General features: G+C 41.2%; 4 protein-coding genes and 2 pseudogenes across 5 annotated transcripts; 1 reads left to right on the top strand and 5 right to left on the bottom strand.

Annotated features, from left to right (window-relative positions):
* Positions 1-12,391: 12,391 nt before the first annotated feature.
* LOC139458318 (tripartite motif-containing protein 2-like) lies at positions 12,392-32,210 on the bottom strand. Its single transcript, XM_071239706.1, has 3 exons — positions 32,140-32,210; positions 19,180-19,477; positions 12,392-16,971 (listed from the first exon to the last, which is right to left on the bottom strand). Exons 2-3 carry the CDS (start codon positions 19,460-19,462, stop codon positions 15,482-15,484), a joined length of 1,773 nt encoding a protein of 590 aa, XP_071095807.1. The 5' UTR covers positions 19,463-19,477; positions 32,140-32,210; the 3' UTR covers positions 12,392-15,481.
* Positions 32,211-32,768: 558 nt separating this feature from the next.
* On the bottom strand, positions 32,769-41,297 carry LOC139457256 (uncharacterized). The gene is made up of 3 exons (XM_071238666.1): positions 41,280-41,297; positions 34,102-35,524; positions 32,769-32,836 (listed from the first exon to the last, which is right to left on the bottom strand). Exons 1-3 carry the CDS (start codon positions 41,295-41,297, stop codon positions 32,769-32,771), a joined length of 1,509 nt encoding a protein of 502 aa, XP_071094767.1.
* Positions 41,298-43,025: 1,728 nt separating this feature from the next.
* On the bottom strand, positions 43,026-104,069 carry LOC139458313 (uncharacterized). 2 transcript variants are annotated; one of them, XM_071239702.1, is made up of 15 exons: positions 104,014-104,069; positions 100,734-100,820; positions 99,986-100,369; positions 99,460-99,819; positions 99,020-99,052; positions 49,214-49,603; positions 48,687-49,046; positions 48,237-48,269; positions 47,373-47,753; positions 46,841-47,200; positions 46,115-46,501; positions 45,583-45,942; positions 45,145-45,177; positions 44,706-45,014; positions 43,026-44,468 (listed from the first exon to the last, which is right to left on the bottom strand). In XM_071239702.1, exons 2-15 carry the CDS (start codon positions 100,786-100,788, stop codon positions 44,380-44,382), a joined length of 3,534 nt encoding a protein of 1,177 aa, XP_071095803.1. In that variant the 5' UTR covers positions 100,789-100,820; positions 104,014-104,069; the 3' UTR covers positions 43,026-44,379. The 2 variants fall into 2 exon arrangements, with proteins under 2 accessions (XP_071095803.1, XP_071095804.1); XM_071239703.1 differs by lacking the exons at positions 46,841-47,200; positions 47,373-47,753.
* Positions 54,721-55,619, top strand: LOC139458316 (uncharacterized; annotated as a pseudogene).
* On the bottom strand, positions 81,177-81,975 carry LOC139458317 (uncharacterized). Its single transcript, XM_071239705.1, has one exon. It carries the CDS (start codon positions 81,973-81,975, stop codon positions 81,364-81,366), a length of 612 nt encoding a protein of 203 aa, XP_071095806.1. The 3' UTR covers positions 81,177-81,363.
* Positions 82,022-85,005, bottom strand: LOC139458315 (uncharacterized; annotated as a pseudogene).
* Positions 104,070-110,054: the final 5,985 nt, after the last annotated feature.

The following is a 110,054-nucleotide window of genomic DNA, read 5'->3' as shown; positions in this document are numbered from 1 at the left end:
GTTTGACTTTTGGGGCAGTTATCCTCAGACATACATCACATATACAGATGTTTATAAAGGGAGCGGACGAAGAGAAACGACCAGCTTGTCACAGTTTGTGCAAGCGTGGACGGTGATGTTTTCTGTGCTCCCATTTATCGAAGGAAGATCTTCATAACTATATTCGAAGTGTCAAAAGCGCACCGTTGGTCGGTTAATAAAATCCAGGGATTCTGAACGGGACGGTCATCGCCCAAAACGCCAAAGCGAGTGGCTAAACCGGCTGTTCACTCCAAGGTTACGCAACCAAGTCAGCGCGCCTGGCCTCCCGATCCCGTTAGATGTCTCTCACGACAAGATTAGTCACCTCTTACAACAAGCATGGTTTGCTGAACACCTATTCTAACCCGGATTGGCAGGTATATCGCTCACTCCTCCTACGAGAATTGGCGGGTATATCACTTTCTCACTCACTCTTTTGTCCTGAATTCGTGAACAACGCTTATTCGGGCAGTGTATATGCAAATCCTTTACAAGGCAACATTGCCAGAACGCTTACTATGGCGATATTTTGATAATCGATTGTAATCTAACAATATCTACATTGCCATCCGAGAAGTCTCATTCTGCCTCCAAGGGATGAGTGATAAGTTCTGAGCCTCACATAGTTACGTAATAGTGCAATCTTTTTTTGTGGACATTTCATGATGTCATAGTGGTATATCCACATAAACTTAGAGGCCTACGGCAGTTCCGAATGGAGAATAATAATGGCCGTGCCAAAGTACGGATATATCACGCGCTGATGTTTCTAGGCGCCATGACATCTACAGTCAAAGGTGTGTGTGTGCTATCGCAGGGACAGAAATGTCCGAAACTATAAAAAAGCACCAAACTTGACTTCAACGGAATATTGTTGATAGATTCTGAGTTCGAATCGATTTGCGAAGTCGACATTTGACCAGCTGAAAAAAAGCATTTTGATTCAGTGGTCGTTGTTCAGTCAGGGTTAATCTGACGGGCCTGTGATGGACCTACGCGGAGAGAGGTAAAGTCACAAATGACAGTTATGACATTGGAAGCACACAAAAACAGTGAGCAAATGATTTTCTATGCTTTATTAAAACAAACAAAAGACACAAACAGAGAAACGTAGTTTGACACAGTCTATATCGACACCTGAGAAGTCTGACATTCTGTCAATATCAACAGTTGTTGGAAGTTTGGTCTGGATAGTTAGACATCCGACTGGTACAAACAGTATTTTTAGTTCGGGGAAACATTAGGTATGTCACCATACGAATATCCCCGGATACGGCTCGTATTGCGATACTTTGTTTACGATACGATACGTGTCACGATTTTTAATTCGCTGCATGAATTTATGTATTTCATCGGGCATAAACATTATTAAAAAGGCTTAAACCCTCCTGAATATCCGTATGTCACATTTCAATCAATTTTTATTTCAGATATAACTGAGTGTCAACACCAGTATGAAAAAGACTAGAACAGAACTAAAGCCTTGAGGGCGAGTAAAGTCAACATAGCAAATTTACAGATTTTAGGGATAATTAATCACAATTGCTTGGTCAGAAATATATTTGAAAAACGGAAATAGCGTAAAACAGACGATTATGAACGAAAGGCGAAATCGTCCTCAAAATTCGGCCACGGAGAGCGTTCCACTTCCTGGCGTGAAAACGGGTTTCTGGTGTTTGACGCGCTGCGCTATTTCAACGATAATGAAGATCGGGCGGACGCCCAGTCTGCCTGCTTCTGTCCCTGTTTTTATAATACACTATGTCTATTTTCTGTCAGCTCATCCATTTGATAAGCGTGTCCACAACTTATGTAACCTTAAGCTTTAGGCCACGCCCCAAATGGGTTTGTAATGGAGTTGAGGACTTTCACTTGGACATTGAAATACTTTCTACGAATATTATGAATTTCTCTCTCTTGGAAAATGACTAAATGTACAGCACAAATTGATATTCGCAGCAAATTCGCAATCATTTCTTCACTTTACTTGTCTTTTAAAACTGTGTAATTTTACAATGTATTGTGGTTATGGCTTAGAATAGTGATGATAAAATTGTTTATTAAATTGTGTGAAACAACAGAGATATTCAATTGTTGTTTTACATTTTCCATCAGTTGAAACGATTCAGGAATAAAATTTGAGTCGATAAGGTAAGTGTGTATTGCGTATCGAATCGTGTGAGAACAGTATCGATGCATCGTTGTATGAATCGTGACATCCCGAGTAACTGTATACATGGAGAAGACAGCTCTTGCTTGTAAACGTATTATAACAGATAAACATATAGTCTCTAGGTGTTGGAATTTAGTCAGATTGGCTCAGCGGTTCACCTCTTTATTTCACATATAAACCATCTTTTTAAAGAACAATGCCCAACTTTCAATCCACCGACACCCAGACTGCCACAGTCTTGATCCACAGGCTGACCTGGAGCCCACTTACCACTGTACAGCAGGCTGGTGTTGTCCCATTTGAATGACATCTCCCCCTTCCGCGTGCCATGTTTGTTCAGTCCTACCCAAACTTCTGAAGAGTAAAATACGAATATATTCAACATGTATTTGTTTGTTTGTTTGTTTGTTTGTTGTTTAACGCCGCGTTCAGCAACATTCCAGATATATGACGGCGGTTTGCCAATAATCGAGCCTGGACCAGACAATCCAGTGATTGATATCATGAGCATCGATCTACGCAATACGATGACATGCATCACCTAGAGAAAGGGTAGGTGGGTTGAAGGCCCTGCAAATCACCCCCCCCCCCCCCCTCCCCTCTCCCCCGACTTGATTTCTCAATGTTTTATATAGTAACTGCACATATGTTGATAACGCCGCACTCAGCAATGTTCCAGCTACATGGCGGCGGTCTGTAATGGAGGCAAGGCAATCTATCATTGGGGACAGATTGGCATGAATCAACCAAGTAAGCGAACGTGACCATTTGATCCTTTTAATCGCCATTTACGACAATGCATGGTTTACTGAAGACCGGTTCTTACCCGGACCTTCAGGGGTATCCATTTCAGTCGCCTCGGATCAAATATGTATTACTAGGACCTCTTCTTTCCAGGAATCCTCCAAAATGCAATGAACCCTTTACCGTATATGCCCATGTTTAGAAAATGGTTTTACACTCTTTCGTTTTTGCTCCCCATATAAAATCTTTAAATATATATATATATATATATATATATATATATATATATATAAATATAAATATATATATATATATATATATATATATATATATATATATATATAATAAAATAATAAAGTCCACTTTAGTCTATCATCTTTATATCAGTTTCAGACATAGTACTTTCGCCGTCTCATGACAGCTCTTCAGTGTAACTGACATATAGAATACTAAACGAGCTCCCGTGTAATACCAATTTTATGAAACGAGTAAATAGTTGTGGTATTTTCTTTATCACTTGCCATTTATAACGTTTTTTTAATTATACTGTTGAGTATGAAAAGGATGACACCTACACGATCCACGGCATAGTCCAATTGAGTTTAACAGAATGATACTTCAAACACGTCAAAAGTTCAAACGTATGAATTTAATACCATACAACGGTCCACCTTTAGAATTCACAAAATTATCGTAGGGCTAAGACTATCGCAACTCACATACTTTAACTTAGACTGACGACTGTCGTTGCGCTACAATACAATAGCCTTGTGGAATGGGCCCTGCACCTCAAAGTTTACAATAACGTCACAATACCCGATGACGTAATTTGTAGAATTTTGTGGCAAAATCCATCGGCGAAACAATGCCATGTGACGTCAGCCTAGCAACAAGGTTACTGGGGTCATCGAGTGTGAATAAGCTCATCTCAGTGATCTATCCAATGTCACACGCAATGTCGTTGAATACGCCAAGGGATGTTGAGAGCTTTCAATATTTGTTCGTGAAACGTGTTCCGAGAGTACATAAGCACGCGTTTTGGTGGGTCCATGGCGACGAGCAAACGCTTTAACCAGTAGGCTACACGACCGCCCCCAGTACAGGAGAACCACTGTTACACGTGCAGTATGCACCAGCAGGTGCAGGTGACCCTGGACCCACAAGATACATAGCCATTTAAAAGGCCATCGTTCAGACATTCCATCGTTCAACAAATGAGACATCTCAAGGGAAACAGGTCATGCCACGACCAACAACTGCCGAACGTCATCACACTATTAGAACGTTGCTTGGTGGAATGGAGGCATGGTGGCCAACCGCTTCCATTGCCACAGAACCGCCATTACGTCGCTGATGTCCAAAACAACAATGACGTCCAAGATCCAAGGACGTTCACGTGTGACGACGCCAGCACAGGACCGGTTGGTACGTTTCACCCGTCTCCACAACGGACACCCGACAGACCACTACCAACACTACTCATTGGAAAGGAGTGAGTGAGTAGGGTTTAACGCTGCTTTTAACAGTATTCCAGTTATATCACGGCGTGTCAGCTTAATGCGGGAGGAAAGCCCGAAGTGATGCAGGTCTAGAGTGAGTGAGTGAGTGAGTGAGTTGGGTTTAACGCCGCTTTTAACAGTATTCCAGTTATATCACGGCGTGTCAGCTTAATGTGGGAGGAAAGCCCGAAGTGATGCAGGTCTAGACGTTTACCACTTCGGTGAAACCCACGAGAACGGGTATGGTCTTGACAAACCTAGCAACATAATCGGTGTGAACCGGAATTCGAACCCACATTCATAGGTTTCTGGCGTGCCCAAGGGACGCAACTCTGTACAGCGAATTGCGGCGCCTTAGACGACTGGGCCACCCAGGCCCCCTCATTGGAAAGGGAACACTGTCCAGAAACGGTCTTCGATCACGCATGCTGCTGTGGTTGTTTCCGACGTCATGGACTTTACCCGGGCAATTTGTGACTACTGCTGTGCCTCAATGCTCTTTCCAATAAATCTCCCATACAGTTGACCCTGTCTTGCCGTCTTTATTCAGTTACCTCGGTTTTCACCGTGCAGTATCTCTTTGTGGATAGTATACATTTAAAATACCGTTACCGAAATTTTTCCTTTTCAGTGTTCTTAGTGTCGATATCAACCGCTGAATGACATCAAGTTTATCCGTAGAGTTGAGCTCAATGAGCTCCGCACCTTCCCTGTGACACAGGATTCGGGCCTGGTTCCACGACGCACTCTTCCTTTGGACCTTGAAGCACAAGGGTCGGCTTGTGTTCGTATTGGAAGTGTAGCCGCTCACTGCTTGGCACTTTCGGATGAGGTGTACGGTTGTCTCGCCTGAGAACAAACACGACTGGTATATACTGATATGGAGCGGTCGGCATCGGCACACGTTTGTACGGTGGCCCGCACCTACGGTGAGATCATAAAATATAGAGGCATGCAGTGAAAAATGATCACACCAGTGGCGGGTATGGGCCTCCGTACTTTCTTTATATTCACAGAAAGTATGGGACAAGTACGGTTGCCCATACCCGCCACTGGTGAGGTCATTTTTCTCTGCATGCCTCTATATTTTATCTCACCAGTGGAAGTATCTGGCGGTCGCCAGATAAAAATAGAGGCATACGGTGAAAAATGATCTCACCAGTAGCGGGCATGGGCCACCGTAAGAAAGCCCTTCATTTTTTTGTATTGTCGATCATGGTCAATCTTTGAGACGGGGATTTGGTGGTACACCTGGACCCGGCAATGTATTCTTCTTTATACGATTTCCTTCTGCTCAAAATCAATCAACAGCCAATTTCAAATGCTTATTGTATTTAATTATCATTGCGAATTATCGTTTCAAAGGGGGTGTTTTGTATAATTCAGCATTATCAACAGCATGGTGCAACTCGCTAGCTTCGTCTGACATTACATCTGCCCTGTCACAATGCTTGGACTGCCGCACTGGCGTGTACTGTGGCGTATACGTTTGCAGAATAGCCTCATGTTCTATTAGGAGGACCGTTTGAATAATGCTTATAGAGTATTTGGGCAAGGTAATCGCATCGTCTCTTATTGAAGTGATTTAATTGTTATTTTGTAGAGTATGGTTTTAGTGTATGAGGGCAAACAGACGAGGACAAAATACCGATCGTCAATGGTCCCCAAATTTGACACACCGTTTTCCACTTTCTTGGCCATACTTATGTACATATTAATAACAAGAATCCTAAAACTTGCAAGGTAGTGGGATGGTGAAGTAGTCTTTTTAAATAAAGTAAAGAAAGAAGTTAGTCATATTACCTTGCTCTGTAATGTGTTTAACAATAGTACATATTTTTAAGAAACATGGAATTGTATCATGTTCAGCCGACTGAAGATGGCGCACTTATCTGACTCATTAGTCGTAGGCTTCAAATGATACAACTTCAATATCCAACGTTGGGGCGTGCTGCAGTTTGCTGTAGGCTTACCAAAACCCTTGGATGGTTGTTCGAAGTCTAGATTCGCCCCGATTATGCTCTAGGTATGTCAGCACCATACCCGTTGTCGTGGGTTTCACCAAAGTAGGAAACAATTATCGCCTGGATCACGTCAGGATTTGCTCCCACGTGGAGGCAACAAGCCTTGATATATGAGTGAGTAAGTGAGTGAGTTGGGTTTTACGCCACTTTTAACAGTATCCCAGTTATATCACGGCGTGTCAGCTTAATGTGGGAGGAAAGCCCGAAGTGATGCAGGTCTCAGACGTTTACCACTTCGGTGAAACCCGCGAGCACGGGTATAGTGTCTTGATATATGAAATTCTGGTCAACGCAGCATTAAATCCGAACTGACTAACTCATTCAAAAACCACTTACGGCATGTCAGGTAGTGCAGCTGTCCGTTCGCCACAGTTGACCGGGGAAACAGTCCATCTCTGAAGGCAAGGCAGGTTGATGAGTTCATAGCCGACACTTGTACGCTCGCACATGTGGGATCCAAGTAGCATTGCAAGACGCAGTTCAAGTGCCCGTCGACGTCATGCTTCCGCCACAGCAGAAATACGTCCATATCCTCTGCAAAGTTATGTCTCGATAAATCTACATCACATGCCTTAAAACAATTGTTGCCAAGTAGGAGAAAGGTAGCGACCCAATACAACATTGTGTTGACAGTTTTGAGTTTTGATTTAAACCAAAGCAATTTTACCCCGCTTGTCATAATCAAAACTACTTCTATTTGATTCAAAAGCCACACTGCATCAAATGAACGCCGACGGAATTTTTTAGGATGAACCATTTATCGAATATGGTGGATCAGGTTTTTTAATTCATGAATTAATGAGACCTCAACTTGTTTTGCTTTGTTAATAATAGAAAGTAAAGTAAAGGGTAGATGAGATTCGTATATAAAACACCGGCTGATGGTGCTAGATTAGATTGTATACAGGCAGCTACTTTCTGAATCGTAAATCTTTAAAATACCACTCCATCACCATCCCCCCAAACCCTCCTACACAACAGCAAAAACAACAAAAGCAACACAAAACAAACAACGCTCCCCCCCCAAAAAAAACAAAAAAAACAAGCAAGCAAAAAGAAGCCCAAAAAACAAATTAGAAACAAATAGAAGACATCAGGTAGGAGTAAGTTCAGACAACTAACAGATATCTTTTCATGGAAATTGTGTGAGTGGCGGTAGCCGCCAGTAGGACAGTACATGCTAATGCTTTTCGAGAACGCCTGGCGTCATCCCTGATTTCCTGTGGTCCACTCACATACGTTTCACCGCTAGTTGGCCTTTTACGGCAAATAAAATCTATTTCGTCGGATACTCGGGACCGTCAAAGGGTATATTGATGATTTGCCAAACATGTAGGACACTCGACTAAGTTAAAATAAATTTTACGAATTCAAAACAACAATCGGTCATGCAAGTACCCCCTAAGTTTGTCAGCCATGACATGATGAGGCCATTTAACGACAATGGTGTACTGGCCATGACATGATGAGGCCATTTAACGACAATGGTGTACTGGCCATGATATGATGAGGCCATTTAACGACAATGGTGTACTAGCCATGATATGATGAGCCTCCCCGATGCACCCCGAATGTTTACGGGCTCTCCCTCAAGAATGGTGGCCTTGACTTTGCAATCACAATGGATTCTCATCATAAAGTTAAAAACAAGTACTCTGAAATGAAATAATGCATCATTCAAAACATATTCATGAAGATATGTCCTCAACTTTAAGGTCGTGATTCAGAGTGGGCACCTGTATGTTTCCAAAACTGGTTGTTTGTTTGTTTGTTGGGGGCATGATACTCACACCCGTTGTTTAGCTATTAGGTGCTCATGAAAACACCTTTGTTTAACCTTAATTAATGCTTACGCAATGCCGTGGCTTGCGGACATCTATATATTCATGCTGTGGGTATGCTGCAACAGGAATGGCGCATAACGAAGTAACCTGTTATTTTAATGTTCATCGAAACACAACATCCCCCCTTTGTAAACCTTATCTACAGCAGGGCAACACTCATGACTTACCACGGGCCGGCCGTCCGCGTGTGAGGGTCACGTCAACAAGACAACCAAATTCGGTTGGTGCATCTACGGATTCGATACCAAACTGTCACATTAACAGCTCGGACAGTTCCTGGCTTGAGACCAGTTAGTGACAGAACACAACTTACGGCCCCGACGTCCAGTGGTATGGGGTGACATCACAAATCACAGCAGAACCCAACTCATAATTGTTAATGGCAATGTAATGGAATTCTCTACCAAGATGACATCGGGACCGCGGCTGCCTTGTCTTAAGCAACGCAAATGGTGATCACACCCGATTTAGAGCGTGTCGCTTGTCTTCTGTTAGGTTTTGCCAATGAATCTATTATGATAAAACATTGATCAGACGAATGAGCAAATATTACGTTGTTATTGTCAATTCCATAACATTTACACCACTTTATATGAAGCAATTTTATCAGTTAGAATATGTTTATGTGCAAGGTTAAGTCGTATTGATAACTATGGAGAGGGGTGTAACGAAGAGGTAATGTATGGAGGCAAGTAGTACACATTCCTTGCCGGGGAAATTGGAGCGCAGATTGGAATATACGTGATTCCATACTTCATATTGATATACTTAATACGAAATAAACAAGTACACACACATACATGCATGGCATTTGATATCATTTGTTTCCAGATTGATGCAGCCATTTGTTTTTAAAACATATTTATTGCGTGTACACAAAAATGAGATAACGATGAGAATATCATCAAATGATAAGCTTGATTCTTAGATAATCCAAACAGGCTTAGTTGTTTTCTTGGCAAAATCCAAAGAAGGGAATCGGATCAAGGAGTTGAACTTACAGCACTGTAATCATCAGGTATGTCGATGATCTGATATCGTTCAGTACTGGTCTTATAGCAAACCGCTTTATATGTATCACATTTAGATCTCTGCATAAAGATTCAGAGTGACGAAAGCTCTTCACAAGACTGATTGCCATTGTCAACTTTCATTGATGTCGAGAAACCTTTGGTGTCTACATTTCACAACTTTTAAAGAACATTCGAGCATGGTCTTTCTACGGAGATCTCAAATATATTAAGATTTCGTCATACGACTCTTGCTCAAAAGTTGTCAGATCAAAGTTATAACATTCAAGACCTCTGCAAAGCTTTCAAAAGGTTTTATGGTAGAAATTTCTCCTTTATGTGGAGGACATTTCTAAATTAGACGCATCGGTGACACACGTGATGTCCGACGCTAATCCCGTTTTGTTTTTTGCCCTATGGTCCCGTGTGTTTTCAGGTGAACAGTTGACTGGTCTTTGCATGTGTTTGTGACTGGTGCCAAAGGTGGGGCAGGATACACTCAACTTCAAGAACATTTGGTGTCATAATTGTGTGGTCGTGATTCAAAAATATGATGCTGTCAGTATCGTACAATCGACTGCTGTTGGAGGCTATTTCTTTCTATTATGGGGATGTTGTTTTGTAGCTTTTAATATCAAAACTTCGGCAACCCCTCAAAACACTGCTAACAAACAATTGTTCTTAAGTATGAGGTCATGATGATCAAAGGGTACGAAACGTTTTCTGGCTGTTTTGAGTCCTGCTTTAAACTGAAGCAATTAGACCCTGCTTGAAACATTCAAAACCAGTTAATTCTGCTTGATACCGCTTTCAGTTTGAATTATTTATCTATTTGGATGAGTTTCAATATCCATGACATACTCATTTATTCTGAACATTCTACATTTATATTGTCTTATCAGGAGAATAAAAAAACGATATGAACGGCGATCATTAATCATTGGCTGGCGATAACGTGATCACCAGCCAATGATTAATGATCGTATCGTTTTTTGATTCTCCTGATAATGTTCAGAATAAATGAGTATGTCATGGATATTGAAACTCATCCAAATAGATAAATAATTCAACCGATGTTTTAGTGGCATAGTCTATCTAAAAGACTGGGACCAAGCAGTATAACTTTATAACGTCATGAAATAATTTATACAATCAGTAAAAAACAGGTACCCTTTCTAATCCGCCTTGACCTTAGTTGTGCTTTTAATACGATTGAACACAACAAGCTGCTGGGTCGATTGGGGATGGGAAATCACTGGGCCGCCTCTTAGTGGTTGTAATCCTATGTGTCCAACGGACAGTATATGGACCAGTGCTATTTACTCTTTACACCAAACCACGTGGTATTATAATCTTCAACGCCATCTTAATGCTCACGACTCCCAGCCCACTAGCATGGTCAGCGGCGTGTCCCTCAGCCGCAGCAAACAGAAGGTTGCTGGGACGACCTAAAAAGATGGAGGACTTCCAATTGAAGTTAAATGGCGACAAAACCATTAGTTCAACGCGCAGTAACACAAAACCGAAGATGAATCCATCAGATTGTTTGATAGGCATTACTTAGAAGTTGACGGAAGACAAGATAGACACAATTTTTATGGATAACAACTTCTTTAATACTTTGAAAAGCGACGTTTCGGTATAGATCCTTATATCATTGCTTGACAACGGTATAAGGATCTATACCGAAACGTCGCTTTTCACAGTATTAAAGAAGTTGTTATCCATAAAAATTGTGTCTATCGAATCCATCAGAGTTGATGCTACACAAATCTCACATACGAACATGGTCAAAGACATTGGTTTTCTTGATACGGAACTCGGCCTAGAAAAGCATATCAATAACATCTCCAATAAATATATATACAATCAAGTCCCCTTAATCCGACATTGTTGGTTGCATAGGATTATGTCGGATTAACGCGGAGGTACACTCAACTCGCTCAATCACACACTAATACTCGCAAATCTGTTTCATATGAAATCACATGTATGTGATTTGTTATTTTTTGTTTTACAGTTGTTTTGGCAGGATTTGATATGATATGAAAGTTGTAAATGCCCCAGTCACAATGTGGCTGACAGACTGCAGATCTGACCTAGAATTTTATCTCCCTCAATTAAAGAGATCATATTAAATCGCAACTCACTGACCTACTCTTGGCATTGCCTTACGCCGGAAACCGAAAGAACATGTTTATTTCCACTAAATGGGCTTTATAATACGCAAACCAGTCCAGTATATAACGTCAACGTCAGAGAATAACTGATAAGAAAACATACAAATTTATGGGGCGGAGTGGGCAAGTGGTCAGTCGTGCCAGGCTAGCGAACAGCCAGGTGATGTGACCGGTTGTAAACCATGTTAATAGGTCTTACAGTGTTGTCACTACCCCCAGCGTACAGTACATGCACCCTGTGCACTCATAGAACCCACTCGTCCGATGGTAGATGACCAGATGGTGGACACACGAATACGTACATACACCCGAAACACAAGTGTCAAGACGCGAGTTGTCACCCTGGGCAAGTGACTCAGTTCAGAAGTGCCTCTGTTCACCCTGCAGGGAATAAGATATGTGAGAATTTGATGTAAAAAAACCCTTTAGCGCCCGTAGCTTTGGTTGTATACTCCCGATGGAGTTGACAAAGATAACTGGAATACAAAAGGGTCAACTGGTTGGGGAACATATAAAACCGCATTTGAACAGATACAGTGAAATAGGGTTATCACGAACTCAAATGGACCACTAATTTTAGTTCATTATAACCGTAGTTCGTTATAAGCATATATACAACATCTATACAGCAAATGGCCGGGACCAAACAATGAGTTCGTAATATCCGTCATTTCCTTATAAGCATATTTTACTGTACTACAGTAGTACTTGGATATATTAATGTATAATAATAACAACAACAACAACAACAACAATAATGGATAACAACTTCTGGTTTATTGCATGTAGCGACGGTTCGATGTAGATTCAAGCTGTAGTGACTACAACCAAGCTTTGGGAGGTTATATGCATTACATTTCATAGATAACAAATAGCACACAGAGAGTTGGATGACGCCAGATGTATAACCGGAATAACGAATGGCGCACAGGTAATCAAGTCTGGTATAAAAGGATTAAAAATACCTTAGCTGTTGTCAATAAAGTTGTGTTTTCTCATTTACCGACCAACTTCTAGAATTCAGATCAAACAGTTAGGGAATAACAAGTCTCGGGTATCCATCGACACAGATTCCACTGGACGGAAAAAGCAAAACGGTGTTGAAAAAATATATGTGTTTATTCATGCTGTTTGACATTAAATTCACATCGTATAAAATGAAATACAAATCACGTGATTATAATTTGTGTTATATCTACTTCACATATATACATTCAAAAATAATTTATAACATCGATTTAAGCGTTAGAGCGACCCGGCCAAGAGCCACTGTATCAAGGCAGCCTTTAGGGAATGTTTGAGGTGGGGTAAAAACCCTGAACATATTCTCACTGACTACTCCCAATGCGTGCATGGGTGTTGCGAAGCTGCGTGGTTCGACCCCCTTATCTCGTTATTCAAAAAGACGCTGGAAGTGGGTACTTGTTACCCTGCCTGGTGGACGGGGATAAGACCGTGGAATCCACGGTAAACTGCGAGATGGTATCTCAGCGGTCTGAGGCTATATTTTATAACCGACGGAAGTACCAGACTGGTACAAGCAGCAACACACGCACGTGCAGGTACATGTCGTTATTTAATGCAATACTCGAGCGTTTAGCCCCATTTCACCTTAACTCGCCGCGTTTGTCGCCAATGCTGATTATGTAACTCCACATCTCTCTGCTCATGCTATCAACCACAGGTTTACAGGCCGAAGTGTATTTCATGATAGATTGCCGACAGTGAGGTGCAATAAACTCCGCCTACAAATTAGATGATAGTGACCCATGGTTTCTCAGCACGGAAGTGGTAAATGTCTAAGACCTGCATCATTTCGGGATTACTTGCTAGCTTAAGCAAACACGCAGTGATATAACTGTAAGACTGTTCAACGCAGCGTTAAACACAATTCAGTTCCCTCGTACTGATTAAAGGATCTAAGGAACGAGTGAGGATTGACGCAGGTATTAGCAATATTCAAGCAATATCACGCACCGTACGCCTGTAGGGAGTTGAACCCCGGGTCTTCGACGTGACGAGCGAACGCTTTAATCACTGGGCTACCTTACCAACCCTTACACGATCGTTTCCAGAAGCAAACTGATGGCAGAATATTCCTGCCGGGATCCAAAGCAGGTAGGTTTACTAATTATCCGGAGTCTGCTTAACAATAGTCAAAATACAATGAAGGAAATCCGACATCAGACATTAACACATCCCTTTCTAGATATGGCCACATCAGAATTCAGACGTCTTATTGGTTTCTGTCTTTGTACAAACCATCTAAATATTGCTTCAGTTCAATATACACCACTAAAATCAACTAAAAGAACACCCATACTTGGATGGCTGTGTGTTGCAATACCCACCAGGCGTGACGGTTGACTTATAGTCAAATGGGACCGCCTCCGTGGTCTAGTGGTAGTGCGTCCGCCTGGAGAGCGGAAGGTCCGGGGTTCCGCGTCATACCAAAAGACGTTTAAATATGGTACTTGTTTTTACCCTGTCTGGCGCTCGGCATTAAGGGGCTAAAACAAGGACTGGTCGGCTCAGAGTCAGTATACTGTGTCTGAGTGGGGTATTCATGTTAAACTGCGGCATGGTATGTCAGTGAGCTAGAACTATAAATCGGCATCAGTCCGGACTAGTACAAGCAGCCACACACAAACACCCGTGAATGCACGTCGCGATGTAAGTGCAATAATCTTGGACGCGACGTTAAACCCAATTTCACCTCAATTCAGCTATAGTCATAGGGAAAGTATCGGGTGTTCTGTTACTTTTTTTGAGTAGTATAGTTCTCTGAATATAAATTGCCTGTTACAAATAATTGCCACACATGCTGCACTTCAGTGGGTACTCCTCACCAACCAAGATTCTTCGCAGCCTTAAGCTTCAGAACACGTTTATCCAGCTGCTGTTAGCAGGATCCGCATTTCTTCTTCACCGTACGTCTACCGATGGAGAAAATAACTCAGAAACTGAGGGACAATAGAACGTTGTATTTTATGTTGAAACTGAAACAACTGCTGTTAGATTGGCAATGTGTGTTTAACAAGTTTGTCAAAAGTAATCTGTGTCTGGGTAATATTTGTGTAAAAATAAATTGGTTAAAAAAAGAGGAGGGTAAGAAATACATCTGCAACCACATGACCTCTTCCATGTGTTTAAATGTTGTAAATTTGTGCGGGAAAATGCATTTCGTTTTTATAATCAAAGATAACATGTCTGAGATACTCATCAGGAGTTGCGTATATTTTTCGATGGTGGGTAAAATTAAACAAACGAGACATGGTAATTCGATCGTTTTGTATTACATACGAGTATCATATATGTCGTTTGGACCTTTGTGGTTTTTCAGCGACTGTTTTCAGCCTGGTAACGCATTGACAACGTTTGAAACGTTTTGGTCAAATCCAATTTTCAAGTGTATTATACACTGTATACTTTCTACTGCCCGGCAGTTTATGTACTGTGTCACATGAACAAACCACGTCACTTTGTGTAATGCTAGTATGTGACGTGATCACTACACTGATCACGTATCTCTGGTTATCTGCACGTTATCACATCCTTGCCTCGTGTCTGTTCCCCCATGTAATTTCATCGGTCGTTGTTGAGACGTCAACATTGTTCGAGCTGATGTTGCCGGAACTAACATGCAACAAAAACAATACACACGGCTGAAACTCAATCAAACACCACGTTTCTGGAAGCCAATTAACAAAACGTGATTCCACACAGCGATCTTTCCGCTACGACTGTCTTTCGTCCAGGTTACAATGGGTGGCTAGATACGTCTTGGCTCTGAGAAATTTCGCTTTGTGAAATTGGTGACTTGACACCTGGGCGCAATTAAACACAGCGAACACTGAGGTACAGCTGTATTCTAGCGTAAGCTGACAGTTGTAGTGGGGCTATGGTGGCTTTGGAAAAACGTGGCACCGTATACGCCTAACCTTAACCCAGTTCTTATGTCCTTACACAACAATAGGCAAAACACATCAGTTTACAAGTGGTTTAAAGATTTGGATCTGGCGGGACTTCTTTAACATGTACCACTGGCCAAACTGGTCAATATCCATAGCAGACGGAAGCACCAAGTCATCGTCACTGTTGAGAACAACACCCAAAAATTGCCCTGTTTGACTCAGTCTGTAAACCTCCTTGATTCCCGATAGAACCACGTAGATCCGGCCCTGTTTGTCACACGCCACCCCCGACGGCGGGGTCCCTGCCGGCGTCTTCCACTGCCACAACGTCTGCCCTGTGGGGGTGACGCACGAGATCACCTCCCCGTAACGGTCTGACACGATGATACTCCCCGTCGGCGTCGTCGCCATGTACCAGCTCATGGAGTAGAAGGAGCTGTCAACCTTGGTCTTAAACTCCTTCAAGATGGACCCCGTGGTTGTGACGACACTGATCTTGTTTTTGTTGGATATTGCCAGAGTGTTTGGGTTGAGGGCGGCGATCCCGAGATTGTTGATGGTTGTCTTGATTGTCGCGACCTGCTTCAGTTCTGGGAATACAGTCAGTACCATCACCTGGTACGGGTCGCTACAGCTGACTCCGACTTTTGTTGAGTCTAGTTTGCACAGTCGTGTCGGGTTTCCGTCTAATTTGATTGACTTTTGGGTCTTACCTCCCTGCTGAACGTAAAGAACTACAACTCGTTTGTTGTTGTTGTCACTAACTACAACGATTTGAACCTTAGATTCACGAAGAACAACGACGTCTTGGTATTCAGGTTCTTTGTCACAGTCGTCCTTCGTGGGGGTCAAAATGGCGACCAGTTGAGGACGCTCTAATCCCCCCGATGTGGATGTTTGGGGTAAGATAGTCTGGACAGGCTTTTGTGGTGGCTGGGGTGCTTTCACCGTTTTAACCGATTTGATCTCCTTGACCGCTTTGGCCCCTTTAACCTCACTGGGCTTCGGTGTGTCGGGAGCAACATCAATATTCTCTTTGTCCGCATTGGAAGAAGACACGCCAGTTTCAATATCACAAAACACCAGTGAATCGAATTTTGTGATACTCTCCTGCTTCAGATTGAGTTCTATCGTAGCGAGTTTGACACTGGTGGCACTAGTCACTGCTTTCTTAAACTGGGCTTGCGCTTCATGGAATTTCTCCACCTCGCCCTCAGAAGTGTCCTTGACCGCTATAGAGGTCAATCTCTCGCCCACCTCTATCTGGGAGTTGATCTGATCAATCAGCTTCTGCTTGCTGAGCCAGCTGCGCGACACAGTGTCCTTTCGTTGAACACAGAGCTGATTCAGGCGTTGTTTCAGTGCCTCTTCCTTTCTCTGAATCTTCAGCCTGATGGTAGAGAAGACGTCCGAGATTTGATGCGAGATTTCGTCCTGGTCCACGCTGATCCTGGACAGAGCCAGCTTGTCCAACTCGATCTTGTCCTGAAGGATGTTCTCGCTAGATCGCAGGTCCTCCACCAACTTGTTCAGTTTTTTGACATCCTTCACCACGCTCCTCTCTGTAACCCATCACACACGAACCAGTTAATATTAGTCACAAAATATATTGGCATATGTCAACATGAAAACTGTGATGTGCATTCATCAATAATAAAAAGACTTGTTAAATCAGCTTCTATTGGATGATCAAGTCACAATACCTGTTCATACGGTGACATGCATTATTCTGTCGTCACCAGACTATGACATTCGTGTCCAGCCATGGATGATCCAGTCGTCCAAGGCGCCCCAATTCGCCGTTCAGACTTACGTCCCTTAGATGTGCAAGGAACATGTGATCATGAGTTCGAATCCCTAAGATTATTTTACTAAAGAGCTGATGTGAGATTGGAGTTTCTGAATCTGCACGTATGGAAAATCTTCACTTGCTTCATTTAGGGCTATAACATTACATTAGGGATGCGCGGAAGGGAAAATAATACGGTTCGGGGACTGTGAGACAGACTAAATTGGGTCAAAGAGAAAGTCTCACCACAAATTATCTCCCTTCTCACACTGCTGCATCTCTGTCATGGTGAATAAAAACAAGACATTTCTCCTAATCCAAATTAAAAAAAAATGAACTCACTACTCTTCAGCAGATAAAAGCACCAGTACACGTTCAATCCTGAAATAAGGTTTTGAGTGTTCTGATTCTGAAAATCATATTATCATACGAAATACAGCTATTACAAGTTTGAGTATACATAGGGCTTAATATACGCATGGTGTCTTTTTCAATATTCATTTGATACGCGAAGCTAGAACCCTGGGCATGTTAAGAGCATCTGGTATGTCAGTCTCTGTCTTGAAGACATTAGTATAGTCGTAGTGAACAATCGATGTTTCTTTTACAGTTTTGTTTTTATAGTATGAACGATATTGTTTTACTCAATGTTTGTTGTGGTAGCCTAGTCTTCATTGAAAGCAGAGTACTTCACGGTTATTCTTTCACGTATTTTATGTTTTCATTCAAACCTTTTCAGTTTGATAATACGAAATCAACCAATAAATCTTTACGTCATCATCCAATTGTGTTGGTAATGAATATGTATTTTCTTTCGGTAATGTGTTTACCTAATAAGAAAGTGCGTGTATTGCCGCTGTTGAAATAACAATTTAAATAAGAATATACGTCACCATTCGATTTTTTGGGTATTGAACATGTATTTTCCCCCGGTAATGCGTTTACCTAATACGAAAGTGCGTGTATTGTTTCTGTTGAAAGAATATATCAAGACCCCTATCTGTCTAATTTAATATTTGAATCACAATTACAGTTAAAGCAAATTTGTTTTCAGCAATCCGGAGCAGGTTTTTAAGAGCACTGACCCTTCTAGAAATATTATTTGCTCTTCGATTGCGCCAGAGTGAGTGGATGTTGTTTAACAGCATATATAGCTGTATCACGGCGGCCTGTAAATAACCAAGTCTTGACAAGTAAAGCCAGTGACTGAAAGCATGAACGACAATCAACGGTATGTGTGAGTGAGGATTAACGATGGGTTGGACCTTATTTAAAGGTTACATGACATTGTCGGCCAGGTGTGATGTAGGGCTTAGACGTTTACCACTTTGGTGAAATGATTGAGGATGTTTATGGTGCATCACATGGGCGAACCGGGGTTCGAACCCATGAGAATAAAGCATGGGTGAATCGTTGACAAACCATAAACATAATCAGGGTGTATCTGGGATTCGAACCCACGGTCATAGGTCCACGAAAAAGGTTATGCATGAAGGTGAGGTGATGGGTGAAATTGGGTTTAACGTCGCGTCCACGATTATTGCACTTATATAGCGACGTGCATTTACATGCTATGTTTGTTTGTCTGCTTGTACTAGTCCGGACTGATGCCGATTTATAGTGCTAGCTCACTGAGATACCATGCCGCAACAAATGGTGCGGTGGGGTGAAATGGGGTTTAACTTGGCGTCCAAGCTTATTTCACTTTTATAGGGACATCTAGCCCACTGAGATACCATGCCGCAGTTTAACATGAATACCCCACTCAGACACAGTATACTGACTCTGAGCCGACCAGTCCTTGTTTTAGCCCCTTAATGCCGAGCGCCAGACAGGGTAACAACAAGTACCATCTTTTAAGGTCTTTTAGTATGACGCGGCCGGGGATCGAATCCCGGACCTTCCGCTCTCCGGGCGGACCCTGTACCACTAGACCACGGAGGCGGTCGTTATGCATGAAGACGGCCATATTACTACACACCTTGCTCAATTTGAAATATCTCCTCCAGCATGCCGGTCAGCTTGAAGTCCGTCCTAAACTGGGACGCCCATTTGTCCGGCGGGGCAGCAGCATCCTGCATTAGTGTATGCGTGTTGCACATGGGGCAACCGAAGCCTTTGTCATCCCGTTTAGCCTGGATGTGGTTCTCTAAGCAGTGCTCACAGAACGAGTGCATGCACGGCAGTGTCTTGGGGCGCGTGTACAGCTCGAAACATATGCTGCACGTCAGGTGCTTGTCCCGGATCCTGTGGGCCGTCGCCATCCTGATGCTGATTGTCTGGAAAGGAAATTGCTGTTGTAAATTATGACGTTAACTCCTGAATAAACTCCTGCTTGGAATTGACGCCCGTGGTTAAGGCATGAGACAAACTATTTTAAAAAAATCAAAGTTTATGGTGAAACCCAGACCAGATCAGCAATAATAGGTGAGTCGAATCTAATGTTCGTACCCAAAATCAGTGGATCCTGGCATGGGTAAGGGGACGGGTAAGGGGACTCTGCACAGTGTGTTTTGCGGCGCCTTTTGCCACTGTTTCCCCCGCCATGATCGTTTAACAGTATTGCTAACAGTAGGTCTTCAGCAACCCAAGCTTCGTAAAAGGCGATTATGATGTCGTAAGAGGCGCTGACTTGGTTGATGCATGTCATCGTATCCCAACTGCGTAGATCAATGCTCATGATATCAATCACTCGATTACTTACAGATCTCCGTCATAGCTGGAATATTGCTGAGTGCGGCGTTAAACAACAAACAAACAAACAAAATAAAGCTAACAACAGTCAACACAGTCACTCGCCTGAAACATTAATGAAAACCATATGCCTGTGAGTGAGTGAGTGAGTTGGGGTTTATGCCGCTTTTAGCAATATCCCAGCAATATCACGGCGGGGGCACCAGAAATGGGTTTTACGCATTGTACCCATGTCGGGAATCGAACCAGGACATACGTTTAACCACTAGGCTATTCCCCGCATGCCTGTCGCGACAGTGTATAGTAAGTAATATGGTCACAAATGCAGTTAATGCTCGTACGAAATCAGTCGTGACAGACGGGTTGTGTAGATTACTCGGGGAAATATTTTTGTCCTCAAAGATCAAGAAGGGTCTAGTTATAAGGTTGGAAATGGCACATACACGTATTTTTAATTATTCACTTCGTGAGCGGGCCTCTCCCCTCCTCCCCCTCTGATGGCACAGACAACCGACACTGTCTACACACGGCGACCTATTCATCCCACAGGGTGTGTATACCCTGACAAAGGAACGCTTTGTCTGGTGTCGGTGAACATGCGACCCTGTGTTCGGCACATAGTTCAGTGAATGGTTATATAACATAGTTCTGCTATTTACTGAAATGATGTCAACTAATATGAACCATTCACACGCCCCTGCTCAAAAGTGTCCCCATACACGACAGCCTAAAGAAATGCAAATTGTGACCTTCTCGTCATGACCTCCGTCATATCGGCAATATTTCAGCCATATCGCAAAGAGCAACTAACATGAACAATTCACACGCCCATACTCAAAAGTGTTCCCAAAGACATGCAAATTGTGACCTTCTCCTGTTGGGGCACGGGAAAGTCCTCAGGGAAGAAAGCACAATCACGCACGAACGCACGCACGCCCGCACGCACGAACGCAAGCACACACGCACGCATGCATATATATATAATATATATTATATACATAGAGAGAGAGAAAGAGAGCGAGAGAGAGAAAGAGTGTGAGAGAGCGCGCGCGCGCGCGCGCGTGTGTGTGTGTGTGAGAGAGAGAGAGAGAGAGAGAGAGAGAGAAAGATTGTGTGAGAAAGAGAGAGTGTGAGTGAGAGAGAGAGAGAGATAAACTAAGTATGAAGTCTTTAATGCATATAATTCTATGAACGTATTAATGCTTAACAGCAAAACGCTATTTTTTACTCCCATGTCTGATTTTATCACTTCATGTTGTTATCGTGAAATGTATGCTTTTTAACTATTCACGACATGAATAAAACAGTGGTGATATCAAAACACGATTTGTTTTATCATTATACTTTTATCTTGAAGTTGACATTTGCCCACACGTCTGACATGGCTGTGAAAGTCCAGTCCGATGTAAACCATGCTCAATTACTAGTATGTATCTTTTTATCCAATTGTCATGTTAATCAGTATTCACCAATAAAACATCATGAGTAGACATGAGTAAAAACATGACGACTCTCAAAGTCTAACCAATGTCGAATTTAAGCAATCAAAGCCCCATGGCGCAAAATCCAAGCTATGAATTTCCAACCTTGAAGCGACAGCGGCACTTTGCTTTTTCATCAAATAGACGTGCTCAAAAGTGAATGCTGCTTGCCTGATAATGTACATGTCAATGTCACAATTGTTACTGATTATTGCCGACGAAATACATTTTTAATTTGCCATCGCATAAACATTCTGGGCTCTTAATTCCTTGTGTATGCAATCGTATTGTACGTATCTATAAAACTGTTAATATATCCGCTTGGATGGTCATGCCTCGTTATCTCGAATGTCCGGATATAGCGAAGTTAGAACACGGCCCCGATAGGTTCGAGATAACGGGGTTCGACTGAAAATAACAGGTGTTGTGGCTGTTAATTAGATGATGAGATGTTTTATACAGGTATTATACTGGTTATGGCTTATATTTTATCACCGGTATTGGAATTTATACAGGTAGATAGGTGTGTTTATTACTGGTAGATAGGTGTGTTTATTACTGGTAGATAGGTGTGTTTATTACTGGTAGATAGGTGTGTTTATTATAGGTAGATATGTGTGTTTATTATAGGTAGATAGGTGGGTTTATTACTGGTAGATAGGTGGGTTTATTATAGGTAGATAGGTGTGTTTATTACTGGTAGATAGTTGTGTTTATTACTGGTAGATAGGTGTGTTTATTACAGGTAGATAGGTGTGTTTATTACTGGTAGATAGGTGTGTTTATTACTGGTAGATAGGTGTGTTTATTACTGGTAGATAGGCGTGTTTATTACTGCTAGATAGGTGTGTTTATTATAGGTAGACAGGTGTGTTTATTACTGGTAGATAGGTGTGTTTATTAAAGGTAGATAGGCGGGTTTATTACTGGTAGATAGGTGTGTTTACTTTAGGTAGATAGGTGTGTTTATTATAGGTAGATAGGTGTGTTTATTATAGGTAGATAGGTGTGTTTATTACTGGTAGATAGGTGTGTTTATTACTGGTAGATAGGTGTGTTTATTACTGGTAGATAGGTGTGTTTATTTTAGGTAGATAGGTGTGTTTATTATAGGTAGATAGGTGTGTTTATTATAGGTAGATAGGTGTGTTTATTACTGGTAGATAGGTGTGTTTATTTTAGGTAGATAGGTGTGTTTATTATAGGTAGATAGGTGTGTTTATTATAGGTAGATAGGTGTGTTTATTACTGGTAGATAGGTGTGTTTATTATAGGTAGATAGGTGTGTTTATTACTGGTAGATATGTGTGTTTATTATAGGTAGATAGGTGTGTTTATTATAGGTAGATAGGTGTGTTTATTACTGGTAGATAGTGGTGTTTATTACTGGTAGATAGGTGTGTTTATTATAGGTAGATAGGTGTGTTTATTACTGGTAGACAGGTGTGTTTATTACTGGTAGATAGGTGTGTTTATTACAGGTAGATAGGTGTGTTTATTATAGGTAGATAGGTGTGTTTATTACAGGTAGATAGGTGTGTTTATTATAGGTAGATAGGTGTGTTTATTACTGGTAGATAGTGTGTCTTTTTAATTGGTAAATATATGGTCTGTTATTTGCAGACAAGTGGTATATTAGTAGTATTGCCTGGACAAAAGGTAGTATAGTACCGGGATTGATTGTTGTAGTTGAAATTATTGAAATGGTAGTTGCAGACGTAGTAGAAGTTGTTAAAATGCAATTACAACAACAACAACAATAATGATAATAATAGTGTTTGTCTAGTCCTAACACTGCAAACGTAAGGTCCAAAACACAACTCTGACACCCGTATCAAATATTTCACCATAGCATGACCACTTCTTGTTTGTGTAATACTTAGCCATCATCAAACATGGGTGTATACTTTTCTTGTCCGGCGGTGTACATGGATACCTTTTAATCCGGACGGATTAATCAAAGTGAAAACGTCGGGATTAACAGATTTCGGGATTTACGAATCATGGGTTCGAATGTCTTTTTGATTATGTATATTAGTCGCTTGAGTGTGGCGTTATTCGGACTCCATTCAGCCCGTAACGTTAACAGAAGGATTCAGACAGTCGTCCATCAAGTAATAACCGAGTTGAGACTGCTAAAGCTAGTCCGACTTGGCCTGATGAAGAATTGCCTCTGAATGCGCTACAGGCTGTTTCTGAGGGCCATGTTCGTTCAACAAAGCGTTCGTAGCGCTAAGACGACCGTAACTCCCATACCTTTAACATAAACCTAAGACAGACATAGTGCTACGATCGCTTTATCGAACGGGGCCTAGTATCTACACTCGTGGTAGGACTGTACAAAATCGCCCTAGCGCTGCGACTCTCGTAGCTACGTGTGTTATAGAGGACGAAAGTACGTTGTTGGAATATCAGCTAGGCCCGGCCCTGTTGTTCTCGAAACTGTTCCTCTTTAACCAGATACAGTAAGGTCATGATAATGTGATATATCTGCCTTTGCAGAGACCGCCTAAGTGGTCTAGTGGTTAGAGTGTCGACCGAGAGAGTGGACGGGCGGTTCGATCCCCGGTCGCGTCAAAACAAAACATGTTAAAGCTGGTCTCTGCCTGACGCTCGGCATCAAGGGGCTAAAACAAGGACTGGTCGGCTCGGAGTCAGTATACTGTGTCTGAGTGTTAAACTGGGTATTCATGTTAAACTGCAACATGGTATCTCAGTGGGCTAGCACTATGTAACCGGCACTAGTCCGGAGTGGTAGACCACCCCCATCCACCACCCCCACCCCCACCCCTACACGTTCATATACATCGCCATGTGTAAGTGCAATAATCGTGAACGCGACTTTTAACTCCGTTTCACCTCTATCTGCCTCAGAGCACAGCCAGATATTGACAATCCCACGAATGACAGTGAGTGAGTGAATGGTGTTTAACCCCGCTTTTAACAGTATTCCAGTCATATCAAGGCGTGTCAGCTTAATGTGGGAGGAAAGCCCGAAGTGATGCAAGTCTCAGACGTTTACCACTTCGGTGAAACCCACGAGCACGGGTATGGTGCTGACAAACCTAAGAACATAATCGGTGTGAACCGGGATTCGAATCCACAATCATGGGTTTCTGGTGAACCCGAGGGACGCAACTCTGCACAGCGAATCGCGGCGCCTTTAACGACTGATGGAAGATCGGGTAAAAGATTTAACCAGACATATCTTAAACCTATTTCACTTAAAGCCTTTTCAACATAGCAAATGCATTTACAGGTGTAACTATCTGTAACTTTGTAACCTCATGATCCTGCACCTCATTAAACCGGAAACCTCGTCTTCCGAACAATCATTGTTTGGGGAGGTTTATGTATAGTAAAAGAGCATAAGTAATAACCAATGATTCGATAATCGGGAAATTCGTTTATCCGAACAATTTGACTGGATGCGGTACTGTCCAGATTAACGAAGTTTCATAGTATGTAATAGGATAAGCAATAAAAGACAGTTTTGAAGAATTACCTCAAAAGTTTTGACGAGAATGTTTTCCCAATATACGAGCTGTATCACTGCGGTCTATACATATTCGAATCTGAACTTGGCGATCATGACTAAAAGCATGACCAGCGTTCGATCCAAGATAGAATTCGATTTATGTTTAAACAGTCCCTCTCTTAAAAAGCCCCTTAAAAAACAAGCCCCTTAAAAACGGCTTTAAATAGTCTCACAATCAGTATCGTGAGAGTGTTGGGCAATACCTCAACTTTCAGACCCAACACATATTCCAGTCACCATGACCTACCCGATATAAAATCGTGATGAGATCAACAAAAAAATGCACAACGGAATTGACAACTTCGTGACGCGTGACAATAACAGATGAAAGGTGCGGGTGACTCACGTGACTTCACAGGGGTCAAAACGAGGCTAAGTATTATTGACACAGTACTGTGTCGTCTCCGATAGTACGGGGTGTCTTGTTCTGAAATCAACACTATTGACACTGGACAAATCGTGACCATGGAGCGAGTTTTATTCACTTGATAAAGAAGATCTCATATTTCAGCTGTGGTGTTGAGTTGAATGCCTTGCACTTCAGCCGTCACCAGACGCACTATCATTGTGTGTATTTAATATATTTACATAACTGTTCAACTCACTGAAGGATAAATTTGGCCATACATAATTATTTCTTCTTCTTATTGATTTAATTTTAATCGACTGCTCCATCTTGCATTTAAATTTCTTTGGATTTTTCCTCGAGCTATTTCCCAAGATATCCTGCGTGTACAGATAATAATGTGTTTGTAAAACTTGAATCTAAATTATTTGTTTTTCATTTTCTGGAAAAAAATGTTTGTTTGAAATGGTATTTCCCTTATCTAACTTGATTGATTACCATTGTCTAAAAGATTTCGTCAATATCTTAGTATTTTGTAATTAATAACTTAGTTTCGTCTTTGTCAAGATATTTGTGTTTTGCATTTACGTGCTACATAAAGGGCAGTTGTCACTTTAAACTTTCAAAATCACCTTGTCATAGGAACGTTTCGGTGAGTTGCGGTGATAAAATATATTGCAAGACATTATATAATACAGATTATGTATAGATTATGGCGACTGATTATTTTTGAAAATATTTTAATTATATACAGTTATGCATGCAGGACATTTAAAACAACCCTTCTTCCGCCTTTACTTTCTTATATCAAGTGGTTGATTATGTTTTGATGTCTATTTGAACAGTTTTCCAGCTATATCAAGTTTGATGTGGGAGTGATGCAGGTCTTAGACGTGTTCCACTTGGGCGAAACCCACGATCACAGTCATGGTACTGACTAACCAAGAACCATAACAAGGTGAACCTGGGATTCGAACCCACGTCATGATTTGTACTAGAAGTCGACGAAAGAGGATCTGATGTTCACAATGTGTAACGCGGCTGTGTGCATGGTGATGTTGTTTTATGCCGCATCCATCACCATAGTCATGCAAACAATACTATGAAATAATAATAAAATAATAATAAAAGATCTTACAACAACTCGTACCAAGCAAGAGAGCAGACTCAAAGCGCTGACAACACACATATATGTGTGCACTAACATCAAATGGCTGAGTTTTTAAACACGTTTTAAGTCTTGACTTGAAAATATGAAGTGATGGGTCTGTTCTGAGGGCAATTGGAGGATCATTCCATTTCTTTGCAGCAGTTACTTTAAAAGATTGGGCACCGAAAGATGTAAGTTTCCATGTGTGAATAATGGCAAGTTCCAAGATGGCTGGTACACATGGTCAAGGCGGTTGAGATAAGATGGCTCTGTTCCATTTACACACTTATACGAAAGGGTAATATGAAGATCAACGCCGTGGGGGCATGCCGACATACAAGTTTGTCTTTAAAATAGACAGATCCCTTCATAGTCACTGTCACACAATTGATAATTAATTTATAGTCAATTATTGTTTCAGCTTATGATGGGAAGGTATCATCGGCGATAAAAACTCATACACGACATTATCGATTTTCCTCATCATATAACTTGGGCGGTGGGGCAGTCAAGTGGTTAAAGCATTCACTCATTACGGGTTCGATTCCCGACATGGGTACAATGTGTGAAGCCTATTTCTGGTGTCCCCCGCGGTGATGTTGCTAAAATATTGCTAAAAGTGGCGTTAAACCATATTCACTCACTCAATCAATCATCACCATATAAACTACCAGGTAAACAATATTTACACTTGAAATTGGATTTGACCAACAAATTATGAACATAATTATCAAAGCGTTACCAGACTGAAAACATTTACCGAAACACTGAAAATGTAAGGTCCAAAACACAATTATGATACCCGTATCAAATAAATCACCATCGAATAACCATGTCTCGCGTTTCATTGTTTCCCACCCTCAAACGTGGGTGTATACCATGCCTTTTTGCCAGGAGTATATATTCTGGTGTTAAAATTATTTTGGAAAGTTACTAGTGTTTTATGCCAATTTTCCCAGAGGCATCAAGAAGGCTCAGCCTTGGGTTTGCACCCCTGCTTGTGTGAGAAGCACATATTGTTCCCCGGGGTCACAATGGAGGCCCGTCGCTTTGTAACACCCGATATGCAACATATCGCGGCTGTGATGCATTCATGGCAATCAATGACTTTTCTCTATTATGACTGAATAATAACCTGTTTTGTATATCGACATGAATTATGCATGCCAACAATATATATGTGTTGTGGCTTTGTTGATGTATCTACATCAGAAACAGTCAGCACGGGTGTGTAAATCTCATGCACCAGCGGGGCGTAACGGTTGCCACAATGACGACCTTTGACATTAATCGGATTTCATGCGTAAATTTCTATTCTTGGGCGTGACTTCATTCAAACGTTCTCACGACATTGTGAGAAGTATGTTTGGGGGTACATAAGGTCACATGACTCCGTTCCTCCAAACAATGAGGTAACTCGGATGTGTGTGTGAGAAGAAAGGGGAAGAAACGGACCTAGAAACCATTAACAGTTTAAAAAAGGGAAAACGTTGGATGATATTGTGCTGTGTAACACCCCGAGTCCATCACATTCGACAATGATGTTGTTGAGGACGAAATTCAGAATTTATCAGAAAGTTGTTTCTTAAAACATATTTTATTGTCACAAAATACAAAAGGGATCACTTATTGCCGTCTCTCACCGTACACAGATACCAAATATTATAAGGTATAAGGTAGAATAGGTCTTCAGCAGCCCATGCTTGCCGTGAATGGCGACTATGCTTGTTGTAAGAGGCGACTAACGGGATCTGGTAGTCGATGTTGCATGTCATCGTATCCCAATTGCGTGGATCGATGCTCCTGATGTCAATCACTGGATTGTTTGGACCAGACTCGATTATTTACAGACTGCCGTCATATAGCTGGAATATTACTGACTGTGGCGTTAAACAACAAACAAACATAATATTACTTAATGGATAAAACACTGATACTATGAAACATTATGCCTATATATATCCATCAGCTTTATGACTTACAGGCTCTCTGATTTGGCAGGGCAAAGATCCCAATCTACGTCACGAGGTTACACCCAATGCAAGAGATACATTTATATGAAACACACACTGTAATATCTTCTCTTGAAATCATCTAAATGGAAGCGACCTTCTCCGGGGTATAGTGGTAAAGCGTCTGCCAAGAGAGCGGAAGGCCCGGGTTCGATCCCCGCATTATACCAAAAGACGGTACGTGTTGTTCCCCTGCCTGGCGCCCGGCGTTGAGGGGCTAAAACAAGGACTGGTCGGCTCGGAGTCAGTCTACTGTGTCTGAGTGGGGTATTCATATTAAACTGCGGCATGGTATCTCAGTGGGCTAGCACTTTAAAATCGGCGTCAGTCCGGACTAGTTCAAGCAGACACACACACACGTGCATGCACGTCGCTTATATGAGTGCAATAATCGTGGACGCCACGTTAAACCCCATTTCACCTCACCTCTAGCTAGAAACCTAAATTTTGAAAACAATACTCCTAAGCACTTTATTCCTGCTATCTATCATTGATTTGTTTGGTCCAAAGTAGATTATTTGAAGTCGTACATGATATAGTTGGAATAAAGTTAATATATAAGTAAGTGACTCAGGCATTAAAATTGTTCTCTCACTCGGCTGAATTTATAATTGTTTTTTTTTGTTTAACTCTGCACTACTCTAGCTATGCGAGGGCGGCCTGTGAATAACCGATACAATCAGACAATCCAGTGATCGATATTGTGAGCAACGATCCAGCTACTATTCCACTTTGGTCAGGGATATTTTTATCTTACTATGAGACACATAAATATTTGATTCTCGGAATATGCCAAGGGGATATTTAAACAGAATGACATATCTGATTATTCCTTTCATTAATTGAGAAATATATGTGTTGATAATATAATCAGAGATTAATGTTGGTGGGCCTGTTTTAGGACAGACATGTTTATGTCGTTCCAGTCGATGGTCGTCAGATTGCTGCTTGTCATGTTGTCCACGGTTAGGTTAGCCAGGCCGGTCACCTCACTTCCGTGGGGTTAAGAATTCCGGGTATGTTTGAGTGATGAAACAAAGAAGTGGTGTGGAAAGCTACTTCCTAGTTCGATGTACAAATAATCATTATTATGTGGAATAAGTTGAAGGGGCTGATTGACTGTGTGTGTGTGTGTGTGTGTGTGTGTGTGTGTGTGTGTGTGTGTGTGTGTGTGTGTGTGTGTGTGTGTGTGTTTGTGTGTGTGTGTGTGACCTACTAAAGATGTATGTACTTCAAAATACAAATGATTCAGAACGTGTGTTCCAAATACCCTAAACCTCGCTAAACATAATGCCAATTTCTATACTGAATACGTTTGTGTGTATGGTATGACGTCGCTTGGTATTACAGAACAATCTCGTCAGATGCGGGAAACGGAAACGATGGGCGAGATGAAGGATGGGCTGATGGAAAGATGGCGACTGTCCAATCACAATATCCCAAACGACGTCCAGTGCATACGGGCACGAATAAGGGGCGCAACTCTTCACAGGGAATTACGGCGCTTCAGACCCCCGAGTTACTTAGGATCCGTATCAACAGAACAACGCGTTTCACCGTCACGGTACAGACTCGCGTGGTATTTCAGTCAACAGCCATGACGTCATGGCATGCTGTTAGATGTTGCGACACATATGAGCTGTCTGACGTGATACGATGAATCATACACGAATGCAGGACAATCACGAACTATTTACTAATACCGGGTTTATGATTCAAAGTAAATGTGGTGGTGGATATCCACCCGTGTCAATCTGAATGGTTTTCCTACGGCATTTGGGACAATGGAAATTCTCCTTCCCCTGAACCCAGAATAACATCGAATATTTCACTCTGAATCTCATTTCTTCACACCTGAACCCCGAATACCATCTAATATTTCACTCTGAATCTCATTTCCTCACCCCTGAACCCAGAATACATCTAATATTTCACTCTGAATCTTATTTCCTCACCCCCTGAACCCCGAATACCATCGAATATTTCACTCTGAATCTCATTTCATCTCCCCTGAACCCCGAATACCATCTAATAGTTTACTCATTTCCTCGCCCTGAATCCCGAATACCATCTATTTCACTCTGAATCTCATTTCTTCACACCTGAACCCCGAATACCATCTAATATTTCACTCTGAATCTCATTTCTTCACACCTGAACCCCGAATACCATCGAATATTTCACTCTGAATCTCATTTCTTCACACCTGAACCCCGAATACCATCTAATATATTACTCTGAATCTTTTTTCCTCGCCCCTGAACCCCGAATACCATCGAATATTTCACTCTGAATCTCATTTTTTCACACCTGAACCCCGAATACGATCGAATATTTCACTCTGAATCTCATTTCCTCTCCCCTGAACCCCGAATACCATCTAATATTTTACTCTGAATCTCATTTCTTCACACCTGAATCCCGTATACCATCTAATATATTACTCTGAATCTCATTTCTTCACACCTAAACCCCGAATACCATGTAATATTTCACTCTGAATCTCATTTCTTCACACCTAAACCCGGAATACAATCTAATATTTCACTCTGAATCTCATTTCCTCTCCCCTAAACCCGGAATACCATCTAATATTTTACTCTGAATCTCATTTCTTCACACCTGAACCCCGAATGCCATCTAATATTTCACTCTGAATCTCATTTCCTCTCCCCTAAACCCGGAATACCATCTAATATTTTACTCTGAATCTCATTTCTTCACACCTGAACCCCGAATGCCATCTAATATTTCACTCTGAATCCCATTTCTACACACCTGAACCCCGAATACCATCTAATATTACACTCTGAATCTCATTTCTTTACACCTGAACCCCGAATACCATCTAATATTTCACTCTGAATCTCATTTCTTCACACCTAAACCCCGAATACCAGGATATTGTCTCAAAATAACAGTTCAGTGTATTAACAGTTCAGGTATTAGGCATACGCCCTTGTATGTAATATAACTTGTTTGAAGTATGATAAATAAAAGTCGATTCATTCATGACATAAAAAAGACCAAAAAAAAAGAAAAAAGAAAAGAAAACGTTGTTGAATTTAGATCATCCGGATATTGATATTGTTTCAGTACTTTGGACCGCTTCCTTGGTCTAGTGCTGGAGCCACTTCCCGGGGAGCGAAAGGCTCCACCGCATCATACCAAAAGATGTAAAAAGATTGTACTTGTTGTTACCCTGCCTGGCGCTCGGCATTAAGGGGCTTAAACAAGGACTGGTCGGCTCGGAGTCAGTATACTGTGTCTGAGTGGGGTATTTATGTTAAACTGCTGCATGGTATCTCAGTGGGCTAGATGTCCCTATAAAAGTGAAATAAGCTTGGACGCCAAGTTAAACCCCATTTCACCCCACCGCACCATTTGTTGGTATAACGATTAAAGTGTTATATTCCGACATTAATCATTCTGATCCTCCAACTCTTGATCAACGCCACTGTATATAAATATCCTCCTTTAGGCGATGTCCACAGCAAACAACACCACTGTATACAAATATTCTCCTTTAGGCGATGTCCACAGCAAACAACTCGAAAACAAAGGCTCACATACCATTGAAATCATACACGTTTACCACAAACCAAAACGCGCCCTTCATAACAAACTATGTGAACTTTAACAACTATTCGTGTAAACCAGTATCACGATAAGGTCAGTCATACAGTCCTAAACAGTGTATATATATACGTAAATACTCACAATTCCTTGGTATTAATCCAGACTGAGTGTACCGTCACACAGCCATGTCCGTGTTGACTGACTGAAATGTGTTCTACATCACTGGGTATCCAGGACACCCCTGCAGGTGGCGAGGCTCTACACCCCTGCCCCCGTCCTTGTGGAATTATATACCCTGGGTATAATTATAGCTTCATTGACGTGTTAGTGGGTCATTAAAAAGTCAGGTCTTCACATTGCTGTAAGTATGTAATAGGGAATGAAAATAACCACACTTCATGCTAAATAATGAAAATAACACAATAGATGCAACGGAGAATTTAAATATGAAAATTTAAATTTTGATTAAATGTTTAGATTGAAAAATATATTTGAAGCGCCTATAGGGTCATTGCCCATCAAATAAACTTGATTTAGACTAAACATGTAATTAATCTTTTACACAAGGAGATGAAATGTGCTTCTAAATATTTATATGACATATTTATAAGTACTAATTATGTTTGTTTACTTTGGAGAATATGATCAAATGTGTTTATGAAACAAATATTTTTGAATAATATGGTAAAATAGCAGATTGTAACACATTAGACAGTATGTATATGGTTAATAAATCCTTACCTGGTTGTGTAAATATTTTCCTAAGCGTATTATTCAGCACCTCCTTCATATTCATTGCTGTGACTATGTTTGATTTCAATCTGTCGGGTAAATGGATCTGTAATGAAACAAAGAGCCCGAAAGTTAATCTAGTGCTTTCTTTTCTATTAATAACGCCGTCTTGCATCACCGCGGGGACACGGCTGCACAGGTTTGTGTCGCCGGGGTGACCCTGCGGTATGTGAAGACGATTGTTATAACCCCGGGTTAAATAACAGCCTTCGTCAGACCCTACCCAGAATAATAGCTATAGCCTCAGTACTTGATGACTGGTTTAAACACAACGAGGTTTTAACGCTTTGTACGACCAGATTTTGTCTTTATGATAATAGATCTCAATACAAAATGCCCTTTCTCTCTCATTTACAGATTCCGGGCATTTAAATGTGTCAATCACAAGGTTATACTTATTTAACGATACTAATTTTTATGGTCTTTGTGTGTCGAAATGTGCATTGTTGTCATATACTGATAAACACATTTTTCTATTACCTGTACGTTAGGATGGGTGTTATTGTGAAACTGCATGATGTTTTTGGTATGATGAGCGAGTGAGATGAAATGAGGTTTAACGTCGCGGGTAAGAGTATTTCTCTCAAATAGTTCATGCACGTGTGAGTGTGGCTGCTTGTACTAGTCGGTACTTACAGTGCTAGGCCACCTAGATACCATGTCGTAGTTTAACATCCTCGGCTGCTTAATATTAAAAGTCGTTGTAAGATGCAACTTGTTGTTACCATGCCGTGTTCTCCCATTAACGGAAAAAATCAAGGACTGGTGGGCTCAGAGTCAGTATATTGTGTCTGAGTGGGGTAGCCATGTTAAACTGCGGCATGGTATCTCAGTGGGTTAAATGCTCTAGCGGAAAAGCATGACGATATGAACATCTATTGTGACAGATTGAGGGGAGTTGAACACCGTGAACGTTACAGTCGACAAAACAATCTCATTCTTTATGTAGTCCCTTAATCTAGTAAGGAATCCTACGATGTATGCAGTGACAAAGCACTAGACAATATCAACAGAGCTAGGGATAAAGATCCAGGTCTGCCCCGTCTATCTGCTAAAGATATAGAACGTGCCCCCAGGCTCCCCTCACGAGGGGACAAGGCACCACGCCTACTTCCAGTGAGACTGACCTGCCGGGTGGACAAGCTGCAGATTGTTGGTATGAGAGCCACCCTAAAGGATATGGGGATTGCAATTGCCAGTGATTTGACACATAATCAGCGGCTGAGAACATTAAACCCTGATAAACATTTGTGTAATAAAGGTTGAACAATTGCAAAGTGTGAGAAGAGATCGCATTGTCGATATCCTGACACAAGCCGAGGGCGGTGATTTGACTTCGGACCACAGACACGTCATCCACGTGAGTGGGACCAGCATAGTAGAGACTCTGTAGACAGTCATCCACGTGAGTGGGGTCAGCAGGGTAGAGACACTGTAGACTGTCATCCACGTGAGTGGGGTCAGCAGGGTAGAGACACTGTAGACAGTCATCCACGTGAGTGGGGTCAGCAGGGTAGAGACACTGTAGACAGTCATCGACGTGAGAGGGATCAGCAGGGTAGAGACACTGTAGACTGTCATCCACGTGAGTGGGATCAGCAGGGTAGAGACACTGTAGACAGTCATCGACGTGAGAGGGATCAGCAGGGTAGAGACACTGTAGACAGTCATCCACGTGAGAGGGATCAGCAGGGTAGAGACACTGTAGACAGTCATCCACGTGAGTTGGGCCAGCAGGGTATTGACACTGTAGACAGTCATCGACGTGAGAGGGATCAGTAGGGTAGAGACACTGTAGGCAGTCATCCACGTGAGTGGGGTCAGCAGGGTAGAAACACTGTAGACTGTCATCCACGTGAGTGGGACTAGCATAGTAGAGACTCTGTAGACAGTCATCCACGTGAGTGGGGTCAGCAGGGTAGAGACACTGTAGACTGTCATCCACGTGAGTGGGGTCAGCAGGGTAGAGACACTGTAGACAGTCATCCACGTGAGAGGGATCAGCAGGGTAGAGACACTGTAGACTGTCATCCACGTGAGAGGGATCAGCAGGGTAGAGACACTGTAGACAGTCATCCACGTGAGTTGGGCCAGCAGGGTATTGACACTGTAGATAGTCATCGACTTGAGCTGGACCAGCAGGGTAGAGACACTGTAGACAGTCATCCACGTGAGTGGGGTCAGCAGGGTAGAGACACTGTAGACAGTCATCCACGTGAGTGGGGTCAGCAGGGTAGAGACACTGTAGACAGTCATCCACGTGAGTGGGGTCAGCAGGGTAGAGACACTGTAGACTGTCATCCACGTGAGTGGGCTCAGCAGGGTAGAGACACTGTAGACAGTCATCCACGTGGGTGGGATCAGCAGGGTAGAGACACTGTAGACTGTCATCCACGTGAGTGGGCTCAGCAGGGTAGAGACACTGTAGACAGTCATCCACGTGGCTGGGCTCAGCAGGGTAGAGACACTGTAGACAGTCATCCACGGTGGGGTCAACAGGGTAGAGACACTGTAGACAGTCATCCACGTGAGTGGTGTCAGCAGGGTAGAGACACTGTAGACAGTCATCCACGTGAGTGGGGCCAGCAGGGTAGAGACACTGTAGACAGTCATCCACGTGTCCGGGATCAGCAGGGTAGAGACACTGTAGACAGTCATCGACGTGAGTGGGGTCAGCAGGGTAGAGACACTGTAGACAGTCATCGACGTTTGCGGGACCAGCAGGGTAGAGACACTGTAGTCACACTGGAGAAATAACAGGCAGTTTATAGGCAAGCGGCCAGGGCCTTTGTGATTTTAGGAAACTTCACTCAGGTGAAACAACAGATGACATTTCACCTCATCCAAGTGTAAGAAATATTACTGACACTGTTACTGAAGAACTTTGCCTCACTCAAGCGTGGGCAGCAAAACCGATACTGGCCACTCTAGATTTAGTTGCTGGAATGTGTCTGGTCTGAGCTCCAAACAAGATGATTGTAGTTTTAAGAATTGTGTTACCTCATTTAATATCATTGGTTTAAGACAGTTTATTAGACTAATTGAGTACATGTGAGGATGTTAATATGTTGTTGGGGTGAGTACATGTGAGGATGTTAATATGTTGTTGGGGTGAGTACATGTGAGGATGTTAATATGTTGTTGGGGTGAGTACATGTGAGGATGTTAATATGTTGTTGGGGTGAGTACATGTGAGGATGTTAATATGTTGTTGGGGTGAGTACATGTGAGGATGTTAATATGTTGTTGGGGTGAGTACATGTGAGGATGTTAATATGTTGTTGGGGTGAGTACATGTGAGGATGTTAATATGTTGTTGGGGTGAGTACATGTGAGGATGTTAATATGTTGTTGGGGTGAGTACATGTGAGGATGTTAATATGTTGTTGGGGTGAGTACATGTGAGGATGTTAATATGTTGTTGGGGTGAGTACAAGTAAGGATGTTAATATGTTGTTGGGGTGAGTACATGTGAGGATGTTAATATGTTGTTGGGGTGAGTACATGTGAGGATGTTAATATGTTGTTGGGCTGAGTACATGTGAGGATGTTAATATGTTGTTGGGGTGAGTACATGTGAGGATGTTAATATGTTGTTGGGCTGAGTACATGTGAGGATGTTAATATGTTGTTGGGGTGAGTACATGTGAGGATGTTAATATGTTGTTGGGGTGAGTACATGTGAGGATGTTAATATGTTGTTGGGGTGAGTACATGTGAGGATGTTAATATGTTGTTGGGGTGAGTACATGTGAGGATGTTAATATGTTGTTGGGGTGAGTACATGTGAGGATGTTAATATGTTGTTGGGGTGAGTACATGTGAGGATGTTAATATGTTGTTGGGCTGAGTACATGTGAGGATGTTAATATGTTGTTGGGGTGAGTACATGTGAGGATGTTAATATGTTGTTGGGGTGAGTACATGTGAGGATGTTAATATGTTGTTGGGCTGAGTACATGTGAGGATGTTAATATGTTGTTGGGCTGAGTACATGTGAGGATGTTAATATGTTGTTGGGGTGAGTACATGTGAGGATGTTAATATGTTGTTGGGGTGAGTACAAGTGAGGATGTTAATATGTTGTTGGGGTGAGTACATGTGAGGATGTTAATATGTTGTTGGGGTGAGTACATGTGAGGATGTTAATATGTTGTTGGGCTGAGTACATGTGAGGATGTTAATATGTTGTTGGGGTGAGTACATGTGAGGATGTTAATATGTTGTTGGGGTGAGTACATGTGAGGATGTTAATATGTTGTTGGGGTGAGTACATGTGAGGATGTTAATATGTTGTTGGGGTGAGTACAAGTAAGGATGTTAATATGTTGTTGGGGTGAGTACATGTGAGGATGTTAATATGTTGTTGGGGTGAGTACATGTGAGGATGTTAATATGTTGTTGGGGTGAGTACATGTGAGGATGTTAATATGTTGTTGGGCTGAGTACATGTGAGGATGTTAATATGTTGTTGGGGTGAGTACATGTGAGGATGTTAATATGTTGTTGGGGTGAGTACATGTGAGGATGTTAATATGTTGTTGGGGTGAGTACATGTGAGGATGTTAATATGTTGTTGGGGTGAGTACATGTGAGGATGTTAATATGTTGTTGGGGTGAGTACATGTGAGGATGTTAATATGTTGTTGGGCTGAGTACATGTGAGGATGTTAATATGTTGTTGGGGTGAGTACATGTGAGGATGTTAATATGTTGTTGGGGTGAGTACATGTGAGGATGTTAATATGTTGTTGGGGTGAGTACATGTGAGGATGTTAATATGTTGTTGGGGTGAGTACATGTGAGGATGTTACTATGTTGTTGGGGTGAGTACATGTGAGGATGTTACTATGTTGTTGGGGTGAGTACATGTGAGGATGTTAATATGTTGTTGGGGTGAGTACATGTGAGGATGTTAATATGTTGTTGGGGTGAGTACATGTGAGGATGTTAATATGTTGTTGGGGTGAGTACATGTGAGGATGTTAATATGTTGTTGGGGTGAGTACATGTGAGGATGTTAATATGTTGTTGGGGTGAGTACATGTGAGGATGTTACTATGTTGTTGGGGTGAGTACATGTGAGGATGTTAATATGTTGTTGGGGTGAGTACATGTGAGGATGTTACTATGTTGTTGGGCTGAGTACATGTGAGGATGTTAATATGTTGTTGGGGTGAGTACATGTGAGGATGTTAATATGTTGTTGGGGTGAGTACATGTGAGGATGTTAATATGTTGTTGGGGTGAGTACATGTGAGGATGTTACTATGTTGTTGGGGTGAGTACATGTGAGGATGTTACTATGTTGTTGGGGTGAGTACATGTGAGGATGTTAATATGTTGTTGGGCTGAGTACATGTGAGGATGTTAATATGTTGTTGGGGTGAGTACATGTGAGGATGTTACTATGTTGTTGGGCTGAGTACATGTGAGGATGTTACTATGTTGTTGGGCTGAGTACATGTGAGGATGTTAATATGTTGTTGGGGTGAGTACATGTGAGGATGTTAATATGTTGTTGGGGTGAGTACATGTGAGGATGTTACTATGTTGTTGGGGTGAGTACATGTGAGGATGTTACTATGTTGTTGGGGTGAGTACATGTGAGGATGTTACTATGTTGTTGGGATGAGTACATGTGAGGATGTTACTATGTTGTTGGGGTGAGTACATGTGAGGATGTTAATATGTTGTTGGGGTGAGTACATGTGAGGATGTTAATATGTTGTTGGGGTGAGTACATGTGAGGATGTTAATATGTTGTTGGGGTGAGTACATGTGAGGATGTTCATATGTTGTTGGGGTGAGTACATGTGAGGATGTTACTATGTTGTTGGGCTGAGTACATGTGAGGATGTTAATATGTTGTTGGGGTGAGTACATGTGAGGATGTTACTATGTTGTTGGGGTGAGTACATGTGAGGATGTTACTATGTTGTTGGGCTGAGTACATGTGAGGATGTTACTATGTTGTTGGGCTGAGTACATGTGAGGATGTTAATATGTTGTTGGGGTGAGTACATGTGAGGATGTTACTATGTTGTTGGGGTGAGTACATGTGAGGATGTTACTATGTTGTTGGGCTGAGTACATGTGAGGATGTTACTATGTTGTTGGGCTGAGTACATGTGAGGATGTTAATATGTTGTTGGGGTGAGTACATGTGAGGATGTTACTATGTTGTTGGGGTGAGTACATGTGAGGATGTTACTATGTTGTTGGGGTGAGTACATGTGAGGATGTTACTATGTTGTTGGGCTGAGTACATGTGAGGATGTTACTATGTTGTTGGGGTGAGTACATGTGAGGATGTTACTATGTTGTTGGGGTGAGTACATGTGAGGATGTTACTATGTTGTTGGGGTGAGTACATGTGAGGATGTTACTATGTTGTTGGGGTGAGTACATGTGAGGATGTTACTATGTTGTTGGGGTGAGTACATGTGAGGATGTTACTATGTTGTTGGGGTGAGTACATGTGAGGATGTTACTATGTTGTTGGGGTGAGTACATGTGAGGATGTTACTATGTTGTTGGGGTGAGTACATGTGAGGATGTTACTATGTTGTTGGGGTGAGTACATGTGAGGATGTTACTATGTTGTTGGGGTGAGTACATGTGAGGATGTTACTATGTTGTTGGGGTGAGTACATGTGAGGATGTTACTATGTTGTTGGGGTGAGTACATGTGAGGATGTTACTATGTTGTTGGGGTGAGTACATGTGAGGATGTTACTATGTTGTTGGGGTGAGTACATGTGAGGATGTTACTATGTTGTTGGGGTGAGTACATGTGAGGATGTTAATATGTTGTTGGGCTGATTTTAACTGAAGAACAGGGGTCAACGCAGATTTGGTTGAAGATGACATTATAGAGGTTCTAGAGCAACATGATCATTCTACATGGTTGATGTGCTAGATAACTCTACATTAAAGCGCTACTCTGGGGACATGTTGGTAAACAGGCTTGGTGAATACTTGTAAATGTGCAGTGTTTTTAACATTCACATCATGAATGGAAGTGCAGTACAGATTCGAAGTGTGGGGATTACGCTTTTATTGACACGCAGTGTGCGAGTGTTGTAGACTATGTAATCTGTTCATCCGACCTGTTTGACATTTGTAATACTTTTGACTCTGAGTCACACCCCTATCTCCGGATCTCCCTGTCACGGCGTGTCTCAGTACACCATGTGTAACACATGAGGCGTGTAACACATATATAAATGCTTCATTCAGTTGTGTATGGAAACAAGAGAGATGTGAAGACTTCATAGGAAAATTATCATCAGATGATGTAGTAGAAGTATTTAAATAAAACAGTAGATGCAACATTTTCTAGTATTAATGATAGTGTGCAATACATTACTAAAGCTTTATGTATAGCTGCAGAGAATATGCAGAAAAGATCTGGCAATACTAACTACAAAAAGCCGTTGTGTGATATCGACTGTGTGTCTTTAAAGTAAGATGCAGATGTTTAAATACATTTATTAGAAAGAATCATTCGGCCTCACTGGAAAACTATCACAGTGTTCGTAATCAATAGAATGAAATGTGTAGACGTAAGAAATCAGAGTGTTATGAAAATAAGGTAACGTTTTTGGAACAAAATCTTCACGATTCGAAATCATTTTGGACAACAATTAAAAGTCTTGGGAAAAACGGCACAAGCAAAATAATATTGATATTAAGTATTGGTGTGTGCATTTTAATTTTTTTTTATTTCTACACCTTGGGGAGAAGGAGAAGAATATATTGAATTTGATGAATTTGCAACCAACAGAATTAGATAATGATGATTATGTAATATCACGAAAGGTACTCGATAGGCAAATAACACATGAAGAAATCCCGGAGAGTATTAACCATTTTAAGAATGGAAAGTCATCTGGATATGAAAGCTTTATTAGAGTTTTCTTTAAAAAATACTACTGATATACTTCTTCCATACCTGGACGTTTTATTTAACATTATGCTTGAAACATCATCATTTCATGAAGACTGGGCAATTGGCAAACGCAAGCAAAAATATTTTAATTGGAATCCTTCAAATTATTAAAACACTTGGCCTGGGGATGTTTCGTACCCCACATTTTACAAAATATTCGATACAAAATAAGTACAATTTTACAATATGGAGCCGATTATATGATTCAGTGGAGAAAGTAGATCTCTATGCATGTAATATAAGCAATTCCTTGGTGTCAAACCAATTACCCCAAGTTTAATAGTGTATGGAGAAAGTGGACGATATCCCTTACATATTTTTGCAAAGATTCGAGTAATTAAGTATTAGTTAAATTAATACGTATGTCATTTGACAGGTACCCGAAGAAATGTTATAATATGATGCTACTTTTGACACACAGGGGTGTTGTAATTGGATAACTAACGTTAGAAACATTCTTAACACTTGTAGCTATGGAAACGTATGGTTACATCAGCATAATGGCACCAAACTTTATGAACTGTTTTTCGCCAACCTTGAAGGACATGCACATTGTCTAGTAAATTAACGTGCTGTTCTTTGTTTCGGAAGCGTTTTGTTACTGAAAAATATTCATCAAATGTAAGCGTTAGGAAATTCAGAGTACAACTTGCAAGATCGCGTTGTGGCTCACGTGAATTATTTATTGACTGGAAGATATACAGGTATTCCACGTGAAAACACACACACACACACACACACACACACACACACACACACACACACACACACACACACACACACACACACACACACTAACACACACACACACACACTAACACACACACACACACTAACACACACTAACACACACTAACACACACTAACACACACTAACACACTAACACGCTTACACACTAACACATGTATAGCTAAACTTAACACCCGTCATCTCATCGGGGCAAGGGCGTTAACTGACATAAAAGTCCAGTTTCCACCCTCGCCGAACTAGGCTGGAATTTCCAGGTTCGATCGTAGGGAGTTATGTCCCTTCAATGTTCATTGTACTGACCAATCAGATTTCACCTCACATATCACTTGCCTTTGCTTCAAACAAAATGGCGGCGCCCAGTCAAGACGATCTGCTCGATGATAAAGATCTATATTGTAATAAAAAGGGTGTTAAAATTACGTGAGCACCTTGACTAATAGCATGAACGAATTTTGCAAAATATCTGTCGACGCCCAGTTGGCGGTAGACATGCTTTGCAAATCGTGCAGTCGGCCGAAATCTGCACGTTGAAATCCATATTGTTTACGAACCGGATGTCCAGTTCGTTACGCGATTTTGATTGGACTATGCACAGACTCGTTAGTCTAGCCAAAATGTAACTCCGTAACTGCAGCCTAGTCCGGGAAGGATGGAAACTGGATTTGTACAGTCAGTTAACCCCCTTGCCTCGGGAAGACGATGCCCGGCTACGTCAAAAGTATAAAGAGGATAGGACAGGGACTGGTCTGCTAGGAGTTTCCGTGGGCAAGCACTCTAAAAACGGCATACGTCCGGAGTAATACAAACAACCATGCAATATACTTTCCATTTCAGTGCAATAATCTAACAAATATTATAGCACTTTCTTAAAGAAAAGAACTGATTCTAGTAGTTTTTGGGTTTAGTCCCATCCGGGATTCGAACCCACAATCGCTGAGTGAGGTACCCAATCGCCAGCACACAAAGTGAGCGATGCAAACCACTCAGTCACACAGATTCCATGGATGAATACATTTTACCATTTGAATTTATGGTATGTGACGAAAAGGTCATCATATCGCAGTTGTCATATCAATGAACATACAGATATGATTTGTAAATTTAATAATCATATTTATTACGTTTCGTGAACATAATGGAAATATTATCAATGTATCGCTTGTGGTTTATGTAACAAATACATAGAGGATAGTACATGTGTCGAGTGAAATATGTCTCTCTTTTCGAGTAACGGGGAGAAAGAGATAATTTTGACCCAGTGAAAATCTCCTTTCCACATCACGGGATGAGAGAAACATGATATTTCACTAGGCATATGGAATATCTTTTTTATTGTATACTTTTTGTGCAGTTGTCTATCGGAAAATTAGTTTTTTCGCTACAAATGTAAAACCTTGAAACGTAAACCTAACACGCAGGGACGTTTCACCCGCCCCCTCTCCATTTGTAATTGCAACTTCAAAAGTTGTTCCTAGTTTGCAAAATCTTAAACAAGTATAAACAAAAGTAATAACAAATATATGAGGTCACTGGAACTGTTTATTATACATTTGGATATGATTATATACTCAACAAAAACATATCCTTGAAAGGTACGAGACAGCAGTTTGAAGCAAAGGAACACACGCTGGTCAAGTCATAAAAATGGCGCTTTGCGAAATTGTCAAGTTAAATGAGAAATTTACAATTTCACACCGGAATTGAGTGCTGTGTGCGGCGTTAAACAACGAACAAACAAACAATAATACCGATTTTGGTATATTGTTTAATTAGTTGGGGGATATCGTCCAGTCCTGTTGAATCCACAACACACGGGATATAATGTGTTATATAATGCTACAATGTTGCTGGTTTGTGGATATATTGCTGTCATATTATGCCAGACTATTAGCATTTGTAAGGTGACATGATTGTGAAACAGTACCACGAATCATTTTATCTCTTGTATTTGGGGGAACCATCTACTACTCTCCCACCAGGCTGTTCAAACTACACGCATTTGCAAATATATAAACTAAAGTTACATAAACTGAATAATAAGGTAGTAAAAAAACTTATAACAGATCCACCAATGATTACACAATTATAAAAATAGATGTGTATTGTGTGACACTTCGTCACAAACGAATGAAAAAATCTTGCTGAACAAGAATATTTGTGTATGCTAAATGTGAAGTTAAAGCACTATGGTGTTATTGCGAATTAACGTCTATGGAAGCGTATATTTTAAAATCGTTGCGGAGCTAGACTATTTGTAAAAGCTTTTCAAATGAAACTGTACACATATGTGTGTCCAAGAATTCCGTTATTTACTACTCACATTTAGGTGAAATTATAAGTGTTGATCATCTATTGATAAAAAAAATGGGAATTGGCATGGAAAACAAATAAAACAGATGTACATAAGTCAAAGCATTGGACCTATACAAATCTTCCCACACAAATTTGCTTATGTGGACATACAAGTGAATTCACTACACCAGCCGAATCATTATCACATCTTAAACCCTTCTCAGATGGACCAAGCAACTAGGGAAAAAGGCCGAATTTACATTTCACTAGCCAGACGCTGTTCAAAATTTTGCTGGATTGACAAAAATTATAAGGGACTTTTTTGTTTTGAATCTAGACATCGTTAATCGCTCATGCGGTAGAAACAAAGAGGTCTCAGACTGTCAAAACTAAGCAAATTGCTAGGCCTAGCAAATAAGATGATACTATTTTGTCACCAACATACTATTCACATGGATCTCGTATTAAACATGGCTCACACAGTTTTCCTTTACGTTGTTACCATCAAAATATATTTGTTACATAAATATCAAACACATTCACCTGATGTCTAATAATTAACATCATTTTTGGATCTTTTGAAGTTGTGTGTTTAGTTAAAAACGATTGACAAAAGTAGAGCCACACTGATGCTGATGGCCGCATTCTTCCCCACCGTCACGCCTTTTGAGGTTTCACATTCTGAAATATGTTAGACAAAAATATATTTATCATAATCAGTCATCATTGTTATCTTATTCTTTTCCCTTGTTCAGCCTGACATTAAATGGAAACTACCATCATAAATGTCATTAGTGCATTATGCATCATTATCATTATCATCATCGTCATCCCCATTGACTTCATTTTAGTTTAGAATCGATGCAAATGGGGGAACTAGTGTTAGTATCGTGAGAATATTGATCCAGCATGATTTACCATCGATTCCCGTGAAACATGTTGAAGTCACAGCCTCGCTCTGACCCGCTAACCCTCCATCCACCAGCAACCGGAAGTAGTATAGAGTGTCTGACTGCAGCCGTGGGACAATGTGTGTCCGTCGCGTCTGAGGCATGCCTGTGTCTGCCGTTACGTTAGTAACACTCCATACAGTTGAGTCTTTCTGCCAATAGGAAAGAATGAACACATATCCCCCACTATGTGTGTCACTGTAGGTCCACTGCATCTTAACACTGGAGGCCGTGTGCTCTGTGCAGTAGAAGTCAGCTGGCGGGGAAGGTCTTGCATCTGAAATAAAATAGGTGTCCATCTTGGTCTCAGTTTTATGCTCAGAAATACATGTGGGATAGTGTGCCCTTCATAATAGCTGTCTCAATGTTTATGTTTTGGGGGTACATGAGAATGATGCAATACTCACTGGGTTGAATGGTGGGTGTTCCAGTTGTTGGTTCTGAAAATATAATTAAGATTGATGGTTGTTATGCTGGTACCATATGCCTGATAACCTACTTAAGTGTACATTTAAAATCTCTTTGTTTTCACAATGGGTGGTGGCACATATGTATAGAATACATATGCATGTAGTATATATATGACTTATACAAATACATGCTGAATAAAAAACCTATTGACACGGTTGCAAAATGTATTTCCATTGTTTATTTGACACTGTTATGCACGTGCTGGCATCTATAGTCAAGCTGTACGTGTGTGTTCATGAAGTAAGACTTGATTAATGCTGCTAAGAATAAGATGAATATTGAGTTACGGTTAGAAACATTTTCACATGTTGATATGTATTGACGTCGATAGATTCAAATTGGTGTCAGGACTCAAATATTTAATGAAATCTTACCAATAACAAGGACTGTATTGTTGTCACTGTTGTCTTCACTAATGAAAGAACACCTGAATTGTCTCCCATTGTCTAGATTCGAGACTGTATGAAGCAGTGTTGACGCCCCGTTATACTGACATCCCCCTAATCCAGATACGGGAGTAGGAGGCTCATAGGTGATGTTTCGGTCGTTTGGATATCGTGTCCAGGAGGTGAACACGTTGTCTATAGATCGATACTCCCATGTCCACAGGTTCTGGAGATTGTTGTCATCAAACTGGTTCCCGATCCTCCCTGTGCATCTGAATGAGATCAGCTGACCATTTTCATAACTGACCCTGTCGGGAGTGGGGAACATCTCTATCTGCTCTGGGTAACCTGTAAGATATAATAGAATCACTGATGTTCATGGGTGAGCAGTTTACGACAACGAATGTCAAAACTTCGAAACACTGATGCATGTTGACGTCAGATGTGTTTTCTGAATTACACAAGAACAGTGTAAGGACATCTAACACATTATATTTATAGTAACTATAAACATAAGTACTTCTAGCTGTGATGTTGGTGGTTGTCTCATCACTTCCAGTTGTCCCCGCCGCCAAGTATAAGGTGGAGCAATAGTATGTAGAAGCAGCATCAGTACATCTCAGATCTGTCAGGATGAACTGTATGCTTCCTGTTGCTCCAGTAATAGAACCTGAGACTGTCATCCGCTGTTGTAGGCCTGTGTCCACAACTTGTACTGACGAATCTGTGTTGTCCATTCGTATTATAGGCTGATTAGAACCAGTAGAAGATTTCTTGCCAATCTCTATGTTAAACAGTTGTGTTATCCCGGGTACATCTGGACTACAACTTACAGTCAGCTGAGATGTTGGGCTACTTTCCCCAATAGTTATTTGTGTTGGTGATGTGGTCAGTCTTGCCCCTGTGACTGAAAAATATTTAACACAGGAGTCGACAACTTGACAAAATGTCGCGTGATGCATACAGTAATATATCTTCAGTAAAAAGTTTGTAACATTGTAGCAGATTTGATTTTGGTTCAGAAGATGTACACAGATGATTATATTTACACAGCTAAAAGATGCTTTAGTATAAGTATCTTCAATGTATTCTCTATTTTCAGGTACGATTGTTGATACCGAACCCTATTGTGTCACTTTACCACCCAATGTCAGTGACTTACGCGACATTTTATCACATGTTGATATGTATTGACGTTGATAGATTTAAATTGGTCTCAGGACTTAAATATTCAATGAAATCTTACCAATAACAAGGACTGTCTTGTTGTCACTGTTGTCTTCACTAATGAAAGAACACCTGAATTGTCTCCCATTGTCTAGATTCGAGACTGTATGAAGCAGTGTTGACGCCCCGTTATACTGACATCCCCCTAATCCAGATACGGGAGTAGGAGGCTCATAGGTGATGTTTCGGTCGTTTGGATATCGTGTCCAGGAGGTGAACACGTTGTCTATAGATCGATACTCCCATGTCCACAGGTTCTGGAGATTGTTGTCATCAAACTGGTTCCCGATCCTCCCTGTGCATCTGAATGAGATCAGCTGACCATTTTCATAACTGACCCTGTCGGGAGTGGGGAACATCTCTATCTGCTCTGGGTAACCTGTAAGATATAATTGAATCACTGATGTTCATGGGTGAGCAGTTTACGACAACGAATGTCAAAACTTCGAAACACTGATGCATGTTGACGTCAGATGTGTTTTCTGAATTACACAAGAACAGTGTAAGGACATCTAACACATTATATTTATAGTAACTATAAACATAAGTACTTCTAGCTGTGATGTTGGTGGTTGTCTCATCACTTCCAGCTGTCCCCGCCGCCAAGTATAAGGTGGAGCAATAGTATGTAGAAGCAGCATCAGTACATCTCAGATCTGTCAGGATGAACTGTATGCTTCCTGTTGCTCCAGTAATAGAACCTGAGACTGTCATCCGCTGTTGTAGGCCTTTGTCCACTACTTGTACTGACGAATCTGTCCTGCCCATTCGTATTATAGGCTGATTAGAACCAGTAGAAGATTTCTTGCCAATCTCTATGTTAAACAGTTGTGTTATTCCGGGTACATCTGGACTACAACTTACAGTCAGCTGAGATGTTGGGCTACTTCCCCCAATAGTTATTTGTGTTGGTGATGTGGTCAGTCTTGCCCCTGTGAATGAAAAATATTTAACACAGGAGTCGACAACTTGACAAAATGTCGCGTGATGCATACAGTAATATATCTTCAGTAAAAAGTTTGTAACATTGTAGCAGATTTGATTTTGGTTCAGAAGATGTACACAAATGATTATATTCACACAGCTAAAAGATGCTTTAGTATAAGTATCTTCAATGCATTCTCTATTTTCAGGTACGATTGTTGATACCGGAACCCTATTGTGTCACTTTACCACCCAATGTCAGTGACTAGCTGCTAAAATATCACGAGAATAATAAGTAAGGTAAAACTGAGGCCGTATGCTCTTTGCAGTTGAAGTCAGTTGGCGTGGAGGGTCTTGCATCTGAAATGAAATAGGTGTCCATCTTGGTCTCAGTTTTATCCTCAGAAAGAAATATGGGATAGTGTGCCCTTCATTGTAGCTGTCTCAATGTTTATGTTTTGGGGGGTACATGAGAATGATGCGATACTCACTGGGTTGAATGGTGGTTGTTCCAGTTGTTGGTTCTGAAAATATAATTAAGATTTATGGTTGTTATGCTGGTACCATATGCCTGATAACCTACTTAAGTGTACATTTAAAATCTCTTTGTTTACACAATGGGTGGTGGTACATATGTATAGAATACATATGCATGTAGTATATATATGACTTATACAAATACATGCTGAATAATTGACACCTAATGACACCTATTGACACGGTTGCAAAATGTATTTCCATTGTTTACTTGACACTGTTATGCACGTGCTGGCATCTATATTTAAGCTGTACGTGGGTGTTTATGGAGTAAGACTTGATTAATGCTGCTAAAAATAAGATGAATATTGAGTTACGGTTAGTTACATGTTCACATGTTGATATGTATTGATGTTGATAGATTTAAATTGGTCTCAGGACTTAAATATTCAATGAAATCTTACCAATAACAAGGACTGTCTTGTTGTCACTGTAGTCTTCACTAATGAAAGAACACCTGAATTGTCTCCCATTGTCTAGATTCGAGACTGTATGAAGCAGTGTTGACGCCCCGTTATACTGACATCCCCCTAATCCAGATACGGGAGTAGGAGGCTCATAGGTGATGTTTCGGTCGTTTGGATATCGTGTCCAGGAGGGGAACACGTTGTCTATAGATCGATACTCCCATGTCCACAGGTTCTGGAGATTGTTGTCATCAAACTGGTTCCCGATCCTCCCTGTGCATCTGAATGAGATCAGCTGACCATTTTCATAACTGACCCTGTCGGGAGTGGGGAACATCTCTATCTGCTCTGGGTAACCTGTAAGATATAATAGAATCACTGATGTTCATATTCGTGGGTAAGCAGTTTACGACAAAGAATGTCAATACTTCGGAACACTGATGTATGTTGACGTCAGATATGTTTTCTGAATTACTCAAAAACAGCGTAGTACATTATATTTAAATAACTATAAACATACATACTTCTAGCTGTGATGCTGGCAGTTCCCTCATCATTTCCACTTCCAGCTGACCCTGCCAAGTATAATGTTTGACAGTAGTATGTAGAAGCAGTATCAGTACATCTCAGATCTGTCAGGGTGAACTGTATGCTGCCTGTTGCTCCAGTAATAGAACCTGAGATTGTCATCCGCTGTTGTAGACCTGTGTCCACTACTTGTACTGACGAATCTGTGATGGTCATTCGTATTATAGCCTGATGAGAACCAGTAGAAGATTTCTTGCCAATCTCTATGTTAAACAGTTGTGTTATCCCGGGTACATCTGGACTACAACTTACAGTCAGCTGAGATGTTGGGCTACTTCCCCCAATAGTTATTTGTGTTGGTGATGTGGTCAGTCTTGCCCCTGTGACTGAAAAATATTTAACACAGGAGTCGACAACTTGACAAAATGTCGCGTGAAGCATACAATAATATATCTGCTGTAAAAAGTTTGTAACATTGTAGCAGATTTGATTTTGGTTCAGAAGATGTACACAGATGATAATATTCACCCAGCTAAAAGATGCTTTAGTATAAGTATCTTCAATGCATTCTCTATTTCAGGTACGATTGTTGATACCCGAACCCAATAATTGTTGTGTCACTTTACCACCCAATGCCAGTGACTAGCTGCTAAAATATCACGAGAATAATAAGTAAGGTAAAAATGAATTACAGTGAACAATTTAAACAATCACAGCTTCACAAACGATACCTCTTTTTCTGACAACTTACTTCCAGAAACAAATGTAATGCATGTCAGGAGACCAAGCGGATGACAACACTTCATTGTTTCTTTCTTCCAAATGTGGATTCCTGTTCCTGAAACATGTCAAGCGAGTATGCAGTTGATGTGTTTTTTTCTCCCAAGTTATAGCAACCCATTATCTAACAATCTAATAATTTTCACCATTAATATATTTGGTATTTTAAAAAGAATGAACAACCGAAACATGTATACCCCTCCCTAGAAATCAAATGGTTGCCCCCGAGTGTATGTTGGCCATGTTTTTGTAGATAAGATCTCAATTCACCCGTAGTTTATTTACACACAATCTAACTATTTATCAAGCTGCAGCACATCAAGGTGAGGTGAGGTGAGGTGAGGTGAGGTGAGGTGAGGTGAGGTGGTGTTTAACGTCACGTCCAAGATTATTGCACTTATATAGCTACGTGCATGTACGTGTGTGTGTTTGTGTAACTGCTTGTACTAGTCCGGAGTGATGCCGATTTATAGTGCTAGCTCACTGAGATACCATGACACAATTTAACATGAATACCCCACTCAGACACAGTATACTGACTCCGAGCCTACCAGTCCTTGTTTTAGCCCCTTACTGCCGAGCGCCAGACCACAGGGTAACAACAAATACCATCTGTTAACGTCTTTTGGTATGACGCGGTTGGGGATCGAACCCCGGACCATCCACTCTATGGGCGGACACTCTACCACTAGACCACGGAGGCGGTCTGCAGCTCACCAAGAGTAGATGTAGCATGTATTATACATCATACATGGAATGTACTGGCATTATTAACAACCGACCCCAAATGTGTAAACAGTCCATCCTTTGTATCTCCTAAAGGACGTTAAACATAATAATAATGTGATAATAATGTCAATATTTATAATGCGCCAAATTCATGCCCAAAAATGTATCCAGACCGTTACATGCCATATCAAAGTCAACAATTTATTTATTGGGTGAGATTGAAATGGCTATGCCAAGGATAGGAAAGTTACGTACACTACAACCCCAATTTTTTTACTTTATTTTGCAAAACTTCCGCAGACGGGGACTACGCAGAATGTGTGTAAAACTTTGGCGTAGCTACGCGGGGACTACGCAGAATGTATGTAAAACTTTGGCATACCTACGCGGGGACTATGCAGAATGTATGTAAAACTTTGGCGAACCTACGCGGGGACTACGCAGAATGTGTGTAAAACTTTGGCATACCTACGCTTTAACGCTTTAAGGTTGTATACGACCTCGACCTTCGCGAGCGAGTTGAATGGTCCATGTATGTCCATCGGAACGAAAATAGAACGGGTGTATAGGTTTTTTGTTTTGGACAAAATACACATAGGATTTTTAAATATGGTTCTAGACTAATTTCATTTTAATTTCTTTTATTTAAAATATCTTTGAAAACTAAATAATGCTTGAAAAATAGAGTTGACTTGGTGGGAAATGTGACGTTAGCCAGCTGAGACTGCACATGTGGACACACAGTTGCACCGATTACAGCTTACATGTGGGCTCTTTATTCAACCATGAATGTACAAGAAATGATATGTAACAATTCTCTCAGTACAGTACATGGTTACAACGAACACAGATATAGCGAACAAACGGATACCCCGATTTATCTCCAATATAACATCATATAAAAGTTACTCATATAACGTGTGTACAGTGATGTACGTATCTACTCCAATGATGACTAGACGAATCATCTATTCATACCCGATAAAAAACAGCCGTAGTTTAGTACGTGACTACATGTACGTCATCCCTATTAATCAAAGCTGTCAATAAACTGAAAATCATATCTGTCGGAGACCCCAAGTAAAGCTGAGTTACCAAGTTTTATTCAGTACTATATTTACTAAATTCAAAATACTTCAGAGGTACATTTTTCAGAGAAAGGACATACACTTAAGAATGACATTGATTCTGTATGTGAGTGCACGTAATACTTGGCATCTCAGTTCTCAGCTTCATAATGCTTCACACAGGTGGCATATCTGGATGTGTGTACATAGAGGTTATCCCGCGAGTGTGTTTGGGGATGGTTAATATCCTGCATTAGGAATAGACATTGTATTTAGCGATACAATTGTTTGTCACAATGACACTGCGCATATGCTATGCACAGAAAGATCCATTTGTTATAGTTGGTTTTTATGTAAATAACATGGGAATTGAAGTATATGTTTCTATGTGTATGTAATAATGAGTTGTGTAGGAGTACATGTAATGCACCTAACAACGTTAACTTCGAGGCCACACCAATCAGGACGCCCCTCCATGCATGTACATGGTGTGTGTTTTTCACCCAAGTACATGTACATACATCAACACTGATATAACCAGTGTCAAAGTGAGCGGCATTCATCAAACTACATCAGTATATTCTAGTACATAAATATATACATGCACATTTATACAAGACAAAGACATGATGCAAGTAGATTGTGAATTCATGTCAGTAAGACTATTTAATGACATCATTCTTATAGCATGAATATATTACATGTATTTATCAAACATTACATGTAACTGCAATCCATTCACAGCGTAGCATTGTAGTATACATTGAATGTATGAAGACTATTGCCATGGCCCGTCACGCGTTGGCGGCGATCCATAAAACTCCTAATCCGCAAAACACGATAGCAAACTTTTGCGTTGTAGTGTGCTAAAGCATGCTTTAGTTTGCTTACAGGAGATTCACGACTGACAATTTGAGGTCTGCAGATTGGTTCAGTATACATGCTGACAAATGTGTAGACTGACAAAAACAAACATTGACCAAATAACGTTCAAACAAATAATAACAAATCTTTATTTCCTGGCGAATGTCAGCTGCTTCCTTTCACAGACCATTCATTCACATGGAGTCCCTCTCCACTAATTGTAAATATTAAGTCCCCATGGTACCCAGTGTGGTGATCTGCCTTCAGTTGCTGGCGATCTTAGCCCATTTTCACATTGTGTTGTTGAAGGCTAATATATGTTTACATGCTCTAAATGGCAAACTAGTTTTACGCACATCTGTGATAATCGAGTTATCATAACTGTCCTTCAGAGACAGGATTGTACACAGTTTAAACATTCAGTTTAAACATTCACCTTTAATGTAAATATTTGTCTCGTCACGATATGGCTAAAACATTGCCAATGTGATGTTAAATATTAACTCACCCACTCATACAATTGTAAATATAAGCAACAAAATCCTTTCCATGTTCATAATGAACATCCACCAAAAGCAGAGTCGATTGTACAACTCCAACTACATCATGTGTTAATGAATCGTTAATGAATCGTTATCAAATAGTGATGATACCAGGTGTACCTGCTCCACCAGTGTTACAAGTCAGAAACACATGCAAAGGCAAGGTAGTTGTTCACCTAAAAACACGGGAACATATGGTACAAGTCAAAATAGAGAAATGCATCGCGTGTGTCAAATTTGGAAATATCCTCGACATCATTACGTTTTTATACAGTATCGAGATATGATACATAGAAGTAAACATGTCTTTATCTTTCCTCTATCTTTCTTAGAATTGTGGATACAACTATGACTGCGACTGTGCCTTGAAACAGATAACACTCATACCTGTGCATGTGATCTCACCCACCACTGAGAGTCCCAGCCTGTATGATTTACTTCCTTGTTGAGCAAATTAATTCTTTGTCCTGAATGCACCAGGTATAGATTTTGACAGTTGTATTATAAACAACTTATGTGTAAATTTTTCTCGGGTCATGGTGACAGTGTCAATAGAGTGGAATACATTTTGGTAAGAGTGTTTATACAGGAATCTACCCATTGTAGGGGGGGGGGGGGGTAGTATTCATGACTATGGTCATACAGATACCAACATGTAACAACAAGTGAATATCCCTCCTAAAGGCTGCGGGTAGGCAGGACATGCTTTCCCCTTTTGCAAACACCAGGTATCATCACTGATATTCTCCGGCGTTGAGCTTATATTTCTACAACGTTCATACAAACTACATTTATGAACTTTATAAACCTTAAACACATATACCTGTACCTGCAATCTCAACCACCACTAGAAGTCCCAGACTGCCCTATACTCATCTACAGATCTGCGTTAGAGTGCAGAGAGAGGGATCCGCCTACCATGGCCACTGTAGTGAAACAGGGAAGGTTATGGTGACATTGTTGATGTGGTCGTGGGTATGGGGAGGAGAACACGTTAGGACACAGGGAAGTATAACCTGAAAGGACGCAACCATTTCATTTCTGGTGTGTGTGTGTGTGTGGGGGTGGGGGTGGGGGGTGGGGGTGGTGGTGTGTGTGTGGGGGTGGGGGGGTGTTCTTAGAATATACAAACCCCTCTTTCACTTATTTTGCTTATACATGCCTCGCATTGTAGGAAAAAATATATTCTTTTTATTCAGACTGTGTGTATTTCAATTTTGTGAAGCAAAGGTAAATTGGTAATCGTAAACCGATCACGTGACGCACGTGACTGCATCAAGCCTCTTTCTGCGTACACCAGCAAGCAGCCAAACGCGAATTTCATAGGCAACATATTATTTATCGTCTTAGTGTAATTTCTTGTCCGTACGTTTGGTGAGAAGAACGATGTCAGGTCGGAGATCGAGGAAGCGGAAGATCCAAGCACCCAGCGACCGGAGATCGTCGCGGAGATCGTCGCGGAAATCAGCTCGAGTCAACAAACCGACGAATCGGAGTTCTCAGCCCGGCGATGCAGACAACATGGCGTCAACTACCGTCTCTCGGTCATCGCAGCCCGTCGATGCGAGGAATGGATCAGGTGATGTATTACCTCATGTTTTCAATAATGATGCACGGTTTCATGTAGTGATAGGCTTAGATACCCCAACTATCCCGCTAGTACAGTCGATAAATCACAACACACACGCTCTCGCATCTGTTGCCATTGACAACGATACGCTTAACATGCCTATAAATGCTAGGATTGCATGCAGTGGTGACAAAATGGTTGCTTTGTCAACTGACAATGTTGGTTCCTTCATCCCCCAACCAATTAGGGATAAAATACACAATGGGGAATATGTAGATCTGGCTACCCTGATTAAGGGATTGGATAAGGAGCAAAGTATGGATAGCACTATCAGAGTAAACTCAATTGGTCAGTTGTAAATGTCACGACAGTCGAAGGACATACAGTCAGTGGAAGAGTGGACAACAGCCTTTATCATATTTGTCAGCATATACCTGGAGAAATTCCCCGAAAGCCACCAGCAAATGCTTAAATATTTGCACACAATTAGATTGGCCGCCAGCAGGGGCCAGGGTTGGCAAAATTATGATAAACAGTTTAGGCTGCGCATAAGTAGATCCACAGACAAGGCATGGGGCACAATCAACGCGGAATTGTGGATGTTATACATGAATGTCATTCCTCAACCTGTGAACCGCAGTTTCACCACTTTCAAGCAGCCTTCACAATCTCCAACTGCAAACACCTTAAAAGTTGGTTTTTGCTGGGATTTAAATGACCCTGGAACATTTTGTCGCAGACAACATTGCCGTTTTCCTCATGTTTGCTATCAGTGTGGTGGGAGCCACCCATTCCCAAAGTGCAGATTAAACCAATCAGTTACCTGAAATCAACCAGCCCCAGAGGTTAATACATTTCAGTTTCGCAACAGAAACCTCCCAAGACGTGCAAGCATTGGGCCACACACCTATCAAAGTAGATAAGCTATTAGCATACCTGGAGTCCTACCCATTGTTAAGTGATGCCGGTGTTCTTCGTTGCGGTTTCACCGAAGGATTTCATTTACATTACACAGGACCCAGAGAGGCCAGTTTAGTTTGTAACAACCTAAAATCAGCTCAAGATCTCAAAATGGAACAAATCATACTTGGGAAACTTTCCAATGAAGTACAATTAGGCCGAATGGCCGGTCCATATCATAACCCACCTTTACCAAACCTGAGGATCTCTCCTATTGGAATTGTTCCAAAGAAAGAAGTAGACGGGTACCGCATCATCCACCACTTATCGTATCCAGATGGTATGTCAGTAAATGATTTCATCAGCCCCAGCCTTTGTTCCGTAACCTACTCATCCATTGACGATGCAATTTTGATGATTCAGCAGCTTGGTCCGGGGGCATACTTAGCAAAGGCCGACATCAAAAGTGCTTTCAGGTTATGCATGGTGCATCCTCTTGATTTTCACTTACTAGGAATAAAATTCTTACATAAATATTATGTCGACAAAGCATTACCATTTGGGTGCAGTATAAGCTGCTCAATATTTGAAAAAATTTCCACTTTCATCCAGTGGATAGTTCAAACAAAGTTAAATTCTCAAGGTGAGTTGATGCATTACTTGGACGACTACCTATGCGGAGGATCTGGAAGAGATAAGTCTGAATGTCAGTTAGTCCTGTCAACATTATTAGCAACTTGCGACGAACTCGGAATACCTATAGCCAGTCACAAAACAGTAACCCCAACAACATTAATCAGCTTCCTTGTATTTCAGCTAGACACAGTAAGAATGGAGTTAACCATACCAGCAGACAAACTACAGGATGCTAAGGATAAACTCAGGTTTGTCATGTCAAAATCCAAAGCAACCAAACAGCAAGTAGAGAGTCTCAATGGTTCACTAAATTACATAGGTAGGGCCATTCCCACGGAGATCCATTGATTCAATTTGTGGTATTAAGAAGCCCCATCATAAAGTTAGGGTAACAAGAAATATGAAAGATGATTAACAGATTTGGCTTTCATTCCTGGACAATCATAATGGAACGTCATTATTCCTGGATCAATGCTGGATTACCAATGAAGCATTACACCCCTACACAGACAGTGCATCAGGAGAGTCATGTGGGTTTGGAGCGTACTTTCATGGACGCTGGACCAACGGTTCATGGCCAGGACATTGGAGGACTTTAGGCCTAACACGAAACATCACGCTGCTGGAATTCTTCCCAGTCTATGTTGCGGTTAACATTTGGGCTGATGCCCAAAGGGGCAAAAAGTTAATAATAAATAGTGATAACCAAGCAGTAGTGTCCATACTGAACAAGCAGTCAACTAAATGTAAGAATACTATGCAGTTTGTGAGGCAGTTTATACTTCATTGTCTCAACATAAATTCATTAGTCAAACTGTCATCTCTATTCCGGCCCATTTGGTCATATGTATATTCCGACCCATTTGGTCATGATGTGTATATTCCGGCCCATTTGGTCATGATGTGTATGTTCCGGCCCATTTGGTCATGATTTGGTAGTTACTCCATTGCGTCACGATGTGTACTCATCCAAACCTCGGACGCAAGCAATGTAACTGCATTGCTGTGTACTGTGTAACACTGCTTGTCGCGACTTCCGCCTGTATTGTTATGTAATAAAGCTGCGCCCGTTTTTTGCCACTGAAGAAGCATCGTGTTATCTTTTGTATTCTTTCATTCACACTTAAAAAGTTATTCTAATTTTAGTGTGACCTGGCCAAGGCTCGGTAAAACTGCGGTGGCATAGGGGACAAAGGGCAAACTGGCATCTCAAAACCAGATGCATTGGGCTAAGGGGTCTAGTCAGTATTGGCAAGCTGCTCGTCTAGGAGATAATAAACTCTCACTCATATCCCACTCTGCCTTGCGTCTGTTCTATCCATGGGAAAGGCTGAAGGAAATACAGCGTCGGAGTCCCTTATGCAGTAAGTTGTTCTCTTCAAAACCACTCATGCAGTTCTTACGACGCCTCTGATACCAAGTGGTATTGTATTTTTCCTTTCCCTTGTCTCTATCAGCGATACATGGAGAGTTTGGACCTCTTGCAATGGCATCACACTGCCCAGGTCTGTGACCTGGAGCGGTAACTCCTCCAGCCTCAACTCTCGGTGACGGACAGCCTGGTAAGCAGTACTCCTCCGATAAGTTTATCTTTATTGGCGTAGAATATAGCCCCAGGGGCTGCTTCTGATGGTGGAGAGTATCAATGCATTGTGCTCTGGCAAGTCTGACCCGCAGACTGTAAACTTTGCACCAAATAAGATAATACAGCAGGACGAAAGAAACTCATGAAGCCAGCTCTTTGGTTGGGATGCTCGTATGTTAGCACCATGACGACAGGATTGTCAGTGGATCTTTGGGTGATGAGGGATGTACCCAACACTGCTATCATCCACAACAAACTCCAAAGACTACAAGTGGACATCGCCATGCTCAGGGCCTGATCAAACCAGCAAGCATGGTGTCAGTTTTGCTGTGAAGGATTGAATGCTCAGAATGATAAGTCTTGTGAAAATGGAACTGAGGAGCTTTACATTTGAAGCTGCGACTTGTCACATCTAATGGGCTTCATCAGGGTGGAAATTCCTACCTGAAGGACGAGTTCCAGTTCTACGAGCTGCTGCTGGCCATGGGCGACTTCGATGAGGAGTGGGTACTGACCACGCGGCCATGCTGGCAGGGACAATACAGAGCTGTCAGGATGAATGAAGATGGGCATCTTCTTGAGTTGTGCAGACACCACTACCTTTGCAGGATCAAATCCTTTTTCCAGACTAAACCTCGGCACAAGGTTTGCATGTCAGCATTCAATTATCATCTCATCGCATCGCATCAAGAAATACATCAGTTCAACTCAAAACAAGATGGTTCCCCTGAAATCTGCAAGGGGCAAAACGATCAGTGACAGAGGCAAGCAGATGGAGAGATAGTCACTCCACATTGACATGAAAGGCGCCATGCAGTTCTAAGCTCTTCCAGTGAGGCTGTCGACATCCGAAGTGGTGTACAGCAGGGCAATGTGCACATGAACCTACCCTGTTTGGAATCTTTTTCACTGTCATACTCAAGCACGCTTTGTATCCCCGATCGTCGTAATCTACCTCCACGATGGGAACCTGTACAGCTCGCCTGAAGGCAAAAGCTAGAGTTTGCGAAGCCCTCTGCTTTTCGCAGATGACTTGGCTCTGGCAACCCACTCAACACAGACAAAGAGCAGACAAGACAAACAAGCGAGCTCACATCCAGCAACAGCAGCACCTTCAAATACGTCTGCAATGGGTGGGAGGAACTCGCTGACGAAACAGACGACATTCCAAATATTACAGTTCGATTATGTATATTGACCTTAAAAAATAGTTGAGCACCTGCTTATGTTAAAACAATAATTGACCTAGAAACATAATCGGGGCGAAACGGGATTCGAACCTACAATCATATGTTTCTGGTGTTCCCAAGGAAAGCAACTCTGCACAGCGAATTGTTGCGCCTAAGACGACCCGGGACATCCGTGTCCCAATGGAATGTTAAAGGAATACATCCATTCCAAAGAAGGCCTGAGTCATAATTAGTAGCTCCACAAGGTGTAGATGTAAATATCGTTCCTTTTAGTACAGTCCGTTTGGCTCCAAATGGGAACAATGAATTGCAAAAATAACTCAAAATCGTGAATAGTCTATTAAATGTCAATACGGTACACGGCAATGAATACCCTATACCCAACAATATCTGCTGTTTGTTATTTTCATCCCCCTCACTGATAAAAGTTGATTACGAAACAATCATGTTGTTTTGTGTACAAGTTGACATCTTGAACAGTAGGAGGAACAGCGCAAACATCAAATAATCTTTTCACGTGAGTGAGGGAGTAAAAATTTAAGGTCGCATCAGCATTATTTCAGCAATATGGCAATGCGTTCGATGCAATTCCCTACATTATGTTCCCGTTGTATTTTTCAAGTGGACAGTTGACTTGCTTTTGCATGTGTTTGCCACGGTTTCCACCGGTGGTGCAGATTACACTCACCTTTTCGCGAACACCTGGTATCATCACTATTTGACTGAGTTTCATTAATACATGCCCATGATATTGTCCGAATGGTACAATCAATTTAAGCAAGCCTCTAGTAAATCTCTATTTATCTGTCTCCGTCATTTTACAGAGGGAATAATAATAAATATCACGTTGTCAGCACAGATGTGTTTAGGTCAGACTGACCCAATGGTCATATCTGAGTCAGTTTAATAAGGTCATACTAATGTGGTCAATTTAATATGTTCAAGCCAGGCCTTTTGAATATGCGAGGAAAATGAGATTTTTGAAATTGAAGCGCATTGAATTAGTCATACAGATTATAATAATAACACTCGGGCATATTTTATAAATACTTACTTTTTTATTGCAAATTGTATGAATGGCAAACATCTGGTGTCATCACTGATTTTCAGTGGTCCATTCATATAATTTTCACAGGTATTTTGTCCCCAACCCGCAAATGGAATCTGTCCTGGCGAATTATCTAGACTAGTTATTCTAGTACATTTCCAATGAACAAGTCAGTTCATCTGTCATGTGTTAAACCGCCCCACACAATGACACTACAACCCTATATCGATCATGGTTAAGCACTGTTGCCAGTGCCAACAACGATTTCTGCCATCTGTGACTCGGAGACAAACACCTTGATTCGTCTGTAAGCATGGTGTAACGCCATTGGGGCACACCCCGCCCCCTGGTGTTACCTTTCCCACCCAAACTTGCCGCCTATGGTCAACTGTTAGGTTTATACTCTTCACAGGACACCTTACTTTCAGGTGGGCTACATACAACCGATTTTCAACGGTAGATGTCGAAATTCGCCTGTTATTGTGCTGAATTCTCTTTTGATAACAGGATCAGATTTGAATCTGTTATGAAGGTCATGTCTAGGTGACGTTTTTTAGGCCTGCCACGCCTAGGTCTCGTAGCAACCCCACCCGTTTGATAGTACTTTTCCAACAGTCGAGATATTACACTTTTTGATTTGCCCAACATTCGGGCGACCTGAGACACTGATGCCTTCCTCCTCCCCTCTCTCACTTCTCCCCCTTCCCCTTAAAATCATTATATCCCTTTCTTTTTGTCAGTAGTATAGATTCAACCATACATGTACTCTATCAACAGAACAGTTATCCTCATATCATCATATAAAAAAGAAAGCGCCCATGCTGTACTGAATATGTCCCTTTAAGTGTTAACCCATCCATGATCACAGAGCATGGACACAACGTTCAAATACTAAACCAGGTGACCCCTGTGGTCTAATGGTAGAGCGTCCGCCCGGTGAGCGGAAGGTGTGGTGTTCGATCCCCGTCTGCGTCGTAACAAAAGAAGTCAAAAGATGGTACTTGTTGTTTCCCTGCATGGCGCTCTGCATTAAGGGACTAAAAACAATGACTGATCGGTATACTGTGTCTGAGTGGGGTATTCATGTTAAACTGCGGCATACTGCGGCATTGTATGTCAGTGGGCTAACACTATAAAATCGGCAATAGTATGGGCTAGTACAAGCAATTAGTCCGGATTAGTACGCACATCACACACATACATAACAGGGGTTCGAGTTTATTGAAATGACACACTCCGAAGTCACTAAAAATCACAGGGGGGACCTCAAAGACTCATTTGAGCTCAACAAACGCATTTATGCAACATCGGACCAATTCTGTCCTGTACTTTCATTGAAAATATACATGTCTCTCCTCAATTCCAACAATGGTGCTTTTTACCAGGCTCCCAAGAGACGAGTCCACGTCGACGATCCCGAATGGTACACCACGAGACCAGTTGGTGTAAATGTCATTAGCAATATGATGAAAGAAATTTCTACCAACGCTGGTCTCAAAATGTATACAAACCATTGTCTTCGGGCAACTGCCGTCACTTTGCTGTCAAACGCAGGTATTGAAAATCGCGAGATTTGCAAAATTACCGGCCACAAAACCGATGAATCGTTGAAGTCGCATTCCATTGACTCGAGCTCGGCTCAAAAACGACATTATTCGAACCTTCTTCAGGGACAGCAGCAGCTCGCTAACGAACGTAATTTGGTACCTGTCGGAGAAACAAATATCCTGCCACTGTCCACTGCTTTCGTGAATAACTTCCAGGTTAATTCCTCTGCCAATTCCCAAGGCCTCTCTCACATATGTTATTCCACTGTAACAGTAAACAACTTTTTCCATCCCAGCTAAGCTGCATGTCTAAAATATCGCACATGATTGACGTCTCTTGTCACCACCTCAGTTTCCGACGAGTTGACACCATCTTGTATAGGGGCCAAACAGTATGTACGTCTTTTCTAACTTCGATTATTTGTATTTTATAGATACGCATAACTACAAATTACAAGTAAGATGAGGAACTGTGATAAAGAATTGAATTTGTGATATTTCCTGTTGTTTGTTTATTTTCTGAGAAATGGGCTTGAACATGTGACAACCCCTTTCGTAAAGTGAACCATCATTATTGGAGTACCTCGAAACCATTGATCGGTTTCGCAGCACTCCATGTCATGCATCCTTTCGAAGGCGAGCACGAGGAGACGTATTGCAAACGACAGCCTGAAATTTCCGTACATCCATTCAGCAAAACATCACGCAAATTGTACAAAACGAAATATTTATCTCCTAAGTGACAGCCCTTCCAAAATTATCTTAACATTGATAACACAATGACTGGGCTCTGAACACAAAGACACATAGGTTCTTGCTCACCATTTTAATCCCTGCCTTCTCGATTACTTCCTTTTTGAGTGCACAAACTGTGATATCTGCGTTATTGTACACCACACCTATGAAAATAATATCTCAGGTCATGGTTACACGTGTCAGTATATTATATTTGTGCTTATAAAGAGATCTCCTAATGTGGAGCGATGGTAAGAGTTTGGGTAATATTCATATCCATATGAAACAACTAGTGAATGGCCTTCCCTTATTGTCTTTACATCGATCACAACAATGACTGTGAACACTAAACACACCTACCTCTACATGTTATTAGACCAACAATTAGAAGACCCTGCGGGGCGGTCGGGTAGCCAAGTGGTTAAAGCGTTCGCTCGTCACACCGAAGACCGGGTTCGATTCCCGACATGGGTACAATGTGTGAAGCCCATTTCTGGTGTCCCCCGCCGTGAAATTGCTTGAATTTTGCTAAAAGCGGCGTAAAACCGTACTCACTCACTCACTCACTCACTCACTCACTCACTCACTAGAAGTCCCTGCATGCACAGTATACGCCAGTCCCGTGAAAGCAGCAGTATAGATACATTTACAGTTGTTAGGAACCTGCACAGTGAAGAGGAAAGGTGAAGGTTGGGGTAACATTGTAGTGATCGGTATACAGAAAATCGGGGACAGAGACTTGTACTTTCTTTCAGTTTTTGATTGTTCAACCAAATGGACAATTATTATTACTACATCGCAGTAGGATATCACAGAGATATCTATACACTGTATCATTTCACATCCCGAACATTAGTGAAAGGGTATTGTTTAATGCCGCTTTTAGCAATAATTCAGCAATATCAATGTGGGGGACACCAGAAATGGGCTTCACACATTTTACACATGTAGGGAGTCGAACACCATCACACATATCAGGTGTATCAATACAATGCCGCATGGATGAATAATTTTTACATTAGATTTGTAAGCCACCTATCTGAGATCGTGTCTGTAACGACAATGTTAAACATCTGAGGCATGCATTACTTCCTGGTTTCTTCCCACGTCAAGCTGACACAACTGATATAACTTTAAAACTGCTCACACTGGCGTTACAATAAGCTCACAGTCACGAATAGAGCAACAGGATTATCGCCCTTGGATTGTTGGCCAAGTGTGAACGAGCTCCGCTGAAAATGCTCTGTCAAAGGATTTCCACAAGAAATTTGATAATATCATTGTTGTGATGACGCCATGTGAAGTTCGAAAACACTTGTGATCAAGAGTGGCAGGTCAAAACTGTAATGTCAGCATGTGAACTGCGTGAACTGTGAGATGTTCTCACCTGTGGTCGCTGACACCCCTTTATTCGTTCCTGTGTGGGTTTTCGTGAGTTCTAAAAGCAATCAGTTATCAGAGATTAAGAGCACTTTAACTGAAATGCCAGGGAAATCGATAATCGGAAGTTATATCATCAAATGTAGATAACATTTGTCAAATCTCAATGTAGCATTATTAAACAAGAAATAAAAAAAGAGATTCTCTCTGAACAAGAGGTTGATCTTAGAATATGAAAAATGATATTCTTGGGTGAAATTGAAAACATAAAACTTGAGACTTGACTTGAGGTTCTAACTTAAGATCTTAAGATTACAACATTCAAAGCCTCAGGAAAGCTTCAAAAAGATTTATGGTAGACACTTCCAAATTAATGCCGAGTTACCAAGTTTTATTCAGTACTATATTTACTACAATTCAAAATACTTCAGAGTTACATTTTTCAGAGAAAGGACATACACTTAAGAATGACATTGCTTCTGTATGTGAGTGCACGTAATACTTGGCATCTCAGTTCTCAGCTTCATAATGCTTCACACAGGTGGTATATCTGGATGTGTGTATATGGAAGTATACGCATAGCATGACAAACACTTGCTATTCGCCAGTCTACAACAACTCAAAATAGTCAATCACGTTTGTGTCGTTTATGCAATATCCTATCTTTAGGGACCGCTTGTGCACAAGCAAGTTGTTCAGTAAAATAGTTTTAAAATTAAAATCTATTTGTTTGAGCCATTTTCTCTCTATCCTGTTGGGCACGTTAAGTTTGCTAAATCTTATTGCTCATGTCAGTGTTGCCAATGTTTCTCCTTCCTAATCGAACGTCATAACATTTCAGGTCATAACCATCATCTAAAACACAACACATGATGCCAAGACATGTTTTATTTGTCTTTATTGTCTGTACGGTTTACAATTGATTTTATTAGTCCTTGAATCTTATGTCTAGTGCATATGTTCACAAACAGGGCCGTTAGCTGATATAAGGATGTCACATCCAGTTGATCGACCAGTTATATATCTTACTTACTGTTTTGTATCAAATAAGAGAGCTGTATACGACATACGTCAGTATGATAACGAAGTGTTTACAATTGATATTCTGAAAAAGACGGATAAACGACAGTTGTGACAGGGAGAATTGTATGGTAGCTGAAGCAGACAGATTGACAGCCGTTGTTTACGAGAGTTGCGTGCATCCTTCCACCATGACACCGCAAGTTATTTGTGTACCGATTTCATAACTCTGACTAACAGGGTGGGGAAATGGGGTGGTAGTTCACACGAAACGGACGACACTGTCTGTGTCTGTGCTGTGCCGCGCCTTTGATATCGCCTCCAAACACACATGTAATAGAATGAACCATTATGCGATGATACACATCGGGAACGCGGTGTTGATCAAGGCACCATTTCATCTTTTTTGTTTCTTTGCACCTAATATATCCACAATTAACGAAAATATGTCATACATGTATCTACAAAAATATATATACAGGCAAGGTATTTGCACCTAGCATAACTGTTTATTCACGCGTGGTGTTGCAGATTGTAAGTGAACGAGACCAGGTATTGTAGACGCACCGACTTCTTAGGCGAGTGACATTGTGTATTCAAGAGTAAACTGACCTAATCATAAGAAGAAGGAACTTACTGAAGGTATTAATCAATCCGCATATACAGAGAGACAGTTACAATGAATTGCCATTACTAACATCATGTACGTGTATTCGTGAACAACTTAAAAATATTGTTTAACTATTAAAAAACTAAAAACAATATCTACTCTTATTTATAAGGATCTCACTTACGGATTAGACATTATACAACGTACAAGTGAGAATATGGGAATTATCAATCAAAAGAAGGCTGTTTTATTCTTGCCGAATTGTTCCCAATTTCAAATCAAAAGTGGTCATGCATTTAAAAATATTTGTGTCCCAATATTCATACAATTTTTCATCAATCGGCGGAATATCATATCATTAAAAATATTGTCGATGTACATGATATATACCTTCAATGTAAAGTTCTACATTTGAAAACTCAAAGCCCAGTGCACTGGTTGGAGTTTGTTGTGACCTATGTCTGTGACTTGGTTACAAATGATAGGGTACAACTTCTCCAGCACAATGAACATGGATGGAAATCAAATGTCATACAAGGCCTAGGGAGGCGATGATAACTGAATCACAAAACATTTTCCAAGGCTTATCCCCACTTGGAATATAAATGGGGGGATTGCGAAAGTTTAGATTTTTCACTTGAGTGAAATAACTACATCTATATACACAATTGGTAAATACCAAACGTCAGAACAATTAAACCTGGTTATTTATTATCTTAAAACTAACAATATTTACACGCACGTTTAACTTTAATCATCATACAGTTATGTTCGCTTGAGAGTTGAACACATTATACATGTACATCGTGTTGCACTGTGTTGCCACACTGCCACATGCGCCACACTGAACTGATCATTCTGAACATAAGATTGATATACATCGGTTATTAAATAGTCCAGCAATATATCGACAGGATAATATACATGTAGCTGCACAAGATTACAGGGTTCACATTGTACTCATATGAGACATTAAACCGAATTTTAGCGTGAATAATGCTTCAACTACCATCCCATTGTAGGGGGGGGGGGGGGGGGGGAGTAGTATTCATACAGATACCAACATGTAACAAAAAGTGAATATCCCTCCTAAAGGAGTTGCTGGCGATCTAAGCCCATTTTCACATTGTGTTGTTGAAGGCTAATATATGTTTACATGCTCTAAATGGCAAACTAGTTTTACGCACATCTGTGATAATCGAGTTATTATAACTGTCCTTCAGAGACAGGATTGTACACAGTTTAAACATTCAGTTTAAACATTCACCTTTAATGTAAATATTTGTCTCGTCACGATATGGCTAAAACATTGCCAATGTGATGTTAAATATTAACTCACCCACTCATACAATTGTAAATATAAGCAACAAAATCCTTTCCATGTTCATAATGAACATCCACCAAAAGCAGAGTCGATTGTACAACTCCAACTACATCATGTGTTAATGAATCGTTAATGAATCGTTATCAAATAGTGATGATACCAGGTGTACCTGCTCCACCAGTGTTACAAGTCAGAAACACATGCAAAGGCAAGGCAGTTGTTCACCTAAAAACACGGGAACATATGGTACAAGTCAAAATAGAGAACTGCATCGCGATCAGACATAATTTTTGCGATTGATGTGTCAAATTTGGAAATATCCTCCACATCATTACGTTTTTATACAGTATCAAGATATGATACACAGATGTAAACATTTCTCTATCTTTCCTCTATCTTTCTTAGAATTGTGGATACAACTATGACTGCGACTGTGCCTTGAAACAGATAACACACATACCTGTGCATGTGATCTCACCCACCACTGAGAGTCCCAGCCTGTATGATTTACTTCCTTGTTGAGCGAATTAATTCTTTGTCCTGAATGCACCAGGTATAGCATTTTGACAGTTGTATTATAAACAACTTATGTGTAAATATATCTCGGGTCATGGTGACAGTGTCAATAGAGTGGAATACATTTTGGTAAGAGCGTTAATACAGGAATCTACCCATTGAAGGGGAAAGGCGTGGGGCGTGGGGTTGGGTAGTTTCTATGACTATGGTCATACAGATACCAACATGTAACAAGTGAATATTCCCCCTAAAGGCTGCGGGTAGGCAGGACATGTTTTCTCCTTTTGCGAACACTTGGTATCATCACTGATTTTCAGTGATCCATTTATGTAATTTTCACTGCTATTTTGACTTTTACGCCATAAGAAATGTTTCGGTTAATTGTGATTGGTTATTCTCCGGCGTTGAGCGTATATTTCTACAACGATCATACAAACTACATTAATGAACATTATGAACCTTAAACACACATACCTGTACCTGCGATCTCACCCACCACTATAAGTCCCAGCCTGCCCTATACTCCTCTAGAGATCTGGAGTTGTGCAGTTGTGTAGTGCTATTTGCGTTAGAATACGGTTGAATGCGGATGTGGGATCCGCCCACCACTCTTAAGGGAACAAAGGAAGGTTGTGGTGATCGTGGGTATGGGGATAAGCAAACATTAGGACACAGGGAAGTATAACCTAAAAGGGAGCAACCATTTCATTTCCGGTGGGAGGAGGTTTCTTAAAATATACAAACCCCTCTTTCACTTATTTTATTTATATATGCCTCGCATTGTAGGAAAAAAATGGCAATCTGGCATCTCAAAACCAGATGCATTGGGCTAAGGGGTCTAGTCAGTATTGGCTAGCTTCTCGTCTAGGAGAGAATAAACTCTCACTCATATCCCACTCTGCCTTGCGTCTGTTCTATCCATTGGAAAGGCTGAAGGAGTCGGAGTCCCTTATGCAGTAAGTTGTTATCTTCAAAACCCCTCATGCAGCTCTTACTACGCCGTTAATACCAAGTGGTACTGTACATGTATTTTTCCTTTCCCTTGTCTCTATCAGCGATACATGGAGAGTTGGGACCTCTTGCAATGGCATCACACTGCCCAGGTCTGTGACCTGGAGCGGTAACTCCTCCAGCATCATCTCAGGGTGACGGACAGCCTGGTAAGCAGTACTCCTCCGATAAGTTTATCTTTATTGGCGTAGAATATAGCCCCAGGGGCTGCTTCCGATGGTGGAGAGTATCAATGCATTGTGCTCTGGCAAGTCTGACCCGCACACCGTAAACTTTGCACCAAATAAGACAACACAGAAGGACGAAAGAAACTCATGAAGCCAGCTCTTTGGTTGGGATGCTCGTATGTTAGCACCATGACGACAGGATTGTCAGTGGACCTTCGGGTGTTGAAGGATGTACCCAAGACTGCTATCATCCACAACAAACTCCGAAGACTACAAGTGGACATCGCCATGCTACAGGGCCTGATCAAACCATCAATCATGGTGTCAGCTTTGCTATGAAGGATTGAATGTTCAGAATGATAAGGCTTGTAATAATGGAACGAGGACGAGAAATCCACGGTTGGAATGGATGGGATCCCTCCAGAGGCTGCCAACAATGGAAAGGGGCTCCTGCTTAGTCACCCGTTTGAACGTCTGTGCCAGTGATGGAGGAGGGCGTGGTACACCATAGCACTGTAGACTTCAACATCATAACCTTGTACAAGAATAGCGTTTATAGCAGGGTGACAGCAGCGTTTCTAACAACTACTCCTGGATCTCTTTTTACTGAGCATTGCAGGATTGTTCTTCACTTGTGTGGGCACTGGTGAAGAGCAACCTCCTCGTGGTGAGTGCTGGGTAGCGCTAATAGCTCTTCCCCCGTGTGGAACCGGGGTAGAATATTTCCACAGCCTCCCATTGCTGGTCGTATGAGGCGACTAAAATGGGCAACCTGTTTGCCGTGGGTTGCGTCCCTGTGTCGGCGGAGGACGGGAGTCTGGTAGTTGAGGGCACTGGTTCCTGGAACTGTGTTCCTTTGCCCAACACACTACTTTGACCCTTACTTCGCCTAGACGGGTGGTAAGATGGGCCCGGTCTTATCAATCGGCTGGTCATGCCAGGCCCTGTGCGTAATATTGTGTATGCACACCCGTGTTATATTTTCATGTATATTTTGGTCTTGGCCATGCTTAACTTGTATGAGTTCTCACTTTTTGATTGACTATATTGCCTAGAGTCTTACGCCAGAAGGCGGTGGCTCATGGGCCAATCTGGTGATGTTGACCTCTGTATTCTGTATGTCTCCAGTTTCTTGTCATGGACTGAACCTGCCTGGCACTACATCTGGTAGATAAATATAGCTATTCAAGTCATATTTGCTGGAGTATAACATCCCTGTATCCCTGGTGTTTGCATCCTGGATATCCGGTGCAATATAACACTGTCCTTGGTGACACTCGATGGTGGATGGGGAGCAGGGATGCTGAAACTTATACTTACAACATGTCTCTAAATCTGCACTCTGGTTCTTCAAATACAAACAAACGTAGGCATACAGATTCTGTCTCGTCTGATGAAGATGTCTCTCCACAAGTGGCCAATTCTTGGCCTAGGTTCATCGTCATTTCATCTGCTGATGGCTCTCCTTTAAAGCTCAATCCTTTTGTCATCTCCAAGGGAATCCAAAGTACCTGTGGGGAAGTCAAGAATGTCACACGTCTTCGTTCTGGCTCAATCCTTGTTGAATGTGCACGGAGACAACAATCCGTTAATCTGCTGGGTCTTCAGCAGTTTGTTAACACAAAGGTTGTTGTCTCAGTGCACAAGACACTGAATTCTTGCAGAGGTATTGTGAGAGATCGCGCTCGCTGTCTGTCAGACATGGCTGAAGAGGACATAGCAGATGAATTAAAAAATCAAGGCGTCACCGCAGTTAAGCGTTTTACCAGGAAAACACAGGAAGGAACTATTGTTAACACCCAGACTTATCTGTTCACTTTTTCAATGTCCACTATTCCAAAATCCATTAAAGCTGGCTACTTTAACATCGGAGTTGAGGTTTATATCCCAAATCCACTCCGGTGTTACAAGTGTCAAAAGTTCGGCCATGGAGCTAAATTTTGTACTGCTAAGGCAAGATGTTTCCGTTGCAGTGGAACTCATGAGAGTTCAGACTGCACAAATGAAATCAAATGTGCCAACTGCAACGGAAAGCACTTGTCCTCATCCAAATCTTGTCCTGTATTTGAGCAGGAAACTAAAATCTTGAAACTCAAATGTACAAACAACATTTCCTACACAGATGCCAAAAAATTACTCCTTCCATTGCAAACTTCTACCAGAACTTATTCAGCTGCTGTGTCCTCTCCTACTCCAGCTGTCACATTTTCAACGTCCTCCACACAAACTGATATCTCGTGGATACAGGATACACAAATTACTAATGAGACCAGTAAGACATCTCGAAATGACCCATCCAAAGCAACATCAGCTTCTCAAACAGAGACTCTCTCACCAGAACCTACTACAACTATAAGTTCAGAACCAGAAACCGTAATTGAAACTGTTCAGGGCAAAGCCCACATATCAAGGATGAACAAAAAACAATCGAAGAAGAAAGGCAAGCCAATCCAGCATTTGGAGGTGCCTTCTCCTCCAACTATTGAGGTTCATAATCCTTTTGAACCTCTGGAGATGGAGGTTAGTCACTCAGTCCCAGCTCATGGGAATGGACCTCCCTCCCGCTCACGATCTCCAGTTGAGCCGCCGTGTGTAGCTCTTCTCACATAATCCAATGGAATTGCAGAGGACTAAGGAACAACTTAAATGATTTACAATTATTAATTCAGGATTATCAACCTTCAGCACTGTGCTTACAAGAGACGTACTTAAAAAATACTGATTTAATTGACATCAGACAGTATGATTCGTATCATTTTTATTCACCTCCAGCTGCTAAAGCCACTGGAGGCTCTTCTCTCGTGGTGAGGCAGGGTCTTATACACAGCCTTGTTCCTCTTAATACGCCACTTCAAGCTGTTGCTGTTCGGTTAACTTTAAACTTTGTTTTTACGTTATGTTCTCTTTATGTACCGCCATCTTCGACTCTTCAAATAATTGATCTTCAAGCCCTATATGACCAGCTACCCAAGCCCTGTATCATCATGGGGGATCTCAATGGGCATAATCCACTTTGGGGTGGTACTGCTACAAACCATAAAGGGAGAATATTAGAAGACTTTCTTTCGAACAATGACTTATGTATTTTTAATGATAACTCTAAAACTTATTTACATCCCGGTACAGGCACATATTCATCTCTTGATTTATCACTCACAAACTCTGAATTATTAAATGAATTTGAATGGTCAGTCCACGACGACCTCTTTGGAAGTGACCATTTCCCGACTATTCTTCAAAACATAACTCCATCTGATGTTCCTCCATCATCAAGATGGAACTTCAGTAAAGCTGACTGGTCGTTGTTCGAATTACTCTGTGAAAACAAGTTACATCCTGGTCGTTTTATTGATGTTCCTGATTCAATATAAATGTTTTCTGATGAACTAAATCAAATAGCTGATGAATGTATTCCTAAGTCCTCTGCTAATCCACACATCTGTAAACCATGGTTTAATGATACTTGCAAACAAGCTAGGAAGGCACGGAAGAAAGCTGAAAAGTATTTCCGTCACCATCCTATGGTACATAATTTAAATAAATTCAAAATTGTCAATGCTAAAGCACGGCGTACGTTTAAGCAAAATAAACGCATGTCTTGGCAAGCTTATGTTTCAAAAATAAATTCACGAACGCCAATGTCGAAGGTATGGAACATGATTAAAAAAATCAAAGGTAAGGGATCTAAATCTGGTATCCACCATCTTCAAAATGGGAATGAATTGTTAACTGATAAATCCGATATTGCTAATAAACTGGGTGAAACTTTGGCTAAACATTCTTCCTCATCAAATTATGTACCTCAATTCCAAAAATACCAAAAACAGCAGGAAAAGAAACCTATTAATTTTAATTCAGATAATGGGGAAGATTACAATGAAATTTTTTGTATTCATGGACTACATACTGCCCTTGGACAAGCTCACGATACTGCTACTGGAGCTGATAACATACATTATCAACTCCTGAAGCACTTACCAGAATCATGTTTACTATCTCTGTTAAATATTTTTGATAAAATCTGGACGACAGGAAGTTTTCCACCTTCATGGCGTGCGGCTATTGTTGTTCCAATACCTAAACCAGGACGTGATCACACGGATCCATCAAATTATCGTCCAATTTCATTGACAAGCTGCGTTTGCAAAACCATGGAAGGCATGGTAAACAATCGACTTGTTTGGTACTTAGAAACCAATAATCTCATTACCAATATACAATGTGGTTTCCGTAAAAACAGAAGTACTATCGATCATTTAGTACGTTTAGAATCATTCGTTAAAAATGCCATAATAAACAAACAACATGCAGTGTCTATCTTTTTCGATCTCGAAAAAGCATATGACACTACATGGAAACTTGGTGTTTTGAAAAATTTACATAATTTTGGATTGCGAGGTCGTTTGCCTCAGTTTATATCAAACTTTTTAACAGACAGACAATTTCAGGTCCGAGTGGGTTCCACCCTGTCTGATAATTATAATCAGGATCAGGGTGTCCCTCAAGGCAGTATTTTCAGTATTTCAAGGCAGTCACATTATTCAGCATAAAGATAAATAGTTTATCAAAAGTTTTAACTGATTCGATCGACGGATCACTTTTTGTGGATGATTTTAACATTTCCTGTCGTGGTAAAAATATGCATACTATTGAAAGGCAACTTCAATTATGCTTGAATAAAATTCATAAATGGTCTCTTGAAAATGGTTTCAAGTTTTCAAAAGCTAAAACCAACTGCATTCATTTTTGCAGAAAGTATAAACCGCATAAGGACCCTGATATAGTTTTAGATGGTGTTCCTATCAAAGTAGTGAAAGAGGCCAAGTTTCTTGGTATTATTTTCGACCAGCACATGACCTTTCTGCCACATATAAATTATTTAAAGACTAAATGCCTGAAAGCATTGGATTTATTAAAAGTAGTTTCAAATTCAAAATGGGGAGGGGATCAGAAAACCCTCCTCCAACTGTACAGAACGCTTATCCGCTCTAAACTTGATGACGGCTCCATTATATATGGTGGAGCATGTAAAAGTAATTTAAAAAAACTTGATTCTATTCATCATCAGGGCCTGAGGCTTTGCCTTGGAGCGTTTAGAACGTCTCCGGTTCATAGCCTGTATCTGGAAGCTGATGAACCATCACTTCAACAACGTCGTATAAAGTTATCTTTACAGTACATTTCTAAATTGCATTCTAATAACTCCAATCCAGCCTTCGGTTGTGTTTTTACTCCCCTCTATGAAGAACTCTACAATAAAAAATCAAGTCTTACTCCACCCCTTGGAATAAGAATAAAACATCATATTTCAGCTGCTAACATACATCTTGACCTGATATCTCCCACAGAACTTTTGTCTTCCCCGCCATGGCAATTGGTAATGCCAGAGGTGGATCTATCCTTAACTAAATTCAGGAAATCGGAAACAAATCAGCTTATTTATCAACAAGAATATAATGAATTAAGAAGCAAATATGATACTTATAAATCTATATTTACCGATGGATCTAAGGATGGTGACGCAGTTGCCAGCGCCACCATCATTGGATCCAGGACTATATCTTCAAGACTTCCAGATAACTGTTCCATTTTTACAGCCGAATCCAAGGCCATATTAACAGCATTAGAGTACATAAGTAAACATTCCAAACATAAGCAATTTATTATATTTTCAGATTCTCTTTCTTGTCTTCAGGCAATTAAAAATCAGTCTTGTAAACATCCACTTTTAATTGAAATTATTGAATTATTAAATGTTCTTGCTACTGGCCAGTGCGACATCGTTTTTTGTTGGTTACCCAGCCATGTTGGTATTGTTGGGAAAACAATGGCCGATGCTGCTGCAAAAGCAGCACTCAACAAATCTGTGACACCACTTCTTATACCCTATAGTGATTATAAACCTGTTATTGGATCTTACATCCGAGATCTAATGCAGAAGAAGTGGGACACCCAAGTAGACAATAAATTACATGAAATTAAACCCACTACTGGTTACACCTACTTGGGTTGTCAGTCCAGATTTGAAGAGGTCGTATTAAGACGATGTCGTATTGGCTACAGCAGATGTACGCACGAATATTTATTAAAAGGTGAGGATCCTCCGTTTTGCATCCCTTGTGATGAAAGAATCACGGTCAAGCATGTCCTGCTTGACTGTGTTGATTTTTCCATCACAAGGGATAAATATTTCAAGATTACATCTATGAAGGAACTTTTTAATATCAGTTCTCATTTAGTTATTGGTTTTTTAAAAGAAATTGAATTGTTCCATAAATTTTGATTAATATATTGTGTATATAATATAGTGTTTTATAATTGGCAGAATAAATGTGATACCTGAGATTGCTAGTGGCTGTATCCTTTAAGGGGGTTGAAGTAGTGTAAAATTATTGTCCCCTGGAGAGGGTATGTAAGACCACGTCTTTCAAAGTAGATTTATTCTTACCATATCTTTTAACCGTAGAATATATGTTGTTTTAATTTGGCTAAATGTGTTAATAATTGCCAACACCTGAAGGGATGATGTAAATCCAGCTGGGGTCCATGCAGGTAGCAAAAGTACTGTAAGTCCCCATGGTCCCCAGTATGGTGATCTCCTTTCAGTTGTTGGAGATCATAGCCTGTTTTTATAGTGTATTTTTATGTATCGTAATATCAATTTTATGATTCCATACTAGTTTTAAATATTTCTCTGTGATAAATCTAGTTATTTTACTGCCCATCGTTGGCAGGTTTTTATACGTTTTCAAAGTATTTCTAATATTTAACCTTTGATAGTCACGATATGGCTGAAATATTGCCGATGTGACTTAAAACTTAACTCACTCACTCACTCACTTCACTTGTGTGGTCCTCAGCAGACGTGTTGATATGGTGCATCCCGAATCAGTTTGGATTCGGGAAAGAATGATCCATGACCAACATGCTCTTCTCAGACGACGGCTGCTGGAAAAGGGCAGAGAGCAGATGCAGCCAACCCATTTCACATTCCTCAACCTCACAAAAGCCTTCGACTTTACCAAGATTGGCTCCTCGTTATGATTCAGTCACTCCACACTGACATGAAAGGCGCCATGCAGTTCAATAGCTCTTCCAGTGAGGCTGTCGACATCCGAAGTGGTGTAAGCAGGGCAATGTGCACATGAAGCTACCCTGTTTGGAATCTTTTTCACAGTCATACGCAAGCACGCTTTGTATCCCCGATCGTCGTATTCTACCTCCAGGATGGGAACCTGTTTCAGCTCGCCTGAAGGCAAAAACTAAAGTTCGTGAAGCCCTCTGCTTTTCGCAGATGACTTGGCTCTGGCAACCCACTCAACAAAGACAAAGAGCAGACAAAACAAACAAGCGAGCTCACATCCAACAAAAGGAGCACTTTCAAATACGTCTGCAATGGGTGGGAGGAACTCGCTGAAGAAGCAGACGACATTCCAAATATTACAGTTCGATTATGTATATTGACCTTAAAACATAGTTGAGCACCTGCTTATGTTAAAACAATAATTGACCTGGAAACATAATTGGGGCGAAACGGGAAACACTCATATGTTTCTGGTGTTCCCAAGGAAAGTAACTCTGCACAGCGAATTGTTGCGCCTTAGACGACCCGGGACATCCGTGTCCCAATGGAATGTTAATGGAATGTCCATTCCAAAGAAGCCCTGAGTCATAATTAGTAGCTCCACAAGGTGTAGATGTAAATATCGTTCCTTTTAGTACAGTCCGTTTGCCTCCAAATGGGAACAATGAATTGCAAAAATAACTCAAAATCGGGAATAGTCTATTAAATGTCAATACGGTACACGGCAATGAATACCCTATACCCAACAATATCTGCTGTTTGTTATTTTCATCCCCCTTACTGATAAAAGTTGATTACGAAACAATCATGTTGTTTTGTGTACAAGTTGACATCTTGAACAGTAGGAGGAACAGCGCAAATAATCTTTTCATGTGAGTGAGGGAGTAAAAATTTAACGTCGCATCAGCATTATTTCAGCAATATGGCAATGCGTTCAATGCAATTCCCTACATTGACTTGTACCATATGTTCCCGTGTATTTTTCAAGTGGACAGTTGACTTGCTTTTGCATGTGTTTGCCACGGTTTCCACCTGTGGTGCAGATTACACTCACATTTTCGCGAACACCTGGTATCATCACTATTTGACTGAGTTTCATTAATACATGCCCATGATATTGTCCGAATGGTACAATCAATTTAAGCTAGCCTCTAGTATATCTCTATTTATCTGTCTCCGTCATTTTACAGAGGGAATAATAATAAATATCACGTTGTCAGCACAGATGTGTTTAGGTCAGACTGACCCAACGGTCATATCTGAGTCAGTTTAATCAGGTCATACTAATGTGGTAAATTTAATATGTTCAAGCCAGGCCTTTTAAATATGCGAGGAAAATGAGATTTTTGAAATTGAAGCGCATTGAACTAGTCATACAGATTATAATAATAACACTCGGGCATATTTTATAAATACTTACTTTTTTATTGCAAATTGTATGAATGGCAACCATCTGGTGTCATCACTGATTTTCAGTGGTCCATTCATATAATTTTCACAGGTATTTTGTCCCCAACCCGCAAATGGAATCTGTCCTGGCGAATTATCTAGACTAGTTACTCTCTTGCATTGAAAATAAGTATTTTCTACATCATGTTTTGTAAAGAATAGACGGAGCTGTGATATATTTCAAATGACAACATTTACACATTTATTTCACATTATTTATTTCATAGAAGGAAAACAAACAAAACTTCCCTCGTGCATCTGTGGCAACATAGGCAGCTCTACAATGTGTTGATAAGATGTGTCATTCTATTATCTGTTCATTATCTATTCATGTGTATGTAGTAGTATCACCCAAAATATCATGACTTAATTATTGCCTTCTCGTCAGAGATACTGGTCTGGAATTGTCATCTTGCAGTTCAACATGTCTGCCGATACTTCCAGGGAATCGAACAACGCCAGGACGCAAACTTCCGTCAACATCTCTCTGGCCAGTCAAATGTCCATTTCCAATGAACCAGTCAGTTCATCTGTCATGTGTTAAACCGCCCCACACCACGACACTATAACCCTATATCGATCATGGTTAAGCACTGTTGCCAGTGCCAACAACGATTTCTGCCATCTGTGACTCGGAGACAAACACCTTGATTCTTCTGTAAGCATGGTGTAACGCCATTGGGGCACACCCCGCCCCCTGGTGTTACCTTTCCCACCCAAACTTGCCGCCTATGGTCAACTGTTAGGTTTATACTCTTCACAGGACACCTTACTTTCAGGTGAGCTACATACAACCGGTTTTCAACGGTAGATGTCGAAATTCGCCTGTTATTGTGCTGAATTCTCTTTTGATAACACGATCAGATTTGAATCTATTATGAAGATCATGTCTAGGTGACGTTTGTTAGGCCTGCCACGCCCAGGTCACGTAGCAACTCCACCCGTTTTACGGTACTTTTCCAACAGTTGAGTTATTACACTTTTTTATTTGCCCAACATTCGGGCGACCTGAGACATTGACGCCTTTCCCCTCCCATCTCTCTCTTCTCTCCCTTCCCCTTTTCATCATTATATCCCTGTATCATATCCTCATATCATCATATAAAAAAGAAAGCGCCCATGCTGTACTGAATATGTCCCTTAAAGTGTTAACCCATCCATGATCACAGAGCATGGACACGACGTTCAAATACTAAACCAGGTGACCCCTGTGGTCTAATGGTAGAGCGTCCGCCCGGAGAGCGGAAGGTGTGGTGTTCGATCCCCGGCTGCGTCGTAAAAAAAGAAGTCAAAAGATGGTACTTGTTGTTTCCCTGCATGGCGCTCTGCATTAAGGGACTAAAAACAATGACTGATCGGTACACTGTGTGTGAGTGGGGTATTCATGTTAAACTGCGGCATACTTCGGCATGGTATGTCAGTGGGCTAACACTATAAAATCGGCAATAGTATGGGCTAGTACAAGCAATTAGTCCGGATTAGTACGCACATCACACACATACATAACAGGGGGTCGAGTTTATTGAAATGACACACTCCGAAGTCACTAAAAATCACAGGGGGGACCTCAAAGACTTATTTGAGCCCAACAAACGCATTTATGCAACATAGGACCAATTCTGTCCTGTACTTTCATCGACGATCCCGAATGGTACACCACGAGGCCAGTTGGTGTAAATGTCATTAGCAACAAACATGATGAAAGAAATTTCTACCAACTCTGGTCTCAAAATGTATACAAACCATTGTCTTCGGGCAACTGCCGTCACTTTGCTGTCAAACGCAGGTATTGAAAATCGCGAGATTTGCAAAATTACCGGCCACAAAACCGACGAATCGTTGAAGTCGCATTCCATTGACTCGAGCTCGGCTCAAAAAACGACATTATTCGAACCTTCTTCAGGGACAGCAGCAGCTTGCTAACGAACGTAATTTGGTACCTGTCCAAGATACAAATATCCTGCCACTGTCCACTGCTCTCGAGGTTAATTCTTCTGCCAATTCCCACGGTCTCTCTCACATATGTTATTCCACTGTAACAGTAAACAACTTTTTCCATCCCAGCTAAGCTGCATGTCTAAAATCTCGCACATGTTTGACGTCTCTTGTCACCACCTCAGTTTCCGACGAGTTGACACTATCTTGTATAGGGGCCAAACAGTATGTACGTATTTTCTAAATTTGATTTTTTTGTATTTTATAGATACGCATAACTACAAATTACAAGTAAGATGAGGAACTGTGATAAAGAATTGAATTTGTGATATTTCCTGTTGTTTGTTTATTTTCTGAGAAATGGGCTTGAACATGTGACAACCCCTTTCGTAAAGTGAACCATCATTATTGGAGTACCTCGAAACCATTGATCGGTTTCGCGGCACCCCATATCATGCATCTTTCGAGCACGAGGAGACGTATTGCTAACGACAGTTTTGTTGTGTCATGCGCTCAGTAAATTAGTTCCTCCTAAATATCGATTTTAATTAACGTTCATGTTACAATGTCGATAAATATTTCGTTTTGTAAGATTTACGTGTTACGGCGTCGTGTTCAAATGACATTTCCGTACATCCATTCAGCAAAACATCACGCAAATTGTACAAAACGAAATATTTATCTCCTAAGTGACAGCCCTTCCAAAATTATCTTAACATTGATAACACAATGACTGTGCTCTGAACACAAAGACACATAGGTTCTCGCTCACCATTTTAATCCCTGCCTTCTCGATTACTTCCTTGTTGAGTGCACAAACTGTGATATCTGCGTTATTGTACACCACACCTATGAAAATAATATCTCAGGTCATGGTTACACGTTTCAGTATATTATATTTGTGCTTATAAAGAGATCTTCTAATGTGGAGCGATGGTAAGACTTTGGGTAATATTCATATCCATATGAAACAACTAGTGAATGGCCTTCCCTTATTGTCTTTACATCGATCACAACAATGACTGTGAACACTAAACACACCTACCGCTACATGTTATTAGACCAACAATTAGAAGTCCCTGCGGGGCGGTCGGGTAGTCTAGTGGTTAAAGCGTTCGCTAGTCACACCGAAGACCCGGGTTCGAATCCCGACATGGGTACAATGTGTGAAGCCCATTTCTGGTGTCCCCCGCCGTGATATTGCTTTAATATTGCTAAAAGCGGCGTAAAACCATACTCACTCACTCACTCACTCACTCACTAGAAGTCCCTGCCTGCACAGTATACGCCAGTCTCGTGAAAGCAGCAGTATAAATACATTTACAATTCATGTTTGGGGTCATGGGTCATTGCGTTGTTAGGAACCTGCACAGTGAAGAGGAAAGGTGAAGGTTGGGGTAACATTGTAGTGATCGGTATACAGATAATCGGGGACAGAGACAGGGACTTGTACTTTCTTTCAGTTTTTGATTGTTCAACCAAATGGACAATTATTATTACAACATCGCAGTAGGATATCACAGAGATATCTATACACTGTATCATTTCACATCCCGAACATTAGTGAAAGGGTATTGTTTAATGCCGCTTTTAGCAATAATTCAGCAATATCAATGTGGGGGACACCAGAAATGGGCTTCACACATTTTACACATGTAGGGAGTCGAACACCATCACACATATCAGGTGTTTATCCCGCGATATGCCAAGGAGAGGCACGGGCCACCGAGCCGTTGGTGCCCGTGCCTGTAATAAAACAGAAGATGAGATTGGGTTAAATGGCCGAGGGTGTGCAGGTACTAGTGGGCTACTTAGCTGCTAATTGTATATACCAAAAATGCTACCGTTGCCATGGCCACGCGCGTGGCCGACGGCGATTGCAGCTAGCGCTGCTGGCCTGAGACTGCTACCGCTGTCCGGCCCCCACGGTAGCATATTTAAACGCTACCATTGCTTGGCAACTCCCACGTTGCCAAAAGCAGCTCCACGCTGCTGGCCTAAGTCAGACTGCCGCTGCCCGGCCCCAGGTAGCCGGCCAAAGCAGATCACACTGCCCGGCCCCATTAGCAAAACCATTGTGCGGCTCCCGCCGCGGACCCAACTGTCAGCTACCGCTTGACAAGACGACTTCCGCCGCCGGGCCCATATACGTGGCAACTGTTTGCCCCAACGTATGTTATTCTACGATTCCCCGGCTGAAAAGTCGGGAAAGACAAGGTTCCCACTGAGAAGCAGGTAACCCCGGAAAAGGTTCCCGCTGAAAAGCAGGTAGCCTTAAGCACGAGTATTAATTTGGAAGCAAGTTAATTTGTTACTAGCAGTGTAGCCCACAAGAACCCCGCCACAAAGCACCAGAGTGCTACCCCACACCCACGGCCACGCGATACGCGGAGATAGCATTGTTGCCCGGCTTGCTTATGCACTGAAAGGAAACACTAACCTGTGGAGATAATATCCTTACTGGCGCAAAACGAGCGCCAGGGCATGCAATAAATTGTCCGTAAACACACACAGTCCTTTGTCACTGAGGTGGACGCCCTCCCAGGCGTACCATGTCTTGTCAGATGCCAGGATCTGGGGATGTGGCACTGTTGTACCGCCGAGCTCTTTGACTCGGTTGGTCAGTCGGCGGTTGATATTCTTCCGCATCCCCTCGATCTTTCGTGGATCCCTGGCATCGTGCCAGTAGCGCCTGGGCAGCATTGAGGATACGATGATCTTGGTGTCAGGAAGCTGGAGTTGTATCCGAAGGATTGATGCCACCATGTCAAGGTAGAGTTGGCTGCCTTTGACCGAGCACAGGTCGTTGGAGCCCAGGTGAATGATGAGGGCTCTGTGGCTGCGCCGTGTCGCCTTGACCTGTGCATCCAGAATGGTGTCCAGCTCCTTCCACCTCATCCCCCCTCGTGCCAGCCATAGCATCCTCGGTTGGTTCGGGCTGGTGCCCTTCAGGAGCAAGTACTGCCGTGCCCTGGCCATGTAGCTGGATCCCACCATCCAAACTCTTGTAGCTGGTGTGCGGACCGGAACTGGTGCAAGGCATTGATGCCTGTTTGGTAAGTGGCCCATGTATTAGTAGACAGAGATTGTTGTAGGAGTCTGCCGGCTTCCTGCCTCAGATCAGCCATATGTTGCACGGGATAGGTGTGGGGTTCTGGTCCGCGGCTGGTGCTGCCTCTCGGAAGCGTTTGAGCTGAAACCTCGAGAGAGCATCGGCAATAGTGTTAGCAGTGGAACATACATACTTTGCCTTAAACATAATATTATATCGGAGACACTGCAGGATTAGGCGACGGAGTAGGCTCATCACTCTGGGGGCCTTGGTTGACTGCTTGTTGATTATTGTTACGACGGCTTGGTTGTCGCAGTAAAAGAGGACCTTTTTGTTTGCGAGTTGCTTGCCCCAGATTTGGATGGCCAGTGTGATGGGGAACAGCTCCAGGAGCGTCAAGTCCCGTGTAGTTCCATCCGTCACCCACCGGGGTGGCCGTGCGCCGTTAAACCATTTGCCCTGCATGTAGGCCCCAAAGCCGGCGCCACCCGCTGCGTCTGAAAACAGCTGGAGGAAATCGCTGTCCACCCATAGTTGGTCCTGAAACACTGAAATGCCGTTATAACTCGTAAGAAATGTTAACCACATTTGTAGGTCTTCCTTGACCCAGCTGGTAATCCTAATGTGGTGAAATGGTTGCTTACCTTTGCTAAGCAGATCGATTAGCCTGCGGCTGAATGCCCTTGCCATTGGTATAGCCCTGCACATAAAGTTAAGCTTGCCTATGAGGGACTGAAGGGCCCTTTTTGTGACCTTGATGTTACCTGTTGACAGGATGTCTTGGATTTCCCTTGTTGCCTCCTTGATCTTGGGCTCTGGGATTCTGATCTGCATTGCAATGGTGTCGATTTCCAGCCCTAGGAATGTCAGTTTGGTTGTGGGGCCCACCGTCTTGTCGTGCGCAATAGGAACCCCAAGCTGTTCAAGTGTATTCACGCATCCGTTGAGGTTGTCTGAGCAGTGGCTGGTGCCTGCTGTGCCCCCCGTTAGGAAGTCATCCAGGTAATGCATGACCGGACACGTTGGAAGATGCGATTGCATGCACCATTGCAAGAAGGTACTAAACGTTTCAAATATGGCGCAAGATATGGAGCAGCCAAATGGTAAGCATTTATCGAAATAGAACTCACCTTCGAATCTGATGCCTAGCAGCTCGAAATCGGATGGGTGGACTGGTATAATTCTAAAGGCCGACTGAATGTCGAATTTTGCTAGTAATGCTCCCTTTCCCAGTTGTTGCACCATCTGGGTAGCTTCATCAAATCTGGCGTACACAACGGAGCAGGCCTCTGTGTCTATGAAGTCATTTATAGATTTACCCCTGGGATAGGATAGATGGTGAATTAGACGGAATTCCTCCGCATGCTTACCCAGGTGCTGACCATATCCTGGCTGCTTCTTGGGCACCAGGCCTATTGGGGATACTTGGAGGTTGTCTAGGGGGGTGTCCTTGAAGGGGCCTGCCATCCTGCCAAGGTCGACTTCCTTTTGTAGTTTTTGTTTCACGTAGCCTGCCGTATCTTGGTGTGTGGCTGATCGCAAGTTTCGTGCCAGGCGACCCGTGCGGCTTCCCTGGAACTCGAGCTTAAAGCCAAAGCTAAAACCTACCCATAAATAATTTGCATCTCTGTAATTGACCCTAGCATATTGGCGTAACCAGGGTGCCATTTCATTGAGATCCACGGGGGAAGGGGCCATTGAATTTACCTGCCTTGCCGGCTGGTTTTCTGTTAGGAAAGGGCTGATTGGGCTTGTATGGGGTCGGTTGGACCCCATTCCCTCGAAAGCAGGTCCTAGAGCTATGGGAATGTTTGCCACACTTACCGCATTTGTGAGTGTACTTACAGTTGACCCTGCTACAGCCAAATTTATTGAAATCCCAGCATACCTGACTGGCGATGTCCCCCTGTACGCGTGTCATTGCGCCCCGTCCGCCTGATTCTGGTTGTAGTACCGGCTGTGTTACCATGTACTTCAGCCACAACTCCCCGTCGATGTTGTCCCAGCGTCGTGAGGGGTCCCTTGACATTCTGTGTCGGAATTGTTGGTCGTAGGTTGACCAGGCATCCCCCCCGAATCGAAGTGCCGCCGTTCTTATGGTTTCCATGTAGGACAGCAACCCCTGGGTTGTGCGGACCTCGGAGTGCCTACTAACGTAAGTACACATGAAAATGTGGAAAGCTGAAGTCCAGCTTGCCAGGGACAGGCGCTTTGCTTGCTGTTTTATTGGTTTAAAAATTACCTTACCTGAGGAGTCATACGCCATGGTAATCGTACCGTCCTCGTGACTTCCCTCGGTGTTTGGTAGTATTGTGCCGAGGTCGACATACTCGCCACGCCAGATTTTTTCCCTCACCTGTTGTTTGACGTGCGCGTCTATTCCGTCCGCACGGAAGGAAAGGGAATCCCCGTATCCAGCGATGTGATTGGCTGGGGCCGCGTCACCGTCGGCCTCGTTGTGCGCATCGGGGATTCTCCCTATGTTGGGCGAAATGGCGGGAGAACTAAAACCAAGCCTTACCTGTTGGTTTGCGCTAACCGGGCCGGGCGCTGAATGTTCCAGCAACTGGAGTATTTTTCCCAGTTGCTCGTTTACCTGGGTAGCCGAGTTGGCAACCTGCGCGGCATTTACAAGCTGCGCCGATTGTACGTTAATTCTGTTGCAACCTTCGATATTTCCGTAATTGGCAGACTCACCATCAGCTGTTGTCTCCTGTACAATGTGTACTCCCGGGGTTTGTCTTCTGGTTGTCCTGGCCTGCTTGGCTCCCCTCACAAGCTTGTGGTTGACGGTTGCTCTTCTCTTGGGAGGCATCACGAAAAGTCGGGGTGGTGAGTTGGTATTCCACAAGCGTAAATTGTCCCGAGGGTGAAGTTCGGGAGTAGAGCGGAATAAATGCGATACGGCGAGTGCTGAAATAGATGGTATTCAAAGCGTAATCGGCGAAACGGTCGCGATTGTGTAAATGCGATACGGCGAGTGTTGGAATAGATGGTATTCAAAGCGTAATCGGCGAAACGTTCGCGACTGGGTACAAAGGAAACGTAAAATGGGAAAGCGATTGATACAGTGACACACGTGTGTACTTGGGGAAGGGCTGCTCGCGAATGACGGACTAACAAAGGGCGGGATGATGCTTGCGCGGGATTATTCCCCGGGCACGGTGCCGAGTGGTGGCCCGGGGTGATTGAGTTACGAGGGGTGATTGGGTTACAGACGTAATTAGCCCATGGTTTGGATACGCGCGATAAAGTCATTTAGTAGTTAGTACTAAATGTAAATCAATACAATGCCGCATGGATGAATTAATTTTCCATTAGATTTGTAAGCAACCTATCTGAGATCGTGTGTGTAACGACAATGTTAAACATCTAAGGCCTGCATTACTTCCTGGTTTCTTCCCACGTCAAGCTGACACAACTGATATAACTTTAAAACTGCTCACAGTGGCGTTACAATAAGCTCACAGTCACGAATAGAGCAACAGGATTATCGCCCTTGGATTGTTGGCCAAGTGTGAACGAGCTCCGCTGAAAATGCTCTGTCAAAGGATTTCCACAAGAAATTTGATAATATCATTGTTGTGATGACGCCATGTGAAGTTCGAAAACACTTTTGATCAAGAGTAGCAGGTCAAAACTGTAATGTCAGCATGTGAACTGCGTGAACTGTGAGATGTTCTCACCTGTTGTCGCTGACACCCATGTATTTGTTCCTGCGTGGGTTTTCGTGAGTTCTAAAAGCAATCAGTTATCAGCGATTAAGAGCACTTTAACTGAAATGCCAGGGAAATCGATACTTAAGGAAGTTATATCATCAAATGTAGATAACATTTGTCAAATCTCAATAAGCATGATTATACAAGAAATAAAAAAAAAGATTCTCTTTGAACAAGAGGTTGATCTTAGGAAATGAAAAAGGGATATTCTTGGGTGAAATTGAAAACAAAAAACTTGAGACTTGACTTGAGGTTCTAACTTAAGATCTTAAGATTACAACATTCAAAGCCTCAGGAAAGCTTCAAAAAGATTTATGGTAGACACTTCCAAATTAATGCCGAGTTACCAAGTTTTATTCAGTACTATATTTACTACAATTCAAAATACTTCAGAGTTACATTTTTCAGAGAAAGGACATACACTTAAGAATGACATTGCTTCTGTATGTGAGTGCACTTAATACCTGGCATCTCAGTTCTCAGCTTCATAATGCTTCTCGCAGGTGGTATATCTGGATGTGTGTACATTGAAGTATACGCATAGCATGACAAACACTTGCTAATCGTCTGTGTTGTTTATGCAATATCCTATCTTAAGGGACCGCTTGTGCACAAGCAAGTTGTTCAGTAAAATAGTTTTAAAATTAAAATCTATTTGTTTGAGCCATTTTCTCTTTATCCTGATGGGCACGTTAAGTTTGCTAAATCTTATTGCTCATGTCAGTGTTGCCAATGTTTCTCCTTCCTAATCGAACGTCATAACATTTCAGGTCATAACCATCATCTAAAACACAACACATGATGCCAAGACATGTTTTATTGTCTGTATTGTCTGTACGGTTTACAATTGATTTTATTAGTCTTTGAATCTTATGTCTAGTGCATATGTTCACAAACAGGGCCGTTAGCTGATAATAAGGATGTAACATCCAGTTGATAGACCAGTTATCTTACTTAACTGTTTTGTATCAAATAAGAGAACTATACACGACATACGTCAGTATGATAACGAAGTGTTTACAATTGATATTCTGAAAAAAGACGGATAAACGACAGTTGTGACAGGGAGAATTGTATGGTAGCTGAAACAGACAGATTGACAGCCGTTGTTTACGAGAGTTGCGTGCATCCTTCCACCATGACACCGCAAGTTATTTGTCTACCGATTTCATAACTCTGACTAACAGGGTGGGGAAATGGGGTGGTAGTTCACACGAAACGGACGACACTGTCTGTGTCTGTGCTGTGCCGCGCCTTTGGTATCGCCTCCAAACACACATGTTATAGAATGAACCATTATGCGATGATACACATCGGGAACACGGTGTTGATCAAGGCACCAATTCATCTTTTTTGTTTCTTTGCACCTAATATATCCACAATTTACGAAAATATGTCATACATTTATCTACAAAAAATATATATTCAGGCAAGGTATTTGCACCTAGCACTAGCATAACTGTTTATTCACGCGTGGTGTTGCAGATTGTAATTGAACGAGACCAGGTATTGTAGACGCACCGACTTCTTAGGCGAGTGACATTGTGTATTCAAGAGTAAACTGACCTAAACATAAGAAGAATGAACTTACTGAAGGTATTAATCAATCCGCATATACAGAGAGACAGTTACAATGAATTGCCATTACTAACATCATGTACGTGTATTCGTGAACAACTTAAAAATATTGTTTAACTATTAAAAAAATTAAAAACAATATCTACTCTTATTTATAAGGATCTCACTTACGGATTAGACATTATACAACGTACAAGTGATAATATGGGAATTATCAATCATAAGAAGGCTGTTTTCTTCTTGCCGAATTGTTCCCAATTTCAAATATTTGTGTCCCAATATTCATTCAATTTTTCATCAATCGGCGGAATATCATATCATTAATTTTCGAGCATCCCCGCACCCAAATATTGTCGATGTACATGGTATATACCTTCAATGTAAAGTTTTACATTTGAAAACTCAAAGCCCAGTGCACTGGTGTCACCTATGTCTGTGAATTGGTTACAAATGATAGTGTACAACTTCTCCAGCACAATGAACATGGATGGAAATCAAATGTCATACAAGGCCTAGGGAGGTGATGATAACTGAATCACAAAACATTTTCCAAGGCTTATCCCCACTTGGAATATAAATGGGGGGATTGCGAAAGTTTAGATTTTTCACTTGAGTGAAATAACTGCATCTATATACACAATTGGTAAATACCAAACGTCAGAACAATTAAACCTGGTTATTTATTATCATAAAACTAACAATATTTACACGCACGTTTAACTTTAATCATCATACAGTTATGTTTGCTTGAGAGTTGAACACATTATACATGTACATCGTGTTGCACCGTGTTGCCACACTGCCACATGTGCCACACTGAACTGATCATTCTGAACATAAGATTGATATACCCCGGTAATTAAATAGTCCAGCAATATATCGACAGGATAATATACACGTAGATGCACCAGATTACAGGGTTCACATTGTACTCATTTGAGACATTAAACCGAATTTTAGCGAGAATAATGCTTCAACTACCATCCGACACATTCACGAAAGCTTTTAATATCTGGAGAAAAACACAAAGATGCACTGACTTAGATGCACTGACGACAATTGATGTACATAATACATTAAATACAAATTAATACAAGATAGTAAGCTGTCTTACTGATGGTCTCTCTTATTGTTATACCCTGTACTGTACGTGTAAACGTGTTTGAATGTACAAGTTCTTCTGTAATGTCACAATGACACTGCGCATATGTTACGCACAGAAAGATCCATTTGTTATTGTTGTTTTTTATTTGAATAACATGGGAATTGAAGTATATGTGTCTAAGCGTATGTAATAATGAGTTGTGTAGGAGTACATGTAATGCACCTAACAACGTTAACTTCGAGGCCACACCAATCAGGACGCCCCTCCATGCATGTACATGGTGTGTGTTTTTCACCCAAGTACATGTACATACATCAACACTGATATAACCAGTGTCAAAGTGGTATCCATCAAACTACATCAGTATATTCTAGTATATAAATATATACATGTATATTTATACAAGACAAAGACATGATGTAAGTAGATTGTGAATTCATGTCAGTAAGACTATTTAATGACTGCATTCTTATAGCATGAATATATTACATGTATTTATCAAACATTACATGTACCTGCAATCCATTCACAGTGTAGCCTTGTAGTATACATTGTATGTATGGAGACTATTGCCATGGCCCGTTACGCGTTGACGGCGTGATGGGCCCATAAAAGTCCCATTACACTCATAATTAGTGCCATAAAGCAATGAAATAGTTTTCGCCGAAATCCGCAAAACATGATAGCAAACTTTTGTGTTGTAGTGTACTAAAGCATGCTTTAGTTTGTTTACAGGAGATTCACGACTGACAAGTTGGGGTCTGCAGATTGGTTCAGTATACATGCTGACAAATGTGTAGACCGACAAAAACAAACATTGACCAAATAACGTTTAAACAAATTATAACAAATCTTTATTTCCTGGCGAATGTCAGCTGCTTCCTTTCACAGACCATTCATTCACATGGACTCCCTCTCCACTAATTGTAAATATTAAGTCCCCATGGTACTCAGTGTGGTGATCTGCCTTCAGCTGCTCGCGATCTAAGCTCATTTTCACATTGTGTTGTTGAAGGCTAATATATGTTTACATGCTCTAAATGGCAAACTAGTTTTACCTACGTCTGTGATATTCGAGTTGTTGTAACTGTCCTTCAGAGACAGGATTTTATACAGTTTAAACATTCAGTTTAAACATTCGTCTTTAATGTAAATATTTGTCTCATCACGATATGGCTGAAACATTGCCAATGTGACTTTAATATTAACTCACCCATTCATCATACAATTGTAAATATTAGCTACAAAATCCTTTCCATGTTCATAATAAACATCCTCCTAAAGCAGAGTCGATTGTACAACTCCAACTACATCAATGAATCGTTAATGAATCGTTATCAAATAGTGATGACACCAGGCGTTCGCGAAAGATGAGCGTATCCTGCTCCACCAGTGTGACACGTCAGAAACACATGCAAAGGCAACCTAAAAACACGGGAACATATGGTACAAGTCAAAATAGAGAACTGCATCGCGATCAGACATAATATTTGCGACTGATGTGTCAAAATATCCTCCACATCATTACGTTTTTATACAGTATCGAGATATGATACACAGAAGTAAACATGTCTTTATCTTTCCTCTATCTTTCTTAGAATTGTGGATACAACTATGACTGCGACTGTGCCTTGAAACAGATAACACACATACCTGTGCATGTGATCTCACCTACCATGAAGAGTCCCAGCCTGTATGATTTACTTCCTTGTTGTCATTTTTGCGACTGATGTGTCAAATTTGGAAATATCCGAAGACTACAAGTGGACATCGCCATGCTACAGGGCCTGATCAAATCAGCAAGCATGGTGTCAGCTTTGCTGTGAAGGATTGAATGCTCAAAATGATAAGGCTTGTAAAAATGGAACGGAGAAGCTGTACATTTGACCCCCCGACGTGTCACATCTAATGGGCTTCATCAGGGTGGACATTCCTACCTGAAGGACGAGTTCCAGTCCTACGAGCTACTGCTGGGCGACTTCAATGAGGAGTGGGTACTGACCACGAATCACGGCCATGCTGGCAGGGACAATACAGAGCTGTCAGGATGAATGAAGATGGGCATCTTTTTGAGTTGTGCACACACCACTACCTTTGCAGGATCGAATCCTTTTCCCAGAATAAACCTCAGCACAAGGTTTGCATGTCTGCATTCAATTATGATCTCATCGCATTACATCAAGAAATACATCTGTTCAACTTAAAACAAGATGGTTCCTCTGAAATCTGCAATGGGCAAAACGATCAGTGACAAAGGCAAGCAGAAGGAGAGATAGGTTGAGCTCTACTCAACTCTATTCTAGGGAACATAACATCTCTGACTCTGCACTGGAGGCTATTTAGCGCCTGCCAGTAATGGGGGAGAAGGAGGAGGGCGAGGACGAGAAATCCTCGGTGGAGGAGCTGAGCGAGAACAGGCTGCCTTTCTGGTTATTGCTCGGAATGGATGGGATCCCTCTACAGGCTGCCAACATTGGAAAGGGGCTCCTGCTAGGCCACCCGTTTGAACGTCTGTGCCAGTGATGGAGGAGGGCGTGGTACACCATGGCACTGTAGACTTCAACATCATAACCTTGTACAAGAACAAGGGTGATAGCCTCGTTTGTAACAACTACTCCTGGATCTCTTTGCTGAGCATTGCAGGATTGTTCTTCACTTGTGTGGTCCTCAGCAGACTTGTTGATGTGGTGTATCCCGAATCAGTTTGGATTCGGGAAAGAATGATCCATGATTAACATGCTCTTCTGAGACGACGGCTGCAGGAAAAGTGCAGAGAGAAGAATCAGCCAATCTATTTCACATTCATCAACCTCACAACCTCTCGACTTTGCATGCCAAGATTGGCTCCTCGTTATGATTCAGCCATTCAACACTGACATGAAAGGCGCCATGGAGTTCAATAGCTCTTCCAGTGAGGCTGTCGACATCTGAAGTGGTGTCAAGCTGGGCAATGTGTACTTGAACCTACCCTGTTTGGAATCTTTTTCACATACTCAAGCACGCTTTGTATCCCCGATCGTCGTAGTCTACCTCCAGGATGGGAATCTGTTACAGCTCGCCTGAAGGCAAAAGCTAAAGTTCGTGAACCCCTCTCCTTTTCACAGATGACTTGGCTCTGGCAACCCACTCAACAATTACAAGTGAGCTCACATCCAGCAAAAGCAGCACCTGCAATTGGTGGGAGGAACTCACTGAAGAAACAGACGACATTCCAAATATTACAGTTCGATTATTTATATTGACCGAAAAAAATAGGTGAGCACTTAGCTGTTTATGTTAAAACAATAATTGACCTAGAAACATAATCGGAGCGAAACGGGATTCGAACCTACAATCATATGATTCTGGTGTTCCCAAGGAAAGCAACTCTGCACAGCGAAGTGTTGCGCCCTAGGCGCCCCGGGACATCCATGCCCCAATGGAATGTTATACATCCATTCCAAAGAAGGACCACACAATATAAACTTCTTCCATACCTGGACGTTTTATTCAACATTATGCTTGAAACATTATCATTTCTTGAAGACTGGGCAATTGGAAAACACAAGCAAAAAAATATAATTGGAATCCTTTAAAATATTAAAACACCTGGGGATGGTTCGTACCCCACATTTTACAAAATATTCGATACAAAATAAGTACAATTTTATTTTATGAAGCCGAGATTTGGGGCATGGAATTAAGTAATTCAGTGGAGACACTACATCTCTATGCATGCAAGTGATCCCTTGGTGTCAAACATAGTACCCGAGGTTTAATAGTGTATGGAGTAAGTGGACGATATCCCTTACATATGTTTGCAAAGATTCGAGTAATTAAGTATTACTTAAAATTAATACGTATGCCATTTGACAGGTATCCGAAGAAATGTTATAATATGATGCTACTTTTGACACGCAGGGTTGTTGAAATTGGGTAACTAATGTTAGAAACCTTATTAACTCTTGTAGCTATGGAAACATATGGTTAAATCAGCAGAAAGGCACCAAACTTTATGAACTGTTGTTCGTAAACCTTGAAGGACATGTATATTGTTTAGTTAATTAACGTGCTATTCTTTGTTTCAGAGGCGTTTTGTCACATGTAAGCGTTAGGAAATTCAGAGTACAACTTGCAAGATCGCGTTGTGGCTCACGTAAATTATTTATTGACAGGAAGATATACAGGTATTCCACATGAAAACACACACACACACACACACACACACACACACACACACACACACACACACACACACACACACACACACACACACACACACACACACACACACACACACACACACACACACACAAAATATGTGTAGCTAAACTAGACGACCGTCATCTCATCCGGGACAAGGGCGTTAACTAACATAAATGTATCACTTGCCTTTGCTTCAAACAAAATGGCGGCGCCCAATCAAGAAAATCTGATCGATGATAAAGATCTATATTGTAATAAAAAGGGTGTGGAACGCGCGAAGTGCATCAAATCAGGAATTTGCAAAATATCTGTCAACGCCAAGTTGGCGGTACACATGCTTTGCAAATCCTGCAGTCGGCCGAAATCTGCACATTGAAATCCATATTGTTTATGAACCGGATGTCCTGGATACTGGATTTGTATAGTCAGTTACCCCCCTTGCCTCGGAAGACAATGCCCAGCTACGTCAAAAAACGGTAATAGATGGTACGTGTTGTTCCCCTGCCTTGCCTAGTATAAAGAGGATAGTACAGGGACTGGTCTGCTCTGACAAGTACAAACAGCCATGCAATATACTTTCCATTTCAGTGCAATAATCTAACAAATATTATAACACTTTCTTAAAGACAAGACAGAGTCTAGTAGTTTGGGGGTTGAGTCCCATCAGGGATTCGAACCCACAATCGCCGAGTGAGGCACCCAATCGCCAGCACACAAAGTCAGCGATGCAAACCACTCAGCCACATAGAATCCATGGATGGATACATTTTACCATTTGAATCTATGGTATGTGACGAAAAGGTCATCATATCGCAGTTGTCATATCAATGGACATACAGATATGATTTGAAAATATAATAATCATATTAATTAAGTTTCGTGAACATAAGGGGAATATTATCAAATTGTATCGCTTGTGGTTTATGTAACATTCATAGAGGATAGTACATGTGTGGAGTAAAATATGTCTCTCTTATCGAGTGACGGGGAGAAAGAGAAAATTTCAACCCAGTGAAAATATATTTCCTTTCCACATCACGGGATGAGAGAAACATCATATTTCACTAGGCACATGGAATATCCTATTTATTGTATACATTTTATGCAGTTGTCTATCGGAAATCCTTTTTTCGCTACAAATGTAAAACCTTGAAACGTAAACCTAACACGCAGGGACGTTTCACCCGCCCCCTCTCCATTTGTAATTGCAACTTAAAAAGTTGTTCCTAGTTTGCAAAATCTTAAACAAGTATAAACAAAAATAATAACAAATATATGAGGTCACTGGAACTGTTTATTATACATTTGGATATGATTATATACAAACTCAACTCAACAAAAACATATTCTTGGAAGCTACGAGACCGCAGTTTGAAGCAAAGGGACACACGCTAGTCCAGTCACAAAAATGGCGCTTTGCCAAATTGTCAAGTTAAATGAGAAATTTACAATTTCACACTGGATTGAGTGCTGCGTGCGGCGTTAAACAACGAACGAACAAATAATAATAACGATTTTGGTATATTGTTTAATTAGTTGGGGGATATCGTCCAGTCCTGTTGAATCCACAACACACGGGATATAATGTGTTATATAATGCTACAATGTTGCTGGTTTGTGGATATATTGCTGTCATATTATGCCAGACTATTAGCACTTGTAAGGTGACATGATTGTGAAACAATACCACGAATCATTTTATCTCTTGTATTTGGGGGAACCATCTACTACTCTCCCACCAGGCTGTTCAACCTACACGCCTTTGCAAAGATATATTAAACAAAAGTTACATAAACTGAATAATAAGGTAGTAAAAAAACTTATATAAGATCCACCAATGATTACACAATTAAAAAAATAGATGTGTATTGTGTGACACTTAGTCACAAACGAATAAAAGAATCTTGCTGAACAAGAATATTTGTGTATGCTACATGTGACATGTCAAAGGCGTTGATGATTGGATACAACACAAATCCTTCAAGTGAAGTTAAAGCTTTGTAGTGTTATTGAGAATTAACGTCTATGGAAGCGTATATTTTAAAATCGTTGCGGAGCTAGACTATTTGTAAAAGCTTTTCAAATGAAACTTTACACATATGTCAGTGTCCAAGGATTCTGTTATTTACTACTCACATTAAGATGAAGTGCTGATCACCTATTGATAACAAAAATAGGAATTGGCACGGAAAACAAATAAAACAGATGTACATAAGTCAAAGCATTGGACCTATACAAATCTCCCCACACAAATTATTGCTTATTTTTATACATGCTTATTTGGACATACAAGTGAATTCACTACATCAGCTGATTCTTTATCACATCTTAAACCCTTCTCAGATGGACCAAGCAGCTAGGAAAAAAGGCCGAATTTACATTTCACTAGCCAGAAGCTGTTCAAAATTTTGCTTGATTGACGAAGCAATTGCTAGGCCAAGCAAATAAGATGATACTATTTTGTCACCAACATGCTATTCACATGGATCTCGTATTAAACATAGCTCACACAGTTTTCCTTTACGTTGTTACCATCAAAACATATTTGTTACATAAATATCAAACACATTCACCTGATGTCGTAATAATTAACATCATTTTTGGATCTTTTGAAGTTGTGTGTTTAGTTAAAAACGATTGACAGAAGTAGAGCCACACTGATGCTGATGGCCGCATTCTTCCCCACCGTCACGCCTTTTGAGGTTTCACATTCTGAAATATGTTAGACAAAAATATATTTATCATAAATGAGGCATCAATGTTTTCTTATTCTTGTCCCTTGTTCAGCCTGACATTAAATGAGAACTACCATCATAAATGTCATTAGTGCATTATGCATCATTATCATTATCATCATCGTCATCCCCATTGACTTCATTTTAGTTTGAAAAGATTAGAATCGATGTAAATGGGGGAACTAGTGTTAGCATCATGAGAATATTAATCCAGCAATAATTTACCATCGATTCCCGTGAAACATGTTGAAGTCACAGCCTCGCTTTGACCCGCTAACCCTCCATCCACCAGCAACCGGAAGTAGTATAGAGTGTCTGACTGCAGCCGTGGGACACTGAGTGTCTGTCGCGTCTGAGGCATGCCTGTGTCTGCCATTACGTTAGTAACACTCCATACAGTTGAGTCTTTCTGCCAATAGGAAAGAAGGAACACATATCCCCGACTACGTGTGTCACTGTAGGTCCACTGCATCTTAACACTGGAGGTCGTGTGCTCTGTGCAGTAGAAGTCAGTTGGCGGGGAGGGTCTTTCATCTGAAATAAAATAGGTGTCCATCTTGGTCTCAGTTTTATTCTTAGAAATACATGTGGGACAGTGCTCCCAACATGATTGCTGTGTCAATGTTTATTTGTTTGAGGGTACATGAGAATGATGCAATACTCACCATCTTTTTACGTCTCTGATATAACCTGGCCGGGGATCGAACCCTGGGCCTTCCACTCTCCGGGCGGACGATCTACCGCTAGACCACCGAGGCGGTCTTACTGATGTAGTGAGTGGGTTAGGGTTTGAACATAATTTAGTTATATCAGGGCGTGTCATTTTGATGTGGGGCAAAGCCCGAAGTGATAAAAGTCTTTAATCATGGACTGACTAAACAGGGCCAATGTAATGTCATCTGAGATTCAAACCAACGATCGTAGGTACTGGGTGATTAATCCTGTCTACCTTATAAGTATCACGTGACAGTTACAAAAAAACTGTAGTTACACTAATTGGATGGTCTCAGGCAAATAAACTGAAAAAAAACAACATCGGCACGTTGTTACGGTAACTGGTAATTGATCCAGTCTACATTATAAGTGTAATGTGACAGAGAAATATTACAGCACTAAGTGTACATTCTAATCTTATGAAAGAGCATAGCGCAACGTCTCCTAAAGCATCACACAAAAACTGCTTCACAGTTTAAGTAAGCATTTCTTCCCACTGTAACCATGTAGACATGGAACGATTTCGTATGTGATCTAGGTTGTCTTCAAAGCGTTGACCAAGGGTCGTTATGTGCCAGTAAAGCATTATACAAATTCTAGGAAATGCAGTGAAATTGTGGAATTGCATTGAACTGGTGTTATAACTTATCAAAAACATGATCGATGAAATCAGTTGCCTTATGCTTGAATTTAATTTCACTGTCAAGCATCTGACAAAAGCTTTTTTTAAGACGTAGTAAATTTAATAAATATTGTCATTGAACTGTATGAGCAAGAATGCCCCCCTCCAACTCCGAAACGCTCTGATTAAAAGACAAACAATCTTGGGCCAGCATGATGCAAATGATATCTTTATCATTTGAGAAAGGATTCTGATACAATAGTATATAACACAAAACAACTACCATGCAACGATTATTGCAAAGATGGTAAACACAATGACATATACATGTACTAATATATGTATACATGCTATCTGTTTTATAAAGCTGTTGGTACATTGCTATTGTAGATGGAGGGAATGCACAAAACACATGATACAATGCTAGGTTGTTAGTTTGTGGATATACTCCGATCATGATGTGCCAAACTTGTACATCAGTAACTGTAAGTTGACATGAGTGTTAGACAAGACAATGAATCGTGACAAAACCTGCATTTATGGGTATCATCTGTATCATCTCTCACGAGACTTCACGCCTTTGTAAAGTCGATTTTGCAAATGCGAAGAAGATCAAATAGATGTGTATTGTGTGACTCTTCAACACACACAAATAAAAACAGTTATAAGCTAAACAAGCATATTTGTGCTACTTGTGACATTTCAAGGGCATTTGCCTGGATACAACACGAATCCATCCAAGTGAAGATAAAGCAATATGGTGTCATTGAGAATTAACGTCTATTTAAAAACGTCGAGGAGCTAATCTATTTGTAAAAATATACACATATGCATTTACTGATAACATTTTAGATGAAATTATAAGTGCTGATCACCTATTGATAAAAAGATAGGAAATGTCATGGAAAACAAATCAAAGCAAGACGTACATAAGTTTATTCATTGGGCAACTTCATTCATCTACAAATCTTCCCACACAAAATTTGTATATTGAAATACATAAGTGAATTTAATAGTGTAACACCAGCTGAATTCATTACATCTTAAACCTTCTCAGATGGTGCAAGCAAGTAGGGAATAAACCGAAGTTACATATACCTAGCCATACGCTTTTAAACAAATTGATTGATTGACAAAATTAATAAGGGATTTTGGTGGTTTTGAATCTGTGCATCGATAGTCGCACAAGCGGAAGAAACAAACAGTTCTCAGTCTGTCATCACTTAGCAAATTGCTTAGCCTAACTTATAAGATGTTACTATTCTGTCATCAACATACTGTTTATATGGATCTCGTAATAAACATAGCTAACACAGTTATCTTTTATGTTGTTACTATCAAAATATATTTGTTACAAACATTTATTGACAAACTTTCCGTCAAGGGAAATGTTCTAGTTAAATTTTGAATCTGTAGTTCGTAAATTGCTCATGCGGAAGAAACAAAGAATTCAGAGTCTGTCATAACTAAACAAACTGCTACACATAACAAATGAGATATGACTAGTCTGTTATATTAAAATAGTTTACATATTCTTCTTTTATACAGTTACTATAAAAAATAATTGTGTTACATGAAGACAAGAAATGATGGACAGAAGTAAAGCCACGATCGATGACGCTGATTCCCGCGTTCTATCCCACTATCGCTCCTTCACAGGCCGCAGAAACTGAAACATGTTATATAAAACGTTATCATTCATCATCTACATCTTATTCTTCTTATTATTCTCCTTTGTTCAACTGAACAGTAACTGACGAATTACCATCATAAATTCCACATGCATTAGGCATCATTATCATTATCAACATCTGCATTATTTACAGACCGCCGTCACAGCTGAATTATTGCTGAGTGCGGTGTTAAACAACAAACAAACAAATCATTTCAGTTGAAAAGATTAGAATCGATGTAAATGGGGGAACTAGTGTTTGTATCGTGAGAAGATTAAGCCAGAAATATTTTACCATCGATTTCCGTGAAACAAGTGGATGTCACAGCCTCGCTCTGACCAGCTACTCCATCCACCAGCAACCGGAAGTAGTATAGAGTGTCTGACTGCAGCCGTGGGACACTGAGTATCTGTCGTGTCTGAGACATGTCTGGGTGTGCCGTTACGGTCATATTGTTCCATACAGTTGAGTCTTTCTGCCAATAGGAAAGAAGGAACACATATCCCCCACTACGTGTGTCACTGTAGGTCCACTGCATCTTAACACTGGAGGCCGTGTGCTCTGTGCAGTAGAAGTCAGTTGGCGGGGAGGGTCTTTCATCTGAAATAAAATAGGTGTCCATCTTGGTCTCCGTTTTATCATCAGAAAGAAATATGGGATAGTGTGCCCTTCATAGTAGCTGTCTCAATGTTTATATATTTGGGGGTCATGAGAATGATGCAATACTCACTGGGTTGAATGGTAGGTGTTCTAGTTGTTGCTCCTGAAAATGTAATTAAGATTGATGGTTGTTATGCTAGTACCATATGCCTGATAACCTACTTAAGTGTACATTTAAAATCTCTTTATTTACACAATGGGTGGTGGCACGTATGTATAGAATACATATGCATGTAGTATACATATGACTTATACAAATACATGCTGAATAAAACACCTATTGACACGGTTGCAAAATGTATTTCCATGTTAACTTGACACTGTTATGCACGTGCTGGCATCTATATTTAAGCTGTACGTGTGTGTTTATGAAGGAAGACTTGATTAATGCTTCTAAGAATAAGATGAATATTGAGTTACGGTTAGTAAAATTTTCACATGTTGATATGATGTATTCACGTTGATAGATTCAAATTGGTCTCAGGACTTAAATATTTAATGAAATCTTACCAATAACAAGAACTGTTTTGTTGTCACTGTAGTCTTCATTAATGACAGAACACCTGAACTGTCTCCCATCGTCTAGATCCGTGACTGTGTGAAGCAGTGTTGACGCCCCTGTATACTGACATCCCCCTGACCCAGGTACGGGAGTAGGAGGGTCATAGGTGATGTTTTGGTCGTTTGGATATCGTGTCCAGGAGGCGAACTCGTTGTCTATGGATAGCCACTCCCATGTCCACAGGTTCTGGAGATTGTTCACATTAAACTGGTTCCCGATCCTCCCAGTGCATCTGAATGAGATCAGCTGACCATTGTCATAACTGACCCTGTCGGGAGTGGGGAACATCTCTATCTGCTCTGGGTAACCTGTAAGATATAATAGAATCACTGATGTTCATGGGTGAGCAGACAAAGAATGTCAATACTTCGAAACACTGATGCATGTTGACGTCAGATGTGTTTTCTGAATTACTCAAAAACAGTGTAAGGACATCTAACACATTATATTTATAGTAACTAGAAACATAAGTACTTCTGGCTGTGATGTTGGTGGTTGCCTCATCACTTCCAGATGATCCCGCCAAGTATTGGGTGGTGCAATAGTATGTAGAAGCAGCATCAGTACATCTCAGATCTGTCAGGATGAACTGTGAGCTGCCTGTTGCTCCAGTAATAGAACCTGAGACTGTCATCCGCTGTTGTAGACTTGTGTCCACTACTTGTACTGACGAATCTGTGTTGGTCATTCGTATTATAGCCTGATGAGAACCAGTAGACGATTTCTTGCCAATCTCAATGTTAAACAGTTGTGTTATCCCAGGTGCATCTGGACTACAACTTATAGTCAGCTGAGATGTTGGGTTACTTCCCCCAATAGTTATTTGTGTTGGTGAAGTGGTCAGTCTTGCCCCTGTGACTGAAAAATATTTAACACAGGAGTCGACAACTTGACAAAATGTCGCGTGATGCATACAGTAATATATCTGCTGTAAAAAGTTTGTAACATTGTAGCAGATTTGATTTTGGTTCAGAAGATGTACACAGATGATTATATTTACACAGCTAAAAGATGCTTTAGTATAAGTATCTTCAATGCATTCTCTATTTCAGGTACGATTGTTGATACCCGAACCCAATAATTATTGTGTCACTTTACCACCCAATGCCAGTGACTAACTGCTAAAATATCACGAGAATAATAAGTAGGTAAAAATGAATTACAGTGAACAATTTAAACAATCACAGCTTCACAAACGATACCTCTTTTGCTGACAACTTACTTCCAGAAACAAAAGTAATGCATGTCAGGAGACCAAGCGGATGACAACACTTCATTGTTTCTTTCTTCCAAATGTGGATTCCAGTTCCTGAAACATGTCAAGCGAGTATGCAGTTGATGTGTTTTTTTCTCCCAAGTTATAGCAACACATTATCTAACAATCTAATAATTTTCACCATTAATATATTTGGTATTTTAAAAAGAACGAACAACCGAAACTTTACATTTCTTTCACCACTGCCAGCAAACTGTTGAAACTATTATATATCTGAACAACAAACTGTTCACGTATACTCCTCCCTAGAAATCAAATGGTTGCCCCCGAGTGTATGTTGGCTATGTTTTTGTAGATAAGATCTCAATTCACCCGTAGTTTATTTACACACAATCTAACTATTTATCAAGCTGCAGCACATCAAGGTGAGGTGAGGTGAGGTGAGGTGAGGTGAGGTGAGGTGAGGTGAGGTGAGGTGAAATGGTGTTTAACGTCACGTCCGAGATTATTGCACTTATATAGCGACGTGCATGTACGTGTGTGTGTTTGTGTGGCTGCTTGTACTAGTCCGGACTGATGCCGATTTATAGTGCTAGCTCACTGAGATACCATGCCACAGTTTAACATGAATACCCCACTCAGACACAGTATACTGACTCCGAGCCTACCAGTCCTTGTTTTAGCCCCTTGATGCCGAGCGCCAGACCACAGGGTAACAACAAGTACCATCTGTTAACGTCTTTTGGTATGACGCGGTTGGGGATCGAACCCCGGGATCGAACCCCGGACACACAGTTGCACCGATTACAGCTTACATGTGGGCTCTTTATTCAACCATGAATGTACAAGAAATGATATGTCACAATTCTCTCAGTACAGTAAAAACATGGTTACAACGAACACAGATATAGTTAACAAACGGATACCCCGATTTATCTCCAATATAATATCATATAAAATTTATTCATATAACGTGTGTACAGTGATGTACGTATCTACTCCAATGATGACTAGACGAATCATCTATTCATACCCGATAAAAAACAGCCGGAGTTTAGTACGTGACTACATGTACGTCATCCCTATTAATCAAAGCTGTCAATAAACTGAAAATCATATCTGTCGAAGACACCAAGTAACGCTGAGTTACCAAGTTTTATTCAGTACTATATTTACTACAATTCAAAATACTTCAGAGTTACATTTTTCAGAGAAAGGACATACACTTAAGAATGACATTGCTTCTGTATGTGAGTGCACGTAATACTTGGCATCTCAGTTCGCAGCTTCATAATGCTTCTCGCAGGTGGCATATCTGGATGTGTGTACATAGAGGTTATCCCGCGAGTGTGTTTGGGGATGGTTAATATCCTGCATTAGGAATAAACATTGTATTTAGCGAGCCGTGTTTGTCACAATGACACCGCGCATATGTTACGCACAGAAAGATCCATTTGTTATAGTTGTTTTTTATTTGAATAACATGGGAATTGAAGTATATGTTTCTAAGCGTATGTAATAATGAGTTGTGTAGGAGTACATGTAATGCACCTAACAACGTTAACTTCGAGGCCACACCAATCAGGACGCCCCTCCATGCATGTACATGGTGTGTGTTTTTTACCGAAGTACATGTACATACATCAACACTGATATAGCCAGTGTCAAAGTGGTATCCATCAAACTACATCAGTATATTCTAGTACATAAATGTATACATGTACATTTATACAAGACAAAGACATGATGCAAGTAGATTGTGAATTCATGTCAGTAAGACTATTTAATGACAGCCTTATTACAGCATAAATATATATCATGTATTTATCAAACATTACATGTACCTGCAATCCATTCACAGTGTAGCATTGAAGTATATATTGTATGTATGGAGACTATTGCCATGGCCCGTCACGCGTTGGCGTCGTGATGGTCCCATAAAACTCCTAATTAGTGCCATAAAGATATGAAATAGTTTTCGCCGAAATCCGCAAAACACGATAGCAAACTTTTGCGTTGTAGTGTACTAAAGCATGCTTTAGTTAGCTTACAGGAGATTCACGACTGACAATTTGAGGTCTGCAGATTGGTTCAGTATACATGCTGACAAATGTGTAGACTGACAAAAACAAACATTGACCAAACAACATTCAAACAAATAATAACAAATCTTTATTTCCTGGCGAATGTCAGCTGCTTCCTTTCACAGACCATTCATTCACATGGACTCCCTCTCCACTAATTGTAAATATTAAGTCCCCATGGTACTCAGTGTGGTGATCTGCCTTCAGTTGCTGGCGATCTAAGCTCATTTTCACATTGTGTTGTTGAAGGCTAGTATATGTTTACATGCTCTAAATGGCAAACTAGTTTTACGTTCATCTGTGATATTCGAGTTATTATAACTGTCCTTCAGAGACAGGATTTTATACAGTTTAAACATTCGTCTTTAATGTAAATATGGCTGAAACATTGCCAATGTGACGTTAAATATTAACTCACCCATTCATCATACAATTGTAAATATAAGCAACAAAATCCTTTCCATGTTCATAATAAACATCCTCCTAAAGCAGAGTCGATTGTACAACTCCAACTACATCATGTGTTAATGAATCGTTAATGAATCGTTATCAAATAGTGATGATACCAGGTGTACCTGCTCCACCAGTGTTACAAGTCAGAAACACATGCAAAGGCAAAGTAGTTCTACACCTAAAACACGGGAACATATGGTACAAGTCAAAATAGAGAACTGCATCGCGATCAGGCATAATTTTTGCGACTGATGTGTCAAAATATCCTCCACATCATTACGTTTTTATACAGTATCGAGATATGATACACAGAAGTAAACATGTCTTTATCTTTCCTCTATCTTTCTTAGAATTGTAGATACAACTATGACTGCGACTGTGCCTTGAAACAGATAACACACATACCTGTGCATGTGATCTCACCTACCATGAAGAGTCCTAGGAAATTTGTTGAGCAAATTAATTCTTTGTCCTGAATGCACCAGGTATAGATTTTGACAGTTGTATTATAACAACTTATGTGTAAATATATATCGGGTCATGGTGACAGTGTCAACAGAGTGGAATACATTTTGGTAAGAGTGTTTAAACAGTAATCTACCCATTGTAGGGGAAGGGGGAGGGTTTGGGTAGTATTCATGAAATGTTTCGGTTATTTGAGATTGGTTATTCTCCAGCGTCGAGCTTATATTACTACAACGATCATACAAATTACATTAATGAACATTATGAACCTTAAACACACATACCTGTACCTGCGATCTCACCCACCACTATAAGTTCCAGCCTGCCCTATAATCCTCTACTGATCTGCGTTAGAATGCAGATAGAGGGATCAGCCCACCACTGTAGCGGATCAGTGAACGTTGTGTTGACATTGTTGCTATGGTCGTGGGTACGGGGAGGAGCACACATTAGGACACAGGGAAGTATAACCTGAAAGGGAGCAACCATTGCATTTCCGGTGGGGGGAGGTTTCTCAAAATATACAAACCCCTCTTTCGCTTATTTTATTTATATTTGCCTCGCATTGTAGGAAAAAATATTTCCTTATTTTCAAACTGTGTGTATTTGGATTCTGAGAAGCAAAGGTAAATTAAAAAAAGGTTGGGATAAGGGACAAGTGACAATCTAGCATCTCAAAGCCAGATGCTTTGGCCAAAGGGGTCTAGCAATGTCTGGCTTCTCGTCTAGTAGATGATAAACTCTCACTCATATCCCACTCTGCCTTGCGTCTGTTCTATCCATGGGAAAGGCTGAAGGAAATACAGAGTCAGAGTCCCTTATGCAGTAATTTGTTCTCTTCAAAACCCATCATGCAGCTCTTGCTACGCCTCTGATACCAAGTAGTATTGTATTTTCCCTTTCCCTTGTATCTATCAGCGATACGTGGAGAGTTGGGACCTCTTGCAATGGCATCACACTGCCCAGGTCTGTGACCTGGAGCGGTAACTCCTCCAGCCTCAACTCACGGTGACGGACAGCCTGGTAAGCAATACTCTCCCATAGGTCTATCTTTATTGGCGTAGAAAATAGTCCCAGCGGCTGCTTCCGATGGTGGAGAGTATCAATGCATTGTGCTCTTGCAAATCTGACCCGCACACTGTAAACTTTGCACCAAATAAGATAATACAGCAGGACGAAAGAAACTCATGAAGCCAGCTCTTTGGTTGGGATGCTCGTATGTATGCACCATGACGACAGGATTGTCAGTGGATCGTTGTGTGATGAGGGATGTACCCAAGACTGCTATCATCCACAACAAACTCCGAAGACTACAAGTGGACATCGCAATGCTACAGGGCCTGATCAAACCAGCAAGCATGGTGTCAGCTTTGCTGTGAAGGATTGAATGCTCAGAATGATAAGCCTTGTAAAAATGGAACGGAGGAGCTTAACTATGAAGCTGCGACTTGTCACATCTAATGGGCTTCATCAGGGTGGACATTTCTACCTGAAGGACGAGTTCCAGTTCTACGAGCTACTGCTGGCCATGGGCGACTTCGATGAGGAGTGGGTACTGACCACGCAGCCATGCTGGCAGAGACAGAGCTGTCAGGATGAACGAAGATGTGCATCTTCTTGAGTTGTGCAGACACCACTACCTTTGCAGGATCGAATCCTTTTTTCCAGACTAAACCTCGACACAAGGTTTGCATGTCAGCATTCAATTATCAACTCATCGCATCGCATCAAGAAATACATCAGTTCAACTCAAAACAAGATGGTTCCCCTGAAATCTGCAAGGGGCAAAACGATCAGTGACAGAGGCAAGCAGATGGAGAGATAGTCACTCCACATTGACATGAAAGGTGCCATGCAGTTCTAAGCTCTTCCAGTGAGGCTGTCGACATCCGAAGTGGTGTAAGCAGGGCAATGTGCACATGAACCTACCCTGTTTGGAATCTTTTTCACAGTCATACTCAAGCACGTTTTGTATCCCCGATCGTCGTAGTCTACCTCCAGGATGGGAATCTGTTACAGCTCGCCTGAAGGCAAAAGCTAGAGTTCGCGAAGCCCTCTGCTTTTCGCAGATGACTTGGCTCTGGCAACCCACTCAACAAAGACAAAGAGCAGACAAGACAAACAAGCGAGCTCACATTCAGCAACAGCAGCACTTTCAAATACGTCTGCAATGGGTGGGAGGAACTCGCTGACGAAACAGACGACATTCCAAATATTACAGTTCGATTATGTATATTGACCTTAAAACATAGTTGAGCACCTGCTTATGTTAAAACAATAATTGACCTAGAAACATAATCGGGGCGAAACGGGATTCGAAGCCACACTCATATGTTTCTGGTGTTCCCAAGGAAAGCAACTCTGCACAGCGAATTGTTGCGCCTAAGACGACCCGGGACATCCGTGTCCCAATGGAATGTTAAAGGAATACATCCATTCCAAAGAAGGCCTGAGTCATAATTAGTAGCTCCACAAGGTGTAGATGTAAATATCGTTACTTTTAGTACAGTCCGTTTGGCTCCAAATGAGAACAATGAATTGCAAAAATAACTCAAAATCGGGAATAGTCTATTAAATGTCAATACGGTACACGGCAATGAAAACCCTATACCCAACAATATCTGCTGTTTGTTATTTTCATCCACCTCACTGATAAAAGTTGATTACGAAACAATCATGTTGTTTTGTGTACAAGTTGACATCTTGAACAGTAGGAGGAACAGCGCAAACATCAAATAATCTTTTCATGTGAGTGAGGGAGTAAAAATTTAAGGTCGCATCAGCATTATTTCAGCAATATGGCAATGCGTTCGATGCAATTCCCTACATTGACTTGTACCATATGTTTCCGTTTATTTTTCAAGTGGACAGTTGACTTGCTTTTGCATGTGTTTGCGACGGTTTCCACCGGTGGTGCAGATTACACTCACCTTTTCGCAAACACCTGGTATCATCACTATTTGACTGAGTTTCATTAATACATGCCCATGATATTGTCCGAATGGTACAATCAATTTAAGCAAGCCTCTAGTATATCTCTATTTATCTGTCTCCGTCATTTTACAGAGGGAATAATAATAAATATCACGTTGTCAGCACAGATGTGTTTAGGTCAGACTGACCCAATGGTCATATCTGAGTCAGTTTAATAAGGTCATACTAATGTGGTAAATTTAATATGTTCAAGCCAGGCCTTTTAAATATGCGAGGAAAATGAGAATTTTGAAATTGAAGCGCATTGACCTAGTCATACAGATTATAATAATAACACTCGGGCATATTTTATAAATACTTACTTTTTTATTGCAAATTGTATGAATGGCAACCATCTGGTGTCATCACTGATTTTCAGTGGTCCATTCATATAATTTTCACAGGTATTTTGTGCCCAACCCGCAAATGGAATCTGTCGTGGCGAATTATCTAGACTAGTTATTCTCTTGCATTGAAAATAAATATTTTCTACATCATGTTTTGTAAAGATTAGACGGAGCTGTGATTTATTTCAAATGACAACATTTACAAATTTATTTCACATTATTTATTTCATAGAAGGAAAACAAACAAAACTTCCCTCGTGCATCTGTGGCAACATAGGCAGCTCAACAATGTGTTGATAAGATGTGTCATTCTATTATCTGTTCATTATCTATTCATGTGTATGTAGTAGTATCACCCACAATATCATAACTTAATGATAGCCTTCAGAGATTATGGTCTGGAATTGTCATCTTGCAGTTCAACATGTCTGCCGATACTTCCCGTACCGTCACCTTGATTCGTCTGTAAGCATGGTGTAACGCCATTGGGGCACACCCCGCCCCCTGGTGTTACCTTTCCCACCCAAACTTGCCGCCTATGGTCAACTGTTAGGTTTATACTCTTCACAGGACACCTTACTTTCAGGTGAGCTACATACAACCGGTTTTCAACGGTAGATGTCGAAATTCGCCTGTTATTGTGCTGAATTCTCTTTTGATAACAGGATCAGCAACCCTACCCGTTTGACGGTACTTTTCCAACAGTCGAGTTATTACACTTTTTTATTTGCCCAACATTCGGGCGACCTGAGACATTGACGCCTTCCCCCTCCCATCTCTCTCTTCTCCCCCTTTCCCTTTAAATCATTATATCCCTTTCTTTTTGTCAGTAGTATAGATTCAACCATACATGTACTTTATCAACAAAACAATTATCCTCATATCATCATATAAAAAAAGAAAGCGCCCATGCTGTACTGAATATGTCCCTTTAAGTGTTAACCCATCTATGATCACAGAGCATGGACACAACGTTCAAATACTAAACCAGGTGACCTCTGTGGTCCAATGGTAGAGCGTCCGCCCGGTGAGCGGAAGGTGTGGTGTTCGATCCCCGTCTGCGTCGTAACAAAAGAAGTCCAAAGATGGTACTTGTTGTTTCCCTGCATGGCGCTCTGCATTAAGGGACTAAAAACAATGACTGATCGGTATACTGTGTGTGAGTGGGGTATTCATGTTAATCTGCGGCATACTGCGGCATTGTATGTCAGTGGGCTAACACTATAAAATCGGCAATAGTATGGGCTTGTACAAGCAATTAGTCCGGATTAGTACGCACATCACACACATACATAACAGGGGTTCGAGTTTATTGAAATGACACACTCCGAAGTCACTAAAAATCACAGGGGGGACCTCAAAGACTCATTTGAGCCCAACAAACGCATTTATGCAACATCGGACCAATTCTGTCCTGCACTTTCATTGAAAATATACATGTCTCTCCTCAATTCCAACAATGGTGCTTTTTACCAGGCTCCCAAGAGACGAGTCCACGTCGACGATCCCGAATGGTACACCACGAGACCAGTTGGTGTAAATGTCATTAGCAATATGATGAAAGAAATTTCTACCAACGCTGGTCTCAAAATGTATACAAACCATTGTCTTCGGGCAACTGCCGTCACTTTGCTGTCAAACGCAGGTATTGAAAATCGCGAGATTTGCAAAATTACCGGCCACAAAACCGATGAATCGTTGAAGTCGCATTCCATTGACTCGAGCTCGGCTCAAAAACGACATTATTCGAACCTTCTTCAGGGACAGCAGCAGCTCGCTAACGAACGTAATTTGGTACCTGTCGGAGAAACAAATATCCTGCCACTGTCCACTGCTCTCGTGAATAACTTCCAGGTTAATTCCTCTGCCAATTCCCAAGGCCTCTCTCACATATGTTATTCCACTGTAACAGTAAACAACTTTTTTCCATCCCAGCTAAGCTGCATGTCTAAAATATCGCACATGATTGACGTCACTTGTCACCACCTCAGTTTCCGACGAGTTGACACCATCTTGTATAGGGGCCAAACAGTATGTACGTCTTTTCTAAATTCGATTATTTGTATTTTATAGATACGCATAACTACAAATTACAAGTAAGATGAGGAACTGTGATAAAGAATTGAATTTGTGATATTTCCTGTTGTTTGTTTATTTTCTGAGAAATGGGCTTGAACATGTGACAACCCCTTTCGTAAAGTGAACCATCATTATTGGAGTACCTCGAAACCGTTGATCGGTTTCGCGGCACCCCATGTCATGCATCCTTTCGAAGGCGAGCACGAGGAGACGTATTGCAAACGACAGTCTGAAATTTACGTACATCCATTTAGCAAAACATCACGCAAATCGTACAAAACGAAATATTTATATCCTAAGTGACAGCCCTTCCAAAATTATCTTAACATTGATAACACAATGACTGGGCTCTGAACACAAAGACACATAGGTTCTCGCCCACCATTTTAATCCCTGCCTTCTCGATTACTTCCTTGTTGAGTGCACAAACTGTGATATCTGCGTTATTGTACACCACACCTATGAAAATAATATCCCAGGTCATGGTTACACGTGTCAGTATATTATATTTGTGCTTATAAAGAGATCTCCTAATGTGGAGCGATGGTAAGGGTTTGGGTAATATTCATATCCATATGAAACAACTAGTGAATGGCCTTCCCTTATTGTCTTTACATCGATCACAACAATGACTGTGAACACTAAACACACCTACCTCTACATGTTATTAGACCAACAATTAGAAGTCCCTGCGGGGCGGTCGGGTAGTCTAGTGGTTAAAGCGTTCGCTAGTCACACCGAAGACCCGGGTTCGATTCCCGACATGGGTACAATGTGTGAAGCCCATTTCTGGTGTCCCCCGCCGTGATATTGCTTGAATTTTGCTAAAAGCGGCGTAAAACCGTACTCACTCACTCACTCACTCACTCACTCACTAGAAGTCCCTGTATGCACAGTATACGCCAGTCCCGTGAAAGCAGCAGTAT

This window comes from Haliotis cracherodii, unplaced genomic scaffold (assembly GCF_022045235.1).
Source record: "Haliotis cracherodii isolate W230 unplaced genomic scaffold, xgHalCrac1.p SCAF_12, whole genome shotgun sequence".
Taxonomy (NCBI): domain Eukaryota; kingdom Metazoa; phylum Mollusca; class Gastropoda; order Lepetellida; family Haliotidae; genus Haliotis; species Haliotis cracherodii.
Note: the sequence above shows the minus strand (reverse complement) of the source record. Positions and strands in the feature narration are given on the sequence as shown.

Coding starts and splice junctions, on each gene's coding strand:
- LOC139458318 (XM_071239706.1), bottom strand. CDS start 19,462: ATGGCGACGGCCCACAGGATCCGGGACAAGCACCTGACGTGCAGCATA. Junction 16,972..19,179: donor GATATTTCAAATTGAGCAAG/GTGTGTAGTAAT, acceptor GATGGGTTACAG/AGAGGAGCGTGGTGAAGGAT.
- LOC139457256 (XM_071238666.1), bottom strand. Junction 32,837..34,101: donor AATCACCGCCCTCGGCTTGT/GTCAGGATATCG, acceptor GTTTCATTACAG/ATCCATTTACCCGACAGATT.
- LOC139458317 (XM_071239705.1), bottom strand. CDS start 81,975: ATGGGCCACTTACCAAACAGGCATCAATGCCTTGCACCAGTTCCGGTC.
- LOC139458313 (XM_071239702.1), bottom strand. CDS start 100,788: ATGAAGTGTTGTCATCCGCTTGGTCTCCTGACATGCATTACTTTTGTT. Junction 100,370..100,733: donor CATTACTTTTGTTTCTGGAA/GTAAGTTGTCAG, acceptor AATATTTTTCAG/TCACAGGGGCAAGACTGACC. Junction 49,047..49,213: donor TGCCAGCATCACAGCTAGAA/GTATGTATGTTT, acceptor TATATCTTACAG/GTTACCCAGAGCAGATAGAG.